The following is a 130,555-nucleotide window of genomic DNA, read 5'->3' as shown; positions in this document are numbered from 1 at the left end:
CTTCTTTCTTCCTTATTGTCCCTATTTTTAATACCTTAATCTATCTCATTATATTATATCGTAGTCAATTAGACAACGATGCCCCCCCCCCTCAGTCCCACAGCTGTGAGAACAAATTGTAAGTCCACATACATCTGTGAGATGCTGTCAGCGGGCATCAAGTTACTTAGCAACAGCCCGTAGGCCGACAAAGACTGACACGGCTGCCAGGAGAAGCCTGAACCCGGGTCGCGATACCAAATATTCTGCCATTAGCACAATGTGAGGATGTTATGTAGAAAATAAAAAAGAACTCAGGAAACGAAAGGGGTAAGAGTGGCTGGTCGGGAGCGTCTGGGAGAGCATCCAACTGGCAGGATTTCCCGATGAATCAAGGGGAAAATCAGGTCCCTGGTGATGGAGGGAGTGTAGTCAAGGGTATGTGCGCCATTACAGAGCGACACAAACACATTTGTTTTCAGTGTTTGTCTGGGGGCCGTTACTGTAGCGCTGTTACTGTAAACCTGGCTGGAGACTTATCGGGCGGTGGACTCGTCCCGACGGGACCTGGACGCTGAACCTGACTGACTGACTGACTGACTGACTGACTGCAGGAGGGCGTCCGGCCTGACCGTGGTGGATCCCAGGAGAGAGGACGCCACCCTGACTTTAAAAAAAACAGGCGTGTTAACACTTGTGCAAAAATACTGAATACGTGAACCCATTGACACCACAGACTGTAAAAAAAAAGAAAGAAAAATACATTCAGGCTGTTGTTTTAGCAGGAATCTAGTTTAGTGCATTGGAAAAATGTGCTGAAGTGTCGCCACCTGCAGGATCCATGAATGTATCACATCTATCTATCTATCTATCTATCTATCTATCTGAACGGATGTATCGGATGTATTTTAAATCTCAAATCTCTGAACCTCCACTCTCTTATAACTAGATAAATTACCGAATGTGTCTGGCCCGGTTGAGGCTGCTGTAATATCCCTGTGGAGTCTGTCTGTCATATTTTATTCATCAGGTACCACCTCAGCAAATAACTCAGTGGTAATATTCTGTGTTTTTCTTTTCTATAACTGTGTAAGTGTGAGCTGAGCGAACCATCCAGGTGTTAGGGCTGAGATTTCACAACCTCAGAAAGCCGCTTACTCACTGAAACGATGTTCAAAAGGTTGCAATCGAACTGTTTTAGTCGTTCTGTGGAGGAGAAATAAGCGAGAAAGCAGCTTTTTCTTCTTATTTGTAGCAATAATCTCTTAATAAGCATCCAGGCCCGTGTCCAGTCTCTGCTCTGGAGGCAGGAGGGTGGTCATAATGTTATGCCTGGTCAGTGCACATAGCAAATAAAGCCGATTTAATTTGATTCACTACAGCTAATTGGAAAAGGTCAGAAACGGTGTCTGGTTTGCGTAAGAGTAAAAACACAAACATGAATCAGTGCAGAAAAGCCCCAAAGCCAAAAACGGACTCTGCTACAGTCACAGTGAATAAAGCCAATATTTAAATGTGCACAGATTCAACCACATGAATCTCTCACTGTGAGTATTAATGAAGACTTGCACAGAGGCCCATGAAGTAAAATGCACATGTTTTTGCAGTGAAAAGGATCAAGTGGGAGAAGTTTTCACGAGAATAAAAGGGAAATGAGAAAACTGAATTCTTTTTGATTGAATATTTTTAAGGAAGTCAGACTTTCCTTTTCATCACCACAGGAAATAACTTGGAGTGGATCTAACCAGTTACCAGCACTACGGCTTTTTTCTTTCTTTGTTTTTTTTTTTGACTCCTTGGTCAGCTTCTCATCATCACTTTAGTTATTTACATAAATGGAGCTAGTCCCTTCAGACCTGCTTTTTTTTGCTAGGAAAGAAATGTCCAACTGAATTTATTTCCTCTTCTATTTCTAACATAGAAATAAAGGATTTTTTTTTTTTGCCAACTCATGTTTTTATTAGAAGTTTTTTATGTTCATTACAATGGACGCCAGGACTCAAACACGGCATTTTTGTTGGTTTAGAGGCACAAATATGTCATGTCCATTGTAATGGACACAGGGTCTGAAGGGGCTCGGCCATTTGTCTAGAATAAAAACAACAACTCTTATTTATTTCAAGGAAACAACTTATTAGAAAGTTACAGACGCATGAAATCAAACCAATTGGTTATGAGTTTTCATATGATCACAAAGTGAATAAAAAAAGTTGATAATTGATACAAATTTCCTTGATGACTCATCCTGCACTTGGGGGCGTGTCCTAACTTTGCATCCAATTAAATGCTTTCTCAGATTTTAATGTACGTCCTCTTTCCCTGCAGATCTCCAGTGATGTTCGATGCCGCCAATTTCCTTTACGATCCGATACCGATTAAATTTCACACCAGTATCGGCGATACCGATCCAGTAACGATACTTAATGTGCCTGTAAACCTAAAAAAAAAAAAAAGTAGTGTTTTTCAAATCATAGCTTCATAAAGAAAACAAGACATCAGAGTAATTTATTTATTTTACACTTGGTAAGTATATTGAGGTATCTGTATTGTCTCAAGTATCGATATTTTGATTTGAGAATCGATGTGGAAACTAGATGAGATGATTTTACAGCTGAGGCTGATGAGAAGGTCATTGGTTTTTGCAGGTAAGTCATCGGGGGAAATAGTTTTCAGACATGGATCCAAATACCAAAATCCCCTGAAAAACTATTAAAGACATCAAGTTCTCGCCCTGAACGGCTGCTACGACCCAGATAATTTAATACTAATAAGACAAAGACGAGGCTGTGTGTGGCCTATAATCCAATAAAAATAATAACGTTAAAACATTCACGACACCATTATCAGCAACTGGGCCGATACTGAGATAATCCCTCTCGAGCGCCACTAATCTTTTATTGAGACGTCTCCATTCAGCTCTTTGAAGATAGCGAGTCTAACATTAGCTGGTGTTCGTGTTAGAGCCAATCCCAGGTCAGCAGGGACGGTATAAATAGGCCGAACCTCATCAAATTACTCTGGTTGTCACCATTCGGAATAAAGTACGTACCTCACACAGTGAATAAAAGGTTGGGCTCATTATTCTGCAAATAGAAAAAGGTTGAGATGATCTAAGTGGTAATGATGATCTGAAAATACCAAATATAGGGACAAAGGTTTATTAAGTGAAAATGCAACTGTACAGGAAATAAATGTGTTTACATTTTTGCCCCAATTACAGCGAGGAGCTACTGAAAACAACACGATCAAACGATATAAAAATCTCACCTGAGCAAAACTAAAAATGTTTTAAATGTATGTACATAAAAATAAAAGCTTTAAACCAATATCTATTGTATATTTCATCATTAATGGGAGATTTATAACGAGGGGGGAACTTTTAGGTTGAAATTTACACCTTAAATGTCTGATTATTAAAACAAAACTGTAAAACCCTTTTCTACACACAACTCGTACAACATTACAAAAAAAAAAAAAAGGGAGAATATAAATTATAAAAGCAGGAGCGTCAAACGGCGGCGAGGACGTCGTCCACGGCGACGGTCGTCAGGTCGGAGTAGAAGTTGCCCTCGTTGTCTCCGCCTCCGAACACCAGCAGGGTCCCGGGTCGGCCGGAGACGCCGCCGCTCATGTCCACGTCTTCGTCGTCCTCCTCCTCCGAGAGGCGGCGGCGGCGGCCGGCTGTCGCCATGGCGATGACAGAGTGACCCGCCCTGGGGACAGAGAGCTGAGGGAGGGCGACCTCCGTCCAGGTGCTGGTGTCTGAAACAGTAAAACAAAATAGTTTAGATGTTGAAAACCTCACCTAAAAGTTTTCCATGCTAGTGCCATGCTAGCTGTTTCTATCCATTTCCAGCCTTTATGCTAAGCTAAGCTAAGCTAACTAGCTGCTTGGTGTACCTTCATATTTAACGTATAGCTACGATTCAATAAAACAGAACAGACTAGAATTGACTTTACTATCATTGTACAGTGCAAAAAAACACAAGTATGTACAAAATAGTGGAAGTAAGGAACTATTTACAAAGATTTACAGCTAAAATACTAAAACTAAAAAAAAAAAATACTGGAAATATACAACAAATTATAAAATAAATTATATATTTTTTTTTACTGGAGCAGTGGTAAAAACATTCTTTGGGAAAACTATTATTAGTCTAATTTATTTTATTATAATAAAGTTGTTCCATTTACTGCAAGTGTTGCCGGAGTCTTGAGTTTCCTATAATTTCTTTTCCTCCTCCGTGAACTTTGGTAGCAGGTGGAGTCGCTCCCCAGAAATTTTATATTTTTTCCTTTGAGAAAAATAAAATAAGACCTTGGAAGCTTTCATGCCGTCATATTGGCAGGAGAGTGCGCTTCTCTAATAACTATTCGGGCGACAGCTGCGGGCAGCTAAGTTATTAACCTGGGGCTGCAGTGTCATAAAGGCAGGTTAGACTGATGTTTGTAACGTTTATTACAAAGGGACGTTACTCATTCAGCACTAAAACTACTCAGTGAGACAGAAATTTTCAGGACTAAACAGTTACTTGTTACTGTGATTGTGTTACTGTACACGTACTCCTGGTGTTGTGGTGCATTTAGACGTTCATTTAAACCGTGTTAACGTCATTAAAAATTGACATAACAGAAACTATTCAGCTCAGTTATTAGCTTGTTACATTATGGTGCCGTTGTGACAGTGATGAAAAGACGAGTTTTAAGCCGATAAACTCCAAAACGTCAACTGTTTTAATGCTCAAAAAAAAAATGTGGCATTATAAGAGTCTGTGATATGTAATCTGTTCAATTTTGCCTTGTACTGGTCATTTTGTATCTGTTTCCTGCCAATATGGCGCCGTCAATAAAAAAAACTTATATTATTCCAGTTTGTGTTTTTTTTTTGTGTCTTGTTTTTGCACGTCATGCTGCTCACTGTGCCTTAAAGTTTTCTTAAATTTGAATCTGAAGTCATTCTGCCCGATGGTTGTTGTGTAATTACTCTCTCTACCAGCAGGGGGAGTAAAAAAGTTCCACGGTGCAGCTTTAATGTCCAAAAGGGAGATGAAACGCGACTTTGTAACCAAAACATTCCCACAAGTTCTCACATTTTGCTCAAATCAAGGAACAAAAATGTGTTAATCCACAGTTTTTCTAAAATAACCGTAACGAGTCCTGGACCAGGACATGAGACACGTCTCACCTATGTCAAAGACGAAGGCGTCACTGAGGGCGTTGTTCCCGTTGTAACCACCATGGATCAGGAACTTTGTGTCTGAGAGCACAACACTGCCGTGCCAGCTGGAAGACACACACACACAGTTATGTTGATTAAATACAAAAAAAAGTCATAAAATCGTAAAGACAACTTTGTTTTTATTTATTTTCACTTTTTACCTTCGGGGTGACGGGGCTTTCCCAAAGGTTTTGACAGCAGAAAACTCCATCAGACCTAAAAAAACAAAACAAAAACACACACGTGTTTATCTGCATCCACACCCTCCTACACTGTCATGAGTGTGGACAGACAGAAAGTTGTGTATGTGTGTCTTACCAAGGTCCAACATGTACATGTCATTGTAGCAGACGGGCGTGTCCCAGCCTCCAAACACATAGATCTTCCTCTCCTGCATCACACATGCAGAGTGACTGCAAACAAAAAATAAATAAATAAAGACGTGGGTTAAGAGCTTAACAACAACAAAAAAAAAAAAGGGAAGGTTTGGGTTGAGCCGTGTTACCCTGAGCGTGGGGACGGGCCGTCTCCCGTGACTATGGGCTGGTACCAGATGGAGAGGTTTGGATCGAAGATGTACAGCGAGTCACTGCAGCCGTCGGGCTCCGGGTTCGGTCGAGGGAAAACTCCTCCCAGGACGAAGAGTTCACCCCTGAACAAGCTGCAGCTGTGGTAGGCCAGGGGAGGGACCTTACCTTGGGCCTGGAGGAGACGGGATAGAGGACATTAAGAGAGACAAACTTAACTTAACATAACCTGAACGATGCTCGCGTACCTCCACCATGCTCCACCTCCAGCTCTGCGTGTCCAGGATGTGCACGTCGTTGAACCACTTCTTGTTCTTGGAGCCTCCGAACACAAAGATGCGCCTGGACTCCGGGTCGTAGATGGACGTGTGTCCGATCCTGCCCTCGGGGGTCGGACCCTCCGCCAGGGTCTCTGCAGCCACCCAGGACAGGTCCTCTGTAAAGGCGGAGAGGACAAACTCGGTTTAACACGGACCCACCGGAAAAACCAGAACCCTATCAAAATAAAAAAATCGGCGTTGTTCACCTGTGCAGAGCTTCCACATGGGATCTTTGCAGAACTGCATCCTGGCTCCCTGGCCTCCGATCAGGATGGCTGTCTGAGCGTCGATGGGACACAAAGTCTGACCCCAGCGTCCCGACGGGCTGAGCAGAGGGGCTGCAGGAAAAACTAAATGTTAAACGTCTCCGTCTCCGATGCATCATACCTACCGACGTTTGCACAAAGCTGCAAAACGCATTTAATTTTAACTTCCAGTGAAACAGGCATCGTGCCACACACTTATCTTATGAACTCAGGTGGGCGACGTGCAGCCGGTACAAATAACACAAAAGGTACAAATAAATAAATAAATAAAAACAACTACGTCTTAAATGAGACGCACCGGTGTGCGTGGGAGTCTTGGCCTGCCTACTCTTTGTCCTGGCTGCGCTCTGAGGAGGCGTCCTTCCCACAATGCCTTGCGTCTCCTCTGGTACATTAGCTATAAGGAGGAAAAAACAGAAGCGGTGCTTTTACCTCGTCAGATAAATCCCACCATTAAAACAAATGGACAGGGGACTTTCCACAATGTACATCACATCAAAGTGAAGGGAAAAAGAACGTACAGTTAAAAGAAGATGATTTTTGGCTAAATTCTTGTAGAACATCGATCAATCGAATATTGATCTGATTACTGCAGATGCAGCAGTAATCAGATCAATATTCAACTCACCATTTGATCTCAGTTTCAGTGTTAATATATTTAGGAAATGTTCCAAATGAGGTAAATAAACAAGACAGATGCTTGTTACAATTTATAAATTAACAAGTAGTGAAAGAAGCGATAACCAGGAAATGGCCGAGTAACGAGTGTCAAACAATTTCAGACTGGACAGAAATAGTTGAAGAAATTCACAGCATGGAAATGTTAACATTATCTCTGAAAAGGGGGACAAATATTGGAGAGAAATGGAGAGTATTTGCTTTGATTGGAGAACTATATGCTTTTTGTTTTGTAATAGGCACTGAATATTGAGTATACTTTTTTTTATTTGCATAAGGAAATTAGTTTGTTCTGTGTAGAGATATCTTCCCTCTTTCTCCCATTTTCTTCTGTAAAAGCTCTATGGAAACCCGTTCTGTGTGGAGAAATCTGTTTTGCTGTGTATTTACGTGTTTTCTGATTGGTTCCTCTCCTCCACACCTGCAAATATAACTTGTGGGGTTCCTCAGGGTTCCGTTCTGGGTCCACTGCTCTTCACTCCTTACACCCCCAGAACCTTCACAGCCTTTTCTGTTGCAGCCACTCGGCTCCTGAACTCTTTTGAGGCTTTTTTCTTAGCTTTCAATAGCATTTGATCTGTTTTTGTTTTTTCACCGTGGGCGTTAATAGCTTTTCATTTGTTAATAAACTGACGTTGATCTGTATTTTACATGTTTTATATGACATGTTGAATGTGAAGCACTTGGGTGCAAATGCTCTTTGCTTTAAAGATGCTAATTTTTTTCTGCTTGCACTTGAAAAACAATAAAAAACAACTCGTACCAATGATCAAATATAACAAACTACTGCCTCTCTCACCTGCTCCCTTCATCTTAGTGGTTTCCGCTCCGCTATTAAACAGCTTCTGGCTGCTTCTCGGTTGCCCTTTGACCTTTCGTTTAGGCGTGTTCTTCTCCCGGGCGCCATTCGGACACACGTTCTCTTCTTCTTCCTCTCCTCCTGCTTTCGTCGCCTCCTTCTTGTCGTCTTCCTCCGCCATTCGCCCTCTCTTCCTCTTGCCCTTGAGCTCGCGGGCTGCGAGGGGAGGCCCCATGTCCTGGGACGGCAGAGAATCAAGAAAACAAAGACTTTTTCTTTATCTTTCAGAATGAACTCTGGAAAGACTAGTTTGTGTTCTGACAACCTCAAGGTTGCAGCTTCACGTGTTTTTAAGATTTTTAAGGGTGATGTGATAGGGCCAATATTTGCTTGCAACCAAAAACAAGTGGGAAATGTAGGACACTATTTAAATGCTACAAAAAACAATTGAATACATCTCTTTCATACCTTTGGTGTGTATTCCTTCACAGCCAAGATGAGCTCTGGTTCTGATCGATCTGCTTCCGACTGAAGAAATTTAACATTCATACATTAGTTTTTTTTTGGAGTTTCTCAGCCTCTAAGGTTTCAGGTTTATATTATATTTACCAGGTTTCCTCCCTCCAGACTGACTTTCAGTGTGACGCTGTCCATCCATGTCTCCTCTTCCCACTGCTCCCATGACAAACACCTGGAGGACACATGTGCATGGTCCATTTTCAGCGTTGCACTTGAAATCTTTTAATATATTTTAATTAATAATCTATATCTCGTCAAGCAGGAACCTACTTGTTGTAAGGAGTCAGTTTTCCTATGGTGATTGGGATCCTATCTGCATCATTGAGCTCCGCGTTGACGCAGATCATCTGCCCCCACGGGCCGCTGCTGAACAGCACCACCTGGCGGACAGTCGGCGGTACTGCAACAGAAACTCTGCACGACCCTTCAGCACTTGACAATTAAAAAAAAAAAGGCAATTAAATAACAGCACGTTAGTCAAAAACGAAGTTTAGTGTGGAAATATTAATTGCAAATAGTGTAGTTTCTTGCTCTGGTTATTTCTAAAAGCCTTTAATGAGTATCTTACCCCAGCAGCTTTTGAGGAGGACCGTTTTCTCCAAAAACCGCATAAACTCCGAAATCGCCCATCTTTGCGGTTTACTCCTTCAGATGCGACGGTTTTCAAACGCGGTCGTCTTTTATCAGCACGCTATTTAAAATATCAAAACTGTCTTTCTACCCTTTTCGCTTTACAACACCTCCCGCCACCGCTCTGTGTGTATTTCGTTTCTCAATCTGAACTCCGCGCCAGTTCTGGTGTTTTGAGCGCTTGTTTTGCTGTTCGGGATATTTCCCAATACGGCACATGCGCTGTCGAACATACACCAAACGAGAGCTCCGCCCGTACAACTCCTTCCGGTAGGTATATAAAGCACACCTCGGAAAGAGAAACAGCAGCTGCCGGGCCGAGAGACGTTCAAGAACACTAAGCATAGAATTTGTTTTATCGTAACTCACAATTTTACCATTTTAATGTAATATATAGTATGATAAATTATAAAAACTATTATGATATAATAATATAAACTTCCTATTATGTCTACAGATATTATTTTTTCCCTTTTTGTCGGCTCAGACATGTCTTCTGTTGTGCACGTCAGTTGTTTTGGTAAATGTTGGTAATCTCATTTTTAGCACTGTTTTATTACAGCGATAGTTTCCTTGTTACGACAAGACAAACTGCTCGTTATAAGCCAAATAAAAAAGAGAGGTCATGACTAAATATGACGTGACATAAAAAATAAAAAGCAAATAATATCGACAGTTTTTCTAAAAAATAAAAAATAAAAGTTTTAGCAACTTTTTTAATGATGCCGCTGTTTATTAAATGTTTTGCACAATTTATTACCACGTAATTGTTTATAATTCATAATGCTATACTTGTGTATTTAATATTGGGCACGTTGAATAATAATAATAATACATGTGTCATGTAAAATAGACACATCGGTCACAAAATGTCGCGTCTTGTTTTTGAACGCACCCCTGTCGCGTCCAGCTCTCGAGGTGCATTCTGGGATTTGAAGCCGGTTGAAAACTTCTCGAAGGAACTGCAAAGATGATGGTGAGTCAGTTAGCATCCATGCCCGAATCTCAAACCTATAATCCATCTCCATCCTCTCGTTTATCTTTCGGCATCCGCACTCATGCTACTCTTAGACCACTCGACAAACAGTTGGCCGCCATTGAAAGCATTTATTTCGCGACAGCGACTGTTAAAAAGATTTTTATTGTTAGCGGAACTGCGTTAGCATCGGATGATGACCGAGAATCAATGGGCGTCTACGGTGCTATTGGCGATGCTAGCTAGCATGTACACGATAACTGCTGCACAAAGGACAAACTACGCCCTCCTCGCTTCATATTGAACATGTTATAGAGAATAAACGTTAAACATTTGTGAGTCATGCTGCTTAATGACTTCTTTAACTGTTTGGCCAGTGAGTTTGTAGCCCGGTTAGCTACAGTATCTTTAGCCTCTTTGTATGACTGGCTGCATGGGAAACATAAACTGCTCTGTCACACACAGCACATAATGTCACAAACTAGCCCGACACGCATCGGTACATTTAACAGCACTGTCATTTCCATAAAGCTGCATTTTTTTTTAGCTTAGAGGAAAATGATTTTGGTTGTAAACAGACTTTTGACAGTGTCACACAGCTACAAATCTGGGTGGTTCATTAAGCATCACTTCCTACAGCCTCTGCTTCCATGTTTGGTTATAAGCTGAGAGACTCCTTTACTAGTAAATTAAAACGTATCACTGTCATTTTTAATAGCTATTATTTGTTATACTATTTTGATAAAATACATTTTATAATTTTTGTATGATTTGGGTCACATCTGATTATTTTCCTCCCCTCTCTCCTGCAGCCCACACCGGTTATCCTGCTGAAGGAGGGAACAGACACCTCCCAGGGAATACCCCAGCTCATCAGCAACATCAATGCCTGCCAGGTCAGATCGCCGGCTCTTCTCCCTGTAGTTGTGTACTCTCTTTATGCGGCGTGTGTTCCTCTAAACCACCTCCTCCTCCTCTGATTGATTACGATTTAACGTGCAGGTGATTGCTGAGGCTGTGAGGACGACCCTGGGGCCCAGGGGAATGGACAAACTGATGGTGGACAGCAGAGGTGAGGAGAGACGGATGGAGATGGAGAAGCAGCAGCAGCTTTTATTTTCTAGGGCGTTCGTTGAAATGTGTGACTCTTTGTGCTGTAGGTAAAGCCACCATCTCCAACGATGGAGCCACCATCCTGAAGCTGCTGGATGTGGTTCACCCCGCAGCCATGACTCTGGTTGACATCGCTCGCTCCCAGGATGCTGAGGTGAGATGTGTTTTGTTATTTTATTAATTTACATGTTTATATGACAAGTCTGCTTCATGTTTTTGACTTAGTCTGTTACCACAAAGCTCTCGTCGTACTCCGGTTTGTGGTTGTTCTTCAGGTGGTGGAAAACATTTGTTGTTGCATATGGGACTAGTTTGTTCCACATCCACATAATAATGGGAATAAAGGGAACAAATCCGCCTTTTTCACCACCGATACGATATCTGAGGTTTAGTATCGGCCAATACCGATACAGAAAAACAACGCGGAATCGTGGTAACAAACGATAAGTTTGGAAAACACTGGGATCATTCTTTTGTGCAAGGCAACATCAGACTTGACTTAAACATTTCTTTCCTATTTTTTAAACAACAAATAAACAGATATAAATGTAGTGAATTACTTATTTAATAATTGTGCACCAGTAAAACAATCTTAACCATGAAAATATAACAAGTGTAACTGGTTCAGTCAGTGCAATTAGGGATTCAGAATTCAATGTAAAACGAAATAAATATTAAATAATAAATTGAGTTGAGTTGAAATTGAGAAAAAAAAACAATAGCTTCACTAGCTTGTTTGGTAGACTTTCAAAATAAATAGCAATCAGCTCTTAATATAGTTTAGTGCAAATGGGAATTAAACGTCCATTGGATATGGATCGGCTCATTGTCACCGATACCCGATCTAGAATTTTCTTATATATATCAGTACCGATACAAATATTGGATCGGTGCATCTCTATTAATAATATCCGAGCCAGTTCCATATAATTGATGAGGAGCCTTGTTTAGCAACGAGCTGCTCAGAGATGAGATCTCAGTGTCTTCTTCACCACCTTCCCCCATTCACGTTATTCTTCTACATTATTAGAGTTGAGCTACGGCTGTTAGCGCGTCGATTGTCGTCCATTCCTGCCGTTGACTTCTGAAATCCTTCTGTCTGACGCCGTCTCTCGTTCATTCGCCCTCTTCCTCAGGTCGGAGACGGAACCACCTCCGTCACCCTCCTGGCCGCCGAGTTCCTGAAGCAGCTGAAGCCGTACGTGGAGGAGGGCCTCCACCCTCAGACCATCATCAGAGCGTTCCGCACCGCCACCAACCTCGCCGTCAACAAGATCAGGGAGATCTCCGTCTCCGTGAAGAAGGACGACAAGCAGTAAGTGCCCACGTCCACCGGAGCCGTCTTCAAGCGTTTACGATTAGATCTATTAACCTATTTTTACCTCTTTCTCCTCTCAGAGAACAGAGGGAGCTGTTGGAGAAGTGTGCAGCCACAGCCCTGAACTCCAAACTCATCGCTGGACAGAAGGACTTCTTCTCCAAAATGGTGGTGGACGCCGTCATGTCTTTGGACGACCTGCTTTCTCTGAAGATGATCGGCATCAAGAAGGTCCAAGGAGGAGCTCTCGAGGTTTGTGTCTGAAGTTCAGCACTCGGTCGTATAATTAAAGAAGCATTAAAGAATTTATTTTAATCTCCATTAAATGCATTTTGGCGTTGCAGGAGTCCCAGTTGGTCTCTGGGGTTGCTTTCAAGAAGACCTTCTCCTACGCCGGATTTGAAATGCAGCCTAAACGCTACGATAGTCCCAAGATCGCTCTGCTCAACGTGGAGCTGGAGCTGAAGGCGGAGAAGGACAACGCCGAGGTCCGCGTCAAGTCTGTGGAGGTATGAAGGAACCAGAACAAACGCCATTTATTTCCTCCGTCTGTCTTCGCTCCTTGTAAACCCTTGGTTCTCTCCATCCTTCTCTGCAGGACTACCAGGCCATCGTTGATGCAGAGTGGAACATCCTGTACGACAAACTGGAGAAGATCTACAAGTCGGGAGCCAAGGTGGTTTTGTCCAAGTTGCCCATCGGCGACGTGGCCACTCAGTACTTCGCAGACAGAGACCTGTTCTGCGCCGGCAGGGTGCAGGAGGAGGACCTGAAGAGGACCATGATGGTGAGACGGAAAAGCAGCAGCTGTCACCACATGATTCACATCTAAAAGCTAAAGATTGAGTTGAATTAGGAAACGGAAAATGAACCAGAAAGGAGAAGTCTGACTGAAATGGTTTTGAGGTTGGGAACCTGCTGACTGATTTAGTGTAATGTGACCTCCAGGCCTGTGGAGGCTCCATCCAGACCTCAGTGGGAGCGATGACAGACGACGTCCTGGGACAGTGTGAGGTGTTTGAGGAGGTCCAGGTCGGAGGAGAGAGGTAAGAAAGACCATTTTACTTTAGGGTGCATGTTTCCTACAGCAGATGTGTTTTTCAGACCAGTGACCTCAAACTGATGGAGAGATTAAGTAGAGACCTCCTACCTACATATATAGTTATTTATAAATATACATTATAATCCTTCTGCATTCATTGTTAAGCTATTCAAATAATGCACAGGTGCAAATATTCATTTTTTTGGTGCAGCAGTAATTATAAACATACCTGATGTAAATGTACATACCTGGGATTTCACCTGTGGACTGAATAGACTCTTGTATATATATGAAATGTCTAATCAACCAAAGGTTTTGCGGACCCCCTAGGGGTCACGGACCCCCTGTTGAAGACCTACACAGATATTTTAAACCTTAACTTGGTGACCTTTTAGAAGGAGTTGAATACATTTACACAGGAATGTCTGGAGGTTTTTTTTTTTAGTGGTAAAGGTCAGTTTCTCCATATTGTTTATTTATTTCTTCTGCCAAGTCTTTGTTTAATTCGTCATTTCAACGAGGCGACTTTCAGCCGAGAGATATTAACATGTAGCCACGAGTTTGTCTGAGATGTGACTCCTCGTTTCTCATATGATGATGATGATGATGATGATGATCGATCACCTCGAGGCCTAGTTCCTGTCAGACGTAAACATTAGCGTTGTGTTTGTCGTTATTCTCCCTGCAGGTACAACTTCTTTAAGGGCTGCCCGAAGGCCAAGACGTGCACCATCATCCTGAGGGGGGGAGCGGAGCAGTTCACAGAGGAGACGGAGCGGTCGCTGCACGACGCCATCATGATCGTACGCAGAGCCATCAAGGTCGGTAACGTGTGTGTGTGGGACTGGATGAGGATGAAATGAAGAAACAATTACGGTTTCATTTATTTTGACGTATTTATTCATATTTAAACTGCAATAGCAGCGCCACCAGCTACCGTAATAACTGTAGTCTGTGTGCAACATTTTTTTTTTCTCATTCATAAAAAGCTAAAAGCGCAGGATGTGAGAAAAACATTTTGAGTTGTACTGGATTGTTCCTGTTTTATTTTATTATTTTCCTGTATCATTTTTTGTTGCGGTGTTTGTAGTTAATTGCCATCAACCCTTTTCCAGAATGACTCCATCGTAGCGGGCGGAGGAGCCATAGAGATGGAGCTGTCCAAGTACCTGCGGGATTATTCCAGGACGATCCCCGGAAAACAGCAGCTGCTGATCGGAGCGTACGCCAAAGCCCTGGAGATCATCCCCAGACAGCTGTGCGACAACGCCGGCTTCGACGCCACCAACATCCTGAACAAGCTGCGTGCGAAACACGCACAGGTAAAAAATTAAAAAAAAATGTTGTTGAATGACATAGAGAAACCGGGAAGTGTTGTCGACCTAATGCGCTTCCCCCGTCTCGCCTCAGGGTGGCGTGTGGTACGGCGTGGACATCAACAACGAGGACATCGCCGACAACTTCACCTCCTGCGTCTGGGAACCGTCCATCGTTCGCATCAACGCTCTGACGGCGGCGTCGGAAGCCGCCTGCCTCATCCTGTCGGTCGACGAGACCATCAAGAGCCCACGCAGCTCGGCGGACGCCCCCCCGGGCGCCGGCAGGGGCCGCGGGAGACCCCACGCTCATTAGGACGCAAAACTCAAACCAAAAAAAAAAACCTGATTTTAGAGTGGCATTAAAACCCAAATGCAGACTTCACGTTACACGACGTCACGGTTGCTCAGTGCAGCTTTTGTACGTTTGACCTGCATTTGGATTTGAATTCTACGTTAAAATGAGGTGGTGACACATTCAGGTGGCAGGTGTGGTGAAACAAACTGTTTGGGCCGTTTTTTCGTGTGTGTTTTTTTTGTTTTTCAAGCTTCGTCACAGACTTGGTAACATCTGTTAAAACATTTCAACGTACGTTCACACCCGTGGTCGCGATGAGTGAAGCAGAATGACGGCGTCCCCCTCTTAGTTTGTTAAGACACACTCCTGTCATCATCCCTCTGTGACTCCAAGGAGCCGTTCGTTAACTTCCTTCTCTTACTGATGTGTAACACGGGAAATAAAGCACTGATGAGATGTTGAACAGTTCTTGGTTGGTCACGCTGTGTGAAACTATTTATTGGACCATTCTTATCAATAAATTCACCGCTGAAATGACGCAGACCCTCTGTTTTTCTATGACACACACACTGGACATCGGAGGAAAAGAAACGGAAAATGGATTTTTGTCACATTACACATAAACATAACTGCAGTTTATTATAGAAGTAAATAAAGAGTCGACTCCTCCCGCCTTCCTAAAAGAATTCACTTCAAAGATAAGAATCAAGTTAAAATACTTTAGAGAGTTATTGGCATTTGAAGCTCATGACACTTTAAAACCCACTGAACTCCACCTGTTATTCACAAAACAACAAAACAAATTAATCAGGTAGCTGGTAAAAAAAAAAAAAAAAGTTAACGGACACAAAATGTCTTCAGAAGTTGGTTGAGACCAAAAAAAAAAAAGTGCAGAGAGTATTGAATTTTAATTCATAAGAAGCCCAAGAAACAACTAAAATAGTCTAACGTTGTAAAAAATACATGTTTTGTTTACAGCTTTAATGCTCGGAAACATTTTAAATGTCTCTAAAAGAAAAACACATAGTAATAACCGTTACACAGTTAAATCTCTCGTCCTTATTCAGACTAACGGAAATAACAACAACCTAAAGGTGTCGAACAAAATCAAACAAAACGCTGAAACGTGAGTTTTGGAAGAGATGCATTGAAATGCGTTTGCAGTCTTTTCACCACCAGGCGGCGCACTCATGTAACAGAAACGGGGGCTGCAGTCCAGTCCAGGCTGTAGCATCGGTTTAAATGAACTTTGCTTAATAATATGAGGCGATGGTTTTTATATTTAGAGTCAGTGTAGGTAGTAGCATGTGTTGAGTCTCTCCTTCAACTTGACGGGAGGTTTGTGTTGTTTCAATTTCAGTCTGTTTTCATGACAAATTCATTTCTTCTTTGGTTCAGCTGAGGAGATGCAGGAAGCATTTATTTTCTTTCTCTATATTTTATTGTTATTTTTTTTTTACGTTGCTCTTGTGGATTTTTGTGAATCAGCTGAACTGGATTTGAGTTTCTCTTAAGAATGCAGTGCTCCTCCCAAAAGAACATGTCGCCCTCTCCCAAAGTACCGCGTTTTTTTTTTTTTTTCCTCGGATGACCATCAGTCCTGGGAGTTTCCACTTCCTGCTCCGCCTCAGTTAGACAGGAAGTCTATGGAGGCCCGGACGGAGCGGCTAGACATGACGTCAACGGCCGTCACTTTGATCTCGGTGTCTCCGAACTGCATGGTCGCTCTGATCTCTCTCCTCTCTGGGCCTCCTGCTCCTCCTCCCGCTCCTCCTCCTGCTCCTCCCACGGCGCCCGGCGGCGGCGGCGGCGGCAACGGCGGCATCGGTTCAGGTAGGTCCAAAGTTATCGTCCCGCACTTCCTGACGCCGGGGTCGGAGATGTACGTGACGTCGTCCGTCGCGCTGCAGTAGATGTTGATGATGATCTTCCTCTGGCCCACGCGGGCGGGCGTGTAGCTCCGCCTCACGACCTCGCCCAGCGCCACCGACTGGTCGACGGAGACGAAGCGGTCCAGGATGTCGGTGCACCACTCGCGGCCGTCTTTGATGAGGAGCTTGTCCCGCGGGTGGCGCCCCTCCACGAACCGGTTCAGGACGCCGACGCCGTAGGTCAAGGGGCAGCGGCGGACTCTGACCTGCGGAGAAGGAGAGGTCGTCAGCTAATCGATCAAAGCTTCGACCCTTCATCTTCATTCATCCTCGGGCTCTCACCACGGTGGGATCCAGCCCGAACAGCACGGCCCCCTTCAGTATGGTCAGGCCCACGTCGTGGGGGATGATGATGCGGCACGTCCTCCCCAGCGCCCTCTGGACCGCCTTCTGCAGCATGGGCGACTCCGCAAACCCGCCGACCAGGAAGAGGAAACGCACGCCGTGCACCTCGGGCTTCACCATCAGCTCCTCTGCAGCGGGCGGATAAAGTTCACTCAAGTTCACCGTGCGAACAAAATTAGAGGTTTTGTGCGGTTTTATTGATTTCTAACCCCTTATACTTCCATTATTTAAAAGACATAAAACTAAAATTCGACTGCCTCTGAGTTTCTTCTCATGTTGTTCCTTCCTTCCAGCGAAAGGCCGGCGCAGCTACACGCCACAAAACCAGCCCCCCTGGTTTCAATCGTGCCACTGGAATGCGCCTGATTTAAAACAGGCACTCCCGATTTTTCATCCGCCTCGACAAGGCTGAAAAACCCACAAATGAAGTCACCATCGTCTTGGACGGCGAGGAAGCCATTGTCTCTGAGGTCTGCTCTGTTTGGTTTGGGCCGTCGTTCAGAGCCGTGTTTGTGTCCTTTAGCAGTAGCGCACACATGGATGTGCGAGCTCGGTGGCGCAAACCCAGAAGTTTAGGCCGAGTGAAATGAGAGACCGAGATTTAATAATAAATCTCGGTCTCGTTTCAGTTAGCGCCAATCAACGTTTTCGTATTAACAAAGGCTCAAATGACCGCGTGTCCGGTGATGAATCGTCTGAGGTTTATTGGCCAGCTGTGCAGGTCCCAAACCTTTAGCCTCTTTGACCTCGTTGTTTTGGTTTGACTGAATATAATGTTACTGCTTTGCTACACTGGTGATTTTAACCAGCAACTGGCACCAGACAAATACAGCGACGAGCTTCTAAACGTAATTTAACAGGTTTATTTCTTAACTGGCGATGGTCAAATCGGAGCTAAAAGGAGATTAGAATATGTAAACGTAAAATACAAATCAATAAGTTATTATTAACATAAAATAATATGTCGACATGGGATGTTTTACCCCCAAGTGACCACTAGGGGGCAGAACATAATACAAACTGGTGCTTTAAAGCAGGACTCGTCAACGTTTTTCAGATGTTTGTTTTATGTTTTATATCAAACTATCATATATATATTAAGCTATTTATAAATATTTTATTATATATATTATTATTTTTTAATTAAAATTACTTTGTATATTAAGTTATTCAAATAATGCACTAGTTCAAATATTATTTTTTTCTAATTTTATTTCGAATATGTGCAACAGCAGAGCGGTCGTGCAACTGTTGCAAACTAATCAACCAAAGATTTTGCGACCCCCTGTTGAAGACCTATGCTTTTAAAGAATGAAGGTGTGTAATTTAATTTTGTTAACCATTAAAGACTTAAAAAAGTGTTTTTGTTTTTACTCATTTAAAAGTTTTAATAAAGTACATAAAAACACAAAGTGGGTAAAAGAAGCATGAATGATTCGTCTTCACAGCTTGGGTGTCTTTTCTATTTTTGTCCGTCTGTGCATAAATGTAGCATGTGAGTGTGTGTGTCCAGCTCATTTTGCCCTTTTTTTTGTATTTCTCACCGATGTGTTTGACGATATTGATGATGGTCGGCTGGAAGAGCTCGTTCATGGCTTCCTGCGTGAGCCGCAGCATCCCCTGGGACGACCACTTCACTATGTTCATACTGACAAACACAACACAGAAAAGAGAAAGAGAGAAGAGAGGTTACATCTAGACTGCTGCAAAACTGAATCACTCCATTGTTTCGACTACATTCAGTCCACTCGTCAACTTTCACCCCCTCACTTGCTCCTCCTCAGGGCGGCCTCCACGCTCTGCCCTCGGTGCCTCTTGTAGTAGTCGATGAAGGAGAAGGGCAGGGAGATGTTGAGGGCGTTGGCTCTGCCCGGCGACGCCGTCCGCTTCCTCGCCTCGAACGCGATGGTGAGGTCCACCCAGGCCGCCGGCCGCTTGGCCTTGAAGCTCTGGATGAAGTCCTCGCCGAAGATCTGGCACAGCATGGCTTCGAAGGCCAGGTCCACGCCGACGGCGCCGTACGGGCCGCCTGCAAGAAAACGAGCCGGCTTTGGAAAAAACGGCAGGAATTATTTGGGCTTTGATTGGGAGAAGAAGTCGTACCTGAAGCCTTGTAGAGCTCTTTGAGAGTTCCCTGTGGCTGCTCGATCTGATGCACGGTCAGGTCGACTGTTCCTCCTCCGCAGTCTGCAACTACATACTTGTCACCTGCGGAAAGAGAGGAGAAAATCTTTGTGCATCCTGCAAACATGTATCACAAATAAAATATATCTTCTGTACAAATGCACCTCCTAAATGCAAAGGAGGAAATTGTGGATGATAATAATTTTATTTTTGTCGAATGTCTAGTTTCATGTTTCCTATGTGTGTGTGTTTGTGTGTAGTTTCCTCCTGCAACTATTCAATCAGCAGCTTCTAAAACATAAACAACCCTCCAGGCTTCTTTGATTGCGGCTCTCCCTCTGCAAGTGCGTGTTTATGATACCTTAAGAGATAAAGGCTTGGCTTTGGCGTAGCTGCACCGAGACCTCAGCTGACCACGCCCTGAACGCGAGAGCGCGAGAGGTAGAAGAAGAGTTTAGGAGTTTAATGTGAGGAAATCGAAATTAACAGAAATGTGAGAAAGAACGAGAGATGAAAATGCAAGAGGGCGGACGTTAAAGAGGATTTCTGATCCTTTGGTGTATTAACAGTGGTTGAGTCTGAGAGTCCCAAGGGCTGGGTCCTTCCTGTGTGTGTGTCTGTGTGTGTCTGTGTGTGTCTGTGTGTGTCCAGGAAAGAGTGCAGTAAAAGGTCACCAGGGGCGCGTGGCTCCTCAGATTGTTGTCATGGCTCAACAGAAAGAAACAGCTGTCTGTGCAACCAGCGAAATCACTTTTTTTATTTTTTTTATTATTCTATTTGAGTTATCATTCCTGGTAATACTTAAAAACTCTGGGTGGTTAATTTGTGGTTGCGGTCGTGTCTGGGCCAATCACAGCTCCTGATGAGCGTGGAAGCACTCAAGCGAAAGGGCCGCTGTTTATTTCAACCGGCATAGCAACCCTGCTCCGCTACAGCTAAGTCCATGAAAAGCGGTCGACCGCTCTGGAAAAAGTGGATAGACGGCTCATTTAGTCTTTCTCCTGTTTTCAGTGAAGTGACCACAAAGCAAAGTCTCCATGGAGGAAAACTGGTAAACATATCATGAAAGGGAAAAACATGCAGACTCTTAAAATGATCGTTCGATTATTTATAATTCAGATACTGAACAGGAAATTGGAAAAATGAATTTGCAACTAATTTTTATGAGTTTAAATCCAAATGCGATCATATCCTGGAAACACATAAAACACACGTTAAAGTGGCCGTGCTCCCTCCACACAGTCAGCGAGTTGGAGGTCAAAGGTCAAAATCATCAATATCGCCCACATGTGGGGTCTGTCGGTCTCTCTCAAACACACATGCACACATGTGGCCGTACCGGTCTGCAGCTCGGACCACAGCTCTCCAGTCCCACTCTCCACCAGGAAGGTCCTGCTGTGTCTGGATCGCCTCAGCTGCTCCCTCGCTGCAACACAACAACACACACAACACACACACACACAAGATATTTATTAATCTTTTCACACCTTTGATGCTTGGATATGACTTCTCTTGCACAGACTTCACACTAAAGAGAACAATAATAATGTTTAAATCCTACACCATCAGCTTGAAGCCATATGTTTTTCCAAGTTTAATGCACATATTTTTTTTAATATAATTTTCATTCAAATAAATTTAATTACTATACAAAAGATATCTGGCAATGAATAATCAATAATGCTAAATCATCAGACTATGAGTTTACCAACTTTTATCAGTGACCCCTTTACAGCTTGTAAACAACGTGACATTTTTTTGAGGGGCGGGGCTTAGCTGGAGGCAAAAGATCTCAAACACTATAGATTGTAAATGGCGTTTACCATATTTCAATGGACTGTTTTGGCACGAATGGACGGGGAAAACCCATATTTTAGAGAATATACTAATACACTCACTCTCCGAGACCGTGAGTTTAAAAAAGTTGACTCAGTCTGATGGGACTATATTCACTGACCTCTACACTCTCACTCACTGGATGGACGATTTGACCAGAGGAGGACACAGAGGAGACATAGTCTGGTCTGTCTTTATCAAGTGAAGTCTCGCCAACAAAGATATTACAAGAAGTAAGTGGAAACACTGTGGAGGGTAAAGTAGTAAACCCTCAAACAGCAACTAATGTTGCGTTAGCTAGCGGTTAGCATTAGCATGAATAAAGAATCCTCCAAATAATAATTAACGTAATTTCAGTCACGATTTAGACTAACGTTTTCCAGGCTGAAACTCTCAGTGTATTAGATATTATTCTAATGTTAATCCTGATACAAAATGTGTGCTGCAAACAGAGAGTTGTTGTTGATTGTCTCACTCCAGTCATTTCTTCTAATCTTTAATCTTGAAACAAAGTTATCTACGACTGGTAGTGGCTTGTATGCGATAAAATTTCAAAGTGGTGTTTTTTCCTTTTTCAGTTTTGGCACCAAAAAATACAGCTAGAAGGCATTTTGCACTGCATAAACAGCATTACTAGATAGAAGCAAAATATTCTTATATTCAACCAAATCATCTTGTATTAAGAAAAAAAATAATTCCCAATGGGTTAAGTGTTTTTTTGCTTGAGGCAAATTCTTAAAATAAGCACCAAGTTCTTGTCTCTGAACAAAATATAAGATGGATTTATTTTATACAAGGATTTTATTTATTTTTTTCTGTTTTGCCTCCAGCTAACAATGTGACGTCTCTACTGCATCAGTAAAACGAGACAGATGGTCACGTTTTGCATTTCTTGACGTCGGATGAGTTTGAACCACAAAGTAATGGAACAGGGAGGATCAATCACAATGAGCTCTAACGTGAAGAGCTGCAAGCACGACTCCTCTGCCAGATAACCAGCTCGTTTCATTGTGTCCCGCAGCTCGTAGACCGACGCCAAAATCAGATCACAGCTGCTCAGCGAACGATGTTCAAAGGTCACCCTTTGTCCGACTTTATTATTAAAACGACAATAGTTTGTTTCTCCGTGCCAAAACCACATTTAGCGTTAGCATCGGTAGCCACGTCAGTCTGGACCGTTCAAGGTCGCAAAATTAAAATCCTTTATTTGAATATTTTCTTTTTTGATAAAGTAATCAGACAGGAATTTGTATAAACTCTATCCAGATGTGGGCCCTTAAGAGTCATCACCACCTTGCACTGCTTAAAACTATAATAAAATATATATATATGTATATATATACAGCAACTATTGCACGTTCAGACACTTAATCTCGACTATGTGTAACCAAATGAAGATGAATGATTTGAAGTTTTGAACACGGGCTTCGTAACCTCAGAGTTCACGATGTGTAATGCAAGACAGAATATAAATCTTTCAGTCTGAGTAAACTGAGATAAACACGCAGTCATGAAGCTTTAGCTTGACGGGAGCAATTTGTTGGAAATGAAGAACGCTCTCGGGTTTCACCTTTGTGTTTTGCTCTCGCTCGAAACCGCCTTGACTGGCAGGTTGAGAGCGTGGACCGAGGCCAACGTCAGCAGAGCACACTCATACGCGAGCAGAACATACAACATGTCTGACAGATGTTTGACAGAGAAAACATCATGTAAATTAAAGAAAGGAGAGGAGGAGGGGGAAAAAAATCCCTTTTCTGGATTTTTTTGTTGCCCTGTTCGAAAGAGCATCTTTGGGAAAGTGGTTTTCGCTCGGTTTGCTCAAACCTCACCGCCACCAAAAGTCAGAAACAAATACTTTTGTGGGCGAGTGAGAACAAAGACAAAAAGAAAGAGGGATCACAGGCAGCAACGCGGGCTTGAAAGCAAAGCGCTCTCAAAGTCGTTTTGTGGATGGTGCAGAAGGTAATGTTCTGTATACGACTCGGAGAGTGTGCGAGTGTGTGTGTACGTAGTAAATGAAGCCGAACAAACAGCGGCACAGACATGTAGGCCTTGATTTCAGCTGTGTGTGTGTGTGTGTGTGTGTACGGGGGTTGATGAATGGAACGTAAGTCTGGAAACCATTTACATGAAAACAGCAGAAAAGAAAATGTATGCGCGAGTTTGTGTGTGTGTGTGCGCTAATGGCTCCCCAGTGCTATCTTTGGAGACGAAATGAGGTGGAAGGGAAGCTAAAGATAGTAAAAAAAAAAAAAACATGACTGGGATGCCAAGTGTGTGTGTGTTTGTGTGTGTGTGTTTGTGTGTGATGGTCGCTGCAAAAAAAGAAAAGGAGCGACCGGAGGAAGAAGGAACAAGAAAGAGAGAATATGTTCGATGTGAGGAAAAGAAAGAAAAATGAAAGTGAGTGAAGGAGAGAATGGAGAATGACAGGCCAGGAGGGGGTGAGATCATAGTCTCACGGCACCTTGTTCCAATTACAATATCCTGTGTTTAGTGTGTGTGAATGTTCTCTGTGTGCATGTGTGTGTGTGTGTGTGTCACTGACTGCATATGTATAAGTGGGCCTTTGCAGGGGATTTCAGAGGGCATTTTACGCTCACTGAATTATGCATCGGTCTCCTGTTTCACAGCTTTTGTTCGCTGCTGTAGTTTTTGTAGCATTTGCAGACGGACGTGTTTCACGCACTTGTGCAGCGAAGATTTCTGAACTTTTTTTTTTTCAGAAAGTAAATTTCCAGTTAAAGCTGCACAGGTAATATCTGTCTACTCAATATGTAATTAGACAACTGCTCTATTACATTATTATATTAGAATACATCAGACATTATAGAGGGTATGCAGTGATGTCGCTGCCGCCTGTGGCCACGCCCCCTGATGCCACGCCCCATGTGGCCACGCCCCCTGAGCAGCAAAAACATGGTGAAATGTAGCAGTAAATACAGAGAGACCGGGGAAAATGTGGATTATTAGATCAAATTAAGGAAAATTGGACTCGACAATGATTCATACGAACTAGTATAGGTTTGGAAAAGTGGATTAGCCTCAGTTTTAGTTAGTTTTAGGTAATTTCGGTTATGATAAATGTAGCTAAATAAAAGATGCTAACGCTAAGAACTTTACTGAGAAGTAACGTTAGTCATATAATACCGTAGCATCCGACCGGACATTAAAAGGACGTTTGTTGTTTTATTGTTACTTATTGTTGGAACTAAAATAGTTACTGTCGGCCACAACTACGCCAAAACAACAACATCCACAAACTTATCTGACAGCCGTCCAGAACATAACTAAATGTATGACTCCATCAAAAAAATACAGCATACATTAACATTACCTGACACTAAATGTGAACCACAACACCAGGTTTCTGTGAACACAACAGCTCTTCACCATTTTTAAATTAATTTTACAATTTAGACGCTATTAAAGTCACAATGATAAAAACTAATGCTGCTAATCTCCACGATCCACTGTCACTTTTTTGCCACTCAGTGGCCGTAACCATGGAGACGTTCAGCTTGCCCGTGACGTCACGTTCGTACCCAACGCGCTGCCACTAAATATGTTCCCGCTGAAAGTTCTGGGTTTTTGTGGCACCGGGTGTAGTTAATTAAAGAGCTCGTGTGCTAAATAGTGGCTCGAGATGCAAAATGTTTCTCCTGTGGTCTTGTTTGAAAACTCTGTGCTTTCTCTTCTAATTCTTGTTTCCATCCCTCTTGCCTCCCTCAGCGTGCAATACATGAAACACATGGCCCGTCCGGACTCACAACACACACACACACACAACTGCAAAGTCATGTAAAGCGAAACCACGAGCTGTATCTGGAGTCAGATCTTAACCCTCGGTGCCTTTTCTTTCCTTCTTTCTGTCCTTCTTTCTTTCCCCACAAGTGAACACAAACAACCTTTCCAGGAACACAGCGCGGTTTCATGCTTTATGCTAATGACAGAGTCTGCACACTCTCTCTTTTCTCTACCTTGCCTGAAGCTCGAATCGAAGGGCCGGGTCCCGTCGACGTCCAGGCCGTTCGTGATTGGCTGCAAGCTCAGGTCAATCACCTGGTGGAGGCGGAGCTTCCGGCAATAAATGGACGCGGCCTCGGGTTCGAGGGCGATGAGGAGCTGCTCGGGACAGTCGGGGGACACCAGACCGGCCTGGAGGACACGACAAGAGACAGATAAGAAACATCGCAGAAAAACTATATTAAAAACATTTATACACACAAAAAAATAGGTATATATGTTTCAATTGAAGCCACTAGATTATGAAATCATGAATATCGTGCAGACAGATAAAAAAAAAAACACATCATGGACTCCTAAAAACAGTGAATGTCAAGACGTGAGGTCAATGGGGTTTGTCCACATATTTTCACCTCATACGTTATGTCAGTCTATCGCGATAAAGAATCATTTTTTTAAGATGTGGGCCAAACAAAATGACATTATGTGCTGTAGTTCGCGATAAGGCTTGGATTTGAGGGCAGGGCGAGATGTAGAGGTCACCACACACACACACACACACACACACACACACACAGTTGCCGGACAGCTGTGCAACGTAAACATACGGAGGAGCATAAACAGTGAAAAGATGGGAGATGTGAGCACAACGGACGCAAGTTAGCGATCCTCTGTTTGGAAACGAGACAGAGCTAAAAGAGGAGGAGAGGTGTGCGAGCGCTAGGCTTGATTGGGAGTAAAGTTGAGCAGCAGTGTGTATTTATGTGTGTGTGTGTGTGTGTGTGTGTGTCTGTGTGCAGGGCGGGGGTCTGGTCTGGACTTCCCGTGTTTGTACACCGGTCTCCCGTATTGTTTCGGTCCTGATGACATCACCACCAGCAGGAAGCACACACGCCCCGACTGCCTCCGAGCAGGGGTGTGCGCGCCTGCATCGGAGTGCATGCGAGGGTGTGTTTGCATCGGACTGCACATGTCCAGGTGAGTGAATGGCAGATGGCAGATAAGACCTCACGCGCACGCACAGATTGATTCAAGAGGACGAGATGACATTAAGAATAAAAAGGTTGCGTATTGTCCCTCGACCCTCGATGATGTGTGCTGTAATGGGAACCCGTGCATTCCTGTCCACGTACGCACACTTCCTACATCTCATTGTAACGTGTGCATTACTCTAAGGAGGGGTGTGTGTGTTTCTGTGGGAAGAGCAAAAAGAGGCAAAAGTGTAGCGTTGATGATGATCTGTGTGTGTTGTAAGGGATCCTCCGTGGGAACATCATTGAGACCAGAGGTGTCAAACTCATTTTAGTTTGGGGGGGGGGTCATGTTCAGCCCAATTTGATCTCAAGTCGGCCGGACCAATACGATAACACAATAATGACCTACAAAACAACTACAGTTTTTTTTTAGTGCAAAGGAGAACATGTAAATTAAGGGAGAAGGTTTACATTTAATAATAATAATAAGAAGAAGAAAAATAAGAGAATTTTGTGTCCATTTCTGTCTGCTCTGTCGTCCTGGGTCTCAATATGATGTTCAGTCCACTTCTCTGACTAAAATTAGGGGTTGAAGAAGCTATTTTCATTGAAAAAATTACTTGTCTACTATGTAATTTTGTCACTTTTCAAATTCATGCCAGATTACACCCTCTGGTGGGCAGCTTTTGACCCCCGGGCCATACTTTTGACACTTGTGAATCAGACGGTCTTTATCTCATGTTTAATAGGCCACTGTTCTTTCCTTGTCCCTGTTGTTCTTATGGACACGCACACACTACAATTCACCAGTATTAGTCAGATAAATTAGTTAAAGTAAAACTATACACTGATACACATTAAACCTAAACACAGGAGAAGATCAATTAGCTCTATTTAAAATCTAAAATGAAGAATCACTTATAAAATTCAAAGAAAGAACACTTACTGTATATAGTATGTTTGTGCATGAAAAAAGGGTTTGAGGGACGTAGTGAAGTTAAATCCACAAGCTAAACTAGGTTAAAAATGCCTGTAAGAAATTAATTCTTATACTACAACGTGTGTTTTTGTGCTTGGATGTAAATATCCCAGAGCAGATAGTGAGCACCTGACTGAGACTGGACCTGCTATTGTGGTTGTAAGTAGAGAAGGTAGTGTATTTTATTGAGCTTACTGTCCCATTTAAAGACAGAGTCAAGGAGGCTAATGAGTGCATGAGAGCTATATATGCAGAGATAGCAGCAGAACAGAGAGAGAACAGAGGGTCAAAGTAAACAACATATGGGGAGCATGCTAAAGGTAAGGCTAGCTGAGTAGTTTTAGTAGTTAGTAGTAGTGCTAAGCTAATTTCTCGGTTGAAAGTCACACGGTTGCATGGTGGTTGCATTAAAGGGTGGTGACTCCAGGACGCTGGAACTCATTGTTAAACATTCTTGAGGTGTTGTGGGCCTAACTTAATGAAACGTTGGTGAACTTGCCTACTGCGGTTGGCTAGGCTAGTTAGCTGGTGTTTCCTTGTTGGTTGCTAGTTGGTAGCTGACAGCTAGCCTGCTTTTCTTTTCTTTATTTTTTAAACGTGTCTTCCCCCGAATCTTGGCACAAGGGAGAAGTATTGGTTGACATGCAGTCGCATATCCCATCACTTCAAGCCTACAGCTGTTAGCTAGGCTAGTTAGCTGGTGTCTTCTTGTTGGTTGATAGTTGGTCTTGCTGACTGCTAGCCCGCTGTTTGTTTTTTTCAGTTGGACTGGGCTTCTAAATGTGTTTTGCCTCGGATCTTGGCACAAGGGATTGTAACGTCTCATCCTGTGTAATAATGAATATTAGAATGTGTGTCCTCCTACCAGGTATGCAGCTTCTCTCATGAATTGCTTGGCAGGTTGTCTCCACACAGCAGGGACGGTTATAACCCATCTGATCTCCTCGCCCTCCAGCACTGATGAGGACTGGTCTTTCACCTCCTAAAGCAGAATCCCCAAAACAAACAAATAAAAAAAAACAATAGAACATACATGGAGTAATATATTTATCACTAGTCCTTTTTGCATGTGTGAGCTTAATGAACGAGGCCTCACCTTCAAAGCATGTTCCCTGAAGAAGCGAAGGGCGTGAGCAAACACCTCGATGGCCTGGACCCTGCGACCATTGACCGCCTCCAGCTCCGTCTCCATGGTGAGGTCCTGCAGCAAAAACAGATGCAACTACTGAAACACCACTACACAAGAATAAGTCTTCTTTTTTTTTTTTAGCTTTACTTCTCACTTTGCTTGAGTAATAAAGAACTGGACTGGTCTGATATCATACACTATGGGATGTGGTTGTAATTCTCATCAGCACGGTTGTTTGTCTTGGGTTGTTTCATTAGATCAAATGTGAGTCGTATGAATCTCAGTCTTTCTTTGACAACGGGTTTCAGTACAATAGAGCTGCTTAAGGATTTTTATTTATAGGTCAATATCTCTCTGGATCCACCTGCCACAATACCTCCGTAGCATCAATAGCTAATTTATTTTTAAAAATGACCTTAAATCTTATTATCTAGCACTGTAAATTGACTTTGTAACTTCATTGTATTTATGTGAGTTAGTTTATTATGTATTGACTTTTAATTATTCTGCATTTGCATATCATGATTTTTAAAGGTATTATTTAAAGGTATCTTGTTATGTTTTTGTGTGAACCCCAGGAAAACTAGCTGCCTTCTATGGTACCAGCTAATGGGGATCATTAATAAAATCAAATCAAATAATACAAAACATTTCTAATATTTTGCTTGTGTTGTCTTTCTTACACTTGTGCTGTGGATCTTCATTTTGAATTTATCAAAGTAAAGCCAGTGCCGCGCCTCCTCCGGGTCCAAGTCGTGGTAGAAGTCTCGCGCTGCAAATCCAAAACTGTGGAACCGCAAATCAGGAGTCAGCAGCAGACACGTCGGGCTCTTCTGGTTGGCCACTCCGGGGTCTCCACCTTCCCAGCGCCTGCATGGAGTGGAGTGAAAACAAACAAACGCTTGCTATTAAGGACAAGGAAAAAGAGAAAATAGTAGAGGTTGAGGAGAGTAGATTCAGACTCCTACTTCATCATGTGTATGGCTTCTGAGTCCTGGGTGAAGCTGAATGCGTAGCCACTGGATGTCGTCCCAAAGTCTATCGCCACCACCACTGAAAACGGACAGGCCATCCTGGGTCTGACCTCTGACCTCTGACAGAGAGACGGATGGATTTGTGTATTTTAGACATAAACAAAAGATTTGTTGCAACGTTTTGATGTCTCGAGTTGGTTGTGTTGGTGGTCAACATCTGTTTATTTGAAACACTCTCTACTATACTTGGACAATAAGGCAGGACTGGAGAGGAGGAAGCGGACATTGTCTCCGCCCGTTAGTGATGTTCGATACCACCGATACCAAAGCTGGTATCGGCGATACCGATCCAATATCGATACTTTGTATTAATACACCCTAATGTGTCTGGTAAACCTAAAAAAAGTTTCAAATCATAGCTTCATAAATAGACATCCGAGTAATTTATTACTCGGATGTCTATTTATGAAGCTATGATGATTTATGAAGCTATGATTATTTACTATATAGCCGTAAAACCAAACAGAGGAAACAATCACACAAAATGTGTGAAAATGCTGTTTCAAATACAAAAAAAAAAGAAATAAGTAAAATAACAACAACACAATTAAAATAAATGATTGTTTAACTATTAACAACTACTATAAAATAAAAAACTTGCATCTTTGTCGTCTTCTGTCCTCCTTCTGTCTCATATTCTGTGTTGTGGACAAACCTGTGTTTCACAAGGTTTGTTGTGTTGCCACAACTCAATAGTTTAGTTGCTCTCTACTTTGTTACTACATTACCTCCAATGACAGAAAGTATCGAATGTATCGATATTTTGATTTGAGAATCGATTTTAGAGCATAAAGACCTGGTATCAGAAGTATCGCTATTCCAGTATCAATCTGCACATCACAACTTTATTGTCTATTTTAAAGAAGTTGCAGTTGTTCGCTGCTGGTCATATGAAAAAAATGCATTGTTAATACACTGCCCGTCATACTTTTAATGTTAATAATAAACACAGTACAATAATAGCACTGCAATTTAGCATGTTGTTGCTAGCAGTTAGCTCGAAGGACTAGCATGGCCTTGGAAACAAAAGTAACACCTACAACCTTATTCTCAAATGTCAAAGAGTGAATTAACTAATATGTTCTCAAAGAAAGCTCCAGTATTAACTGTAGTAGCAAACTGTAATAAGTAGTTTCTGTGTGTGGCAGCAGCATAAAATGTAATTAGCAGGTCGCCGTGGAAATTAGAAGCTGTTCTTTTAGGACTTTCTCAACCACTTTTTTTTTTTTGTCTAATTTCACCCGCGATAGCGTGTATATATTTATTTGCCACAAATTGTAGCCTTTACGGGCTTCTCGTTTAACGTCGACTCTTCCCTTTAAACCGAGAGCGTAAGTATTATTGTGAACCACTAATAGCAGTTAAAAGTGGATGTGGCTTTCCAGGCCCTTGTTTAAGAGCTCAAAATGAAGACAAAAAAAAAAAAGAAAAAGCAGAAAGAGGAAAGGGTGTGTAGGGGTGTCTGTGGTTTTAGTGGCTGCGTGTAGTTACCGGCGAGGGTGAGGGCGTGAGAGGGGTGATGCTGCAGTCATTTCTAGCCGTTGCAGGCGAAGACGGGGTTGATGCGTTTTCACCTGGAAAGCAATGAAAGAGAAGAGCAGGAGTAATGTGCCGCGCTCTATTAAAACCTCATTAAGAAGGTCTGAATATTGGAAACGTGCCACACGTACTCCACTAGAAAATGAGCAGAATGGCCAAATATCAGTCTGTCATGGGGAAAACCCTCCTTTCTTAAAGAAGGAGGTAATATTGGGCTTCTTATTTTTTAACCACGAGGATTAGAGGGCGAAGGGGATAAACGCACTTCAAGCAGCGCTCGCCAGATTTGAGATTGGATAACTGTATTGACCTGGAATGACTGGAATGTCACTGGGATCTGAAGTGAGTAATAATCCCAAGAGGGAGAGGGACATGGAAAGGTCAGAAAACCAGGAGTGAGTCATTTTGACCGGGGGCTGCCGTGGAAAACTGTGGAGTGTGTATGTGTCTCACTCGGTATCTGCAGGCTGTTGGTATCAGGCTGCACCACGTCAGCCATCTCTACAGGAGCCAGGGTCTGCAGAGAAACACACAAAAAAATATATATAAAAGCTGCTGTGTTCAGATAATTAACATTTAAAATAGAGAAAAAAATGATATGAAATGGTGAAATGTTCCCAAACCAAACTAAACCACAGGAGAAAGCTGTTGTTCGAGTTGTGCAAGCCTTTGTAAGAGTTGTTGAGTCTGCTTTTTTTTTTTTTTCCTAAATTTTGGGTTCAGTGAACGCCTGAGAGAAATATTTGTATCCTTCAGTTGTGAAATGGTAATTTGTGTATTAAATAGGTTTATACGGCGGACTGACTCAATCTCTCCGACGCAATTTGGCAGCGTTTCAACCACAGGCGGCAGATCATTTGTTCGGGGTTTAGTTTATACTAGTTTCTTTTTATTGAAAACATCTCCTTGCTGGTATTTTAAATGAGATTGACGAGAACCAAAAGAAAGAAGGATACGAAAAACTCCTCTTTGAACCGAGTGAATAATTGTTTGTGGGTTTGTCTGAATGAGCACCACATTTAACACATAGTTAACGTAAACAATATCGTATAATATAGTGCAGGCTTCATTGTAATGTGTGGACATTTATTAAAAAATGAAATAAATGAAGCTTTATCTAAATGACATATTGGCCAATTGTCAAAACCTTCACTTTCTTCGGTCGTTTCCGACACAATAAACAATAGTTTTTCCTGTAATAGTTTTGAGACAATTACAATTTAATGGTGTTTTCATGGGGCCTTTTGATGTGTCCGAAAAACAAAGTGTGTAAATATCAGAATGGATGATGTCTGAAGGGCGTACGCGGGTGCTTCAGGGTCCTGGTACTTCCCTGTAAAACTCTAAATCGTCTTGTCTCCAGACAAGAACACATATCACTCGATCTTGTTGCATGACTAATTTCTGCCAGATCAAATACGTAATGTTCACGAGTAGTATTTTTTCTTGCGAAGACATGTGGGAAAATAAATATAGCGCATTACGCGGCACACAGGGAGTCATCCTGGACTCGGCACCGACAATTTATCAGCCTGAGAAGGGAAGTGAATGAGACACACCCCGACCATCTTTCATAGCAACTTTCACTCGGCTGGTTGGACGTGAGGCTCCACTATAGCGCTACTATGGCGGCTCGGGTGTCACCGGACAGTCGCATCAGGGAGCTTTGTGTTACACGCATGTGGATCGGAATTGTTTTTCCAAGCGTGTGCGACTCATTATGCTAATAGTCTGTACTCATCAGCTGTGTTGTGTTGCTGTTACATCTGCTTTATGTGTGTGTGTGTGTGTGTGTGTGTGTGTGTGTGAGTGCTGGCTGCAGCTCTGAGATCAGTCCGTGATCTGAGCCAGCGGCAAACTAAACAGACGCGCGCAATGAGACAAAGATGTGTTTGTTTAAATGTCTTTCTCGTGAGCGTAACTTTGCGCCTGTGCGTGCATGTGCATGTGTGTGCGCGCGTTGGAGCGAAGGGGGTTAGCCTGACCATCCTTTCTTTTGCGCACACGCACACAACATCTGCGCGCATTTACCGCGGACATCTGAATCGCCGCGCACGAAGCGAGAGAGAGGATGAAACTCCGCATCTCTCCTTTCTTACTTTCTTTCTTTCTTTCTTCTACTTGCGAGTAACCCCCCACCCCTGCAGTAACTTTCTTATTGTTGGCTCTCTCATCCCAACATCTCCTCCAAGCCTTTCCACGCTTTACATGCTCCTCTGAGACACTACATTAGGGAGAGATTGTGCAACACACTCCCCTTGAATGCATCATCAACAACAGCCTGTTAATAACCAAATGGATAAAAAACACACAGTTTTGTATTTTTATCCTCTTAGGAAAAAGTTTTTCTTTTCTCCTCCGCAGAGAGAGCAATAAAGCTCGATGGCTCACAAGGGCTTGACCATCTTTTCAAAGGTTTACTCACCCCCCTTTGAGTCCCGCTTGCTCCACTACGCTCTCGTCCTTTCACCAAACGTATTCCCCCAAAAAACCCTGGCAGAGCCTGGAATTCCGCCCCCGGGGAGGAAGATGGAGAGAAGAGGAAACCGTTACTGGACACACAGGAGGATGCTTTTCTCGAAATCTCCCTCGGTGTTGAAAACACACTTCCAAGCTAACGTGCAGGCAGACTTTCCCCCCCCAAAAAAAAGCTCTACGAAGAGAATCGACGGATGTAAAAAAAAAAGTTACCTCCTCTCACACAAATATATCCTGGCTTCTGCAGACGGGACCTCGGAGTTGGATTTTGTCTCTCTTCTAAGAGCCGCGGTCGACGTCTCTCGGCTCTGCACAGGAATGTCAGAGAGTCAGTAATGACACACACACACACAGCAGTTGCAGGAGTGGGAGGGCTGTGACAGCACATGTGTATGTGTGTGTGTGTGTGGGGGGGATATTACCTCGCTGGGATATTGCAGTGGAGTTTATGCTGGAGACTGAGGGTGGAGGAGTCTTTAGCAGGCGGTGTATCCCGGTTAAGTCATCTCGCCCTCTCACTTCCCTCCCACTCCTCCGTATCCATCCCTCCCCTGGTTTAATTAGCTCTTCCTGTCTTCCCTCTCTTTGCTTCTTTCCTCCCATTTCTTTGTCTTTATCACTTTACGGGGCCTTTTAACCTTCTCACACCGGAGCAGGAAGCAGCGAGGTGCGTGAGGTCGACGTAAGAGAAATGATTTTTTTTCTGTGCAGAGGGGAGAGAGAGAAGAAACTTATTCCAAATGTCAATGTTATATCCGTGCATTCTGACTAAATAAGCCTTTAACCGCGGCTCGTCTGCTCCTTTTCCAACCTAAAGGTAACAAAGGTGTAACGAAATCTTCCCTTCCAGCGTTTTCGAACTCTGGGGGTCCTCAGCTCGTGCTCTGCAGGGATCTGATTTCTCCCAACCAGAGCTGTGATTGAAAGCATACATTAACCCCGAGTGCTGGCCAACACACACACACACACACACACACACACACACAAAGAGAGGGACTAACTCGCCCCGCTCCCAGTGGGCAAGAGGAGTCAGACCCTCTTGTGTATGTGAAAAGAAAATGCCCCAGGAATATACACACACATCCACTCGTTCTCGCCGTCCTGTCAGATTTCCAAATCGAATTAGAGCGAATGTGTGTCTGGAAGCCATTACCTGGCACGTCTCCACAACGCTGCCCAGAAACCAAGAGAGAGGGCCCCATACTGATCCTGCCATCACCTCTTTGTCTTTCTCCTCCTTTCTTCCCCTTTTATTGCCTCTTTTTATTGTTCTTATGCATCTGTCTCGACTACAATTTTACGGCCCGGCCTCTCTCTCCCCGTTCAGTCCATTTGATGCCGAGTTCGGCTTCGAAATGACCGACAACAGCATTTTCGAATCTCGGTTATTGATATTTTCTTTGTGATCTGCATAGAGACGGCGGGTGGTGGGTGGTGATGGTGTGGGGAGTTGGGTGGGGGGGGGTCCAGCTCCTTCGCCCACTTCGTCAGCCTCACCCTTCTCCTTAGAGGACCAGACGCAGGAAACTCAGCACAGGAAGTGATGGAGTCAGGTGACAGGAAGGAACCCTTGTGCGGCATTCCTCTCATGAATTCCACATTATCTCTGGGAACCTGGAAGTCCTCGAGCGACGGAAACACACCCATAACATACGACATGCAAGCATACATGCACACACACACACACACACACACACACACACACACACACACGAGATGCTGTTCTCCTTTAAATAGCCAACAATGTTAACAGAGTTCTGAATGAGAACATGTTCCTCCCCGAGATAGCATCAAGCGCCTCGCTATTGATGCATAGGGGCCCGATGCATTGACGGCCCTGGGAAATTGCGCTGCTCCTTCGAGTGAATTGGGTTTATCTGATTTACTGCTGCAGTCGGTCAGTGCAGCGCGCTGACTTACTTGCAGGCTGTATCTGCAAGAAACTTCTAATCAACGCATAAAATGCGCAGATCCATGAATAAAGAATCAGTGTTTTAGTCGAAGCGAAAACATTACAAACAACGAGTGGGGCTCGTAGTGTGAACATGTGAGGCCCGCAGTGTAAAACACACGGGGGAACCATTAGAGGGGGAGTAGAAATATTGGCCTGTACCGTGTGAGTGCAGTTTTTTTTTTTTTTTTTTTTTTTGTGAGGTTTCTGGAACAAATGCGCAGCAGGAGTATATTTCCATGTTCGACCTTGTTAAAGCTGAATATACTTTAGGAGCCGTCGCTCGTTGCAGGAGTGTCACCAGCGTCCGCGTTGTTGTGAGTGTCGCCAGAAAGCGGCAATATTGAGTTTGTGCAGAAAAATAATGAAGGTTGCACCGTTTGGGTGCACGTCTGTGTGCTAATGTGCCACTTCCTGTTCATGTGAATGTTAGGGTGTGTTGTGTGTGTGTGCATATTTATGTGAACGTCTGTCTGTCGGTCTGTCTGTGCGCCTGTGTGTGTGTGTGACTTTCACCGGACAAACTCGGCGCTTGCAAAAAAAAATCGGGGTGTGGACCCCGGAGCCACAGGAAGAAGAAGACACACACTCGGTTATGTATCCATGACCTCAGAGAACATTACATGGACTTGCATTCATTTCCTGGAGACTCATTCTGACCCCAGCCCGTTGTGGGTTAATTTGTCTGCACACGGTAGACAAATCTCTCTGTTGTAGGTGTTTTGTCAGGGACAGATGGGACACCCAGGTGTGTCTTACTCCCACAGTTCAGATAAAAAAAGGCCGTGGCCTCTGGGGGTCCTGGGACTAGAGGGGATCTGGGACAGAGACTCAATCAGACATTTATTGGGTAAAAAGAAAATCTGAGTGCTTATCTTTACCTTAAATGTCCCAGTTCAGAGCTGACCACACAAACTAGGCTGAATATCCTCCTTTTATGTATCATCACCATCTTTCTGGAAGTGACGGGACAGTTCGCCGGTTTGAGGTTGGACCAAAAACAGTTAAAAGACACGTGCAGATAAATTAATATAGTAGTATGGCAGTAACCAAATACAGAATACAATTACTCTCTAACACATGGATCTTCAACACGGGGTCCGCAGCCCCTAGTGGGTCTGCAGAGGTACTGCAACTGGTCGCAAAATGGTTGGTTGATTAGACATTTTTTTTATATATATTTTTTATTTTTCCCCCACAAGTTTAAATTTCTTTAAATACACATTAACATGAATCCAACATTTTTTAGTAAAGGGATAAATGGAAGCAGAAAACACCACAGGCCCCGCCCCCTATCGCTGCTGAGCCAATCACGAGGGCCCCTCAAGGGCAGTTGGCCACCCGACTGTTGCACATGTTTAAAAAAAAACATATATGTATTTGAATTTGTATTATTTGAATAACTTAATGTTGAATGCAGAATGATAATAATAATAATGTATATTTATAAATAGCACTAGAGTGAGTCTAATATATAACAGGTATAGTAGGTATATATTTAATCTTTTATCAGTTTGGGGTTCTTGGCCTGAAAAAAAAAAACCTGCTCTAACACATGCAGATGTTTTAGAATAATTTAAAAACTTTGTTTATGTTTGATAAAAGCACAATGTGACCATAAAAATGATCAGAATCTGGATTATATATCAGGTTAAAACTCTGTGTGATATTCTGAATATCTAAGTTTTTTTTTTTTTTCAAAACAATTGATTGTTTGGATAAAAGCACATATTCAGCATTATATATTCACAGTGTTATAAAGAAATAGCATAACCTTATCTCAATATTCTCCCAATATACTGTGAAATAAATCAGATATATATTTAAAGGTACTTATGAACCATCAGAACACAGTCTGATGTCTGGTCATTATTGTGTCCTGGTCACCATCTAGTGGACAACATGGGCCATTTCCAGGTGCTCTGAGCGGGACCTTCTGATAACAAAATATGTGCAAAACAGGATGATATTACAAACTTTTTTTTCCCTCAAAAAAATACAGCGTTGGCATTAAAAAAGCATTCCTGCCTCAGGAGTCGTTCTTTCTGGCATCTCGCTCATTAAGGAGGAAACACGATTAATGCACATGTGTCAGATGAGATAAGTGGGAAGAATTAAGAGAGAGGGGGGGAATAAACACACACCTTCCTTCGGCTCTGACTATTTCTTTCCTTCCTTTAACATCTTCAGAAACAGAAGAGCCGAACACACATTGAGGGATGAGTCAGAACAGAGTGATCTGCCGATGTGGCGTGAATGTAGCGTCGGGAGCTGTTCGGTTGAAGCTCTTTTTATTTCTCTTCATAGTTTTATCCTTTCGCTGCCAGCTCACATCCCAGACGATCCTCCAACTTGGCCCAGCTCTCCATCGCCTCCACGTCTGGGACACTCTTCAAGTCATGTGATGACGCCGCTCTTTTCCAGGATGAGCGGGCGGCCTCCTCCGGACTCACCGGCGTCTCTGCGCCCGCTATCGTTGAGATCGTCTCCTCTCAGACTTCGTGGTTTTTCCTGCGACTCTCGTTTTTCCCGGTTGACCCGGTTTGACCTTTTTCCAGCCTCCCTCGGCTGAAGGCGCACAGATCGCCGCGTCCTCCTCCTCCTCCTCTTTAAGCTTTTTTATCCGGCCCACCGGGTGCACTGGCTCAGAGCCTTCGTCGGTTTCCTCCTCTCGCGCTCCCAGCTGAGTTTCCTGCTGACCATCTGTTGCTTTGGGGGCATCAACCTCTGAGACGGTTCCCAAGGTCCAGCAGGACTCTGATAGATAGAGGTCTAATTTGTCTATTTCACTTTGCCGCACGCAGTAAAACGCTGCAGCGACGTAAAGCATAAATTATGCACAAACGTGTGTGAGAGCAGACCCCTACACGCACGTTAAACATGGCCGCCCCCTGACATAAAGTCTGGGCTATTGTGTAATAAAAAGGAACGGGGGAGCAAGAAAGCGAGGGGTACACGAAGGGAATTTATGATTTATGATTCAATAACAGAGACGGAGGGTGAAATTTACAGCGGAGGGGACCGGGGGTGAGAGACAGAGGGGGATGCCAGGAGTGAGGGGGAAAGTTAAACGGGCGACAAACTTCCTTTTGTCCGTAAGTAAAAAGCGTGCGTGGAGATTAGGAGTGTCACTGTGGACTCTCGTGATAATGTGCATGAGCTCGGGCTGCGCGTTGTTTCTCGTTCTCAGCTTCAAGTCAGTCTGCCTTAAAACAATAGTCTGGCAAACACATGAACGTGGAAACGGCTTTTGTTTGATGTAATCATTCCTCCGTCTCATGTGCTTTCAATGCAAGCGATGGGACGTGTGTCTCAATGTGTTCCAAAGTGCAATTGAAGCTAATGTAAGGCAGTTTGTAAGGCAGTCGGCCAAATTAAGACAAGTTGTTGAGAAGACACTCAAACGAAACAGAGGGGATTTATAGTAAAAGACAAGTGATTACAAGGGAGAAGAAGAGCAACGGGGAGGAAGAAAGTAGCAAGAATACAGTTCATTTTGAAGCAAGCTGCACAACAAAGCAGAATTTAAACTTTTCTAAACACATTTGACTATAGTTTTAAGCCTCAGTTTGAATGCATGTGTATGCATTTAATCACATGACAAAAATTAAATAATTTATAGGCTTTTATGCGCGTTCCACGGAGCGATATCACAGATCACTTTGGCTAAATGTGCTGCGCACACTCACAGATATACATACATTTAAAGTGACACTCGGGGAACATCTGGCGTTCCTGAAACCCTGATTTAATGTCCCCGTCTCCTCCTCGGTACGTATGGACATCCGTGCATCTTGCAGCCAGCTGAGGCCGTGAGGAAATAATGCAGCGAGCTGGGAATCTGCTACACTCGCGATTTATGTGCGAAGTGGATTTTCTCCGCCTGTTAAATACATATGGATGAAGCGGTGGTGCAGCGCGACTTATGCCGGCTGTAAAGTACGTTACTCTATGCACGCATCGTGCACAAACGAACAGAAATTATTTGGATTGCAATAGTTTTTGTTAAAAGTCACAAGCTGAATGATGGAGAGTTAATTGTTATGAGTTTATTCTGTCAGACGTCTGCATTGTGACTAATTAAAGTATTATTTACAACGTCTGCAGACAATAGTGGTTGGACAAAAGTGGTGTTTAGACAAAATCAATACTATTTCATCTGTTTTCCACTTATATCCACATTTACAGATGGATTAGTTGCCCACATTGTGTGCTATAGTCGCCCTCTGTTGTGTTTTTAGAGTAATGCACCCTCTTGCTCAGTGACCCAGGTGAAAGCTGTGAACAGGAAGTGAGAGGAGGTGGGGCAGGATACAGAGACTGAATGAGATCATGAGATAAAAGGGGTTAAAAAGTTAAAAATAAATAAAAAATAATAATGAAAAAGTGCTGAAAAGATGCTTCTAGACAAAAACAATTACGCAACATGAGGTGAAAATGATTAAATAAATTGCTTAATCTATACTAGAGCTGTATGGGCTGCACCATAACACGATTCAGTTGAATGCACTGATTATACAACATGAGATCCATTTGCATGAAGTATAGTCCCAGTTGCCGTCTCGGTGGTATCCAGCCAAACAGTGTTTATGAATCAGAGCAGCAGCCGTTGCTAAAAACATCCACAACTCACCAAAGCAGCACGAGAGAAACCAGTGAAGCTGGGTTGTTGACTCAACCAAAAATAGATTAAATAGTCACGGGGGCCTTAAAAGGCTCTGGGGCGAATTTAGTAACTGCTGTGAATAATCAGCATGAATAAAACATTCACTCTTTAGGAAGATGGTACAACGGTGACACAGCTCGTCCTGAATGTTACGCAATCCAGGACTTTCTTGAGCTACAACACTTATGCCATGTTGAAATTTTTTAAAGTATGTTGCAGCGTTACGTGTGCGCGTGGAAGAATACAAGTCAGGATGCAACACACGTCTGAGTTCATTTGGACACCTGTGTAACAGTGGATGCATTTAGTCATGGGCCAGGCTACAACAACTAGGACTATAGCGAATGATCAAAAAAAAAACAGAGTGTCCAAAGGAAGTTTCTGATTCAGAGGAAGATTAAGGTCCTAAAAAACAAAGTGATCTGAATCCAGAACTCTGTTCTCCAATGAGGAAAAGTCTAAATGGTCTTGGTTCTTGGTTAGTGAGTTACCTGTTATGGCTCAAAAACCTCACCGCTAATCTTAGGAATGGGCAGCTGCTTTTAGATCCAATCTTAGGGGTCATCTTATCTCCAGTCCCACGGGAAGCACATCAGAAGCAAGATCACCTGCAAAAACAAACACAAGTATGTACAAAACAGTGCAAAGAAGACATTATTTACATAAAAAAATAAAATACTACTAATAAAAATATTGAAAATATACCAAAATGACAAAATAATATATATATTGCAGCAGTGGTAAAAGTGTATACGTGTAAACAGGTTTTTAGAATAGACATAATAGCAGCACAGTTTAACAAATTCCTATAGAGAAAAGGTTTCAACAGCTACGATCCAACAAGTGAACAATGTAGAAGTTTATCTTAGATGTTCTGACTCATTCATCCATGATTAAATCCATACAACACGGTTTGAGCCAAATGTTATTCCGTCAAAACAGTAAACTTTCCCAATCCCTGAAAAAAACACTCCTGAATCTACTTTTACTCCCCTCTGCTTTCCTCTCAAACACATTTTTGCAAACACAAACCTAGATCTGTGCTTTCTTAAGGAGGGTTAATGCACCCACGCTGTCAAACTTTAACTTGGCCATATTGATTTCAAAAAGGGCGCAAAGGCAAAAACGGGTTAAACCGTATTTTGTTTACTTACTTACGTGAATGGAGGGGCGGGGCGGGGCGTGTTGTCGCTTGGACCAATCGCGTGGCGAGGAAGCTTTGACTGACGTGGGCCTCAGCCAATCACAGAAGAGTACAGCTGGACAAGCGCGACAACGACACACCGTTTTTTTCCCCCTCGCAACCTTTACGCAGAAAAACTCTATATTAATTAGATTACTCGCCGCACACCGCGAGTAAACTGACCCGGGAGGTGCACGCCGACTTTTACGCATTGGAAATTATCAGAGGAATTTCTTTTCTGGGTGGTTTTCTTGAGATATCCGGGACCGGAAAAGAGCCGCTTTCGTTCACCCTCACCTCCACCACCACCACCTCCTCCCCAGACAGCTGGTTTGCGGATCCCCCCTTATTGCACTTGAAGTTGAGAGGTGAGTGTGTTGTTATTGCTGCAGTAATGTGGGAAGCTAAGCTATTTAGCTACGAGGAGGCAAGAAGGACAGCGAGAAAGGGCAGGAAGGAAGCGACAAGACACGTGAATTATGGCAAGAAAATGCAGTCAACTTAAACTATTTTCCGTGCATGAGCCTTTTTTATGAGTGAACACAAAAGGCGAACAAGCACCTCAACACCATCTGAATTAAAGTACCTGCTGGGAAGAATACAACTCATGAAGTTACAGGTCTCCCCTCGCCTTAGAAATAGTTGTATTGTGGTCAACAACAACAACAACACTGTCAATTTAAAAAAAAATGTGAGTCTTCTTTACGCACGCTGAACCAAACAAAAGAAGTCTTTTAACCGCCTAAAGTCTCATCATTGTGATCAATCAGGTTCCTTATATATAATTTAAAGTGTGTCTTATGGGATTAGTTGTAATTAATAGACAGAAGTGTGTTTTTTCCCCCTCTAAGCCACGCAGGCATTTGTGTTTCGGAGTAAAGAGAGTGGAGCTCGAGGGGATGTTTGTTCACGTGCTGCATTCACGGAGCGAATCTTAGCTCGGACTTTTTTTTTCTTTTTTTTTTTTCTTTAATGGATACTGTGACACGCAGTGCTAAAGAAATTAGCCAATTAAATCTATTTTAATGAGTTAACTCCTACATCCTTTCGCTTGTGACCATTTAAAGTGAGACCGCGTCCACAAGCTCAAACACATCTTCAATCTCAGAAAGTGACGCTCATTTGTCATGTTTTTGCATTGACATTTGCATTTTTTATTTTTTTTTTTATGAGCGCAGAGGTGACTTTATGGTGTATTTTATGATAAAGAACTTTCCAACCTTAAGTCAAAGTTAATTCAGACAGTCATTTCTGATTTAATCATTTGCTAATTTTGGTCATTTTTATCTTTCATTGTTTTCTAGTTTTAGTTGACGAAAAGTCAGCTAGTCAACTTGATTACATACGGTCTAACTGCGACTAAGTGAACATCAGTTTTGACTGATATATAATATGTACGTGTGTTTTCTGTGCAATAAACACAGACATTGAGAAACTGAGCACATATTCCTGACATAGCTTCTCTGCTAATACATTTGAGGTGAGAGCACTCGTAACTATTAGTAAGTTTATCCAAGTGCAAACATAATAGAACCAATAAGATTGTACACATTTTGAAACAAAATAACATTTCAGATTTTAAACAATGAGCCTTGCAGCTTGAGTGGTATTATCTAGTATTTGGAATTATACACAAGAAGGATTCATGCCAGAAACTTCATTCATGGACGTTTTTAGCTGATCCATTATGAACTGTACCGTGCAGTGTTTAGATTTGTGCCAGGAAAAAAAGTCAGAAAAGTATTTAGGACTTATTGAACTTCATATTTAGCTCACTGGGCGTGAAAGAGGCTGCATAAATACCAGGGTGATGCGCCTTCGTATGACATATTCTTCCACCGTCTGAGTTCAGATTGGCAAACGCCGCTGATCCAACTTAAAGACATGGACGCACATTTTGAGAGAAAGTCTGTATGAAGAGATCATGTATTTTCAATGGTTGATATTCAAATAGCGTCTTATATCAGATAATATTTAAGTGGATTAGTTGATTAAAAGGAACTATGTTTGCTAATTGATTTTGTTTTTAATTTAAATCAGTCAGTTGTCACTTGTGGTGATATGTTTCCTTTCTCTCTTATATATCTTTAAAGTTGTAGGTCGGAAGAACGTGTGTCAGTATCTGTAAACACTAGAACATGTTGTGAGTTCCTGTTCAAGCCACTTTCAGATGTCAAGACTGTGAGAAAAGTCACATTTTAAATCGTGTTTCAGTTCTCGTCTTACACTTTTTGTAGCATCGCGACTTAACCCTTAGCTTTGATTTGTTCCCATAAACCATTAAGTAAACCTAAACCTGCTATTTCTTTTAAAAGTACAGTCGGGTAAAGAGGGTTACAGGAAGACGTGGATCATCATTCGCTTGCTGCTAGGCAACCACAGTGTCAGTCACTTAATTAGTGTAACCAACAACGAATCACAACTTCTAAAGCAATGAATCTATTTCAGGCAGCATCAAGTGTGAAGCCTCACGATGCTTTTTGAGCCACAGTTGTTTGTTGTAGCTGCCTGCGCACATGCTCATGTCAATGTTTACAAATCGAAATGAACATGCTCTGAATGTTGTCTGATGGGATTTAGATAATTTCAGATATATAAACCAGGTCTGGCTAATGTGGTTAAAGTCATTGTTACAGTAATCAGTCATTATTATTTATTATTTTTTAGACTTTTTGCAAATTGGAGCACAGATACATCCTCAGAAACTGCCCCCTCTGCTCAGGACCAGTGAAATTATTAACATAGATCAAGAAACTTTTAGATGAACGACACTTCTCAAAGTCAAACGGGAGCTGGTGGCATTACGCTCAAGTTAAACAAACGTAGTTTATGTTTCTGCGCTAAAGCGTCACAAAGGCTCCTGCGTATTGTGATGTATTTCTGGCTGCTTCTCCATCGCCGCAATTTTCAAATTGATTGATGTGGATCAATAAAGAATCGGTGCGAAGGTTTGGAGATGCACACAACATTTATGTGACCCGTGCTTGGTGGCTATTTCAGCAAAAGTTGAAAGCAGAAACAAAAAATTAAAAGATACAGCGCCGTCTAGCGTTTATTTTATTTATTTATTTATTATTTTGATGAATATAAACGTCCTTGGGCAGCCCCTGAGCTATAGCATAAATCTACGCACAATTCCCCACATTGGCGACGGTCCGCGAACGCCCCACCAGACCACATGACCGAGCCAGCGCTCTAGCGTTAGCAAGGTGGTGGCTAACAGGACTTAGCTCAGACGAGGAGCTACGTGGTTGCATCGCAAGCGCTGAGAAATCCCCAACTGGAGAGAGACGACGACGACGACGACGAGCACACACACTCTCCGCAGTGTAGTTGCAAATAACTTTGTGTTACGTTGAGGCGTCGAGAGCAAACGTAAAAAAAAAGAAGAAAATGCCAGGTAATTGTAAAACCCTTTAATGTTAATCGTTGGCAGCGTGTGTCTGTGTGTGTGTTTTTGCGTAGAGGGTTGTGGTAATCCCCGGAGCCGAGGCTTGTTTTTTGTTGACCTGCTTGAGGGATGCTGCCATGCTGTAGCAGCGTGCTAGCTTGCGATAGCGGAATCCGACTTTTTTTTTTTTGTTTTGTTTGTTTGGCCCTCTAGTATTCAAATGTCCTCGATGCGTGTTGCGTTTTTTTTTTTTTTTTTTTTTTTTTTTTTTTTTGACGCGGCTGTTTGCATTTGAGCCGCGTTACGCAAATGCGCTTCGCGACATTGATTAAAAAATAACATTTTTTTTTGTCCGGTAGAAGAGGAGGAGGAGCCCGGACTCCCGTCTTCTTGTTCTTGTTCTTCTTCTTCTTCTTGTTCTTACCCTTTGTTGTTGCTGGGGTAGCTTTTCAAACCTTAGGCCCGGACATTTGACAGACAGCGCAGCTATCCCGAAGCTAGCCGCTTTAGCTTTACCTCCGGCTAAAACCCCCGTGCGATCCTTTTTTAGCCCGTGCTCCTCAGGTAGGCCCCGGACACCTGGCTAGTTAGCCGGTTAGCTCCCTGTTAGCCGAGGCAAAGCCACGACGACACGGCCCCTGTTACATACGCAAACTGGTTCATTACATAAGCGGCTAATGAAGCGGGGTTATTCTCCCGTTTTCTGCTGCGTTAACTAATAATTCAACAAACACACACACATATATGTGTAAATTATTTGTGTTTGTATGTATTTATGTACGTGCCTCTCCTCGTTTTTCATTTTTTTTTTCCTCGTCCAGGACGTCGTTGGGATCTTCATGTATTTCAGATTTTATTTAAGTTTTTTTTATTTTTCCTCATGTTTTTACGACAGCGAATAATTTAGACAGTTTTAAATGCGGCTTTTTTTATTATTGTTTGGTCGTTGTCTCGTTTAATTTTTATTCAGCTCTTAACAAGGATGAGTGGGTTTAAAGGGCAGTAGGACCGACGTGGTGAAATGCCAGGGCTATTTATTATTATTATTATTATTATTACATTTGAGTTTATTCAATTTAATTATTACAAACATCCTCCAATTCATTATTCAATCTAACATTTTGGAAAAGGTGCAACTAATTACCAACCAATCCTCTTCACAACGTGCACATGTTTAGATGACTTGTTTGACAATGCAATATATATATTTAATAAATTAAAACCCACATCGACGTGACAGTGTCTAATTTCAGTGCACAACTTTGTTCTGGTGGATTATGTAAGTGAATTTGAGGAGTCCTCCAGATGTCCAGGCTTGAAGACAACCTGAAAGTGGTTCAACACATTACTAAGGGGGGGAAATACAGTTCAACACAGAACGAGTTGAAGCTTGACTTTTCTTTCTTTTTATTTTATCCTTGGCATTTTCTTTTTTTGTGCTACAGCTGAACATCATTTTCCTCGCTTGTCTAAGTCCTTGACGTTAATCTTTACCTCCTCGGACGCCGGACGCGTTTAAATAACTTTATTTTATGGTGTAAAGCGGAGAAAACGAGCGTTTTGGTGTCATGCTTTAAATTATCTAACTAAAATCTGGGTCAGTGTAAGAACGTTTCTGCAATATTATCATTGCGCAATCTGTTCTAGTCTATTATTTAAATTAATTCAAGAAGTCCTCAGACCAGAACGAGTCATATTTTATTTATTTATTTTTTAATTTTTGGGGTCAATCTTTGCTGTTCTTCGCTGTAGAGGATGCGGTGATTCAAGCTCTTAGCTGAATGTTACATGTCGACCAACATGTGGTTATGCAACACGAGCACGTTAAGTGCTACATACATGTATGTACATCATGGCGCTGTTTACTTATTTATTTATTTACTTATTCTACTTCGCCCGATGAACACTTTAGTGTTGCCTGAGCGGATTCACGTTTCCTGCCGCTGTTGTAAAATCAGTGTTGAGGCTTTAATGCAAATGATTCCTTCACACTATACGAACGACTGTTTTTCCTGAATCGATTATGTTATTTGAGTTCTGACCTTTTTGTTCTTTGTTTTTTTTGTTGAGATTTTCCTGTGAGGCCTCTTGTGTAAACGTCACCGGTGTCTGTCTTGTTTTCTGTCTGCCTGACGTCTATTTTTTTTTGTTTTGTTTAAAAAGTGTCTGCACAGACTCTGGAGTTAAAGCCGAAGGTCTGTTTTGTTCCATAACACTTTATGGGCCTGTTGTAAAAAAAAAAAAAAAAAATAATTAATTTGAACACACGGGCGTCAGCTTCAAACATTTCTTTCTCCCACTCTCACCTGTCCTGCTTGTTTTATGCCTTTACAGCTCACATCTCGTCCGTATCACGGCGCGATTACACGTCTCTATCGTTGCCCAACAGACACACGGACGTACGTCTCCTTAGTCTACTGGCCTACTTAGATTACATGTTTATTTGAATTCCTCTAAAGGACTGTCTGTCCGTACTCTCTCTCTCCCTGCGTCCTGCAGACCTGCAGCCTGCTTCAGGTCTGAATCGAACTCCCTCGTGCTGATTTTTCGTTTCCGCTGGTTTTGAGACGATAAAACGGCAGGAACAGGCGTCGAGGAAGAAAACACTGCGACGTCCTGAATTTAAAAATCGGGTCATTTTATGGGTGAAGTTTGTGGGAGTTTGCCTGAAAGTCGGACACTGCGATATATGTGTGTGTGTGTGTGTGTGTGTGCGTTCGGGGCTGATCCCGGAGCTGTGTTTGCAGCTCGGTTGAGATCATGGTTTTTTTTTTTACTCGTCCCCGCTGCGAAGGCCGCGTTTGTGTCATGACAAGTGCGTTGCAGCTGGCTGGCAGTCTGGGGATTATGTCATTATCGTGGGCATGTCTCATCGTAGTGGCGATGCTGAGGATACGCAACAAATCGTATCCAACCGAGACCTTCTCGTAATTAATTGTAGGATACGTGCGAGCGGGAGATTGTGTTGGTGTGAGTTTAAATCTGTATAAAAAGTAAAAACAGAACGTCCGCCCTGTGATCCTTTATAATTTTATCTACATTTAGAGTCTTTGTGTATCATCACGTCCACTGTTCTGTGCTGTTATGTTGCTTAAAGTTAATAAATAAAAGTGAAATGATACTCAGATTGCGCAGAGTTGGTTTATAATGGGAATTCCTTTTGCTCTCGTCTATTTATTTATTCATTTATTTATTTATTTATTGTTTTATAGCAGGTGTAGAGCTGTGTAATCTTTAGTGGCAGGTCTCACATTTACCAGGGACTCTCCCACTGAAGGAAGTGTGTGGATAAAGGGAATAAAGACTTTTTTTTTCCCCCCTGTCAGGTACAGTCCTGATTGTCTTTTTTTTTTTTTTTTGTCAAGGCTGGAAGTGAAGTGCTTGAAAACACCGCGGCCGTGCGGGTGTTGTGTCGGCAGCAATGTGTTTTGTGTTTTCCCCCCCTGACCTTGACATGTGTGTGTGCGTTTCCCCTTTTGGTACTTTTAACACCTTCTGCTGCGCACACAGTGTGAAAGGTGAATTAAAACAGATGCACGTGGATATAAAAGCCAGTAGAGCAGCTTTTATCGTGCCTGTTTTTGGTTATTGATTAAATCTAAGTGATTATTCTAGATATATTTCTTCTTCTTCTCGCCCGTCGTATGTGTTTACTCCCTATTCTAAGTTTGAAGAGCCACCTATGGGTGAGGTATGGTTATTTATTTAATTTTCTACCTGCGTTCCCACAGCCTGCCCACCAGGTGTGTGCGATTACCTGACCTACTTAAGAGGATTCAGCCTGAAGAAGCTGTTTGCTGCTACGCATGAGTTGCACTAAAGTTTTAAACTATTTCATCATGAACTAGCGATAAAGGATTTATATACACGTATACATATATATGGTGTGTGTGGTGTAAAGTAGTGACTAAGACTTTTCCTTCGAGCTTCACATCATCTTGTATTCTCACCTTTTTTTTTTTTTTCTTTTTAAATAGGGTGTTGTCCTGACATGCACTGAGATAACTGTGTATATCACAAAGTCCTCTCCTTTAGGGATTTTCACAAGCAGCCGTTACGTTATAGTTTTAGTTTTATTTTTATCCAAAATTCCCTTTCCCTGATTCTGTTGGTTCAGTTTTAGTTCTGTAAAGTGCGTCTTGTGTTACAGTTCACGCTAGTTGTCGGTTTAGACTTAGACTCGTAGTAGCGGCGTGTTTTTCCATCTGTTTCTCCATCTCGGCAGTTTTTAGAAATTGATTGTTTTGGGTGAATAAAGGTTGATAAAGAGATGCTAAGTTTCAGTAACCATTGTTGAAAGTGAAGCAGGAAGTGGAGACAAAAAGAACAGGCCGAGCACCGACTGGTGTTGTTACAGACTAAGCTACAGATTGTAGGTCCTGTAGAACCATAAAAGAGCCTCATGAAACCATTAGACTCATCTCTATTGGAGCTCGTTCCTTTTAATCAGAGCAAATTAATGTAGTACAATTTATTTTAGCAGTAATTGTTCACTTATTGCTTATTCATAGTGGGAGTTGAATTATTTTCTGGTGTATGAATCCATGTATCAGGGCTTAAAGTGTTCTCAGAAATCTGGACTGTGGTGTTTGATCGACATTTAGAAATAAAAAATGAGCAGTCAATTGAGTTTGCCCACCAATGGGAGATGCAGCTGCAGCTGATGCTGCATTCAAGACACCTTGTGTGTGGGGGGAAAACTGAGCAATTACTGCTTCCAAAATAAAAATAAATAGCTGCTGGACATGTTTTAATGTTCAGCAAATGGTGACAATGCACCAAACCTATTTTGTCTCCTCCGAGTTAGCGTGAACGCTACATTGGAGTTTTCATGAAGGCGTCGTCTAATCCAGCCTTTAGTCATTGAAGTCACTGTTGTCGAGTTAATTTATGAAGCTAGAAGAATGAACTACAAAACAAATGACTTAAAAATACTAATGTTAGGATGTAAATCTTGCAATTTAAGAGTTAGAATATGATCTACAGTTGGTTTTGTATAAATTAAAACTGAATTAAATGGTCAAATTGCTAATTGAATAGTTCCTCAAGTTAATTAGCTAATTAGCTTAGCTTGTAATCATAACTCTGCTTTGATGACAAATTATCTTGTGACTTTTCTTTTGTAACTCTTGCTTTGATGACGCATCCCTTGACAACACAGTTGCCCCGATACCACTTTTGCTTTCTTTGAATGGCGACAACATTCCAGGTGTGCGCTCCTGCTCATCGAGGGACTGTAGCATCACGCTAGTAGCACGTAGCACATACTGTTGCAGTCTGAGCTGCACCCAGGTGTCTCCCAGGTGGAGTCGTCGTCGTCGTCAACAACTGAATCACGCCACTGAATCATCGACATGTCTGAGTCGTAGCTGCTGGTTACACACTGTAACCCCAGATTCTGTGAGTGTGTGTGTGGGGGCGTGGTCCGGGCGCGGCCGCATCTGAGTCTCTTGAGCGCAGTTTTCGAAGTAGTGTGATTGGGTACGAGTTCCTGTGGTTCAGTGAAAAGCCACATCACATACGCTTAGAGGAAAAAAAAAACGCGCTTCAGCGTATATGAATGGAAATTAGTTGCTGCCCTTAGCACACAGCCGCTAGCTTAGCGCTCTGTCTTAATGTTGGTTTGCTTTTTGGAAGTTTAAAGAGCCTCTGAGCTCTTTGTCTTTTTTTTTTTCTTCCAATGCTACAAAAACTTTCTCTGAAGGTGTTTTTTTTTTTTTTTTTGCTGTGCTTGGATTTGTTCCACACAGGGAGGAGGTTGAAGTTACGCTATGTTCTTTTCAGTCATGATTTAACTCCTGTTTGTTTACCTGGTATAGTTTCTGTACGTATTTGTGACGTGTGTGTGTGTGTTTTCCTGGTTAATAATAAAACACTCTGGCCCCTTTTTTACTGCGATTTACCAACGTAGAAAACATATTGGTTGCAGTCGTAAAATCCCAGCAATGCCACGAAGCCTTCAGGCTCGTTTTTCAGTGTTTGCAGAAAAAGGCATGACAGCAGGATTAGCGCCAGCTGGAGTTTTTAGTTTTCAACCTGTTCCTTATTCGGGTCATGAGTTATGGAGGATTTGTCGTTTTTATTGTCGGTGAGCGGTGAAGAAATTTCCACTCGTGGGAGCAGTTTTCCCAGCTGTCACTAAAATCGCGCCGATAATTTGATCAGTTTGGATCCTCGGCTGAAACGTCGAAGCCTTAAACGAGACGAACCGAGCTGCCAGGAAGATCAAACTGTGGGTTTGAGGACGGGAGACGAGCCAGTTGTCTAGTATCCGCTATTAAATGTGCTTTTTTTTTGGGACTTTGCTGTCACTTTAATCGATCGTGAAAAATCTTTTCAGTGTCTTTCCGAGCTTAAATCACAACCACGGTGCGTAGTTTTTTTCCAGCAGGTTTTTAAGACGTATTGTTGTTACCTCATGCAGAGCCGGCTGAGATGAGCGGTCCAGAGGTGGCCAAGACACCGGGAGGCGGAGCTCCAGGAAAGGAAGGGAAGGAGCCGGTGGCCAACGGGCACGCGGGAGAGGGCAGCGACGCCAACCCGTTCGCCGAGTACATGTGGATGGAGAACGAGGAGGAATATAACAGACAGGTACATATATGAGAGATTTACAACCGTCTTAATACTCTAATCACTTGCATCTGTTCTGCTCTTAGTCTTGAACTCATTATGTCCTTCTCACCTGCACGTAAGCTTTAATTTTTTTTTTTTTTTTTTTTTTTTTTTTTATATCAAAGTCCAAATGTTAGTTTTCTTGGCTCAGTCCCAACATCAACACTTTGACCTTGTGGCTTTTTTTTTTTTTTTTTTTTTTGTTCTCTTCGTTGCTGATATCAGACCGCGACTCTCATTCAGTTTCCTCATTCGTGTCGACGCACTGTTGCACACAGGTCTGGTTTTAAAAAAAAAACAAAAACAAAGAAAACAAACACTGGGTTGCCTAGCAAAAAAAAAAAAAAAAAAGAGCTGCACAGCTTTTGCTGCAGCACTGATCAAATGCATGAGTAATGAGGCTGTTGCATGTTTATTTTGCCTGAATATACCAGTCAGAGCATATTTCGGTCATAATTTTTAGGGATATGTGAAAACTTGCTTCTGTCTTACCTCCCTCCCTGTGGTCTCATCTCATCTCCCAGGTGGAAGAGGAGCTTCTGGAGCAGGAGTTCTTGGAGCGCTGCTTCCAGGAAATGCTGGAGGAGGAGGACCAGGATTGGTTCATCCCTTCGCGTGACCTCAACAACCAGGGTGTGGGTCAGCTGCAGCAGCAGCTCAACGGCCTGTCCGTCAGCGACCACCACAACAACCTGGAGGAGGTGGCGGTGAGTCGCGCCGTTTCACAACTCCTTTTCTTTTTCCTGCACAAAAAAAAAAATAAAAAAATGTGTGTTAATTTTCATTTTTGTGTCTCTTTTTTTGTGCAGAGGAAGAGCATTTTGAATCCTGAAGCGAAGGAGTTCGTGCCGGGGAAGAAATACTAGGAGTCCCCCTCACCCCCATGGAGCCTCCACACGCGCACACACACACACAAACACACACAAACACACATGTTCTCAGAGACTCTGGCGGCCGTGGTCGCACACACACTGATAACCAGCACACACACACACACACGCATGCACACCGACACACTTGAAGTCAGCGGCGTGCCGGCAGGTCCAGTCGGGGGGTGGGGGGATTTCTTTTTTCTTTCTTTCCTTCTTTCTTTTTCTTTTTTGTTTCTTTAATCTTTTTATTTCCTGTTTGTTTCTTGTAAACTGAGGGACATTGGGAACAGGGGTGGGGGAGGGGTTGTATTTACCAGCACCGCCCGTGTATCGCAGGGCGAACAAGCTCATCATCGCATTTCAAAAAAAAAAACGAGGCCGGGTGACGTTTTTACAGAGCGACGCAGGATCTCACTGTCGAGTCCCCTCGGATTTTTTAAGGCAGCTACACACGAGCGACGCCAGGACAAAACTTTCAAATTAAAAAAAAAAAAAAAGGTCTAAAAGATTTCTGTCCATTTTTTTTGGAAAGGGGAGGGGGGGGCGTAAAATCAAATTGCCAGTTAGTTGGAGGGTTTCTACGACGGGAGAGTTTCGAGGAGGACAAACATTTCAGGGGGACGCGAATGTGGTTTATTTCTGCCGCCGCTCTGTAAAGTCACCCGTCGGTCCGACGACCCCGTCGATGTCTTAAGCTACTACCTTTGACGTCCTTTTAAAAGATGCGGGTTATTTGTATCGCGCGGCGGCTCCGGTCCAAACCAAGTACTGACCCCCGAACCCACCCACCCACCACGCAAAGTTCGACTAAAGCGATCGGCAAACGGACGCGGGCGTAATCATGGATGCGAAATTTATTATTTTTCCAGTTTGTGTGGAAGTCCATGTTTGTCTGTCGTCCGGGTGTTTTAAAAAGAGCAGAGGTGGCTCATGTCCCAGTTGTGCTTCAGGTATGAATAAAATATGAGTTGCAGGAAGGTCAAAGCTTTTTTTTTTTTTTTTTTTTTTCTTTTCCTTAATTCTCACATGAAATGAATATTTCGACCTCGTTACAGGCGTCAGTATTTGGTCTGGTGCGACGGCCGCTGCCTCTTTCTCTGCCGGAGCGACTTGGTTTGTTTCAGCGTCAGATCAAGTGTCCATATCCAAAAAAAAAAAACAAAAACAAAAACAAAAAATCAGGTTTTTCAAATAGCCTCTCCTCCTCTTTTTTTCTTCATTTTCTTCATGTTTTTTTTTTTTTGAGGACGAGGCGTTTTGTGTCTCTACTGGGTATAGTAGCCTGTGGTGTCCATTTAGTCCCGTTTGTGGGAGGAGACGGTTGAGGGGAGGTGTTGTCTGTTGTCACGGCCCTTGAGAAATAAAGCAGTACGGAGCATGTGTCGGACAATATTGCCTCTTTTTGCTGTTCTTCTCCTCCTCGTCCTGTCCAAAGGACACAGATGGACTTTTTTTTTTGTTTTTTCTGTTGAGGAAGTTCTACTTTTAAACCGTAAAATCTCTGTTGTGGACTGAGTTTCAACAAAGCATCTCCCTCCTAGAGTTAAAGTCTGTTAAGAAGGAAAAAATCTGTATGCGAAGATGCTTTTGAGGAAATCCAGACACATTTATCAGTGCAGACAACAAATTATTTTATTTTTTTTGTCTTTTTTTTTTTTTTTTTTAGGTCATCTTGGCTTGAAAATGTCAGAGGCAGTATTGTCAAATCTTCAGGCCACTGTTCATTTGTGGTATTAACAGTCATAATAAAGTCTTGTGTATTTTACTCTTTAAGTGTTATGCACTGAACAGGTAGCACTTGTGTCCACCTTTTGCAGTTTTTCTCAGTGTATCCTCCGAACCGGTTAAAAAAAACAAACAACAAAAAAAAAAATCCCGGTTTAATCGGGGAACTTCCTCACAACAGTGTTGGACCACAGCTGTCGTAAAATGGCGCCCTGGTGAAGCCAATAGGAATGTCCGCCAGGTGGATTGTACATGAAATCATTTTTGGTGATTTGAGTTAGAAGACAGAAGCAGTTTAAAAAAAAAAAAAAAAAAGAATAATAAGAAAAGAAAAAAAGGTTCAGAAGACACAGAGTATCAATTTCAATACAAATAAAAATAATGAAAAAAGATGAATAAAGATGCTAAAGACAAAACTCCTTCTGTCTGTGGTTTTTAAAGATGCTTTTTTCATTTTTATTTGTATGCTCAGTGACGACGGTAACAGCTAAAGCAAAAATTAGCTTCATTTCTGATGCTAACCTGAACATTCATGTTAATGAGTTTCCCACAACACGTCCCTGCAGAGTTATTATTTCACAATAAGAGCATCATTAAGAAATTAGTGGTGGCAAATTTGGACAATGCAACCGCCCGGAGCCTCCTAATACAATTCAGTAAATTACACTTGTGCAACAGATGTAATTAGAGAAAAAAAAATCTTGTTACCGTCTGTAGTTTAGTTCTGTCTCTATAAACGTCATGATGATGTTTTTAACCTCCTGAGACCTGAGATTAAGTTTGGTTTGCATTTTAAATTTCTACATTTCTCTTTATTTGGCATTAGTAAGAACTTAAAAAAAAACGCAAGCATCGTCTTTGAACAGGAAGTAGTTTTTGGGGGAAAAAAATGTCCTCATGAGAGGACGCGGAGACTATTTTAGTCAATATTATAATAAACCAACATGTAACAAAATATAAAACTGTTCATTTCCATGTCTGAACATGACTGTGCAAATAATGAAATCCCAACGTCCTCGATCGAGTACTTAGCTAATTAGCAAAGTGACAGAAATTGCGTGTTACATTAAACTAGAAGAAGTTCTGTATCCTGTCCACGTTTGTGGCTGTAGAATGAATCCACAGAAATGTTTTTACACCGACTAACATCTAGTTATGAGGACAACAACAAACCTAAAACTTAATGTCCCCATATGAGGACGCAGGGTCTCAGGAGGTTAAAGGCTTTTATTTTGCAATTACACCACATGCCACTAGGGGGCACCACTGGTTGAGAATCACTGCTCTAAACGCCTTTATACATTAAACCCTTTAACAAGTGACAGGGTCAGTTTGGCTCCTCTGAAGTGTTGCTGTGTCAGTTTTGAAAACAACAGGAGACAAAGAAGAAGACTCCGCCCAGAAACCAAACTGTCCATTGTCTTATCCCGGCTGAAGAATGCGTCCCACCTTGCAGGACGACATGTTTGCTGAGACGTTTACCGAGCCTCTAAACGCAGTATCAGGCACTAAGGTTTAACGATGCAGCTGAAAAGATGAGATAATTAAGGTTTAAAAAGTCATATTCGGCTCTGGTGTGTAAAGCTTATTATTAAAGTTATAGTGCAGCTGACTGCTTTGGTAAATATGAATCCATTCACTCATTCAAGTGTCAGTGGAGAAACAAGTCAAGAGAAGCTCCACATGGGTCAACACATCCCTTCAGCCATTCATGAAATTCATTGTGCACAGGAAACTGATTCCTCACACTTTACCTTCAATAACGTCCATTTAGTCTCCACTCTGGTGGTTTTCATCTCGTCACAAGGTCTTCCTCTGCGCACGGTCGCCATGGAGACGACTCGGGAACAAGGCGTCTGAAATCATCTACGCTCGCCTTTCAGCGAATTAAAATCTGAAGAGGAAGAGCGAGTGTCACACCGGGCTGAAATGGAGAAGTTGAGCCAAGTTACACACAGTCAAGACGTGAACTCAGTCGGTCATTCGTTTCCATTTCATTTCCTCTTATCTGAGACGGGATAAGTACGAGACTCCAGACGTCTCTCTGCCCAGCAACACATCAGGGAATCCTGAGGCGTTCACAGACCAGACGGGATGTACAGTATAACTCATACAGTGAGTCCTGGGTCTGTTTCAGGGTCTAATCCCAGGGAACCTCCAAACAGAGTCACTAAGGAGGCGTCTGAACACACCTTTGTATGTGAAGGAGCGGCGGCTCTACTCTGAGCTCCCTCCTAATGTCCGACATGAACCACAATTTTCAGTAAAGCTTGTAAATAGTCCTCACTGCTCCACTTAGTGTCACCTGTTTTAGTAAGAGACTCAAAACTAAACAGCAGATGGCAGCAATTCACCCAATTACAGTTACTTTTCATACTTGATTAAACATTTTAACCCTTTCATGCACAAATCATGAAAATCTCAGTCAGGATTTTTTTCCCCCAAGTGTTTTTATTTATCTTTAGGTATAAAAAGAACAAATTATTTTTGTTTTTTTTTTACACCTATGTGCAACTTTGACGAAAAAACTCCCATTTATTATGATAAAAAATATTTTTATTTCGTTCCACTCAAGTGGACATCTTGCATGAAAGGGGTTAATTATCTACTTATGTAGATGGAGACTGTTGTGCTAATATGATGAATAAGGTGTCGTTGCTTGGTCTAATTATGTTATGATCCTACATTAGGAGGAACAGAAACATTAAGATGATAAGAGAAGTATTTCATGATTGCAGAGACTGAAGTTGAGTTGGAAGGTGACAAAACATCACATCACGTCACACACCTTTTCAGTGTCCACGTATATACTCATACGCCTCCTCATTGGAGAAGCTGCCCCGTGTGAGGTTCACTTCTAAACATGAGGATGTAGAGAGTGAAAGACGTTGTCCTTGTGTGGCCAGACAAGCACTGGATATGATAACCGCTTCAAGTGGAGTATGATTATACTCTGTAGTGATGTTAAATTACTGAAAAAAGGTATCATACTGAGGTAATTTGGTTCAGTTATTAATGTTTCAGTGAATTGATTCAGCCGTTACTTGACATTTAAATATTTAAAGAGTAAAACTTTAAAGACTCAACTATTATTTATGGGATTTTAAGTGCTTCGGTGGCTTTTATCTGTTGTAATCTTAACAATAATTATGCGATAAAGCTGAAATATTATATATCAAGGCCAGTTTAGACAAAGCTCATATCACAGTGCTCTACAAACCACCTGACAAAACCAGCAGAATCTCCATCATCCACACAAGAGGTTTTATTTTGTCAGACCATTCAGGTTTGAGCTGTGATAACTGAAAAGATGAGTGAATTTAAGGCATAGGTCTTCAACAGGGGGTTAATGACCCCTAGGGGTCCGTGGAGGTACTGCAGGGGAGTCGCAAAATCTTTGGTTGATTAGACATTTTATATATATATATATTTTTAATTTTCTCCCCCAAATTTAAATTTCTTATACACATTAACATGAATCCAACATATTTTAGTAAAGAGATAAATAGAGGCAGAAGACGTCATCTTTCAGTCAACACTGCACCATTCACACAGAGCGTCACACTAGACCTGTCAATCTAAGCCTCCTGTTCACAGTAGGCCACGCCCCTATTGCTGCTGAGCCAATCACGAGGCTGCATATTACACGCTGACTCTATCAGGTTCCCTACAATTGGCCAAGAGCTTATTTAGTCCCCAGGTGAAATCCCAGAAGCTCTGCGATATTAGCAGAAGAGAAGCTAACGGCGCATGGTATATGTAGGTATGTTTATGTTTGAAAAAATGAATATTTGAAGCTCTGTATTATTTGAATAGTTTAATATTGAATGTAAAATGACAATAATAATAATGTATATATATAAATAGCACTAGGCTGAGTTTAATCCTTGGCCTGAAAAACATTGAAGAACCCTGATTTAGGGAATCACTGCTTCACTGCTATTTTCTGTTTTTAACTTACACCAACACTTCCAGACCTCTTTCGCAACAGACATGCATATTTTACAAGCATATTCTCCTCTGGTTTACCGCTGTGTGTCCTTAGGCAGGATAATCACTGACACGAACCGTGTGCAGCGAAGGATTTTTTATTTTTTTTTGGAGTTGACGCAGCGCTTTAAACTCTTTGACTTCACGACACAAAAGACAAACCACACGTGTGTGTGTTTTTTTATCTGCTGTGTATTGAGGTAAACGCTGAGGTTCACACGGACGAACGAGGATTCCTGCGACAATGACGAGGGAGACAACGCTGAGAGTCACTCTGCTCAACCTTAGGCTTGGCCCACTAGGTGGAGACACACAGGGACAACATGAAAACACCAGTGGACAGGCAGGGCCGCTGATAATCCCACACACACACAGTGACCTCTCCGCCCTCCCCTTTACCTCGGCGCCGTAGCTGGCCTGGTACTCGGTCAGCGGCATCCTGCCGGACTCTGTGTGGGAGCCGTGGGGCTGAGCTCGGCCCGCGGGCTCGGCGCCGCTCGCGGAGACCTGAGCAGGGACGTTTTGCGTCTCAAAGCAACACACACCAGACTGCTGAGGTCCCCACGCGCAGCTGGGAAACGTGAGGGGAAGAGCGTCACAAAATAACACACAGAGTGAAGGAAGGAAATGTTTGTTTGTTTGTTTGTTTCTTACCAACTGCACTGCCAGGGGCTAGGATGGAGGAAGCTGCTGCCATTTAATCCGATAGCTGGGCTCAAGCCCCACAAGAAGGCACCGGTCTCCCAGTTTTCATCTAATTAGAAATATATTTCAGGAATGTTTTTTGGGGGGAAATTTTGGCGAAACTTGCTTATTATTGTGATGTTGACAGCCGACTATCTTAGTGAAGCACAAAGGGCTGTTATTTATACCAAGAAACAAGATCCATCAGTGAATTGAGATAGCTGTCTCCTCTTTTGCAGGCCAGATGTCAGATTAATGGAGGGTATGCACTACACGTCTCCATGGTTACGGCCACTGAGTGGCAAAAAGTGACAGATGAGCGTGGAGATTAGCAGCATTAGTTTGAATCATGGGCTTTAATAGCGTCTAAATTGTAAAATTGATCTAAAAACCACAAGGAAGAGCTGTTTTGCGATTGATCTGAAAAGTAGTCGGAGATATATTTTTATAAATATCTCCGACCGCTAAACGAATACAGTCACAGGAACCCGGCATTGTGGTTCACATTTAGCTTCAGGAAATATTAATTTATGCCGTATTTTTTAATGGAGTCATACCGTAGGTTACGTCCTGGAGGGCTGTCGGATAAGTTTGTCTTGTTGTATTGTTGTTTTGGCGCAGTTACGGCTACGACAGTAGCTATTTCAGTCCCAACAATAAATAACAACAACACGATAAACAGAATATTTGTGATCAATCCTCGTCGTCCTTTTAACGTCCGGTCGAACGCTACAGTATTGTGTGGCTAGCATTACTTCTCAGTAAAGATCTTAGCGTTAGCATCTTTTATTTAGCTACATTTACCATCAACTAACATAACTTAAACTGAGGCTAATCCATTTTTCCAAAATCCATACTACTTTGCCACTGGATCATTGTCAAATTCAATAATCCCTAATTTGATCTGATAATCCCCTTTTGTTTTTTTTTTTACTGCTACATTTCACCATATTTTTGCCACTCAGGGGGCGTGGCCACATGCTGTAGTGACGTCAGTGCATACTCTCTTTACTAATCTTCGCGTGGGTTGTAAACTGTTAATTTTAGATCTGATCTGGCATGATTAGGTTATTTATACTGTATCTACATCATTATTGTTTATCCTAAATTGTGATTAGTCTTGTCCAACCTCCGTGACTCGAGCCTCAGTGTCCTGCCAACAACGTTTAGTCTGTATATGTGTGCATGTGTGTTTTTATTTTTGTGAACATCAATAAAGTTTGATTTGAACTTGATTTGATTTGAACCCTTAACCCTTAACAAGAGACAGTCACTTCCCTTATTTCATTTCAGCCGCTCAGAATAGTTTAAGCATCGTGGTATTAGATGTGTGGGACAGAGAGTTGTTCTACCTTTGTTAGTGGCGACGGGCCTCGAGGCCACGGGAAGGTTGACTGGGCCACGCAGTCCGGTTTCTCTGCACAGATTTCTAATGAAATCCTCGCAGCAGGGCGTCGCCACCATAACCACACCTGAACGTGCACAAACAAAATGGCATTATGAAGCTAACATCGAGCGTGTTCCTCTACTTTCAGCACCTGTGGTGGATACGGTCAGTTCAGCTCGAGCGCCACAAACACCTGAAGGATCAAATCAGTCACTGCTGTAATAAAAACAGGTGTCTCACCTTCCTGGTAGAGGACATTAGTCTTCCACTGTGGCTCATTTTTTGCCTTCCACGCGTTCGCTGTCAATAAAAGATAACGGATTGAGTTTTTCTACACCTTCCAGCTTAGTTGTGTTCACTTGAGAGACGCTACAGACACAGTGTCGCTGACCTTTATCCTCCTTGTTGAGTGAAATCCCAGTCTCCCTGGCAACCCTCGGTTCCTGAGTCCTGGCCTCCGTCGCGGTGGAGCCAAAACCCCCAGAGAGGGAACAAGAGAGAGGCTGGGGGGACGCAGAGCAGAGCGTTAATAGAAAACATAAAAACCGACACGGCTTGTTGTGAACGTGCAGCAGGTGTGAGGGTTTTGTTTCACCTGTGCGCCCAGAGCTGAGCCGTAGGTGCCGTTGGTCGTGTTGTAGAAGTGGTGAAAGAACACGGGCCAAGTTTCATGGTTATTCTAAGAGAACGTGGCGAAGAATAAAGAGAATCAATCACTCAAATGATCTGTCGGTGTGTTCATCCATCCATCCATCCATCCATCCATCCAACCTGCGGCAGGCTGATTAACGCCGGAGCAGGCTTGGCTGGAGTCTTGCGGTTCAGCTGTGGGCCGCGCTCACTGACGGGTTTAAAGTCATGAGCGTAGGTGGTGACAAACCTCTCTGAAGGACTCAGGTCATGGGAACGAGCCTGGAAGGAAGGAAAGGAGCACTAATTTTCACAGGAGTCACTCACGTTGTCACTTGGACAGAGACAATGTAAGAAACACTACGCTGCAAAATAACAACACGTTACTCAAGACAAGAATCACCTAATGTCTATATTATATACCTGCATTTTACTGGTGTTATGTGAACCGCACTACATTTCAGAGGGAATAATTATACGTTTTACTCAGCTATTTCACATTTACACACTGATGAATCACTATTAATAATCAAAATGTATAACAGTACTTTTGTTATATTTTTTTAACAACAGTTTACTGTTATGTTCTGGCAGTAGTAGTGTAGAAAGTAGAGTTGATAATTTAACTTATATATTTGTTATACCATTGCTTAAGTTGTTGTTAGAGAACTAGTGTTCCCACAACAATAGAGGTGCCTGAATTCTTAAAGCATTAATTAATTAGATTTGTAAAATAATTTAATGTCTGACAATCACCCGCAATTAATTGGTTTAATTAGCATTTAATTAGCAAATAACATAATTAACTTAACTAGCTTCTTTTAGTTCGCGTATATAAAAACACACACACACATATATAATGCACAACTCCCAATTTACTGCGGCAAAATTAAGCGTTTTTAAAGATAATTTGTTTGACTAAAAAAAAGCAGATGCTAGCATTAGCTGTTAGCTAGCGCTGCTAAATGCTAAGACAGAACAGTTAAACGAAGCGAGCACCAAAAACCTTAACCTTAACCCAGAAACACTGAAGGTAAATTTACATTTACATTCGTAATATGACCAAAAACCCAGCTCCATGTGTCCAGACGTGTGAAACGGGCGGTTAGCTGCCGAGCTAGCTCCTTGCTAAAGCTAAAATGCGCTAATTAAAGCTACGGAAATGTTTATGTTTGTTCGTAGCGTGTTTCTGCTGCCCCCGTGTGGCCAAACATCATTCAATGCACGTTTAAAAATAAGCACATTAACGTCTGTGGATAAATCGTATACATTCAAAAAAATAAATACCACTGAAAACTGTTTTAGACAATATCGTTATTTGCTTTGTTTCATCTCCAACATTGGGACATATCTGCTAGTTGTAAATATGAATTTAGATCCGTCCTCTCAGGTCTCAATTAAACCAATGACATTTTTAACCGTCTCATTTCAATTCAAAACACATCAGGAAAACAAACACAGTTAAAGTCAAAGATGTTTTAAACCGAGCAGAGGAAAATCTAAGCTTTCTGCTGATTAGATTCTTATTTTTTTACCTTTTGCTGTTTTGAGGAAAACATGGCTGATGGTGTTTTGATTCCTCCTCGGCTCAGTTCACCATCACAACAAGTGGCAGTGGAATGCTACTGGAACTGTTTTTAATTAAATATATTTATATTTATTGTTTATTCCACTGATACCAGTTGTCTTTACTGTGGCAGCAGCACACACACACACACACACACACACACAGCAACTAATGCAGTTAATTTGCTACGTCCTGGATGTTCACATAGATTCAAATCTGGTCAAATAATGAAAAAATATTTATATTTTTAATTTATAACCTGCTATAGTAGCCTCATCTTTTGGAGCCTCATCTAATTTATGAAATCCAATAAGTACTTTGGCTTATATAAAGAAATTTGTTGTGTTTATTGCAAACACAGCTGGAAAACGTTAACAATCATTCATTCATTTTCTGTGACTGCTTCTCCTCCTGCCAACTCAGAATCACCAATTAACCTAACGAGCATGTATTTGGACGGTGAGAGGATTCAAACCCTGATATTAACATTACTACAAAATAAAACCTGTAACAAGAAATGATTTCCCCAGAAAATCTTGTAACATTAAGCAGCTACTGCTTATCATTTAAGCTCTGTATGGCTGCTCACTTTTTCTTCTTTGTATTTGCCTAATTTATCATCTGCCCACTTCCTCTAGTATAAATTATAATATGGTTCCTGTTGAAGTGCACTTACATTTAACACATAAATCCATCTGTATATGTTCATAGTGCCCCAATCAATCATTGGGTATATCTTGCTCACTCACCTGCACACTGGCTTTAATCTGTAAATATTGCCCACATGCTATAAAAACAACCGTACCAACCGCTCACATGCCACACTATTTATGCTACATGCACTGTTGTGCCTCTGGTTAGATGCTGCATCTCGTACCTGTACATGTGTAATGACAATAGAGTTGAATCTAATCTAAAATTTACAAAACTTCCACTTTCACTCATTTTCACATTTAGATATATTAAGTTAGATTAGATTAGATTAGAGTCTTTATTGTCATTGCACGGTAGCATATAACAATATACATTGCACAACGAAATTTAGGTACGGCTCTCCCGTCAGTGCAAAAGATAAATATTCAATAAATAACTAAACTAGACAAGGCATGTACAACAAACTAAAAAGGACACTATATGCAAATTAGAATGTAAACAGGGCTGTATAATATTGCACTTGGGGAAAAGGAAAAAACTTATTGCACAGTCGTTATTTTCATGTAAGTGAAACACTGTGGCTCAAATGACATGATTGTGTCAGCTGTTTTTGTTCAGCAGGGCTATGGCCCTGTTGTAGAAACTGTCCCTCAGTTAAAAACTTACATAACAGCCGGCGCACTTTCATTGAAAAAAAAATTATCTGCGAGCCCACACACATTTTCTGTTGCGTCCCCACCACCTTTATTATAAATCAGGAATGTAAACAAGAGTACAAATGTGCAAAAGATTCAGACAGTACAAAGAGTATAATCACAGCTGTTTTAAAGAGATCATACAGAGAGATCCAATCATATTCTGTCAGTGTTGCAGGATCATTATGATTATTATTGTTATGGTCAGTTATAATTGACAGTTATAAACTGGTCCCTGGTTGTTTGTTCTACTTTCTAATCACTGGCTGTTGCTGAAGGTGTGTCTGTAGAAGACGTTGGCGTTGGCTGCGTAGTCCATAGCTATGCTGGTGCCCAAACTCTGAGCCCCCAGGCTGGCGCCCCCGAGGGCTGACGACTGCTGCAAAAGCAGAAGGCTGTAGCCGCGGAAACGGCCCTTGAACTTGTCAGATGACGCCGCTTTATCCAGGACCTCAGTAAACCCTGTAGGAAGAGAGAGAGGCAGAGAAACAGAGACCCCTTCGTAAACGTAGCTGTACTTATCTTTATTGTCTCCCAGAGTGACGGGTGAAGACAGTTAAGAGAGTTTTACGATGTTGGGGGTACAGGACCACTGACCTGGCTTCAGCAGCTCCCAGCTCTTCCACACCGAGCCCACGCACAGAATGGGAAGGCCGAGGTCGCCGCTCAATAAAGGCTGTCGAGAAAAAATAGCGGAAGAGATAAAGAACAGCGCGGCAGGAAACGAGTGAAAGAAGAAGAGTGAGTGCGCTCGCGTCACCTCCTGTGCTGCAGGAAGCACTGCTTCCACATGTTTTGCCAGGACTCTCCCAGCCTGAGTGAACACGTATTTACAGAGAGCGTCTCCTGCCTCTGCACCTTTAACACGAGAACACACATATATATACTCGCTTCATGCACTCAACTCTTCCTTTTCTCGTTTCAAACGGAGCAGGAAGCGACGCGATGCTTACCTTCGGCCAGCTTCTTGCAGAAACCCGCAAAGTGAGATTTTTGGAAGTTTCTGTAGAGGTGCGGCAGCATTCCCATCAGATCTGACACCTGAGGTACATAGATATTTTAGTTTTTCAACACACTCCATTAGAGGAGGCAACGCGTTTTCGCTAAACCCGATGACAGATGTGTTGAAGCCCTGCTGACCTGCACTTTATTAGGAACAGTATTAATTTAATGTCCTCCACTCACTGCGGCATTTATGTTTGCGTTTAATCATCTGGAATCATCTCAATCTAACTGCAATAATAATGACATCCTGTCGCCGTCTGACCTGGAAGTACTCCTCCATGGCGTTTCTGACGTGCGTGACGTCGTGAGGCGGAGCGACCAGGTTGTCTTTGGCGTCGAACACGGTCTTCACGGCCAAGTGAGACGTCCAGAACGCTGAGAGACGGAAGGAAAGTGTAAAGAGCCTGGACGCGGAGCTATAAATTGTTCACACGCAGCGCGTCGCCACGGTTACCTGATCCCTCGTCACCCATCATGTGACCCCAGCCTCCGCAGCCGATCTGCGAGGCGTCGGGATTGACTAACTTGCAGTTCGAGCCGGTCCCTGATATCAGGACTACGCCTCCTAAAGAAAACAGAGACGTGTTGACGTCACTCATATACAGCTACAAGTCAGAGGGCAAAGTATCAAGTTGGCCTCAGACATTACACAGATGATGAGTGAATGTACGTACAAGAAAAACACATATTAATATCGGATGAGTTCTATAAATCTATATGGTATCTTTGTTGAAAATTAGAATGTCATTTACAAGATTAAGAGCAAATCCGTTGAGCCACTCCGTCTTAAAGTTATGCATTGAGTATTTACAAAGATACGACAGGAGATGACAGGTTACCGCGGTCGCTAGCCGTTGCTATGGCACCAATGGCATCGGTGGTGATGAAGTAGTGTTTGCTGAGACTGGGGAAGCGCTCCTTCATTTGAGATATCAGTTTGTCGATAGCATCCTTCTGCTCGCCTCCGCTCAGAGACATGCCCTACACACACACACACACACAAAAATATATACACATTAAGAATTTGGGTCCGTTTTTATTGGCAGGAATCTGCAAACACACAAAATCGTACCGACCAGTGAGCATAGCGGTGCGTTTGGATCCAGTCCTGCCTCCACCTTGGCTCTTTGAATCATATCGTTGATGGTTTCAATACATTTGTCCACCCCAACCAACTGTAACAGACACAAACATTTTTATTTTATTTTTATCTTAAGTAACGTACAAATCTCTGTCTCTGTCACTATTTCTGCTCACCCAGTGGTTGGTGGACGGTCCCACCGTCTCTGCCAGGACCTTCCCATCTCCTGACACCAGCACTGCTTTGGAGTGGGTCCCTCCCCTGAATCAAGGCCATACGAGAGACAGGAGTGTGTTCACAAAGTTACCAACAATTCACGGAACAAGACCTTATTGAGAAAAACATTAATTTGTTGTAATGTAACACAGGCAAGGCAGCAAATGCACAATATACACTTTAATTAGACGTGCAAAAAAAAAAAAAAAAGACCCAATATATAAACTTCCCAAATGCACATTTAATTTAAATGATTCCTATAAAACTTTGCATTCATAGAAACTCTCCTAAACAGGAGTGGGAGGAAGTGATCACGAGATACACACGAGAACTCTTCTATCTATAGTTAAACTTTTCTGAATGACAACTTAAAAAAACAATCATAAAAATGCAAACCGCAGCAGCCTGAACCGTGACAACGAACAAAAAAAATCAACTTGTTTTGTTGTACATTTAAACTCATTCTCACCCTTCTACGCCGCCGAACACTGATGCCATGTCACACACTTCCTGTTTTGATCCAGTCAACTTCTCGCTCAGATATCGCGAGAGGAGCAGCATCACCAGACATACACGATGACCGGCGATGATGACACGTCACCAACAGGTGGCAGCCGTGAGTTTCCTGTGTGAACTAAACCCACGACGTCCCTGCAGAAGTTGAACATTACAAAACAAAACGCAAAGGCACTCGTAGAAAAATGTTACTAAATTAAACTTTCAATGCCTCAATGTTCTTAAAGGTTCGCTGTGGCAAACTTAGATGAACCTGTTACCGTTTTTGCTTTTGTGTTTTACAAAGAAAACACCGGGCACGGAAGCGGGCGCCGGTTTATGGTTTATATGAAGCAAATATCTGACAAAAAAAAAAAAAAAATGAATGACAGGAAAGGAATGGCGCCGCGGAGGAACGCGAGCCAATTAAAACCTATTTTGCGCCTTGACTCACGGTTCAAAAATCCACGCTCGGTGTCAAGAAAAACACGGACAGAGATTTGGCACCGCTCGTAGGTTGTGAGCTGCAGACAGGGACAGCAACGAGTCCGAGCCAGCAGGAGGCATCTGCAACACATTAATTTGAGGGGTCGGCTTCTCTTGCCAACACAACGCCGCTCAGCTTTAATATTTCTGCAGATTTTTTTAAAAAAAAAGCTTTTGCAAACCGTTCATAAGTTTAAAGGCGAATATTCTGGGAGGTGCTCTGGCCACGGACGCGGCCTTTGGACCATAATACAGGTTGTGTTGTGGTTATGGTTGTGTTAGAAAGTGCGTACCATCAGAGAAGTTACACAAGAGTGAGGAGGTGGGAGGAGAGGAGCGGCTCTGTGCGAGCGCACCACGCGCTGCTACGGGGAGAGACATGAGTCAAGCTTCACGAGGATAAGGCGACACCGGATGTTGCTTCACGTTACAAATAAAAGTCATCATTAGTCGCTTTTTTATTTTTAGTACAACCCCCACACACACACATACTCCTATATCCACGTCCATCATGATCATTTGCATGTTCCACCTGTACAAGATGACAACTTGCACAAAATTGTGCATCGCATCTCTATATTTACAGTCATGTTCTCTGTTTCAGTCCTATTTTTAATGCATTCCTCTTAAATTTAGATTGTATCTATATTTATATTTCCGTACAGTCTTTTACAGGGGGTTTTTATTGCGGGCTGTATGTTTTGAGACCCGTGAGAAAGTTATTTCAACTTTGGAGGCCTAATACTCACCAGAATTTATTTTGTTGTTGTTGTTGTTGTTGTTGTTGTGTAAGTGAGTTCAAATCTAGCAATAGACGTTTGGTCATTTTACTTTAGCCTATTCTTACAAGCAGTGTGTTTAAAAAGAAATAAAATAAAAATGTTGTATATCCTCATATATAGACATTAAGTTCTACGTCTCTGACAGCTTATTCTGACTCATTTAGAGCTGTTGTCCTCACAAGGAGACACTTTTGTCTGCCATGTACTGGTAGTGAAGGGTCAATAAAGCTGCTTATTAACTTTTGTAGCTTGATATGACATGAAAATTTAACAAATTTACACGTTTGAGGTAAACAGTTTTATGTTTTGATACACATTCGGGGCTTAAATCGTAATATACGGGGAAATAATCACCTGCTTATTTTTTTTTAATATTAATTCAATTCAATTTAATAACTAATTCAAATACCTAAAGATCTTAACCTTATTTGAGGTGCCTTCCAACCAAATGCTTGGGTTTTAGGAGGATGTACGTCCTATTCATGCTTTTACTTTGAAGGCCCTGACAGGATGCGTCACGTTCCGCGTGCAGCTTCGCACTAGTCCAGCCCTTAGAGGAGGAGTGAGAGGGGGGACAGATAGGCGACCCGCTGCCAACACTGGGACATTGTCTAACTTTCTCTGGACCGCTGCGTATCTCTCTGGACTAGTTTTTTTTTTTTTTTTTTTTTAATTTATTATTTTTCTTTTCACCATGACGCTCCTACCTGAGCGCGAGCGGCCACGATAAATAACGCCAGGGCAGCGGAAGTTGAGTGAACGGGGAAGTCGCTGTGGGGGATAAGGGGTAAAAGAAAATAACCCCGGTAAAAGTGGTACCTCTTCTGTCAAGTTACACCTCTCATCTTCCCGGCGGAGGAAGGTGGGCCTCGGCGTTTTTTGGGGGGGCATGGACACCCACGTTAAGGAGGGACAACTTTATGTGCAGCACCAGAAGTTTGGGAAGGTAAGACACTTTCTTTTTTTTTGTACGTGTAAGTGTGGTATTAATAGAAACGAAAACCAAAAAGAAAAGTGGAGCATTAGTACATGTTTTAGCCTGGCACGTAAGTTATAAATCATAAACCAGCGTGGAAATACAAACATAGCAGCTACACCAGTAATTGAGGAGAAAATAAACCACAAAGATCTTCTGGGTCACTTATCTAAAGTAATTATCCCACACTCATAAACTACTGTAGACACACACACCTCAGTGTAAACACCAAGTGTGATAAAGCCACTTTAGTACAAGCTTGTTAATGTTTTTTTGTTTTTTAGTGAAAGACAGACTCTGAAACATCAACACAAAGCGTGCACAAACACTCAAACAAAATGTGCAGCCGTTCCCACACGTGAACCAGGTTTGAGAGCGTTTATTTCACGCCAGATAAACGGGGCCCCGCACTGTGGGGCTATTATGGACCGGTCGGTCTCTGTGCCCCGGGACGAGGAGCTTCAAAGATAAAGCGACATACCTGCGCAGAGGGGGAGGAAGCTATCGAGAGTGCTTCTGAGTAGGCTTTTGTTTTGATGTGGTGGTTTGAAGTTTAACCTGCAACGCAACAGCCTTCCTCAAATTACACACGCACAGAAATAATAAAAACCCTTGTGCACCGTTTTGCATGCGTGCGTGAAGCTAAAGTAGATCAAGCGAGTTCTTCGGGTGAATTAGGACGGGGGTGGCGTTGGCGTTTGGTCGCGTGTGTGTGCGCGGGCGGCACTGGCGCACAAGTGGCACAAGTGACATAAAAAAGCTGCACACGTAGAGCTGTGAAGTATAGGAAGATGGTGAGTCAGATCTGCTTTTAGGACGATGGCAGACGTCGCTCCCACTTTACCATGCACGGGTCACAACATTGCAGCCGCTTTAATCAACTTTTGAACTGGGTGCAGAGAAATGTGAGCACCCGTATGTGTGTGTTTGTCTGTGTCAGCCCCTGGCATCTATTTAACCTCGCCTTCTTGGTCTCAGAGCAGCACTGGATAAGAACCGAGTTACTCCTTGTGAGAGGGTCTTTGTCTCTGCGTTTCTCCCCGGTCATATGACATGGACCAACAAAAATATTCTGGCCCCGTTTCCTGCCCTGGAATCACCGCTGCACAATGCATATTCATACGCACCGAAAAACACGGCCTCAATGCCTTTTTTTATGAGCCGACAGAAAGCGGACAAAGGGGAAAGGATCTAAACTTTGTGTAAGCTGGCACGCCATCGAGATCAGATCTTCGAAACACGCCTCGGTGTTGGAAAAGAGCAGAACAGAACAGGAAGCTGCGCGTCGACTGGTCTGAAAGTGTTGAAACTGGCGTGAGGTTTGTCGGGTGAATTATGCAATCGTTAGAGCTGTCAGTGGACACACAAACACACATCGGGTCCGTTCCCACGTGTATGGTTGGGTTGGAAAATCTGACTCAAGATTTGAGCGTGCAGCGGCAGCGACCGAAGTGAGTTTCTCTTTCACACTGTCAGGATGTCAAACCATTAACCAACATGTACATTTTCATGTGAGGAAATTTCTGGTGTTTTCAGGTAGTGCACAGCCCCCACCCCGAGTACTGGAAACCACAACGACAATAATTAATAATTCATTTTCAACAGTTTATTAATTGAGAGATTTTAGGTTTGTTGAGCATTTTGGAGAGTTTGCGCCCAGACCGAAACAACAATGCGTGCACGTGCTGCATTTTCTGCACCTGAATGAAATGAAATAACACCAATAATACAACTTGTGATAGTATGATAGTAGTATCTGCACCTCGCACTTCAAACTCCTTCGTCTGCTGGTTCCTCTGAGCTGAACAGTCAATCAGAGAGATCGTTCTCCTTCCGCCGCAGGGACCGGACTAGTTGCAACTGTGTGGGCACACTGTTAAAAAAAACTAGCGCTCCAGATGCGGCAGAAACTGAGATTCTTTGACTATTTGCAGGGGCGTAGTGTTATTTGTTTAAGGAGCGGAGTACACTTTAGTTTCTAAGGTTACACAACCGCTGTTCCTGCGCTGGAAAGTTTAGATATATTAGTCAACCGAACTCGCCGATTATTACCAGAAAAGAACAAGGTGCTGCTCAGCTGCGATTCAGCCTAGAGAGTTTTTCTTTTGTAAAGTCATAACACAAATCGGAGGAAGCCGTTTTTTAGCTCTTCTACATTGCACGATGTTACCACTTGAATGACGAGCGTCATAAAACAATAACCTCACTCATTCTTTTAGGGTCATACTATCTCAACATCCTCTTATCGGTCTATTTATGTGTATGAATGCAAAATAGTAACTGAGTCATTTTATGTAAATAAATGAGTTGCAGCTCAACTTTAGACCCCAGCTCCTATGGTTAGTGGTGATAAATAAGGTATGCACGTATGAATACATTGTTATTTTTAAGTAATTAGGTAAGTAGTTAGTGATTTCTTAGAAGTAGCAGTCGTAGTGGTGGTTACGGCAAGGACCTCATACGATACGTATCACGATACTCGAGTCATGATACGATACATTGTTTCGATATTGCGGTATATTGCGATATTCTGCATAAATCATGAGAAATTTGCTTTAAAATATGCGTTGCATATATTTGCACATCAGATGACAGTGATGGTTCGTTGGACAAATTGAGTCAAAAGACAAGATTAATCCAAGTGATCCATTTCCAATTTATTGCATGTAGAGAAAAAATGGTGGTGGAGCTGCGAAGTTCGTTTACGATCGAGATATTGCCGCATCAATATTTCACCCCTAGCATAGACAAGAAGAGACACGTAAGGAAACCAACAATTACGGGGTTAAATGTTCTTGTGAGTTGTGACTCTGACAAATGCATCTAAAACCACTATGACGGTTCCATTCAGTTTTCACCGACTCCTCTGCATTTGAAACACCGATGATTTCATAATGTATAAAACACAAAACAACGTATTCATAAATATTCTAGTTCCTCCCTACGCCTACAGCACGACGTCTCCGTAAACGCTCCGTGCTCTTCCGAGTCACCGTACCAGCGCGCCGCCACTTCCCTTAAAAGGTTTAAATCTCGAGCCCAAACCAAACCTAACCCTCATGAGGTCATCCGGGTTGTTTCGTCAAACTCTGACAAAAGCTCTTTCACATCCGCAGAAGCGTTGCACATTTTAGACGTGACTCCTTGTGACTGGTTTAACCGCGATTCGTCTGCAAAATCGTCCCCTTCCAACGAGCCGGGAGACAGAGCGGACAAGCTGAAAGCTTTTGAAAACTCGTAGCTCGGGAGCCTTCCTAAAACATTCCTGTGTGTTTCCCTTGAAGGGCCGAGGCGCGTCGCATTACTGAAGAATTCACAACATCCAGCGCATGATTTGCGCACACCTCTGCCCCGGCCATTCAGAATCACACATCCAGAAACATGACGGACGCATGAAGCATGACGCCTATTTGTGGTGATTTGGACGTTTCTGAATGGGCGGCTGAAACGTACACTTTCAAACGTCGTCATTACCGTTGCAGAGGTGTCATTTAGATTCAGCTTGTGGCTGAAAACTTTGCAGCAGAGAGATGATTTGTGCTCATTATTTAGCTTTGCTTCTCTGTCGCACACACCCACACAAACTCAATTTAATGATGCCTGGACGTGAAGATTGTAGTTTTCTGCAGCCCGGAGCTACGAAAAAGCTTTCGGTTTGATGTCAGCAGCTGCAGAAACTACCAGTGGAGGCTGCAGATGTGGGCATGGCGCTGCGGTCGCTTCCTTATCAGGAGCTTCAGCCGGGAGCCTGCCGCCACATGAACGCAGAGGGTGCGCCAGAATAAAGCAGAATTACACACCCTGAAGGCTCCTGGATTTGTACAAACACTGACTCATATCTGAATCTGCGCGATGGCTTTGTCATTCGCTGGAATCACACACCAGATTGTTTGTGGCATGAACAAATAAGCTGATACGGGGAGTTGAGTAATTCCCTGTGTGTCCTCTGCATTAGATGCGTAGTGTTCTTCAAAGTTCTTACGGTTTTCTGCAGATGCATTGAACGTTCTGCAACATCAGCTTTCACTCATGAGCCGTTACATTTATGTGGGATGTGATTATTCATGCAATTAACATCTTTTTTATTCTATATTTTATATGTTTCTTGTGCAGTTGTGCATTGGTTTCAATAGGGACGGCTAGATTTGACTGCTTCTGGTTCCCACTCCGCTTATCGCTTCCTGTTTTCATCAACTCCTGGTTCCCATTCTTTGGGCAATACTCGGTTATTTTGTTCAGTTTAGGTTAAAACGCAACGGTGTCAAATGAAAATCTCTCGTTACGGTTAAAGCTGCGCACAACGTGAGGGACGTGACGCTGTGCAGCATGCATGTCTAATTTGATCAGTCACACCTGCAGCCACCTTCCTCTGACATGTCACAGAGAAGTTTCCATGTGAAACTGCTGATCGTGAAGCAAAAGGAACATAAAGTGGTTTTCTGCCTTCACATTTAGCCTGTTCATTCACCCATTTACACACACACACACTCAACCGCTGATGCTGATGATCGAGGTGCATCAAAGGCCTCGTCTGGTCTGCAAAGAACCAACTTAAACAAAGCCACCGACTGAACCGTTGTTTTTTAACATACAAACTAGACTACCACTGTTTTTTATGTACATAAAGCTACATCACAGCTTCATTTTACATACGTAGTTATTATTAATCTTATTCTTATTCTCGTGAACTGACTTTCCATCTTTTTGCACCGTTTATGGCCCCGTTTCGTGTTTATTTTATTGTACTGTGGTTTGGTGTTTCTGTGAGTGGAAAGACCTCTTGAGTTTCCCCCAGGGGGCAAATAAAGTATTTATTTATCTACTTCTTTTTCTCCGTAGGCGACATAATTAGGTTGTTTTTCAGATTAACCCTTAACCGAAATAACCAGCTCTTCTCGTAATATTTTTTAACCCGTAACTCCGGCTCCAAATTTTCCGCCTTCGTCAATTCGTCATGTTTGTTTTGGTTGTTTTTTTGCCCCTGTGTGTTGTGCTGTTATTGGCATCTAATTTGACCTACTTACCCTTATCAGTCCCTTGATTCAAATTTTCATCCGCTCCACAAATAGCCATTTTGTTGTTTTTTTTTATTTCGGTGCGGACGGTAGCAATGCAAACCAGTTGTATTAATATTCTTAACAGTTACTGGAATGACTTCAGCCGCCACAACAACCTCTGATGGGTGAATTCACACTGAATCAACACTGCCGCTCCTTCTCCACTACCACCGCCACCACTGTCACTACAGTCATGTCTTGGTTTTTCAGGGAAACGATTGGTTTTTAGAGGCAACTTCGCGGTGACACACTTTAACATATTTTTAGACGAATACAAGAAACGCAAAGTCATTTACTCGAGTTTAGAAACGTGTAAAAATATCTACAGGAAATAACACCATGGTTAACGAAGGGAAAATGTGATGTAATAAGGTGAAGAAATAAGCGCAGTGAGGTAAACAGTGTGACAGAGAGACTTTTTATAACTCATCCCCGCGTCTTAATTCATTACGTCAACTGCATCTGAGCCTACTCTCCCTTTTGACTCCTGCGCTCCTGAAGGTCGGTGAAGTTTCTGGAAAATCAGTCAAAAGGCCAGGGCGCCCCTTTCGTTCTTGCTCTCGATCGGAAATGCATTAATCTCTAATTGTGCTGATTCATTCGTGTATGAAAACATTTACAGTTTGACTCAAACAGGCCTGAAAGATCACGTTCTTGCACTGGCATTAATTCTGCATGATGTTTGTAATGTCCAGTAACCAAGGAAGCAACGACATGTCAAAGTAACGGGGGCTTGTCACCTTCTTTTTTTACACTTCAAAGCTGACGAGTACGACAGCAAAGGTCACGTATTCTTTCCGAAGTGAAGGTGGGAAAAGAAAACTTGCGTGCACTTTGTAAACAACTGAATACAGTGACCAGCCGGTGACGTATAAGGTCTGAAGATGTGTCAGAATAGAGCGATTTCCCTTCTGAAATGGCCTTGACCCACGCACACAGACGTGGATCCTAATTACTCCCACTTTAGCACATTGTAATGGCTGTTGTGCGTTTTGCCTTTCATTCACGTATTAACACAATTATTACGCCTTTCTCTGCAGATGGCTGCTGTTTAAGCTAATTTCATGCAAAGTGAACATAACTGAAAGGAAAATGGGTTCAACCTTCTATTTTTTTTTTTTTTTTGTTTTGTTTGTTGAGTTTCTCTCACCTTCACTTTTGCCTGAAGGTGAGAAAAGCAAACACACACATGCAGCTGTGTGTCCGGACATCGCTGAGGAAGTATCTCTCTCTGTTAGCCTTTTTTGCATAATTTCCCCTCAGTGTAATAGTGGTTGATAACGGTCTGTTGCCTTATATGGAACAGCTTTACACACACACACGCGTAGGCATGCACGCATGTAAGGTATGTGTTGCAAGTTTCAGCCCATGTTTGTTCTGACCGAGCGTGAACGGCTCTTTAGAGTCTTTTATATATGTGTGTTTGTTTGTGTGTGTGAACTCTATATGTGCACAGCCACAAATAGTCCAGAGCGCCCAGGGAATAACAACAATGCAAACAGATGGATGGTCACACATGTATAAACAGACACGGCACATGGATGCAGAAGAAGGAAGCGCAGAGAACTCTGGGTAATGGCAATCCCACACACTTCCTGTCCTTTCTGGCAGTTAATTTTAAAGGTTGGAGTATAATCATGCAGATGTGCATGAGCTGACTTATGAAACCTTGTGAGCGTTGGGTGAGTCACAGGCCGATGAAGCCGTCTTCCACGCGCACACATTTATCATAACACTGAATATTATGTAGCCCACTATCACCAAACACATTCAACCTGTGGAGCATATAAACCATAGTAACTGTAGTTGTGCGCTGTTATAGATTAAATGAAATGCTATTTTTCGCTCACGTTAACCGTTTTACTGCAAACAGTCAACTTTTTTGGTTAAACCTGGTAAATATTTTTTGCACCTTAACATATTTACCTTTATATAGTTTCTCTTGTCTTAGCTTATAGAGAGGCCACGCCCCCTGAGGGGCAAAAACATTGGTGAAATGTAGCAGTAAATACAGAGAGACTGGGAAAAATGTGGATTATCAGGTTAAATTTAAGGGACAATTGGACTCGACAATGATCCATTCAGGTAGTTTAAGGTCATTTCAGTTCTGATAAATGTAGCTAAATAAAAGATGCTAACGCTAAGAGCTAACGTTAGCCATGCAATACTGTAGCGTCCAAACCGGACATTAAAAGGACGACAAGGACCGATCACAGATATTCAGTTTATTGTTATTTATTGTTAGAACTGAAATAGTGTCCGTAACCATGGAGACTTCGCCTGCATCAACACCACGTCCACACCCTCTATACTATATTTTTTATTTTATACACTGTTGTTCCCTGGACACATGAAGTCCTGTCTTATCTTATATCTCAAGCATATCGAGTGGTTACCGTTCGAAGCAGCTGCTGGTTATCTCGGCCGATATGCAAATACAAACTGAAAAGACGGTTTTTAAATGTTCAGTATGTTAAGATTAAAAACTAACACCTACTATTAATAAAGGTTTCATGTGAGCCGACTGTATCACCAGTTCATTTTCTGGTTGCATCCAAGTCTGCGCGTAGCGTAAAAACACACACTTGTATAATTAAGCGGGACGCTTGTTTTATTTTTTATCACTCTGTCTTCGACTTGTTTAACTCCCTCAACAACAAAGTTTCTTTTTTTCCCAGCTGTGCTCTCGGGAAAAGCTACAGAGAGCAAACAGGGAAGCGTTTCCTTTGCGCCATAAATCAAGTCTTCTTTTTTTTTTCTCCTCAAGAGATTTCACAGCTGACGGCAGCGAGAATCGCGTAGTTAAAGCGAGGCAGATGTCGAAGCGACGTGGAAAGTCTCACGCTGTTATTGTTGGCAGCTGTAGGCAACATTTACTTCATAATGACAAGCAAAAAAAAAAAAAAAAAAAAATGTCTGTGTTTCCACTTCCTTCAATCAAGACGAGTAAAAATATCTGAAGCGGTAAATGGCAAATATCCTGTCTACGTCTAATTTTAAAATGCCATTTCCACAAAAAACATTTATGCAACGATTGAAACCGTATTACTCAACGCAGAGCTCCTTTTGAACCTCGTTTGCAACATGTCATGTAAACTTTCAGATCATTATTTAGAGTTAAACATCGTCTGACCGCTGGAGAAGAACATGTGACAGGAGACGGAGAGTTGGCGTTTGTCGTTCGTCTCCGTTAGCTGGTTTTTCCCTCCTGGCCGAGGGATTTTAAAGCCTCTGACCTTCTCCGCCGCGAGCACCGGCTCAGCTTCTGCCCCGCCGGGTGAACGTGGGGGAAAACACGTGTTAAGAGCGTGCAAAAAGATGACAGGGCTTTTCCCAAATAACCTGAGTCGTCACACAGATTTACCATAAATGAGCTTTCATTAGTTAACTGTGGTGAACGCACATGAATGATGAGTTCGTCATTGCCGCTATTGTTAGCACCGAACATCTGGAGCCTTTCACACCTGCTGCGCTCGTCATTGTTCAGCTTCGCCTGTCATGTCGTTTGTTCTCGTACAGGTCATTGTTAGCTGTTCCTCACAGCTGTTCCTCAGGGAGAAATGACAAAGGTACATTAGGTACAATTTGTCTGGGTTGTGTTTTTAACACATGCTGTGAGTGTCTGTCCCCGTCAAATAAAGGCGTCTGTTCGACTCAAACAGGTTGAGGACACTGAAAATATAAAAGCTGGGCCACTGCCTGCTTTGATTTTTTATTTTTTTTGTTTTTTCTGGGGTGGGGGGTGATGGATGGTTCTTTCCTGTACGAGCAGCGATGACTAAAGCTTCAGCCTCGGTCATCGCTGCTGCCGATTGAATATAAAGGAAGCGGCGCTGAGCGCAACAGGTCTGAGTCAAACTGCACTCGACTTATCACCACACGGACCCCACATTAAGCCTCAGTCAGTACAAAAGAAAAGCAAAAAAAAAAAAAAGACCCAAAAAGCACGCTTTGACTCACATCTTCTGATCTTAATTATTTGTGGCCGACTCTGTATATTTGCTTTTCCCCCGTGCTGCCGACTGAACCAGCCACATGCAAATGGTATTTCCTTTTTTCGATAACTGTTGGCAGGTAACACGTGCGTTTTAGCTGAAACTCAGACTCCTGAACAGGCAAATATGCGTGAGTCTCTCGCGCGACTGAAATATGTCGTGAAAGGTCCAGAAGAAAAGTTGAGGAGAAAGTAAGAGCGGGAAGCCAAGATGCTGCTAGCGAACAGTCACCTACTTACAGACCAAAGTTATTCACTGGTCATGTTTCATTCCACTGGTTTGGCCTCTGGAGATGGAAATGTTTGGCCCCGTCCCACAGTGGGTAGAAAAACCAAAAAACCAAAACCAAAACAATGAGCTGAAAGATGCTAAAATGTGGCCGAGGTTAGGGTCGCATTTTATATTAATATTAACAAAGAAGATGTTTTAGATGTTTCCACAGTAACGCGTCCTCTTTTTTTTTCATCAGAAATGGAAGAAGAACTGGTTCGTCCTGTACCCGGCCAGCCAGAACGGCATCGCCCGCCTCGAGTTCTTCGACTCGCCCTCGGGCGGAGGGGGCGGGGCCGGCGGCGGCTCGGGGGTCGGCACCAACGAGAAAACCAGGAAGCTGGACAAGAAGATCATCCGGCTGTCCGAGTGCATTTCCATCCTGCCCGCTCTGACGGAGAGCTGCCCCAAAGACAACATGGCGGCGTTCTGCGTGGAAACGAACGACAAAACGCACGTGTTCGCTGCAGAGAAGAGCACCGCCAAGGAATGGATGGATACCATGTGTGACATCGCATTTCAGGTATCCTCCCCAACGCTCTCTGTGTGACTAAGACGTGGGTGCATGCACTCAAAAGCTTCCTCTCTGCACTTTTTTCTTTCTTTTTGTTCAAACGTTTGTTTTTGGTTCCGTCTAAAAATATCTCTGATGCAGAAGAATTCATTTACTGTGTCAGATGTAAAGACTTCCAAAAAAAGTTCCCACATGCCCCTGGAGTGTCTTTGCAGGTCACAAGCTGGCCGAGCTCATGCGCACACACACACACACACACACACACACACACAGACACACACGGACGTACATAACACGAATTCGCGGAGAGGAAGCGAGAGGGAGTTTCCAGGAGGAAGACTTCATCCGCTTTGTTCTCTGTTGCACACTCAGCCTCTTTAACTGCGTATTCTTCGTTCGCGTCTGTCACTTTTTTGCCTACACACTGAAAAAAAAACAAAAAAAAAAACTCACTTCTAGGAGTTCGTGCACACTTCAGAGAACAGCTAGCTTAAAAAAAAAAAAAAAAAAGAAGCCACAGCGTAACTTCTCCCTCTCAGCTGGTTAACTTGTGTGATCTGTGCGAATCGACAACAGGGGGGAGCAGGAAGCGGCAACAGCGGCGCTGCAGACGCTAACGGGCGACCCGCTGACCTGCAGATGGCTGAAAACCTCATCTACTACTCCAGAGATGAAGGTGAGGCCCCTTCATTAATAAAAAACGAAGATATTTCAGTCGCCTCAAGTGTGATCAAGCGTGACGCTCCGTCCTTTTTGCAGTAAACGAGTTCTGGGTGATCATCCAACGCACTGAGGCTTCAGAGCGTTGTGGGCTCGCGGGCAACTACTGGCTGAAAGCGGAGAGCGACACCTTGATCTTGAAGGAGCCGAAGACCAAGAGGAAGGTTCTCGTGTGGCCGTACAAGCTGCTGAGGAGATACGGGAGGGACCGGGTGAGTTTTCTAAAGAAAAAAGACGTGTGTGTGCTTGCAGGGGAATGGAAATCTCTTCGTGGGCTCAAAACAGGTCGAACTCTGACCCGATAGATACGTCAAGAGGACGTTACGCTGCGTTAAAATTAAAGCCCGGCTGCATGACTGATTATACCTCGGTTAGTGCACAACAGTGTCAGCATGCGGACTTGTGGTCAGAGCCTCAATGCCACTGAGTATATTTAGCTTTCTTCTGCGGCTTTTACTCTGTGTCACTTCGACGCCTGAACGAGATCAAGACTTCAAACCGACAGACGACCTTTTAAAGGGCCGTCTGGTTCGTCGACCTGTTTGTGTATTTGTGGCGAGACGGATTCTAATTTTGCAGGATTATAAACTTGCACAAACACAAAAGTGTCTGGAAATCTTTTCTTAATCGCTTGTAGAAGATGTTTGATCCTATTTGCATTTCTTTAGCCTGATAGCACAGTTAGACAATAGACTGACTGAGGCTATAGGTGTGAAGAAAAATGTGGCTAAAATAGATTTTAAGAGTAAGTGTTGACAGTGAAGTAGGACTGTAGAGCTCTTATTAGGAAACTGAAAGGTTCAGTGAAAAAAGGGTAACAGTTTCTCTTTTGGTGTGAAGAGAAATGACAAATGAATGCACGACTAGCTACCGTTACTTCTGTCCCAGTTTGGCTTTTTTTGACATTTAAATTATTTTTATTTATTTTTTCTCTCTCCAGGTGATGTTTTCGTTCGAGGCCGGCCGTCGCTGCGACTCGGGCCCCGGCACCTTCACCTTCGAGACGAAGCAAGGCAACGAGATCTTCATCCTGGTGGACCAGGCCATCCAGTCGCAGAAGGCCCTGGCCGAGGAGCGCCACCTCAGCTGCCCCATGAACTTCGACCCCGACTGCCCCGCGTCGCTGCAGCACATACGCAACGCCGGGGGGAGCGGCGACAGCAGCAGCTGCAGCAGCCGGGAGGCCGACGGCGACTCGGGGGGCAGCAAGCCCGGCTCGGCCGACGGCGTGCTCGGGAAGCGGGAGGGAGGGGACGGGTCGGGGGGGCGGCCCGGACACAAGGGGAGGAGTCTACCGGAGCCTCCGCTGATGCTGGGGGTCGGAGGGGGGACGCCCCCGCGGTCGCCCAGAATACTGTCGGGGAAAGGCGGGTCGGCCGACGAGGGTTGCGGTCTTTACTCCGAGCCGGCGGATTCGGTGCGGCTGCCTCACAACGTGGCCGACGGCCTCTACTCGGACCCGGTGGACAGCATCAAGGCTCAGAACCAACCCGCCAACCAAACCACCCCGCCGGTGCCCACTCCACGCCTCCGACCCATAGGGGACGACACCGCGGGGGACGGCGGCGGTGTTGTCGGCGGCAACAGGAAGCCGTCGGAGCTGTACTCGCACGTGTACGACCGGATCAGCCTGGACCTGAACCAGAAAGCGAGCGCGCTGAGCCTCAACGGGGCGGCGGGGGCGGGACGCGGGGGAGCGTGGGGGGCCAACAGCAACAGCAACCGGAGGCCCCCGGGGGGGAAAGCGGAGGGGGCTCCGACGCCGCAGCAGTCGGAGCACATATACGACGAACCGGAGGGCCGCGCCGGCTCGTCGGCCGCCGGCTCGGGGGGGAGTTTCCACGACGACGAGCTGCACAAACAGAAGAGGCAGGAGGAGGTGGCGGCCCCGTCTGGACTGGAGGGCACTTACAGCAGCCCCTCCCACGTTAAGCCGTCAGACCCACAAAGACAGTCCCCTCCGCAGCCGGGCCTGGGCCGGGGCATCCCGCTGCCTCCCGCCCCGAGGTGGCCCAAGCCCATCACCGCTCCCAAGCCGGTCCGGAGCATCTTCACCCGCAAGGACCCGGTGCCCGTCCCTCCGGGGAAGCCCGCGGGTCCCGGCGGCAACGTAAATAACAACAACAACCTCTGGGGCGGCGGCGGAGGAGGAGGAGGGGGAGGAGGAGGAGGGGGGAAGGAGATTTACAGCAAAGTGTCAAAGCAGAAGCCTCCGTCCGCTAACCTGTGGTACGGCCAGCACCACCAGGCGCCGCTGAGAACACCTGATATCATTTATGACAACCTGGGCGATATTTGACGCCGTCCTCCCGCTTCAGACTCGGGCCTGAAAAGACGAAAAAAAAAAAATAAATAAATAAGAACAGAAAAAGAACTCTTTGGTCGGCGGCGTCTGAACAGGACGTTTCTCATTCCGCGTTTCTTCCACTGGGATAATCGTTTGTGACAGTGGGTTTCGCTGGGAGTGGATTAGCTCACAACTATGAGGAAACCACATTACTGTGCGTCTTACACATTGGAGTGTAACCATCGCCGGGCCACCCTGTGTGTGTGTGTGTGTGTGTGTGCGTGTGTGCGTTTGAGAGGGAGAGAGTGAGTGTTTGCATGGTCAAACCCATAATTGGCACACCAAGCCACAGTGTGGTCGAAGCCAGCCACTTCACACACACACACACAAACCCATAGACAGAGAAACGTACCGATTTTTTTGCCAAAAGGATTCGGGCTTCACTTTAACGAGCAGAGAGAGCGGCTTGGCCGTCCCGTTCTGGACGAGCTCACGAAGTGACTGGGGAACATGTTTTAGTTTTTATTTTTATTTTTTTTTGCACTGCTGCTTTATTATTTCCCTGAAATATGAGACAATGTGATGACCAGGAGTCGCTGTGTGACAGGTTTGGAGCATCTTTGAGACCAACAACTGTTTTTTATTTCTGTTTGTGTTTTCTGGACATTTTTTCAGTCCGGGACACTAATATATTAGATGGAGCCACTATATTAATAAATAATAGAAGAAAAAAAAAAGATGGTTGTTTCGAAGGAGGCATGAAAAGGAGTCACATGTTCCTCTTTTGCAGCCTTTCAATCACAAGGGCGACGTCCTTGTTTTTTTTAATCTTGTGTTTTCCTTTGTACAGACAAACTAAATATGAAACTAATCAATCCCTTGCAATGTGTCAGTATGTGTGTGTGTGTGTGTATCAGAAACAGCTGTGCTGTCTGTAAATATGACTAATAATAAAAGTTCCTCTAAAACCTTTAAACATTTCTCAGATCTTTAAACGAGTGAACTCGTCTTAATTGCCCCAGAACCACTTCCCCCCACTCCGCCGCGTTTTTTTCCTGCCAGCAGCCAATCAGACGCTCGTCCTCGGCCGTTTTAAAAAAGGCCGTTCTGTTCTGGGCCCGAGCGGGACAGTAAAACAGTCTGACCTCATCCTCCTCCACTTCTCTCTCTCCCTCTGCCACGCTCTGTTTTTGTTGTTTCAGTCCGGTTTCCAACCACTTAATCGCGCCCCTGTTTTAAAGCCCTGGCCCTTTTTTTTCGAGAGACGAAACAAAGACGGCCTTTCTTGCTTTCTTCCCTTTCTTCCTTCCCTTTCTCCATCTCGGCATTATTCTTGTTGTCCGGTTGCCGCGGCGACGGTTAATGGCGGGCCGGGTTTTCTTCGACTCGGGACACGCTGTGAATTTCAACTGCCGGGAGATACCGTAAGAGGAGGACAAGGATGGAGAAAAAAAAGAAAAATTTGGTTAAAATAAGATTGTGAAGAATGTAGGAGAGTAAAGGGGGTGAAAAGGGGGAAGAAGGGGGGGTGTTGGTTTTCATCCTGAGTGGGTGATGAAAGAGTGAAAAGAAAATGACTTGAAGAGGAAAAGAAAAGAAAGAGTCTGACACGATGAATGCTGGCTGAAGGAACCTGGCTCGCAAACAGATACAGACTGTTCCCTTCGCTGCTCTTTATCCCCGTCATCCCTCTCCTCATCCCTCCCTTTTCCTTCCCCTTCCTTCACCTGCTGCTGCTGCTGCTGCTGGGGGGGGGGTGAGGAAGTAACCGGATTACATTTTAAAGGGGGGGGTAAATTTCCCAACTCTCATGACCACGATGTCTGATCCTCCTCCTCCTCCTCCTCCTTCTTTCAGACAGAAGCGAAGGAGGGAGAGAAAGAAAAACAAAGGCAGAAAGTGAAAAGGCCGAGCTTCTGTCTTTCTCATTAAACTCCGGCTGAACTCGAAAGCGCAAACGCAGACGCGCGCAAGCACGAGCCACTGTTTTCATGACGCAAGCATTTATTTTTAATGTGGCTCGACACTTCCTCGTTGGAATGACCAAAACAAGCTGTTTACACATTTACTGCAGCCTCCAAGTGTGTTAGCGCAGACTTTGTTCTTCCAGTGGCTGCTCTACTTAAACTGACCTAGCTTAAAAAAATACAAATTCCAACTAAAAACTCCCTGGACCTCAATTATAATTATTATTATTATTATTGTTCACCGCCACATTTACCCTTTAAGACCTAAACCTAAAAAAAAAGTATTTGAATTACCGTAATTCACCGATGGTCACAATTCACCTGAGCAAATTTGAAGATGCGCTTTTTTGGGAATTAAAAAAAGCTGCCATTACGGTAATTATGACGCACCGCCGCTTTTGGCTGCAGGTTGGGGGCCGACCGACGTGAGACCCGGGGGGGTAGAGAGAGTTGTTGTCTGGAGGAATTTCTGGGGGAGTCGACAAAAAGCGCGACTCCCCAGTGTTCGGCCAAAACTTTTTGAATTTTGTCAACCGTGCAAACCGCCGTGCGTTACGGTAATCCTACGGGAAGCGGTGAGGTGGGCGACGAAGTGATACCAGATCTTAATCAGATGTGGCGTATCTGTCCCCCCCGGGAGGAAAACTCGGTTAACTCGGTTAGTTATCTCAGGTTAAAGATCAGAAACAAGTGGAGGGGGGGCGTTAACCATGATCTGTCTCCCGCCTACACTTCTGAAGCTCGTTATGTGTCACTTAATACTTTCTGTCTTTAACTCTAAAAGTGTTAAAATAACATCCTGCAGCTTTACAGGGTGTCACATCCGGGACCATTATTTTGGTGGGTTGCACCAACTTCCTATACTGAACCTGCAGCAGGTTCACATCCAACAGATGTTTATGCTCATATTTCCCTCATGTTATTTCTAAAGCAGCAGCCTTGATGCTCGTCTCTTGTTTTCTGTCGCCTCGTCTCCTCCTTCCTCCTTCGTGCTTTTTCTGCTTTGACCTTTTAACACGTCTGCAGAAATGAGCGTGGCTGTGTGATGTCGCTACACGTTAACGAGCATGTGTGAAAACGCGCCAACGGGCCTGTGTGTCAGGGTGGGGCCCATGTGTTTTAGGTTCCTCCCGCCGTGCCACCGTGCTGCAACGCGTAAAAAAAAAAACGCGTTTTAAAGCCGGCGGCCTCATACTGAAAGCTCAGCGGAGACCTCACTTCACAGTTTCAGATCAACTTCTGGGATTTTTCTCAGCGTTTGGACTGAGCTTGTAACGTTTGCAGCTGTTCGTGGAAACTTTCTGACCAGGTGTCCGTTAAAAGGCCGCTGGTTAGTTTGACACGTTTCGGTCACAGATACAGTGGGCGTGCGTTTGCTAACAACTCGGTTTTGTCTGCAGGCGTCTGCGTTTCTGCGTCCACGCGACCTTTTCGGCCACTATCGCGTGATTCACAGCCTTCCTGTCCCCTCTCCGTCTCTATCCTCGACATTGTTTGGACGGTCTTCTTCCTGTCCAGGTCCGGCGCTCGGGCTCTTTTTTTTCACTTTAAGGTCACGTCAGGCTCACAGAAAGAGAATCGGGATCAGGCCCCGACGACAAGAGGCACTGAAACTAGGTTTTTTTTTACACAAACAGGTGCCTTTTCTAGGGAACGATTCTAATCTTTACGTTCTGGGAAACGGCTCGTTTCTTCGCATTGTTCGGCGTTCGGGTGAATTTTAAGGGACGAAGACAATGGACAAGAGGAAAATGATGAGAGGCGCGCGCAGAACGTTTGGGGACGGGTTAAGTTTGTGCGTGGGAGGTTCGTGGTACAGTGACAAGCCTGAATCTGAAAACCTAAAACTGGCAACAGAACGCGCGTGAAATACAGACTTACACCCTCAGCAAATAATAGGCAGCGGTTGCAGTGTAGCAGCTCGTAATGTTTCCAGACGCATTTAGACTTAATTCTCCTCTGCAGAGTAAAAGCTGAAACCTTTATCTAAAGAGCAGCTTCCCAAGCTCGGTGCTGCTGTGCAGAACAGTGGGTTTGCGTCTTCAAAGAAAATCTGCTTTGTAAGAGCCGCTATCTGCAAAGAGACAATATGTGCAGCTGACATGTGTAATGTTTCCACTATATATATCTGTATCTATATATAATATATATGTGTATATATATACTGTGTATATATATAAACACAATGAGCGGCATTTCCTCATTCTGTCGAGCAGCACAAACTGCGTGACCTTTTCCCTCGTGCACGCCCGACGAAGGATTTCGCGCACTCCGACTTCAGACACACCTGAAACTGTCCGGCTTCCTCTCAGGTTCCAGCGCGTCGACCACCGGCCTCTTTATTTTTAGACGTGCGTGGGCAAAACCAGCGAAGTCACGCGTCTGAGGGAGGATTTCATTGAGCGTCTGGCGCCGGCTTCTCCTCGCGCCACCTGAAGGAAGTGACAGCTCTGTCATTCACACGCCGAGACCTCCGCTCACCTTTCGTACAGATACTCTCTGATTTTTTTGTGTGGTCGCACCCTACTCCGCTAAAGCGGCGTTTCTTTCTTTTTCTGGAGTTTTTTTTTGACGTGTGTAGGTGTCGAGACCTTCAGATTTGTCTCTGAATTATAGTTCAGGTCATGCAACCTCCTAACTTCACCTCTCCACTTCCTCCTCGCAAAGATGCACTTCCTATTTCTGTTCTCACTCAGCGCTGCTGGTAAAAGAGATGAGCGTTGTGCGTGCGCGTGCGAATTGTGTATTCCTGCCGTTCCGCGTGCGCGACGCTGGCAGTCAAGCGGCCGGTGGGGGACAATCGCAGGAAAGAGACGATGTATTAGTCGGGCGTGGTGGTGTGTGTGTGGGGGTGGGAAGACACACACAGAGACTAACACTTTTTTTTTTTTTTTCTTCTTTCTGATCTGCAGATTGCTGCAAAAAAGGAAATGGAACATTGAGAATAAAGCAGGAAGTCGCTGCTCTAATATTATCGTCGCTCAGATATAGAAGAGACAGAAAAAAAAATAAAAAATACTACTGCGCTTTTAGACACGCGGGGCCACGAAAGTTTTTTATGGAAACGAATGGAAAGAAAATAACAAGAATAAACATTTCTGGCGTGAAAAAAAAAAAAAAAGAATAAATTCAAAGAACGGCTCGTTAAAGTGAAACTACGTGAGAGGATCCTGCTCGTGTTTAAATCTGCAAAATGAGACCTGATGCAACGTGCACGGTTTTTAAATGCCTGCTGGTTAATAAAGTTGTTGTTCATATGCATGAAGTTTCATTTATTTCATTTTTTTTTTCCATTAACCTTTTCTATCTGCCTGTGACTCGGTGGCGTGATGCTTCTGCGGGCAGACCGGTGGGCGGTGAAAGGTTAAAGGTGGGTTACATGTCCTTATTCCTACCTATGCAGCAGAGTGGAAGAAAGGTCATCATCACAATCTCACCACCAAATGTTATTTTTATTTCTTTTGCTGCACTCGAACACACAGTTGACAGAACGCCCGTAGAAGTAAACAGGCGGAACACGCACACGAGGCGAACCGCTTCATCACCATCGCTGTCACGCGGCTGATAAGAACTTTCAGCTCCGACTTTTAAAAAACAGTCGACAAAACTCGGGAGTCGACGCTTTGAGACACGGATGCTCTCGCGGTGAAGTCACAAAGAACAACAACAATGAACAAAGAGCCTCCTCAGAAAAGAAAAAGAAAAGAAAGAAACAGCTGCTTTGGGTCCAAACCCAACAGATCTCCCGAACCATCGAGGCGCTTTCTCTCCGACAAACAGCGTCCCGTTTATCTCCCGCGAGTCGCGGCGTTTAACGTGCGACGGCGCTCGGGGTCGAGGGGAGGAGCTTCAGCTTCACCCCCTCTGACCCGCTGTTGTCCCATCTGAACAAATTTCGTGAAATTGAAGGAGCCGGCGAGAGCGCGGCGGGGAAGTGGGTAAAATGTCAGCGGGGTGAGTTTGGAGTTCTCTCCGGGGACAAAAGCGCCGTTGTGGCTGTAATTTATGAATGCGGAAGCCCTGTGACATCACAGGGCATAATGGGGCCTTTCGCCATTGGCTGCACGTTGGATGTTATAAAGTTCAAGAAGGGGGTGGAATGGCGGGAGGCTCATTAGGCCTGTGGATGAGTAAGTGTGTGTGCGTGAGACAAAGAATATTGACGCAGAATAAATTAATAATAGTGACCAATTTGTTATTGACCAATACGAGTCATCGGATAAATGACATATCGCTCTGAATTAAACGAACCATCAGGCTGTGGATTTAATCGGTTTACCCCTCCTCCTCCTCCTCCCCGTCCACCCCCTCCATGCTGCATTTCGACCCCCGGAGAGAGACCTCTCCGTGGGGTCGACGTCGAGCAGAGAGGCCCCTCTGTCTGCTGCTTCATTCTCCGTCTCATTAAAACAGTGGAGCTGTGTTCAAACCCTCGGCTTCGGGGCGAAACGAAGAAGGCGTGCGTCCGTCCGTCCGTCCCGTCCCTCCCTGATTTATCGCGCCTGAATTGCGCCCGTCGCCGTTTGATCTCCCACACGACCACCGCCGCCGCCGCCGCCGCCGCCGCCGCCCACCTTTTTTGTTCCTTCCCCACTTTCCATTTCTTCCTTCCATTTCGAGGCTTCCATTGTCCCGCCGCTTCCCTTCCTTTTCATCTTTTCCTCCACCTCTCGCTCATTGTTTTCTGAGGCCCGTGCGATATTCGGGAGTTTCGCTGCCTCAGCGATCTGCGGGGTGGCGGCGAGCTGAAACTTTCCTTTCTCTCGCCTGTTAAATTTAGAGGCAGTTAACAAGCGCTCGTGCTGCGGAAGATGAATAGAAGTGTCGAAAGAAGTGTGTGTTCGCAGCGTGTCGCTGCGTGCATTGAAGTGCTAATTAGTTCAATGCTGAGTCTTTAAAGGGCTTTATAAGGTTATGCTTTACCATGGAGACCAGTTGGCCCAGTGTGTGTATGTATATATATATATATGTGTGTGTGCTGACTAAGCTTTTCTCTGAGGAATCCGCTTTAAAATCAGGATTTTTTTACTCTTACTGCATCGTCCCAAAGCTATCTTCACCGCCTTCCTCCTGCAGAGAGGGAGCAGAGGGTCGGCCGCAACTGTTGCTGCTGCTGCTGCTGCTGCTGGTGAGGAAGTTCAGAGCTGGACGGGAGGAGGCCCGGGCAGGAGGAGGTCCCGAGGAGGAGGAGGAGGTGGAGGGCAGAGGAGCCACGGTGGCCCTGACCTTGCTGCTCGTTCCCGGTTGGCGACCCTGGTGCTGCAGCTGAAAGGAGACAACACACCTTTAATCTCACTCTCTTATATTAGAATTCAACCAATAAACTTCATCTGAATGACAGAGGGTGTGTGTGTTGGTGTCACTCCAGCTTGTGGCCACGCCCCCCTGAGTGGCAAAAACATGGTGAAATGTAGCAGTAAATACAGAGAGATGTGAAAAATTTGGATTATCAGATCAAATTAAAGACAGTTGGATTCGACAATGATCCACACAAACCAGTGTGGATTTAGAAAAGTGGATTAGCCTCAGTTTAAGTTTTAGGTCATTTCTGTTATGATAAATGTAGCTAAATGAAAGATGCTAACGCTAAGAGCTTTACTGAGAAGTAACGTTAATCATATAATACTGTAGCGTCTGACCAGATGTTAAAAGGATGATAAGGATTGATCACAAATATTCAGTTTATTGTTTTATTGTTATTTATTGTTGGGACTGAAATAGCTACTATCGGCTGTAACTACACCAAAACAAAAACTTATCTGACAGCCCTCCAGGACGTAACTGTAGAAGTAACTACAGGTATCAAAAAATACGGCATAAATTAACATCACCTGACACTAAATGTGAAACACAACACCAGGTTTCTGTGTCTGGATTCTAGATGTTTCTTCCTAATGCAGGATCCACTGACTTCTCTTTTCTTTGTCATATATCTGTAACAATATATCTCTGACTGCTTTTCAAATCCGTTGGTTCAGTCAATCGCACAACATCTCTTCACCTTTTTTAAGCTAATTTTACAATTTAGACGCCATTAAAGCCAATGATTCAAACTAACGCTGCTAATCTCCACGATCCACTGTCATTTTTTTTTGCCGTGACGTTACGTCCGTACGCTACGTTTAGCTGCGCCTGTGCAAGAAGCAAGCGAGAAAAGAAATGAGACAACGAGGACTCTGAGGGAGATAAAATGAAACAGATATTTTAGTAAAGAAAAGGGAAGGAGAAGAAGAAACAAACATCATGTCAAGATGAGATAAGGCAGGATAAGATACGCCTTTATTCTTCCCACAACGGGGAAGTTCTCATTGTCACTTAAGAGAAGCGCGTGCTAAAGGACAGAACAAAACCGAAACGGATCGTAGCGGCCGAAACATTTTCTCTGTTTTGCCGCTGAAGCGAACTATTTGCATGTCAGCAGCCTTATCTGCCCTGATGAGTCACGCTGCCAACAGCTACACTCTCGCCGGTCACAGTCGGCCTCCGCTCACGTAAAGAGACACTAACAGTGGCTTCTTCTTCTTAAGTGAGTCTGTCCTATAAACTGTGAGACACATGGATTCTCGTTAGCCTCGTCTCCTTCTGTCAGACACAGACGTAGAGTTTGGCTGATGTGACGAATGCCGGTTCCTCCGCATGTTGTTGTAGAAGAAGAAGAATCTAGGTGTAAAAACAAGTTCATGTTGATTGTGTTGTCTTTGGAAATAGTTTACCCTCAGCGCCGGTCTGTCAGCTTCTCTAAATATCACACAAGCAACAGACTGATATCACAATAGTTTCAGTTCAAACACTACACGGCTTAAAAAGTTGTTGCATTAACGACCGAGACCACGTGAGATGTTAGCGATCGTTCTTATTTTAGTGCATTTACAAGTTTCAAGTTCTTTTTTGAAGTATTTTATTTCACTGTTATTGTCACCTCATGTGAAATGTGCTTTTTTCACTACACTACTATACTATACACTGTAGATGTCTAATTATTTTGTTTAAATCACAGGTCACTGACCGATAATTCACAAAAAAATACACAAACTAAACTTTTTTCTATAACAATCTGTTTGCAGTTATTTCTCAGCCTATGAACAAGTTGTTAAATTAGTTTTACAGTAAATTTAATTTGTAAAAATTCAATAACAAACACTAATTATTTAAAATCGTTACTAGGTAGTTAATTGCATTTGATTAGTTTAAAGTCCTACTTTTGCTCTTGATGAACGAGTGTTTTGAAAAACAGAAGATCACGAACCTGACGTGACTTTACATCCTCTCTGATGGATTAGAGACGTTACACAAAGGCCCGTTCAGAAGGTTCCTGCCTGCTTATTATTAAGTGTTTAAGCGTCTGTCTGTAATTTTCTTAAAACAAACCCTACATTGTCTGTGTGAAGTGAGTGCTGCCATCCAGTGGCTGAATGAGGAAGCGCGGCGTGCAGCGACTGAACCACATTACGCTTTCCATGTCTCAACGTGTGTCCTGCCGACGACTCGCTTCATCGGCTTCATTCATGTTACGGTGAAGTGACCTTTACGCCGTCGTAAAAAGCTGTTGTGTTTACCTGCCGCTTGCTGCCTGTGGCTTTAGGGCCGTCTGGAGTTTGTTCTCTGTGGGCAGTCGCTGGAGGCTGGAGCCTGGAAACACAAACAAGCAGCGTCACGGTCATCAACAATATCCTGTCCTTTTAATTAGTTAATCACTTATGTGTTTGTTGCGTCCTGAGACTCCGTCATCGTTCATTACTGACCTGTACGGGTAGCGAGGCTGAGGGAGCAGACCTTTGCTCCTCAGGTGTTGGTAGAGGTTACTGGTCACGGACAGAGGGTTAAACACGAACTCCTCGTCCAGCTGAGAGAGACAACGCTGACGGAGACAGAGCACAAACAAACTAAACACACAATGTGTACACACTTCAAATGTGTAAGATTTAGTGGCATCTAGAGGTGAAGTGACTCACGTCTCCTTTTTTGTAGAAGCTGCTGAAAATGTGAATAATGGGTAAAGCCAATGGTTCATTCACACAAACATGGTGGTCCCACATCTAGTGCTGATAAAAGTAAAGGGGGCCAGACCAGTAACACAACTTAATGTGTGTGTGTGTTAACCTATAAATAACGACAACTCCAAATGTTTCCCCTTTGTTTTATTGTGAAGAAGAACATTATGAAAGTGTTAATATTTAATGAACTGCAGTATTAAAAAACATAGAACAATTGCTGAGAAAAAATTTGTGTGTAGTTCTATGTCTTTGTGTTGTGTTATGTTTACAACTCTCATTAAATATATATATATAGCTGTTACTTTTACTAGAAAAATTGCAGTTAATGTCTTCGATGTCATGTTTCCACTTTGCAAATTCATCCCGTGGATCAGAATAGGAGAAATAAAACACAATTCTTCTTCTTAGGTTATACACTAGCATGTAGCAATCAGAAGAAAGTCCTGATAAATCATAATAATAATCAGCACATTTATTGATGTTTCATTCTAACATTCACGTTTATACAAGATGCGACTTTTCCAGAAACTGTTTTCATTTTGATGAATTCGTTACTTGTTGTGGTGTTACTTTACACTTGTAAGTATCACTTTATGTGTATTTTAATTATAACTAAATATCTACTGTCTATTTCTTTATGTTTGTAAATGTGTGCTGAGATAATAACTTTAATAAAGAAGACCCCATGTATGAAAGCATCCATCCACACATAACGTACGTGTTTGTGCGTATCCTACACGGCGGCTGTGTGGTTTGCTCTGACCTGTACAGTCTGAACGGCGTGAGGAGCAGGGTCCTGGGTGAGGACGGGCAGAGAGCAGGGCAGCAGCAGCTCCCTGGAGACAACAGGCTTCAGGAGCAGGGACAGAGACGGGGACGGCTGGAGGACGTAGTGAGAATGCACACCTGCGTCGCACAAAGTGACAGACGTACACATGCACGGGCCCCGTGAGCGCACACAGAGGGATTCATAGTGCGACAACATGACTCTGTCTCACGGACACTCGGACCTGAGCCTCCAGCTGTAGGTTTCTGCTCCGCCTGCAGCAGCAGGAACACGTCTCGACTCTGAAAGAGGGAAAGACAAACATCAAAACTGGAAAAGTGTCGCGTTTGAGTTTATATCTATATCTGATATCAGGGATTACATTATGACCATCTGTCAGGTCAACACCTTGTGCTGTTCTTCATGTTTTTTGACTTGTTCCTAAACCATTTTTGTGTGTTTGTGTGTCTGTGTCAGTGTCATTGCTATGGGGTGGGGGGTCTTTTCTGGTCTAGGTGGGTGCTACATGTCTAATGTAACATCCACATGAATGAATGTCGGGTCCAAAAGTGTCCATTAAATTGTCACAAAATAAGCAATGTTATTTGCTTCTACTCGTCAGTGGTTTTAATGTTTTGGCTGATCAGTGTAGACACAAAAGTATGACTCAAAGAGACAGTCAGGGGAGCCAACAATGAAGCAGAATAATATATATATATATATATATTTTTCCACACAGGTCTGATCTGATATTGAATTTTAGTATCAACGAACCTCCTGAGACCCTACGTCCTCATATGGGGACGTTAAGTTTTAGGTTTTATAGCAGCTTCTTCTGCTTCATTTAAACTTTTATCCTCTTAACTAGGTACTAGTTGGCGTAAAAACATGACAGCGAGCGTTTCAGCGAATTCATTCTGCGGCCGATCAAAGTGCAAAAATGTGAAAAACCTCATAAGTTGAAACTTGTTTATTTATGATTATTAACTTTTCTAGTTTAATATGACGCGCAAACTCTATCAATAGTAACGAGTTATAGCTACTACAAACACTCATTTGAGGACACTGGGAATTCATTGTTTGCAATTCTGTCTTTTCTATTCAGTCAGCTTTATGTTTCGATACATATTGGTGACTTTATTATAATATACAATGAAATAGTCCCTGTGTCCACATATGGGGACATAATTTTTTTTACCCAAAAAACTACTTCGGGGTCAAAGATGATGCTTAGTTTTTATACTTCGTAGGTCCTACAGATCCCAAATACCTCGGAGAAATTAAAAACGCGTAGCGAGCTAAAGGAGGTCAAAACAAAAACTGATTTGTTTATTATTTTCTACTACGACTTATTAAAGGCCCGACGAGCCTCCATGTCACAAGGCTAAAAATAACCCGGTTTGCATTATGCAAATACAGACACAGGCATGAGAGGATGGAAATAGTCCAACATCGCTGTGAAACTAGCGCAGATCTGAATAGCTGCAGCTGTGACATCAACAGATAAACCGGGAAACGATAAAAAAAACACACGAAGTTTGAAGCAGGATGAAAACATTCTCACACACCCTGAGTGTGTGGCACAGGGCGTGGAACAAGCCGTGGTTGGTCTCCATTTCATCCCAGTCCAGCTGCCAGCAGGTGGTGGGTCGGATCAGCAGCGGCAGGCCGTACAACACGCTCTCGCACAATCCGTCTGCGCGCAGGAGCCTGCAACACATACGCAACCTCGGTTAGCATGTCCGCTAACTGAAGGACAAACACGAGTTTGTTTGTCCTCCGCGAACGCATTCCTAACTGATGCATCGATTGAAGCCTCGTTCCCGTCGGATGAATAACGGCTGTATGCAAAAAAAAAAAAAAACATCACAAGCAGAGAGAGAGGGTGACATCATCCCCGCCGAAGTTAATTTGTTAACGGTGGGAACTGGCTTCATTTAAATCTCTCTGCGGTGGACCGTGAGTCACAAGTATGCAAAGCACGCACACACACGCGCACACACAAAGCACAATAACTTCAGGACTTTCTGGCATGCAAAACAAACACACACACACACGTGGACACACATAACTTCCTACTGCAACTGTAACTCCTGAAGATGTAGAAAAAAAGAGAAAGAAATGCAAATGAGGGGAGAGATTAAATAATGCAAATCAGCTCTTACCTGAATGTCTGCTTTCTATCATCAGTGAAGGTCTGTTTTGTTTACATGATGCTTTTCTCTGTGTGTGTGTGTGTGTGTGTGTGTTTTAGAAGAAGTGACATCAGCTTTTGAACAACAGGCAGTTGTGACGTGTGGCTGAATTCAAATATATGCAACTTTGTTATGTGGTTTTAAAATGTAAAAATATTTGTTTATATCCGTCACCTTTTCACACACTGAAGTGAACGTGCACATCACACACTCACCGGCCACTTTATTAGGTACACCTTGCTAGTAAAAGGTTAAGAACTGCCTTAATTCTTGGTGTCATACTATCAACAAGGTGTTGGAAACATTCCTCAGAGGTTTTGGTCCATATTGACATGACAGCATCAAACAGTTGCTGCAGATCCCAAAGGTGACTGTGACTGTGGAGGCCATTGCTCATACAGTGAACTAATTGTCATGTTCCAGAAACCAGTTTGAGATGATATGAGCTTTGTGACATGGTGCATTATCCTGCTGGAAGTAGCCGTCAGAAGATGGTCCACTGTGGTCATAAAGGGATGGACATGGTCAGCATACAATACTCAGGTAGGCTGTGGCATTTAAACCATGCTCAGTTTGTACTACGGGGCCAAGAAAATATCCCCCACACCGTTACACCACCACCACCAGCCTGAACCTTTGATACAAGGCAGGATGGATCCATGCTTTCATGTTGTTTATGTCAAATTCTGACCCTGACATCTGAATGTTGCAGCTGAAATCAAGACTCATCAGACCAGGCAACGTTTTTCTAATCTTCTATTGTCCAGTGTTGGTGAGTCTGTATGAACTGTAGCCTCAGTTTCCTGTTCTTAGCTGACAGGAGTGACACCAGGTCTGGTCTTCTGCTGCTGCAGCCCATCTTCTTCAAGGTTGGACGTGTTGTGTGTTCAGAGATGGTATTCTGCATTCCTTGGTTGTAACCAGTGGTTATTTGAGTTGCTGTTGTCTTTCTATCATCTCCAACCAGTCTGCCCATTCTCCTCTGACCTCTCACATAAACAAGGCATTTTCATCCACACAACTGCCGCTCACTGGATATTTTCCCTTTTTTGGACCATTCTCTGTAAACCCTAGAGATGGTTGTGTGTGAAAATCCCAGTAGATCAGCAGTTTCTGAAACACTCAACAACCAAACCACGTTCAAAGTCACTTAAATCCCCTTTCTTCCTCATTCTGATGCTCAGTTTATACTTCAGCAAGTTGTCTTGATCACCTCTACATGTCTAAATGCACTGAATTGCAGCCATGTGATTGTCTGATTAGCTATTTGCATTAACAAGCAATTGAGCAGGTGTACCTAATAATGTGGCAAGTGATTTAACCCAGCACTTCTTGTTCCTGGCATTAGGTTCTGTTCACAGGGTAGTGTGATGTCGTACCCTGGAAGCTGCTCCTCCCTTTTCCTTGTGTTTCTCTTGTGTTCCCCTTTCAGGTGTGAAGCCTCTGCAATCCTGTGATTCATCAGCTCACAGATGCCAGTATCTCAACCGCGGCATCTCCTCCGATCTTCACTGAATGATCTGAGATAAGTCTCAGACTAACTCTCTATCGATGGGCTCAGTTTACGTGCAAAGTCGAGGTGTGGCTGACACGTTCACCCATTTAGACGGATGAAAACGTGCTAATTTCTTCCTTGGGATTTTTAGTTTATTCTCCAATATATTTACAAATAGCACAGATACAACCTGAAGCAGCCTTAATAATCTTGGGTATTTCAGATTTGTCGAGATCTTCAAGAGTGAGTAACTAATGTGAACTAATCTGAATCACATGATGTTTCCAGATAAAACTAATCCCATGTGAATTAATAGTTAATTAACAATCTAATTTACCAGGAAGTTGTTCACATGAATCTCTTTACAAATAACTTCCCTGTTCTCCTAGCCTCTTATTAAAACCCCCCCGTTAACTACTCCACTTGAGTTTCTGCTGTACGAGGCTAAAAACGTTTCTAGGCATGAAGCATATTTCTCTGCACGACATCTTGAGAAACTTCCAGCGCCAGAGCAGAACAGCAGAACAAAGCGCGCTCACATTTCATCTCAGAAATGTTCCACTACTATCAGAAAGGAGCCATTCATAGACAGACCAGGCTTTACTGGAGTCACATCACGGTGGCACGTACATGTGATGAGTCTCATGGACGGAACAGTGAACAGTGCGATGGTCCTGTCGTTCATTTTAATTATCTCTGCTTTTTGTTAAAGTAAGCAGGCCCCCACCACTGTAACCCACTCTTACTTGATTGCTTTCAGCCTCTGTGGCGTTGGCCTGTGATTGGCCGAGCTCTTAGCCAGAGGCAGGAAGTCCCGAACGTTCTCAGTCTTCACTCCCAGGTTGGGCGTCAGGGGGACGAGGGCGGGGCTTATCAGACGCTCCTGCATGTCGCACTTCACGCACACTGTTCACAAGAGAAGTGTGTATTAACCATGTAGTTATAGTTTGGGTGCCGCGCTCTCCATTTCTATGGGAGTAGATGTCTCACCGGGAACAGGATCATCCGAGGGGCCCGGCAGCAGGAGGTGGAGGTGCTCTCTGTCTCCGCCTTGTTCTTGAAGCCACGCTTTCAGCACCGTCTCGATGGCGAACACGGTGTTCTCCACCTGCTGCAGGTCGACCTCGGTGCCCAGCATCAGAGAGTCTACAGACACAGACAAGTGTGTCATGTGCAGCTTTTTAAAAAGCTAGTTCACTCTGCTACTTATAGTAAAACTTTACATTAATCTCTAAATCATAGGGTCAACAGGGGGTCCATGGAGGTACTGCAGGGGGGGTTGCAAAACCTTTGCATGAGTAAATATTTTCCACATTTTTTAAATTTTCCCCCAAAAAAATGTCTTTTCTTAAAATTCATCAATATGAATCCAACACATTTTATTAAAGGGATAAATGGAGAAGGAAGACGTTGACAGGAGCCGCCTCAACAGCGGCCTGTCAATCAAAGCCTCCTGCACACAGTAGGCCCCGCCCCCATCGCTGCTGAGCCAATCAGGAGGCTGCATATTACACTCTGACTATGGTTCCCTGCAACTGACAGTGCATGATATATATTGGTATGTTTATGTTTATGGCAGTTGTACGGCCACACAACTGTTGCACATGCAAATTTAATAATTAATATTTAAATAGCTTGATATTGAATGCAAAATGATGATAATAATGTACATTTATATAAAGCACTAGTTTATTATAGAACACATATAGTAAATAAGATGTCTCTACTTAATCTCTATCTTTATTATTACTGAAGGAAAGTGCAGAATAAATGAAGTTTTATTTTCCACCACTAGGTGGCAGCAACATTCAATAAATTCCACAGAGTAAAACACTGGTGACTTGCACAGACGCTGAAGCCTTTTGAACTTTTGTCATCATCTGGATCATGAAAGCCTCCTCAGTTCTGTCCGGATGAGACGACCCAGCACTGATTTCATGCAGAGAAGAACCAGGACTTCTGCTCGGATGCAACATGACACGAAATAAAACAAAAGAGGCCAACGCCCTGATACATAAAAAGATTGCTTCTCTGGTTATTTTTGAGCATCTTCCAAAGAAAAGAGCATAATCTAACAGCCCTTTCTTCATTCACTGACTTCCATTTACTCTTACATAATAGGAACATGGACCCCGCGGACCTGCCCCACCCTAATCTCCTGTTCTCTGTCTGTTCCCATTCCCCTCTGTCCATTTATTATTGCAGACGAGACACTCATGAAGCCCTCCCCTCCCTCCTTTTTCCCTTTCCCTCTGCCTGCTGTTTAATACTTAATGACCCATCAGGAGATAACTAATGGGACTGAAGGGAGGAATCGGGAGGCGCGGTGACGACGCAGACGGTGGAGAGGTTAACGGCAGAGAGGATGAACCCAGGACTGATAAAAAAGTTTCCCTTCCAGGGAAAATGAGAAACTTTTAAATAAATTCCTCGACTAAAACGTGTCACTGGCTCTTTCATGTGTCAGTGGCAGCTTCAGTAGCTATTTTTGGTTCTGGGCCAAAGTTTGCAGAAGGTCTTTATCTAGGAATAAGAGCTCCATCTGAGGGGAAGGAATTCAATTATTTGCTCCTGTTTTTTCTTTTAACTGATGGATGTTTGTGGTCTGATCTCCGCTTGGTGAAATTTAAAAGGGATGAACGCTGTAACAGTGACACTTCTCCTTCACCAGTCGTCCTTTAACGTGTCAAAAAGTCAAGATTTTTTTTTTAGTTTTGACACACGCCACATTCCTCCGGCTGCTGCAGCACGAATTAAATAACTTCCATAAATCCTCAGCTGTTCGTGAAGACGCTGAAGTGACTGCAGTCTGCAGTCGAGGAAGAATGGGAGGAAAACCGAGGATTAGTTCACCCAAATATAACCGGAAAGAGAGAAAGCTTGGCTTTGTGGAGAGGGAGATGAGAGAGATGAGAGAAATAGACGGGGATGGAGGAGTGAGGGTGTGGAGCAAATCGATCGGCGTTTCCTCCGATAATGTCCGTCTGGGGATCGGGAATGATGAGAGGGAAGGAATTATGGAAGCACAGTAGGCAGGGAAGAGAAAAGAACAGGAAGCATGTATAATGTAAAGAAAGAATTAGTGGAAGATAAGGTGAAACAGGAGAGATGGATGGGCGTGTTGGGTGATGGACGACGGACCACACTGTCAGGGATTCTTGTAATTAGAGGCTCACTCACGTTTGTGTGTTTGTGTGTGTGTGTGTGTGTGTGTGTGTGTGTGAGTGTGTGTGTGTGAGCTGGAGGGAGATAACGAGGGTGTGATGAGAAAACGTAAATACCTCAGGAAGCGAGCGCGTGTGTTTCCAGATAAAATTCATCCCAGACTGGGGGGAACAGGTGAGAGCGTTTGACCTCCGATGTGTGCGAGACGTCGAGGAGTAACGACGCTGTCTGGATTATCTACACGCGCAAAGAATGTGTTTACGCCGACGAATCCTCCCGCTTCTCAATCTCTGCTACGAGTTTGTTTAGTGCGTGTTTACTGCCGGTATGCAGGGTGAAAAAAAGAATCTATTATGTTATCTTTTCCCCTTGTCCCAACACTATCTCTGTTTCCATTCTCTGCGCTCCTTCAGCATGAAGGGTGAAGAAACTATTAAACTATGGGCTTTGCTCCTGCACCTCGTTAGCATGTCCTCTGTGTGTCATGCTGAGGTTAGTGTGTACGGTGGCTGCAGAAACTGAAACCAGAAGAATCAGAAGTGACACTAAAGAGAAATATTCTATCTCCCCTCTCACACTAAACTAAAACTGTAGATGCTGCACTAAATGTATAAAATGCCAAAGAAATATATGAAAATACATACACAAGACATGAGAGGCCAGAAACTGTGCAGGTTCAAAGACAAGTAGGTTATTTGTAACTATAACTACTATATTAGTGGTTAATATTCACAATATGGCATCACTAATACATCATTTTACTTTTAACTGACTTTTAATTGGCTAGTAACTAGTTTAATAACTAGTTACTTTGGGCGCACCAAGCTGACAACCACTCGTTCACTGGTGTTGAGGCTTGTGTTCACTCTGATCGACCGTTCAGTGAAGAGAAGAAGAGACAAAAGAAAACTTGACACACAAATAAATATGAAATATGAACGTCTGAATGCGAAGATTCAAACATGCAAAAATATTTTCACAACCCGATGCATGATTCAGGAGAGGCCACGTCTTTCTAAAAGTCTTTCTCCCGTTAATATGAGCTGCTGCAGATGTGCGGGTCGATACTGAAATATCGATACTTGTGATACCAGGTCTTTAGGCTCTAAAATCGATTCTCGAATCAAAATATCGATACTTTCGAGTTAATGTAGCGACACAGTGGAAAGTAGCTAAACTATTGAGTTCTGGCAACACAACAAACCACAACACAGAACATGAGGCGTTTATGATGAGGTGGACAGAAGAGGAGAGAATTAAGACGCAGGTTTTGATTTTATGGTAGGTCTTCTTAGGTAAACAATAATTATTATTAAATAGTTTTAATGTTATTATTATGTTACTTTTTTGTAGTGTTTGAAACAGGATTTTCACATATTTTGTACATTTGCGTCGTCTGTTTGTTTTTTCTTTTACGGCATCAGCTCCATATATGTTATAATAAATTCATTAATTACTCTGCCCAGTATCGCTGATACCAGCCTGAATTTTAAACAGTATCGGATCGGAAAGGAAATCGGTGGTATCGAACATCATTAATAAATACAGACTACTGCCATCTACAGGTATGAAGAGTTATTGTTAAGAGCTTACAGCTGCCACTGGTTCAAACTCAAAGTGTTCGGCCTTTTACTTCAGTCTTGTTGCTGTTACTTTACTCTCAGTCTGTGAACCAAATACGAGGCTGACAAAGCTAAGCATGATCTGGTGAACGTAGTAGAACAATTAAATGTTGAAGATCCAGATTATCTTCCGCTGAGCTTCATAAAGTCCAATGTCAGTGAATATTGGGTAGAAACTACAAATGACGTCTGTCCACAGTCGGCTAACACCCACTCACGAGACTCCAGGTAAGAAAATGACCAGCACCACTGCTTCATTTAATGGCTAAATCTTTGGTGCTGTTGCTTGTTGGAGAAAAGCAAACAAATCTGCAACAGATACACACACATATAACCATAAAAAACGCAGTCTGATCAAGATGGAAACGTACTGATTCTTGTTTCGCTGTAATTTCCCAGGAGGTGGTTTTCACTGAAACAAATGGCTGCTGAGAGTTTTCATGTTCTTCCTCCTCGCAGCCCCCGTTAAAAGTGGGACTGTCACATTTAACTTCCTTCAATCAGACGTTGAAAAAGAAGGCACCTGCAGCTCTCGAGGCCCCGCGGATGTTGTCTATGTTTGTTTCTGTCGCTGACCTGAAAGGCTTTTATTTTTGCTCTGTAAGGGAGGGTATAACTACATTACTTGCTTTCAGTGAGCGATGCTCTTCCTCCCGGCCTCCTGCTCTCATCCAGCTCTTCCTCTAAGCCTCCGCTCTCCGAGGCCCCAGTCTGGTAATGCTTCCTTTTACTTTATGCATTAGGAGGAGCACATCATCCTCGCCGGCCATCGACCAATGCAGCATTAGCTAATGACACTAATGCTCTACTAGAAGAGGAAGCCGAGCTCTCCTCCTCCGCCCTGTTTTCATCCCATTTAGATATGGATCAGCTTCTCCAGATACAGATAATGGACGCTGGTAACGGTGGGAATCCTCGTGGAAGATTTTGCCGATCACTTTGTAATTCAAGAAGCGCCGCGGTAATGGAGACTTCAATTTGAAGTTCGCATTAAAAGATTAAAACGTCGATAATTTGGACTTGTTTCTCCTACATTAAAGTGTTAAATCAGATCAAGTGTCGGTCTGTTAAATGTCTATTTATCCATATAAAAGAACATATTTCGTTTAATTTTTATAATAATCTTGTTTTGGTGCTATTTTGTTATGGATCTCAATTCTCTTGGTTATGTTGGTGCAATAAAAACAACCTGACTTATTGTCAAAAGGTGGCTCCATTATCCTACAAGTACATCTTATATAACTGGATATAAACAGCCAGATTTTGAGTTATATGACAACCTCTGCTGCTCCCTCACACAAACCAAAGCCACGTCTGTTAATTGATGATCCTAGATTGTTGTGTTAGTGCGGTGTGACGCAGGGCTGAGGTGGACTGGTCCACCCTGCACAGTGTCAGCTGGGAAAGCTCCTTCCTGACACTGCGCAGAATAATCTGTTACCGCTAACGGAACGGAGGGATGTTATCAATCTTCCAAATATGCTTAGTCGTCTCTTTTCTCTCCTGTAAAATTCATTGGGTTCAGCCTTTGACCAGTGTCGCCTACAAGACCTGGGGGTTGGGGGTTGAGTTGTAGGATGCAGGATGGTTTGCATGAAACCTCATGTGGGAGTAGCAAGACTAGTGTGTTTCTACGAGGACGAGGAACATGCAACAAACAAAGTACTACTATGCTCTAACTATACTTTTGTTAGCAAACTGCACCTATGTGAGGTTGGGGAATGGCATCTAACCTGCTTTAAGCTGGCTGAGTAGGCATTTCCCAGAAAGGAAATCAACTTGACAATTCCCAGAGCAAGATATGTTGCGTAATACTTTTCTCACTTAAGACTAGGGATGGGCATCGTTTCCAACAGGTGCAATTCATTGATATCATTAGCTTTCATGCTTATCGATTCCCCTTAGTGATACATTTTGTGTCCAATCTTTACATCCCAGTCCAGATGGTGGCGGTAATGCATGTAAAAGTTGTTTGCCAACCGCCACGAAACAAAAGAAGAAGAAGGAGAATCTCTCACGGAAACGTAAAAAAAAAATGCAGTTCATCAAGTGGCCACTTGAGGCTCCAAAAAGGAGCAAATCTCCTAAAAAGCCCAACTTTACAGCATTATTAAACATGTTTACAGCCTGGTTCAAAAATGGTTTTGGTCTCAACAGTTTATTTCCCTATTCATGACAACAAGGGTGATTTCTTTTTTTTGTAACTCATTTGTTTAGTTTTTATTTAAGTTTTAAAAATTCTGCATAATTAAGGGCGTTCTCTCTTTGAGTGACAGATGGCAGCCTGAGCTAACTAGTAGCAGAGAGCTGGATGGGCGGGTCCATATTTGGAGTATCCGCGTGTGGGTGGAGTGAAGCTCCATCCAACATGGCGTCCTGTGGGCTCCGCCCGCCTTGGGCTTCATTTTCGAGGTTCAGAATCCGACGGGTGACGTCACGATGGGTTTGTCCACAGTATAAACAGTCGATGGTCGAAGCAGGTCATTAGCATCACGTGACGCTGAGTCGACATGATGGCGGAGAGACTGAAACAATCTAAAGTGTGGCTTCACTTGTCCAGAAGGGACTGTGACAGCATAACGTGCAACTTATTCAGCATTGTAATTTCGTTTTTCCAACTCTCTTTATTAAGTTTTTTTCATTTTAAACATAAACATAAAACTAAACAAATAGAAATACAACACTACACACAATTACACGGACACCTTTACATTTCAGTTATATTAACTAATGCATCTTAAAATACATGGGGATGGGGATGAAACAACAATAAAAGTAAATACAACAACAACAACAACAATAATAGAAACGCAGAATCGGATCGATAATGTCATCGGTATCAATAATGTCTTATCGATGCCAATCCCTACTTATCAGAAAAGTATTATCTCATTAAAAAGTAGCTACCAGTAGTAACAGGTAACTATGTTTATATAACGAATAAAAAAATGCACCGGTGTGTCAAATGAATGCGGAGACGAAGCGACGCTGCTGTCACCGTGCCTCCCCCTGACACCAGCTTCACACGAGTGTACGTAAACACCAAGGAAGTGATGAACGTCTGTCTCGGGAATTTCCCTCTGACATCCAGATTTAACTCCCAGAGACAGCGCAGAGCCTGTGCCGGCCTGTCAGCGTGTCTGTGTGAACATTAATGATGAATGGCTCATTGAAGTCGTTTTTTTGAGACCGTGACAAATAGGACATTGATCATCTCGCTGCAGACATGAGCGCTCGACAAACCAGCGGCTGTGTGACCTCATTGTCTCACAGTCACTTCTCACTGAAGCCGTGCGGTCGCAGGGACAATTAAAACAGGCGGACACTCGAGGAGGACGAGGGGACGACGGGAAAGAACCGCCCCCTTATCTGTCATCTTAGAGGAGGAAGAACCAGAGGAGAGAAGAAAGAGGGGAACGTACGACAAGAGATACAAGAGGAGAGGGTTGACTAATGAGACACGTCTTTCATGGCGGGTTTGATGTTACATCCTTCTTAGGGTTTTATTTATGTGGAAAATGGCACAACAGTGACATTATATTTCAATTTGTGTTTCTAAAATGCCTTGGAGATTATTACAAATATCTCTGAAATGCTTTACTTTAGACTTTTGATCATTTTGTTGTTGTATGGTTGTAGCCATCACTTGTTCCCACAAGATTTCTGAACACTTTGACATTGTTTTTTAATTATACATAAAATAGGATCATCATGCTGTACAGTTCATGTACAGGAGTATTAAACATGACGGCGTTGAGACGTGATATTCTAGGGACTAATGATTAAATGAAGTATCTGCAAATAAACCTAATTTACAAACTTAACATAACTTAATAAAGTTAAGCTAGTTCACGTTACGTCTTTTCCTCTGGGTTCTGAACAACTCTCTGTAAATAATTTTAAATCTCCATGGTCTAAAAAATCTAGAGCACAAACAGGTTTTATAAAGTGGTTGTGATGTCAATGTTTGTTACGTAACAACACAAATAGCTTTATTGTCCATGTTGTTTTCTCCCTGAGGTTAAAATAAGTCTTTGGGGTGAGGAGAGATGCTTTCAGGGGCCGATGGGAAACACTGTAGCTACTAACACTATAATGTTAATGAAGCTAGCGTAATTAACATTTACTTCATATTAGAGCTGTAAAAGTGTCCTATATATTACGTGTCACAATTAGTTGATTTTTTCTCCTCACCAAACTGTGAGAGACTGTGACAGTGACTTCATCTGTTGCCACTGATATTGTCATTACTACAAGATTTTAAATTTTACTAGAATCTCTGAAACCAGTTGTAAAATGGAGCCCGATCCTTTCTGGACTGTATTCAAATGTCAAAAAAAAGCAACACTTCAGACTTCTTTCTTCAGTTTTAAGTTATTTAGAACTGTTTTGGTTTTAAAAATGTCTATTTATTTGCAAGAACTTTTTTTTCCATGTAAAAAACTGTTTGACAAAACCTTTATCTTCACCCTCCACTGAGGAAGCTTTTCAGGTTTACTTAAACTGGCGTTGTCAGTTTGATGCTGCTTTTAGCTACGTGAACATTAATGATGAAGAGCTCACTGGATAAAACATATTTATTTATAACCCTTATTTATACCGATATTATGCAATAACTCATGTTCACTTTCACTTCATATACTTGTACATATTTTTTATATTTTTAACAGTGATGCAAGTATTCTTGTTCTGACTGTCTACTTATTCTTATTGCCTACATTGCTCTTTGTTCTGAACACTTGTACACTTATATATATAGCACTTATATATATATATAGCAATAGCAGCAATGACAAGCAATTTCTCCCTGGGATTGATAAAGCAATTCTGATTCTGATTCTGATTGTGAAGTAACTCTGTAGGACATTGATCATCTGGTTGGAGACACGAGTGTCTGTGTGATAATTGCCTCGCAGTCACTTCTGTTACAGCCGTGAGGTCAAAGGTACAATTAAAGGCGACAGACACTTGAAAAGGACGAGATGATCCTTTCGCTGACAAATGATTGCTGGCGAGGTAGAGAGAGCAGCTCGGCGGGAGCTCGTTAAATATCTCATTAACGTCCACCGCTTCATTGTGCAGCGAACAATTATTAAAAATAACAAGAAGAGCTTCGAGTTTGATGAGATTTGTCAGTTTCCCAGGGACCGGAAACACAATCGAACACCTTCTAGTCTTCAATCGAAGTGAAGCGATGGCAAATCAAGGGTCTAGAAATAGAAAATGGTCGGACGGAAGAGGAGGACACGCTCAGAAACTATGGAGCTGGTCGGTTTCTTTGAACCACTTGAAAAGGACAAGAGGACAGACTTTCATAGCAGCACATAAAAGGTCTGGAAAAAAAAAGAAGAAGATGACGTGAAATATCTTGGAAAAGGTCCCAACGATGGCGATGACAGTCGCAGTTATGAAAAGTTGCAGGAATCATTAAAGCGCCGCGCACTTCTGTCGTCAGACCAAGTACGACCACGGACGCGTGCGACTTTATGACTTTACGTGAGTGGTGAGGAAAGATCATGAGTGGCAGAGAAAACCTGTAAAAGAGAGACTGCAGAGGTGACAGTCAACGGGCTGAAGCAGAAGGAAAAATCAGAGAAACGAGAGCGAGGCGCACATGCTCAGATACAGACGAAGAAGAAAGGAAGACACAGGAAGCAGCAATTTTGCTCTTTTGCCAACGCGTGGTTAGAGAAGTCGTCTGTAAATGAGACCTAGAACGACCAAATAGGGGAAAAGAATTCTGAGAAACAGCAGCAACAGAGTAAAAAGAGATAAAGAGGGTGTGCGTACAGACGCCTTCACGGCCTAAGTCACGGAAAAGTTGAAGACATGTAAATCGTAAGACGCCTAGAACAATGCCTTGAATGGACATGTGAAAGATTTGCAATAGAATCATTTGATATGAACAGAGAGTCTTTATCAAGTGAAACGTCTCCTACAAAGACGTAAACACCGTAGAGAGTAAAGCAGTGAAGCAACTTCAGCTTGGAAACCCCTGAAACACACAACTAATGTTGCGTTACCTAGCATTTAGCATTAGTATTAACTGGTAGCGGCTGTTAATGTCCAAGAAAATACAAAGTTAATGTCTTTGGTTTTTTGGGTTTGGCACCAAAAATACAGTGACAGCGTTCGGCCTCCAGCTAATGTTGTGACGTCACAGTGACGTAGGCCGTTAAGTGGTCAATAGAGAAGCGACATTAGGAAGAAAGAAGATTAGAAAGTGCTATTTGGAAAAGGCAGAGATTAGTTTTTAGATGCAGGAGATTGGGCTAATGATGGTGCTCGCGAAGGTATTTACTAACCTTGGGCAAATAAAACGGACGCTGAAATTGAGACGATGAGGTTCGGAGATAAGCTAATCCTGGAAGGTGGCATTTTTCTTCGCACCGGAATTAAAGCTAAGCTGGTTTAAACGCATCACGTCACACAGCGAATATCTTTCACATTCATAGGTCATGGTCAGCGACAAAAGAAGAAAAAAAACGCGGAGCGCCACAAGAAAGGACCAAAGAATCCTTGACTTTCTCTTCAATTTTCCACCTCAATACTTCTGACTTTCAGAAGCAGAAATCTCCATCCTCTGATCCCGGGAGCGCCGAGAGCCGAGGGGCGATGTGATTGACGGAGCGGGGCGGTATCACACAGAGGCAGGTAGGAAGGAGAGGAGCGAGTGCAACAACGCTCTCTGGCTGCGTAATAGCTGGTGAACCACCGAGGAACCACTTCTTAGTTTCACTTTTATCTCCACTCGCCCTCTCGCCAAACCCGCCGACCGACCATCTGTTGTTCTGCGCACTCCACCAACAAACAGCAATTACAGAATCAGTTTGTTTTGGCAGAAGAAAATATATAACTGCCAACCACAACTGCAGAAAAACATCTCGAATCCCCACCCTTTTGTTTCAAGTTCTCCGTCACGACTGTATCTAGCGGCGCCGCTTTCTCACGGCCTTTTGATGAAAAACATCAGTTAAGTACGTAGAGGCGGGCGAAAACAAAGAGAAAACATCACGCTTCAGTTTGTGCGCGATGCGAAGCAACCGGCCCGTCTCCGTGTGCGACTAATAGCTTCCACATCCCGGTGTGAGCGGTGATGCCAGCCTCCATCTGCACGACCACCTGCTGCTCGGCTAATTCAGAGGTGCGAACAGCCTGACCTTGTCACCGTGTGTGTGGCGCAGTCACAAACCTGTCACGGGACAAATCATTCTTTCAGCCCCCGTTTTGCAGCATAAATTATCTGAGAGTGTGCTGTATGATTTTTTTTTTTTTTTTGCAGTAGCTCCAGTTCTTTGTGTGCGATTGTATCAGCAGGGGTGGGTGGGGTTTCCTCCGGAGCACCTCTGTGCGCTTTTTACCGCAGCGCACTAAACCGGAGAGCTGACTGTGATGGAAAAGCGAACGCGAGAGACGGAGAGGAATAGGAAAGAGAGGGAGAAAAATGACCCCGGGTTGAAAGACAGAACCGCAGGTGTGCGGTCGTAATGGTGGCAGAGAAGGAAAAGTCTGGTGGAAAGAGTTGTTGTTTTTTTAACAGAAGCAATTACACAAAAATGTAGGAATGGTGTTTGTCATTCTCTGGTGAACTGCACGTTTCACAAAATCCGTGCCAAAATAAATATATATATATTTTTTTAACCTTAGGAATTGTGAAATTAATTAGAACCAGACAGTGTTTTCACGACATCAACAAAAAACTAAAAAACACAAGTACCACACAGAAAACTAGTGTGTAACATTTGGAAACAGAGCGGTAAAGTAATGGTGCCATGTTTTTCAAACAGCGATGAACCGTGAACTTGAGATAAACTTAGGAATAAATTTTGGCGCAGAAGTGGGACGATGGATTTTGTCTCATTTGAATTCTGTTTTTGTAAAATAATTACAAATCTAAACTGAAATACATCAGTTACCAGGAGATTCAAACACCCTTAACCCTAAGTCCTTTGTGGAACCGCTTTGGTAGAGGTAAAAAGTAAGAAAGTGCATAGGTCTTGCATGGTTCTACCTGCCGTCAATGACGGATCCAGATCTTATTGAGACTGGAACCCTTTTGAATCCAGGTCCCAGGGTGAAATAGATGTGCCCCTTGACCCTCTAGCCCCAGACGTCTCATAACAGCAACAACATTAATGGTGGACTACAGGTTTGTGACGGTGCTGCATCAGATATTGACCCTTGTTGGGTGGCTGGGTCCAGTATTTGCTGTTGCTTCGCCACTACCAAGAGCTTAAAAGGATTATGAACTCTGATCCGAAATGTATGTTTGTATACGGCGTTCAAGGTTGATGCTCCATGCTTGGTTGAGGTCTCTAGCAGAAACGCCACTAATGGGCCTGGGATACGTAGTACAGTCTTTCCACAACTATATGCAGTTTCGCAAATGGATCGACATCTACAGAGAAATACTTGACACGATGCCAAGGAAAACCGGGTCGTTTTTGGATTGTTTTCGTACGTGTGGACGTGGCCTCAGTCTTTTCAGCAGTTTAGTCCGTTCTGCCCGGCAGGTCTTCTTAATTTCCATGGACAACCAGGAAGCACAGATAGACGGTTGGGTGTAAGGTCTGTGAGGCCATGCGTCAGACAGACCATAAGCATCTATGGCTCTAGATGGAGCCCTGCTGACTATTGCTAGTGGTGACATCCTGGAGGAGTTATTTCCTTTCATCCAGGCACAGAACGTATGTGGCCATAGTCTTTGCTGGGTTGACACACCTGTTGACGGTACAGATTTTTCCTGAAGTAATCGAGGGTATGCACGTGACGACAACTAGCAAAGTCTCCATGGTTACGGCCACTGAGTGGCAAAAAGTGACAGCTGATCATGAAGATTAGCAGCATTAGTTTGAATCATAGGTGTTTAGATTTTTTGATGAAGTCATACCTTAAGTTACTTCTTAAGTTACGTTCTGGCTGTCAGATAAGTTTGTGGATGTTCCAACAATGAATACCAATAAAACTTTTTAATATTTGTGATCACTACTTGTTTTCCTTTCATCGTCTGGTCAGACGCTACAGTATTTTATGGCTAACGTTACTTCTCAGTAAAGATCTTAGCGTTAGCATCTTTTATTTAGCTACATTTATCATAACTAAAATGACCTAAAACTTACTAAAACTGAGGCTAATCCACTTTTCTAAACACACACTGGTTCGTATGGATCATTGTCGAGCGAAATTTTCCTTAATTTTATCTGATAATCCACATTTTTCCTGGTCTCTCTGTATTCACTGCTACATTTCACTGTGTTTTTTCCACTCAGGGGGGCGCGGCCGTCAATGCATACCCTCTATTCTCGTGGCTGCATACATATTAAAAGGCTGCTTGCACTCCATGACAATGCATTTATCCTTGCACTGGTTTCCTGCACCAGACACCCAGGATTGGTGAGGACTTCTAAAGTTATGAACGAGTTGATCCTTGTTGCTTGGTTTCGTCCGTCTCAAGGTAACAAAACACAGCCTCCCTCACCTCAGAAACTTTCCCAGAGCTCCTTATTTGGGCCCGGGATGCAGGGACGGATGCACTCCAGATGACCACGGTTAATACAGTTCCAAGCTTTCATTCTTGGAATTCATTCTATCAAGACGTTTTTTTTTTATTTTTTTTACTGCACTGTAAGTCTTAACTTCTCGTGGAGAGGAGGCCTCGCAAGAAAGGCGGTTGCCTCTGGGGACAGATAAAGTTTCACATCATTATAGCAACGCAGTACAAGAAATATGAGTCATCGCGAGGCCTCAGGAAGAAGATTCGCCCTACCCTTTCATAATTCTTGGCTGCGGGCCGCCGGATTATAATCCTACTCTCAAGGGAGATAAATGTTCGCATTCATTATACTTCCGACTCAAAATGTATTTGCGGGATGTGCGCTAATCCAAGTGCAACTGTGTGGGGTATGGGAATGGCTTAGGTGTTCTGAAGGAGGCAAATAAGGAGACGGAGAACGCTTTTAAACAAAAAAGAGCATCACTTATTCGGGGTGGCAGCCACAGAGATAAGGAAAAGGAAAAAAAAAAAACTCCAGGCAGTGTAACGGTTCAAATTACACAATGCAGAACACCCACAATCTTGGCAACTGGGGGCTGTACTTAATTGTGACTTGATGAAGATTGTTAAAACTGAGGACATCCTCCATTCACTATTCATATAGCTTAGTCATGCTTATTGAATAATATGTTGTGATTTTACATGCTCATCATGATTTTATGCGTTTTTTTTCCTACTATTTTTGAGGCAAACTGAGGCAAATTATCTACGTTACACAGCTACAGACTTTTATCCAAGTGACATTTTAGCTTCAATCCAATGAGATGTCCCACGTTTTGAGGCTTCACAGCCGGTTAAGCTGAACAGCACAATAAATCTGGAATAATACATCATAAATCTTTGGTTATACAAGAGAGATAAAGCGGGAAGATAAAAGGCGAAGGAGGAAATTGGATACTTCACAGAAAGTCTGCAAAGTATGAGGGAGGCGAGACAGACAAAATGGAGCGGAGAATTACGCTTCTACCCCTAAAGAGGGGGAGAGATGTAGAGAGGAAAAGGGAGGAAGTGGAGGAGGAAAATGTAATTAAGTTGCTGGAGAGAGAAGAGAAGGAAAGAGGTAAAAGTCCTGTCATCTCTCGTTTACGCTTTGATGAAACGAGGCAGATTGCGTGAAGCGGGGCGCGATAAAAATAATGATAAATGAAAATTATATCGGGAAAGCCCACACACATATACATATCAAAGAGGGAAAGTCATGAGTCACCACTTGGAGACAAATTCATACCCCACATGGGAGACATAAGAGCGTACGACGTCTCAACACACAAAATAAGAAAGAACCTCTAAAGACAGGGACATTCACACACACACAGTAATCTATGTTATTTCAGTCTTAACCACAGCCACCGTCATCTGTCTCTTGTAAAAAAGCTACTTATCTCTACGATAAGGCGGCAAAAGAAAGCAAAAAATCTGGAGGCGACAACACCGAGCCGTATCGCCGCAGTTTGAGAAGAGTGAAAAAAGAAGAAAAGGACGGGAGATGGCAAGTAAACGGAGGGGGATTAGGGAGATATAATGGGCTGTAATCCTTTTATGCTGAGAGACGGGGGAGCCCTGAATTGGTGATTGAGTGTCAGTTTGAAAGAGCTACTCATCCGAGATACGAGTCTCGGCTGCCGGGCTGCTTCCGCCGTAAGCTTTAGGCAAACTTTTAATCTGAAAATATATTTGTCAACGATTTTAATTCAGAAATGATGTTTTACAGTTTGAGCCTGTTACAGTTGCACAGCCACGTATACATCTACTGGCTTTTATTGGACCTGTTCACATATGAATTTACAATTGTTAGGAACTGTGGCATTTTGTGACAATAGCAAGTGTTGTACATGGGGATGTAGCTCAGTGGTAGAGCGCATGCTTCGCATGTATGAGGTCCGGGGTTCAATCCCCCGCATCTCCATCTTTTTCCAAACATCCGTTGTATTTGAAGCCTGAGCTCGGTATCGGTTTGTGACTGAGATGCAGACAAAGATATGTGCGCTTCTCGTGCCAAAACCAGCGTATTCCTGAAGCTCCTGGAAAGGGCCGCGCTCCTCACGGATCCGGGTTTTTTGTTGTTGTGCGCGCACGAGAAAATGATGTTTACCTCCAAGCTACGGCAATAAAGAAGGTTATTGATGTGAGACGGGCGGGTGGGTGGATGGAGGAAGGGGAGATCAATAACGGGATAATACACAAACTCCATTATCACTAAAAACACTCTGTGTTTGAAAAGAATAAAGACTGGGATTTAGGGGCTGAATGCATGTGGATGGAATGGCTGTTTTGACGAAGGATTTGCAAACCTGGTGTTTACATCAAATGAAATTCCTCAACAAAGCGGAGAAAAACTGTGCGAACGAGTATTTGTCAAAGTGTTGTTGTGATGAGGTTTCTTTTTTGCCGGGCATTTGAAACGGATTTACAGACTGAGAATCATACGTCACGTGGATTTTTATGAGACTATATTTTATTATAATGCAAATTCTGATTGTGAGGTAACCATGGAGCCCAACACAAGTCCGGTGTGAACTTCTATCAGGACATACACTCGGTTGCCACTCTATTAGATACTAGGTATTAGGTGCTTGTTAACACAAATAGCTAACCAGCCAATCACATGGCTGCAATTCAATGCATTTAGTCATGTAGAGGTGATCAAGACAACTTGATGAAGTTCAAACTGAGCATCAGGATGGAGAAGAAAGGGGATTTAAGTGACTTTTCAGTCCCCAGCATCTCCATGTTTAGGTACTTGAGGGCAAGAATCTCCAAGGAAGCCTTGGTTTACATCAAACAGTGTCTTGAAAAGGTTTAGCTTAACACTTTAAACATGATTACGTGTTTTCTGAAGGGGAAAGGTCTCACATCACGTTACATTACAGGAGCTTAAAAGCATTTGATATCAGGTGTATACGTTTTATGAAGACCCTTTAAAGAAATAAAGAAAAGGTTCTTAGTACAAATAGTTTGTAAGGTTTGGATGTGAGCTGTTTTTTTTTTTATTATTCCCAAATGTATCAGTGGAAAAGTCTATTTTTGCGAGAAGTCATTCATGTGCAAACACCCACTGATATTTACACCATTCAGACAGAGATTTGCTGCTAGGCTGCGTTATTATACTGACGGTGTCTTTTTGTTTCGGAGGAGAGACTTCTCAAACACTGCAAAGAAAATGTTGTGTATTACACGGCTACATTACATAACAGAGTGTCAGCAAATGTTTTATGAGGCACTCAGAATTGAATTTCAGTTGTATTTACATGAATAAAACGTATGTATACGTGTGTGCAAACCCAACCAGGCTTAAATAGACTTACACAGACTATGTATTATAAGTCAAATACCAGACGCCCTGTCTAGTTTTGAGGTCAGGCTTAAGACTTTCCTGTTTGACAAAGCTTATAGTATGTGAGCGCTTGTCCTCTAATTTCTTGTCTCTGGCACCGGGCTCCTGTCCTCTATTGTTATTGAAACTATATAAACAAAAACTGAATTAATCTCTACTGAATTTAAATTAAACGTAAGAAGGTGTTTTTTTAGTACTAATATTTGCATGGGACAGAGTTTAATACCCTAAATAACAGACTCTGATTCTTTCTTCTCCCTTGTCCCTAACATCCATGTCCACAGCATTTAATGTCGTAAGTTGTTTTATTGATTTTAGCACTTTTTGTCTTGTCTAATCCTCTGTTGCGATGAATATGTGCACAGTCAAGTGGAAACAAATCTCCCTTCTGGGACAAATAAAGTCTAAAGTCTACTATGCTAATAGACTATAGCGTTGTTTTAATATTTGTACGTGAATATGTCTATGCTCGTGTGCTTTGTATGTTTTTTAATGTCGTTTATACGCCATCAAATACGGCACATTTACATGAGAGACGAAAGTGACGGGTAATTACTGTGCTTTGTCGGTTCCAAAATAAAATATACCTTAACACAACACGAAAAATCCCCAAAAGATGGACACAATAATTTAAACCGAGGATGTTGAGATTGCAAATAAAACGAGGGGCCGAATCGTCTTCTGGCTCAGTCTCTGTTCTGTCACATTGTTTGTATTTAAAAAGAGACGCAGCTCAGGTGACAAAGGCCCAGGTGTTCAGATGAGACGGTGGTAATCTATCACCGTGGCTCCTCCAGACGATATTTATGTGTCTGTCACGGTGGGTGCCCTCCACTGCTGAGGATGACTTTGCAAAATAAAAAAAAAATAACACGTCTTTCTCGTAAAGGACTCTCATAACTCACGCCTGTGTCCTCATCGAATCAAGACTCGTGTGGAGAAGCTGCAGAGAAGAGTAATTCATCCTTAGAAAATTAAAAAAAATAAATAAATAAAAAACATTGAATGGAAACTGTGGCTGTGTCTGTGCGCAACAGATTAAACAGGCACATGCACTCGCTCTTTATAGTGGATTCACAACAGCAGCAGATGGAGGGACTTGGAGAGCTGGAGAAGAGTTCATATTCCTCCAGTCAGGAGGGAGAAAGGTATTAAACGCCTGAAGCTGGCAGCGGCGTCCGTTTGGCATACGGAACTTACGGAGGATCCAATTCATCTGTCGCATTTTCGCCGGCTTCCTCAAGGTCTGTGATTTTCTCTGCCGCCGACAACGTACATTCATTCGCTTTCATTAAAGATCTAGTGTGTATTTATTATACATGTCTGTGTGATGGGTTATTATTTCATCACACGAAGGGAACAATTACTTTTGCTGAATGACTGGCGTTGACCCAGGATTTTATCGGCTCGTCTGTCGTTGATGTACCTGCTTTGTTTTTGGGCCAAGTTTTGGTCTACTCCCATAAGACCAGTCATCTTGTTGGTCCCCCCAAGAATTACCTCTGATTTTTGTGAATTCTTCCAGTCACAATCAAAATTGTTGTTACACAACTGTTAATGGAAGCGCACAGGTGAATCAGTCCTAGCTTTTTGAAAGAGCGGAGCCTCAGGCCATCGACAAACTGAAAGAAAATACCTCACGACAAATAACAGGATGATCAGGAAGCGGCGTGGGACGCACCAACGCTGTCCATTGTCTACCTCGCAGTGTTCCAGTGCACTTCAATGTGTGGTGATGACGTTGTCGACGCAATTACGAATGTGAAAGCAAACCAAAGGCAGGTCGACCAGGCTCTGAAAAACCCGGTATTTTTGAAATGAAAGCGTTAAAAGAAAGAGTTTCGTAGGACATTAAGGTAAAAGACAAACATATTTTACGTGGCCGTTAATTTAATTCTGTGTGCTGTGATTCGTTAATGGTTGGAGTCACTACAGTGACAGCCTCGTGTCTTCGGGTCCAGTGTGGGAGTGGAAACGCCTTGAGTCAAACACTGTCGTACAGCCCACCCACTGTTTTCAGAATAAAATATGCATGTTCCCTAGATACCGATCTACAATAGCTTGGAGGTAAAGACAATACTTTCTGTCTGTGAGATATTGGGTTCAGTCCAAAGCATCTTCAGTTATAGCTACAACAGCATAAAGAGTTCTCGTCAATATTTCAACAAATAAAATAAAAGTTTAAGCTCAGATAAATCGAAGAACTGAATGGATTAATTATCCAGCAGAAGTTAGACCAAATACAGCCTCTTGGAGACTTTCTAACACTTGGGCCAGTGTTTCTCTCACCGATAAGAGGGAAACAAGCACTCACACCCAGAACACAGCAGGACATGGCAATCATGAGTCTATTTGGGTAAATGCCAGCACTCAGTCAGCCTCCGGCGACGTCTCGCCAACTCCTTGGCCTCGATCAGTCAAAGGGCCGGAGGGCGTCTGCCCTCCTACTGATATCATTATCAACACCTGTCTGTCCTCTTTTCTATCTGTTTCATCACTGATGTATCTCTGTACCCTTCATCTTTCTGTCTACTCACAAACTCGTTCCTTCTTCAGTCTCTTCATTTTTTTGCCTCTTTTCATTCGCCTCCACTTTATTCTCCTCCTGACTCAGGTCCAGACATCTTTTTTTTAGTAAACTACACCTTCAGGTAGGGATTTGTCTTCATCCAGTTACTTTGTCTGGTTTTTAAAGTTGTGTTTATCCATACAGGACCCTGACAAAGAGAAAATGCCTTGAATTTTAAAACGAGAATCAAATAACCACTTTTTTGTTGCTTGTCAATATCCTGCTTTTCCGAAAGGAAAACCCAATGACCAAAACATACACGGACCCCTCTCCTACAAAGACATTACAAGAACGTTGCGTTAAACCAAAGTGGTCTACGATATATATCCTTTTTCTGTTTTGTGATCCAAAAATACAGAAAGGCGACATTTTCCCGGTTGACAGTGTTTTGCCTGAAGTGACGTCACAATGACGTCGGCCATGAAGGCGTCTATTCACAGTCCTACCTTCAAATTAACTATGTGCATCAACGGAACATGTTCAAAGACAAAATACACCACGTATCATCCCCACATCCACCTCGGTTGGACAGCTTTAGTATTAGCTACGTTTCAAACTGCAAACATCAGAAGGTTGAACAGCGTTAAATTTATATCATCTTAAAATGAGCTCGTTAGCGGCGTCAGTGTGAAAATGCGGGAATGCCAACATTAACATTTACCGTGGCTCAGAGCAGCAGTTCTGCCAAAGTATATTGACTCGGAGCCAAAGGAATAGATGTGGTCTTGTGTTAATTTCCTTCCCTCGTATCAAATTCTGACCTCAGTGTCAACACAAAGGAAAAAAAAACCTTTCTGTGCTGTTGAATAGCGACAAAAAAAAAAGAAAAAAGAGACAGCAATTACAGGGCGGACGACACAGTGATGAAGTTTTTGATGCAACATTTTGTGTTTAAATAGAAAAAAAGCCAATGTAACTACTGTGTTTGCGAAAATTGCATCTGAATGAGACACTGTCTACGTATTCACTGATAGTTAACAGGGAAAACAGTGTAATTTAGTTTTTCACCCACCCCCCCCGACTGTCCCTGAGGAGCCGTCTGATACAATGTAGAACAGCTTGTTGACTCGGTTTTCAGTCAACAACTTTGCCGTGAAAAGAAAAACCCAAAACCACTTGGTGCCATAATCGTCCCCGTCTCCGTCTCTCAGCGCTCCTCCCGCTCTGCTCTGCTCCGTGACCCACTTCTGTATCTTTTTTCCCTGGTGCTCGGCTGCACAATCACAGAACAGACCTGGGATTCAAGGACACACTTGTGGAGTTTTAACAAAAACAGGATGCTTATCAGGGCGTCGGCCTTCGGACACTCACTCATGCGCTGCCACTTTTAATGCTTACGAGGACCAATATTGACTAATAATGCAGTTTTGGGCCTTGAACCTTAACCAACCCACACGAACAGTGTCCACACTTGTCTTCCAAGGTGTAAGTCATTGTCCTCTTGAAGATATGAAACCCACAGATAATCAGCTGACCTCACAAACTTGGGTGAAATACACTGTGAAATACACCATCCGCACTCTGGAGTTGTGAGTCCTGACATAAAGAATTAGCTTCAGCTTTAAAATGAAAACTGCACGTTCCACTAACTCGCTGCAACACACACACACACACACACACACACACACACACACACACACACACACACACACACACGGCCAAAATAAACAGTCTGCTGTCAAGTGGCGCAAGACTCTTCCCAGAATCAACATTCCTTCTTACATTTTTGTGTAATTAATTACGAAATTCATATGCATTTATTGATCTGAACACATTATGGGCTTTTGCTCGTGGTGGCTAAACTGATTTTTCACAATCTGGGACGTTTTGAAGCCGACCTAGGCCTGGGTAGAATTTATTCTGGCCGCCCAGTTAAAGTTCTTATCTTTGATTTAAGGCCGCTTCAGTTTTTAGCCAGATGAACTCAGTGGGGTCAGTGTAGCTCTTGGATGCGGCTCTTTTCCTTTCTGTTCTAGCTGGTTCCTAGAGAACGTCATCCGAGATGTCGGAGGGTTTGCTTTGAGTAATGTCGCAGGCTGAAACGTCACGAGAGGCACATTCAGGGCACAGGTTTTACATGCAAACCCAGCCCAGGTCAAACTAATCGCTCTTCTGATTAATGGCAGATGGGTCGTGGGTGGGATAAATAATAGTTTGCTGTTTACTTTAACCAAAATCTTTATTTTTTTTTTCCTGTCAATCCTGACAATCATGTTATTTTTTTATTTCATGAACATGCAGGAGCCCAGTGGGTCATTGCAGCAAACTAGCAGCAGTTCATCAAGTGTCTGGAAATGTGTGCGTGAGTGTTACTGTGGATCCGTCTGAGTGACTGAGGGCGAGAGTGGGAGTTTGACAAGTTGACATCTTGGTGGATCTCGTCTTAATTTACAATGTTATTTATATTTGTGCTCTGTAGCTTCAGTGGGTGTCCCCGTTTCACAGAACACTGCCACAAAACCCAAAATGCTCTTACAACTGGTTTTAAAATGATACGTGCGAATAAAAGCAAAAAAATGTGAAAAATGTGAATGCGACACAAGCAGCAGTGTCGCAACGAAAGACCACGAAATGTTAATGTGATCCAGCTAATTTCAGTAATGACTGGGGGGTAAACGCTTTGGCGAAGTGGCCTGGATGAGCACGAGATGTTTGACGTATTAATAAGGAGACGAACTAGCAGCAAATCCACCAGTAGCGAGGGTGGAACAAGTGATTGCAGCGCAGCTTTAGCAACAGAGACAGCTGGTCTCCACTCGTAATTTACAGAGGCCAGTTAGAAAAAGCTCAGCGAGAACAATAATAAGTCGATCCATAACGTCGTTATTCATTTTTCATTACATTTCTAAGTTCAGAGGAAGAACATCTGCGGTGACGGAAAAAAACGTGAGATGAATTTTCAGAAAACACGAACACACCCAACGCTTCTGCGACACTAACACAGCTCAGAACATCAACAAGCCGCCCAAACACCAGCGCAACCGGACGCACAGTGTACGGAGATTTTATGGTGACAACAAGCATCGCTTCTCCACTGTGGAAATAAACCCTTCCTGATAAAGACGTGGGAACGTCAGCACCGCCGGTGTCGGCGTGATTGCGCGGCCGGGTCGCGTAGCATCAGCGGGCGTGAGTGACGGTCGTGCCTCCGGCGTGACAGCGCTGCAGCGAACGCTTCTTAGAAAAAAACAGCCCTGGGGAGGGACACGCCGATCTGTTCCCAGCTGCGTCGCAGCAGCTAAATGGGCGTGGGCCTCGTCAAACTCACCATTTGAAATGCGGTGACTATAAAACCACGTTTCCACGGCTCCGTTCCAAACATTCCTCCGCTGAATGCCGCACTTTTTTATTAGGTATCGGAGAGAGACGCAAGTAAGTTTGCCTCACATTGATTGATGAACACAATGCACATACGTTCTGCTGCAGGGACTCTTATAGAATTATTCCTGGAGATATTTTCTAAGTACTTTATTTCTGCTCCAAGTTAATCAACGCAAAGTTTTATTGGGGGAAAACTGGGGCAAAGCTACACGGATGATTATTTTTTTCACATGTTACGTAAAAACAGAAGAAAGGAAACGCAAAGTAAACAAATTTGCTAGTTAGTGTTGCATAACTGATATAACTGTGTCAGGTGAGTCAAAACTCATAACGGCGTCAGCATCGCGTTTCCACCCTCACACACAGACTTAAAAACCCCGCACTCACAGCCCGTCCACTGCAACAATAACTACTTATCACCCTGGGATAAACAGCTCACATGCCAAATAAATCGTTTTCCAAGAAAAGCTGCACTGTTTACGGTCAAACCGGATCTTGTTATTCTCTCCTCCTCGCACGTTTGTTTCTTTCTCACTTCCACCTCCCCTTCGTTTCTCCAAAACACTCTCTACCCGTTCACACCACATCACTTGAACTTTGTAATTACAAAAAAAAACAAAAAACATGACATATGATCGTGGCAGCGCGAGAGGACTGGCAAACGTTTGGACTGCGGCCAAGTTCTACATAAATTGTGAGCACTGTAAATATTCGCTGCTGGAAATGGGTCAACTCTACATGGAGGACGGTTGAGAAAGCACCAGAGGAACAGTGCGCGCGGAACGTACGGGGGAGTGAAGTCTGCACAGGAAATAGATAGCAGGCCGCGCTCGTGTAGTTTCTTTAATGCTTCTTGGTTGATGCTTTAAGTGGAGCAACATGTGCCGGCGCTGGTGTTTGAGCAATAGCGCGAGTTTGTGCAGTGACAAACCTACTTTCTGACTCTGTCGGTGTCTGAACACGTTCATTATCTTAGCCTGCACAGTTTCCCTACCTTCAGTCTCAACGTGCGCGGCCTCCGGTGAAAGACCGTCTCGGTCCCAGTCAGCGGCACTGTGGACCTCCACCACCAGGAGACGCTTCAGGGACATCAGGTCGGCGTCTTTGAGCCCCGTCTCCAACTGGTGGACGACGCCGCGGCCGGGCTGGCTGGTCACCACCGTTATCTGTGGAGAAAGTGAGTCAGAGAACGGAGTAAAACAATTCAAAAAATGAGAAATATTGAATCATGTTAGACAAAGAGAGAATAAAAGAAAGCGCAGCCTGTGGTTCAGTGGACTTTTTTTTTAACAACAAAGGGACGAAGGAGATGGATGTTACACGGGGGATTTGCAAGAGATGTCGTAAGAAAATAAAAACGCACAGAAGCTCTGACGTGCTATGAAAGAGGGGACTCACCTCACACTACTGTATCTAGATAGTTGCACTTGTAAAACAGTAAAACTAAAACATATTATTGCATATATTGTTATTGTAATACTGCAAATGGTTTAAATCATTTAAATCGTTTTCAGGCCAAGGACCACAAACTGATGTGAGATGTGTTATATATTAGTGCTATTTAAAAATATACATCATTATTATCATTTTGCATTCAATATTAAGCTATTCACATAATACACTGGTTCAAATATACACATATATATATATATGTATGTTTTTTATTTCAAACATGTACAACAGTACGGTTGCAAACCTAAACATAGCCTGACATAAAAAGGGGCGGGGCCTGCTGGATTTCACACGGGGACTGAATGTGATTGGCTCAGCAGCGATAGGGGCGGGGCCTGCTGGGTACAACAGGCTTCGATTGACAGGTCTAGCGTGGTGCACTGTTGAGGTTTTCTGCCTCCATTTACTAAAATATGTTTCGTCCATGTTAATGCATAATTAAAGACATTTAAATTTGTGGTGGATAATGTAAAAAAAACACATAAAAAATGTCCAATCAACCAAAGATTTTGCAACCCCCACGGTTGAAGACCCGTGGTTTAAACCCTAATCTGTTCAAATATCGTATCGTGATTTAAGTACTTTCAGTATTTAACACAGCGCTACACTAGACCTGTCAATCTAAGCCTCTTGTACACTTTAGGCCCCGCCCCTAATGAGAATTTAGCCATTGTAGGATGAACAAAGTCATATCTTATCTTAAGCTATACATCATGTTAATGTTAAAACTACAGTGGCTGAAGAGCCCTGTTGAGGCCACTCCAAACAAACACATGTGATGTCATATTAATAATCAGCCACATCAAGCTTGGCTACTACTGTTGAGTTGTTCCAGCTGGTTTAACGCAAGATCACACAGCGTCCTCAAAGGAACACACAACCTCACCACACCAAAGCGTTCTTTGTGTGTTTCTCTTGTTCTCGAGAGGCGTGACACGCAGTGAATTATAGTTACTAAATTGAATGCATGATGTCAGAGCCACAGTCCAAGTACAGTCAATTCCCACCACAACATAAAATGGTTGCGGGTCATCTGTTACAATCACCCAACTTTTAACTTCCCACACTGTTAGGCCATGTTTTCGCCGAGACCATTAGCTCCGCTCTCGCCTCATGATCTGCAACCTTATATTTTCTATTTCTAACTATTATTAAATGCCTGAAACCGAGGTTAATGCGCTTCTGAATGTTTGCACGAATCCATTATTTCTGTGTCGTGCATTTGCACAAAAGCCACTATCTTAAAATAAGCACTAAAAATCTGATAATGGAACGATATGAAATTAGTTTTCTGTGGAATTTACATGCCTAATGTTGGGGGAAAAAAAAAAAGATAAACTGATGATAGGCTCCTCCGGATTCAAATTAACATTAGCAGAAAACGATGATTATAATAGGATTATGGATGCATCCGGTGTCTGCTTCTGGCTGTTGAGACATAAGTGGCACATAATCATGAATGAGACCGTAAGCATGAACGGTATAGAATCTATATAAATGACAACATGTATCGCATTAGCGGCCCAGCACCACAGCCACAGACACACATGAATAGGGCCGTGTCTCTGCTTAGTGTCTCCCTGTCTCCTAACAGCGCTATTCATATCCTCCGCCGTCTGGAACAGTGGGTCTTAGTATAATCATCTGTCCAGGGCTTCCGAAAAAACGCCGGCCGGATTTAAAAACCCTCATCAACAGTCGACGGCGCGGTGTCCAGGGGACATGTTTAAAGTTTAACAGAGAGCGGCAGCGACGGCCTCCTTTTTTCCCCCCACTCTCTCCTAATGTGCTGCGTGTTTATAGTTGTGTGGCTGGAAACTTTTGCAAAATATTAGCCTCAAACTGTCTCTGAATTATGTAACAAACACAAACTTATGGTAATATGAAATGGGCTGCATCCAAGTAGTTAGTAGCCCCGATCTTCCGTTGACACCAACGGCTTCATCTGCTTAAATTATAATGAAATGATGTAGCGTTCATTAGCGGGTGGAAGCAAATTAGACGCTAATTGGAAATGACATGTAAAAAAACAGCTAAATAAGGGAACCTCTTTACGTATGAGAAGTGACGGCCGGTTGGATATTCCAGCGAGGGAAGCGCTACAAGCTACTAAAGCTTTTCGGTTTTTTCAGCTCTTTCTAGTCTGACGGTTGAGTAGCAGACGAGCAGAGTCCATCTGGTGCATTAGAAATGAGCACGGGGCTGGTTTTAAGTGGACTCTTTCATACGTGATGTGAAGAGTTCTCAGCCACTGAAATGGACGGTTAACAGAGCCCGCTCAAAAACATGCTAATGAGGTTCCTAATTCAATATGCTTTTTTTTTGGAGCCGCTAAATACGCGGAATTGGACCCGAGGAGAGCTCGTTCAACAGGTGTAAGTGGAGCCTCTTCTCTACATTAGCATGAAGTACAAAGCCTGAATGTCAAAGGAGGTCTGTTCAGTCTGAGCTAGTGCGCAGCTTTGGGGATGCTCTTTTTATAATGTATATCCTCCTGAGACCCGGCGTCCTCATATGGGGACATCATGCTTTATGTTTGTTGCAGCTTATTCTGCTTCATTTAGACCTGTTGTTCTCATGAGGAGACACTTTCGTCTGCCATGTACTGGTGGTGAAGGGTCAATACATGTGTTTACATATGGTTTCTAGTTTGATATGACGTGAAAATTTAACAAATTCACAAGTGCTCGTTTGAGGACGTTGGGATTTTGTCGTTTCCAGTTCTGATTTTTGCATTAAATTACACAGTTTTATATTTTCAAAAACTACTTCCTGTTCAAAGATGATGCTTAGTTTTTATACTTCTTAGGCCCTACTAATCCCAAATACCTAAAGATCTTAATCGTATCTTAAAGAAGTTAAGGTGCATAACAAACAAATGCTCGGCTCTCAGGAGGATATGTGGAGAATTTAGAAAGAAACAACTAAATATTTGATTGAAGACTTCATATTCTGTCCAAAAGATGCCAAATTGACAAAGAAATGTTTTACCAACCCTTACTCAGTCGCAAATGTATCTTCTGCTGAATCTGGGCTGGGAACCTTTTACAACTTTTAACAAAACATATCCAGTCATTAGGCATCGCCAATGGCAGCAAAGCCAACAACATATAAAAATCATTTTCATAGTATTGTTGATGTGGGAGCGTGGGGATGTAGCTCAGTGGTAGAGCGCATGCTTCGCATGTATGAGGTCCTGGGTTCAATCCCCAGCATCTCCACCTCTTATGCCATATATACGCAAAAAGACCCTCATATCTTCCACAGACAGATAATTTACCATTTAGGACGTGATGGATATGTTCTTAGTCGAGTTTTATAGGCATGCTAAGGAAGTTCAGGATCCAAAGTGAAGAGGTTAACCTTAGGTCCCTGAGCTCTGTCAGTCTGTCAGTTCCCATAACCCTTGTCCAGTTGGGAGTGAGTGAGACGTGGGTGATGGCACCTTCAGTATTTCACATTTTAACACACAATTCCTTGCCTGCAACATTAAAATGAATTTTAATAAACACACAGCTTTTTTCAGAGTCTGGCTGAAGGAATTAAGAGGGAGGCTGCATCCAAAAACATTAGGATATATACATATCATCACCTGGGTCACAGACGTAAGAGGGCGGCCCTGTCAAAATCTTGCTACATGGAAAACTGATGTAATATTTATGAGGATTATTCATGTCAAAGGTTTAGCAGTGATCATAAGAACTCTTTAATTGTAACTAATGCTGCTGTGTTGACGTTAGGTCATCTTTATATTGTGGTCACTTTGCTCACTTGTACCAAAACAAAGAGCTTAAACAATTCATAACTCATTCAAACAATTATCTGAGTGCAGAAGATACAATCCAAAAAAGCATTGAATAAGGTCAGCTGGACTTGTAGAATTTCTTGAAGATGTTTCGCCACTCATCCGAGTAGCTTCTTCGGTTCTGACAGTTCAGAAGATACAGTGAACTTCATGTGTATACATGCTGCAAGAAATGGAGATGCTGGGGATTGAACCCAGGACCTCATACATGCGAAGCATGCGCTCTACCACTGAGCTACATCCCCATATTTTTGCTGTTGCAACACCATGAAAACATTTTTTTATTTTAAATCTTTATTGTATATTGACGTCTGAAATGTTTCCTTAAAAGTCTGCCAGCTCAGATTCAGCCGAAAATACAATTCTGAGCGAGTGAGAGTTGGTAAAACAATTATTTTGGGTTCTAAAAGCAAAAAAGCTTCCCACAGGCATACTACAAAAATAAATTATGTTTTAATTGGTCGTCCAAAAGGTCGTCTGAAGAAAGGCAACTGTGATCCTGCACCTGGACTTTTCAAGAAATCTTACAAGTTCAGTTGCAGGATCACAATTCGTTTCACCACTCATCCGAGTAGTTCTTCAGTTCAGAGAGACTAGTGGGAAGATGAGGTTTAAAAAGGAAAAGTCTGTGGGTAAAACTCATCAGAAACTAGCTTGACTCGTTTCTGTCATAACCAGAAACAGGTGTGACGAATTTCCATCAACGGCCGGGTGCTAACCCGTGGTTAAGGAGGGGGACCGTGTGGCTATGCTACTCATCCTGTGAATGGTGCTCAAACGAAGCCATTGTCAGGTTTGGGCGTTTTTTTTTTTTGGTTTGTTGGCTTAACTGCCACTGAAAATGCCTGATGACTACAAAATGTTTTGGTAGAAAACCTCCTGCTGGGGAGGTCTCAGTCATCCAGGTTATGTTGTATCACAAACTGAGCAGAGATAATGGGTTGCTGTGATTTGATGAACAGGAAATGCTGAGGAATATTTATTCTTATTTGTGTTAACAGCTTGGAAGGAGCACTGCCTGATTTTTTTATGCATATAAACAGAAGTGAAGGTCTGTCTGTGCTCACCTCCACAGATATGTTGCCGCTGCCTGCGCTGGTGTGTCTGATGTACTGTTTAAACTGCTGCAGACTGTCCAGCACTGCCTGTCGCAGCAGATCGCCTCCTCTGGTCGCTCCCCTGATGAAACCCTCACACGGGATAGACCTCAGCTCCTCGACGCAGGAATGCAGCCTGGCCAAGTTACCGCGAACCTGCTAAAAATACAAAGCGACAGGTGGAGAAAAACGCATGAAGCTGAGACACGGTAAAGGGGACAGGTGGAGGAAAAGAGGCGATATATAATCTACAAGAGGAGGCAATAATAGAGAGAGGCCGTGTGTTTTCTAGTAGAACGATTTCACCTTCTTCTTCTTCTTCTGTCTTACCACAAATGGAAGTAGACATTCCTGCTGCCTGCTGATTGCGTACAGGCTGAGCAGCGGTATCCTGCTGGGCCCGTCCAGGCTGCAGGCCAGGGATAAGAAGTTATCCAGAGCGTCGCAAAGCATCGCGCAGGTCTCCGACCACCAGGGCGGCGCCGCCTCCACGATCAGGACTCTGGCGGGCTGCTGCGGGAAAGAAGAGGACCAGAACACCAAACTCCCCGAGGCGGAGGAAGCCGCGGGCCGCTTTCTGCTATCCATGGACACCTAAGAATAACAAACACGGATCACCGCAAGGCATGAATCACATGGATAGACAAGAGCCTAACAAACTTCATTATGTGAAGCCCCGATGAAGAGAACGTCTGTAATTGATGTGGAAACGCTTCCTGCAGCCGACTGCTTCGAAACCACCATCAACTCGTTTTAATGTAACCAACTAGGACACGATGTTCTACTGGTGTTGGGTTTTCACATCGCGCAAAGCTCTTCCAATACATAAAGGCCATACTTCATAGGAGAAAAAAGTTCCAGCCCATTTTTGTTGAGGTCACGTAGTACTTTTCTATTCTGTTCTACTCTATTTTCCAAGAGCAAGGTGCAGCCTTCAATCACTGTGTTTTGTTTAAGATTCAAACACGTTTCAGTGCCATATAAGACACAAAAACGTAGCAAGTCTTCACATCCGAGGAGCCAGAATGAAATCTGCGACGATTTCCACTGAAAGAAACTCCGACAGATCGACTGAGAGACAGTTAGGAGGAGTTCATCTGATAGGAAAAAGGTCCATGTGCAAGAACGTGGTCACAGCAGACGGAGAGAGGGGAAACCCCCACATCCATCACTGCATCTGAAACCCTGTCATTATGGGAGATTATGTAAAAACCTTAGCGAAGGGAAATCCCTTACTTAGCAACGTCGGTGTCTCCTCATCCTGACACGCGGCCTTTTTAGCCTTTTTTTTTTTAATCACTTAGTCTCCGTATATGAGTGAGCAAGAACAGACCAGACCTCTGTGTGTGACAAATAGTGGAAATGGCGAGAGGTCACACAGGTTGAGGTGGCATTTTGTTATTTCTCAGAAGTTGATTTGGGAATCTTGTACATACTCATACAGGTTCAAATTTTGTCGATTAACGAAAGATTTATCAGCAAAAACGTAAATGAAGCATATCCCTGAAAATAATTTGTCACTGTGATTCTTTGAGTGTGAGATACAAATACGTATTTTCAATAAAATCAGAAATCTTTCAACATCTGGCATTTATAGAATGAAATCGACAGCAGACTGATTCATAATGATAGCAGGCGTTTGTCCTAGACTGAGTAAAGGATGGCAGATATCTCCAAATAGCATAAAAAAAAAAAAAAAACAGACCAGGGTTTAGGATTTACTGCAGGGGCTTTCAAAGGATAATTTCGCCTGCTAATATCCTTTCTACTTTGAGTGATGAATAAATTGTCTGCTGTCTGTCATGCTGGTCCAAATCTTGCCACAGGGTCCCTGCTGGTGAACCGACAATCAAAGCACTAGATGCATCATCTGAACTAAAAACAGAAGCAGAAATAACAACAAGAAAAACACTTGAAAGCTGGGGCTGCACTTAGGACTGCAAAAGCTACAGACAGAAGTAATCACCCTCAATCAAAGCTCTGAGCTCTGAGCGCTCTTTAATCAAACCCCGGCTCTGAGACCCCGCTCGGCTTTGAGACCGGCTATTTCACAAAGCGAGAGCCCGTATATGAAGCGTACGCTGCGTAAATATGTGAGCAGCTTGATCTCCTGCCCTCTTCATCTCATCGGAGCCCAATTCTGTCCTTCCCAGTCCTCACGTCTTTCAGCTCCACACCTTGATCTTGCATCATTTCTCACCCAGACTATTCTCTGTGCAAAGACAAATACATGTCGCCGGGTCCAGACCAGCTAATAAGCAACGGTTGGTGGGTTGGTGTCCGTCCAGGTGGATTTCTTCATTTGATTTTTACACTAAATTTCAACGAATATCTTTGTGTAGTCTACAGTATGTGGCAATAGCTGACATATTTATTAGCACGAAAAATAAGGACACATTTTTAATAAGTTTACGCACTCAAGAAGTGATAAAATAGCCTGTATATAAAAGAGATAATGTGTGAATGGCTGAGGAGAAGGCCGACTACTCTGAATGAATCAGCGACCTATCAGTCAAATAGAAAATAGTATTTCTAGTTGTCATGTAAAATAGCAGCGCTGTAATCACGCCTTACAATAAATAAATAAATAAAATTGGTTTAAAGGAATTTGTCCTTTATTAGATTAATATACTTATACATCATCTTCAAACACACTAAAAAATAAAAGTCTCACTCCAAGCTAAATTCAAAACTTGAGCCCAGATTATAATAATAAAAGCGTAAAAAAAAGGACCAACTATAACTTATTACTTAAGTTTTCAAAAGCCATAATCCTCAAATGAAGTATTTCATTACAATTATATCTGTTTTCAGTTTTGCTTTGGCTAACAGTTAGCTAACGTTAACCTAAGAGTCATTGTAGCTAGTTAGCATTACCGTCGCTAAAGTTATATTCCTTCCACTCAGACCTTCTTCTGCTGGATAAATATTCAGTACACATATTAAACACTCACTCTGAAGAATATTTAGACATGAGTATAAAAGCAAACTGCACCAACAAACCAGAGCAACTCATCAAACAAATGACCAACCTTGACCCGTTTCCTCGCTAGCGGGCTAATGCTAATGCTAGCTAGCTCAGTGAAATGGACCAAACATTAAAGTCATGTCAAAGTTTATTTCTGAAGCGCTTTTAAAAACAACCTCAGTTGACCAAAATGTTGTACAGATATGTACAATAATAGTGCATACATTTAATAATAAATAAATAAAATGTATTAAAAGTGAGCACAATTAAAAATAAAAACAGTAAATAAGTAGATAGAGAATAAAATATTTGCTTAGTATTGGTAAAGCACATAAATAAAATAAAATAAATTGTATGTTCCTGCTGTTTGACCCGTCCATTTGTTCACATTATAAGCAGCGTTTAGATAAGTATTGATACTGCCGATACCAGGTCTAATTTATTTTATTGGACTTATTATTTTACTTATTTCTTTTTTAGTGTTTGAAACACTTGTGTATTTTGTTTGGTTTTTCTGTTGTTGTATTCACTTGGCTATATAGTAAATGATGATGTATATTATGTATGTGTGTGCTGCTACCTCAAAATACTAATAGTTTAAAATGAAATAAAATACCCTGATGTCCATGATCTGAAATATAGCACTTTTTTAGGGTGTATTTACACAAAATAACTTAACATTAAAACAACAATAAAATAATAATTTACTCTGTATCTCTAACCACTAAGTAGTGTACCTGTACCTGCTATTATTTATTTCTATGACTGTAGTGACTAGGGACTAGATAGATGCTTTAATTAGTTTTAAGTAGTTTTTATAGTTTTTATACTTTTTTTCCACTCCTGTATTTCTACCCACTACTTCACAGTTCCCTTTAAAAGTTCATGGCCCGTACGGGGATCGAACCCACGACCTTGGCGTTATTAGCACCACGCTCTAACCAACTGAGCTAACCGGCCACGCTTGGAGGCCAAATATACGCCTTCTTCCGGAATTGTTCAGGAATAGTAGCTTCGATATTCATACATATGTAAAAAGAAAGAAAAAAATATTTTAATAAGTAAACGACAAACGTTGTCAGCTAAGTAATAAAATAAAAGCCAACTTTAACATAACAGTTTCCTAGCCAGTAAATTAATAGTAGCTAGTGCTAACAGGAAGCTAACCTACAAAGGTGATTCATGAGAAGTTCTTTGAAGGAAACATGTCTGTCTATGGTAAGATGAACCATTCTATATATCTAAAATGTTTTATAGATCATTTGAATGTTAATATTAGTCTAATCAATTAACTCAACTTAAACAAGCAATTATTTGCTTGTTCCAACATCTCAAGTGAGACGTTTCACTGCATTATCCATATCTCACAGGTAAATAAACTTACTGCTGGTGGGTTCTGGTGGTAAAATAAACTGGTACTGGGTAAAATTAACCATATCTTAAAAAACGTTTCAATGTCATCCAGCCAAATAAAGATGTCGAAGAAAATAAGTTCCCATATTCGCTTGTTTTGCTTTGAAGATCACTGAAAACCTTTGCATCCTGTCCTGTTCGGTGTTCCGTGTGTTCATTCCCATTCATTTTTAGATGAATAGAAGAGAAAGATCAATGAGAGGCCAAGTGCGGGGACAAAAATGAAAGCCCGATATGGAAATGTGTTCCCGGTGTTCGGCCCCCGTTTTGATTTAAGGGCTTTGCAGGCATCAGGGCCTGTGCCAAGCCATGACGGTAATCAAGATGTGGAGGGAGTTTGGGGGAAATGAAATATGAACATTTTTGCAGAACGTGCGTGTGTGTGTGTGCGAAGTAGCTGTGGAGGTCGGTGAATGCCGGGTTGTGAAATGAGAGATGACTGATTCTGAGTCTCACACGCGCACACACTTGCACACGTAAAATCACACTGCGATTCATGTTAGTTCGCCAGGGTATGTGTAACTGTCATGAGGAAATGTGGAACATGCACATCTGTTTATGAGAGATAAGATGAGGTGTGTGTTTTTTTTTTTCTTGTGACAGGGGAAAAACTT

At 43.0% G+C, this 130,555-nt stretch overlaps 9 protein-coding genes and 4 non-coding genes across 14 annotated transcripts; 5 read left to right on the top strand and 8 right to left on the bottom strand.

Moving 5' to 3' along the window:
* Positions 1-3,121: 3,121 nt before the first annotated feature.
* LOC125015518 (kelch repeat-containing protein) lies at positions 3,122-9,149 on the bottom strand. The gene is made up of 13 exons (XM_047597465.1): positions 8,875-9,149; positions 8,577-8,738; positions 8,397-8,478; positions 8,256-8,315; positions 7,788-8,025; positions 6,609-6,707; positions 6,251-6,382; positions 5,973-6,160; positions 5,703-5,899; positions 5,516-5,610; positions 5,359-5,413; positions 5,165-5,262; positions 3,122-3,741 (listed from the first exon to the last, which is right to left on the bottom strand). Exons 1-13 carry the CDS (start codon positions 8,934-8,936, stop codon positions 3,488-3,490), a joined length of 1,722 nt encoding a protein of 573 aa, XP_047453421.1. The 5' UTR covers positions 8,937-9,149; the 3' UTR covers positions 3,122-3,487.
* A 691-nt stretch (positions 9,150-9,840) lies between these two features.
* On the top strand, positions 9,841-15,536 carry cct7 (chaperonin containing TCP1, subunit 7 (eta)). Its single transcript, XM_047608282.1, has 12 exons — positions 9,841-9,912; positions 10,725-10,808; positions 10,915-10,984; positions 11,073-11,179; positions 12,162-12,340; positions 12,424-12,595; positions 12,688-12,852; positions 12,942-13,130; positions 13,292-13,389; positions 14,074-14,206; positions 14,501-14,707; positions 14,796-15,536. The coding sequence occupies exons 1-12, from the start codon at positions 9,907-9,909 to the stop codon at positions 15,015-15,017; spliced, it is 1,632 nt and encodes a 543-aa protein (XP_047464238.1). The 5' UTR covers positions 9,841-9,906; the 3' UTR covers positions 15,018-15,536.
* Positions 15,124-33,446, bottom strand: hspa12b (heat shock protein 12B). Its single transcript, XM_047608268.1, has 14 exons — positions 33,282-33,446; positions 31,310-31,373; positions 30,809-30,891; positions 29,252-29,376; positions 28,967-29,153; positions 28,251-28,355; positions 28,020-28,136; positions 25,216-25,393; positions 20,739-20,825; positions 19,379-19,483; positions 19,046-19,304; positions 18,820-18,923; positions 17,213-17,403; positions 15,124-17,136 (listed from the first exon to the last, which is right to left on the bottom strand). Exons 2-14 carry the CDS (start codon positions 31,353-31,355, stop codon positions 16,627-16,629), a joined length of 2,097 nt encoding a protein of 698 aa, XP_047464224.1. The 5' UTR covers positions 31,356-31,373; positions 33,282-33,446; the 3' UTR covers positions 15,124-16,626.
* Positions 33,447-41,210: 7,764 nt separating this feature from the next.
* On the top strand, positions 41,211-54,150 carry paip2b (poly(A) binding protein interacting protein 2B). 2 transcript variants are annotated; one of them, XM_047608293.1, is made up of 4 exons: positions 41,211-41,502; positions 50,950-51,116; positions 51,662-51,844; positions 51,947-54,150. In XM_047608293.1, the coding sequence occupies exons 2-4, from the start codon at positions 50,961-50,963 to the stop codon at positions 52,001-52,003; spliced, it is 396 nt and encodes a 131-aa protein (XP_047464249.1). In that variant the 5' UTR covers positions 41,211-41,502; positions 50,950-50,960; the 3' UTR covers positions 52,004-54,150. The 2 variants fall into 2 exon arrangements, with proteins under 2 accessions (XP_047464249.1, XP_047464245.1); XM_047608289.1 differs by lacking the exon at positions 41,211-41,502 and adding an exon at positions 44,341-44,534.
* A 3,656-nt stretch (positions 54,151-57,806) lies between these two features.
* On the bottom strand, positions 57,807-62,115 carry LOC125020899. Its single transcript, XM_047606537.1, has 9 exons — positions 61,961-62,115; positions 60,567-60,707; positions 60,391-60,474; positions 60,187-60,298; positions 60,036-60,095; positions 59,761-59,880; positions 58,379-58,478; positions 58,124-58,295; positions 57,807-58,022 (listed from the first exon to the last, which is right to left on the bottom strand). Exons 1-9 carry the CDS (start codon positions 61,982-61,984, stop codon positions 57,939-57,941), a joined length of 897 nt encoding a protein of 298 aa, XP_047462493.1. The 5' UTR covers positions 61,985-62,115; the 3' UTR covers positions 57,807-57,938.
* Positions 62,116-63,159: 1,044 nt separating this feature from the next.
* On the bottom strand, positions 63,160-66,309 carry nagk (N-acetylglucosamine kinase). Its single transcript, XM_047596878.1, has 10 exons — positions 66,113-66,309; positions 65,604-65,688; positions 65,423-65,521; positions 65,186-65,327; positions 64,801-64,911; positions 64,609-64,721; positions 64,295-64,382; positions 64,102-64,199; positions 63,939-64,017; positions 63,160-63,803 (listed from the first exon to the last, which is right to left on the bottom strand). The coding sequence occupies exons 1-10, from the start codon at positions 66,202-66,204 to the stop codon at positions 63,601-63,603; spliced, it is 1,110 nt and encodes a 369-aa protein (XP_047452834.1). The 5' UTR covers positions 66,205-66,309; the 3' UTR covers positions 63,160-63,600.
* A 1,660-nt stretch (positions 66,310-67,969) lies between these two features.
* dok1b (docking protein 1b) lies at positions 67,970-82,201 on the top strand. The gene is made up of 5 exons (XM_047611712.1): positions 67,970-68,352; positions 77,904-78,227; positions 78,795-78,894; positions 78,978-79,150; positions 79,879-82,201. The coding sequence occupies exons 1-5, from the start codon at positions 68,296-68,298 to the stop codon at positions 81,235-81,237; spliced, it is 2,013 nt and encodes a 670-aa protein (XP_047467668.1). The 5' UTR covers positions 67,970-68,295; the 3' UTR covers positions 81,238-82,201.
* Positions 82,202-83,896: 1,695 nt separating this feature from the next.
* Positions 83,897-96,783, bottom strand: LOC125003936 (meiosis 1 arrest protein-like). Its single transcript, XM_047578206.1, has 8 exons — positions 96,633-96,783; positions 96,389-96,548; positions 93,521-93,662; positions 92,197-92,254; positions 91,950-92,092; positions 90,935-91,050; positions 90,749-90,821; positions 83,897-88,457 (listed from the first exon to the last, which is right to left on the bottom strand). Exons 1-8 carry the CDS (start codon positions 96,778-96,780, stop codon positions 88,224-88,226), a joined length of 1,074 nt encoding a protein of 357 aa, XP_047434162.1. The 5' UTR covers positions 96,781-96,783; the 3' UTR covers positions 83,897-88,223.
* Positions 96,784-111,816: 15,033 nt separating this feature from the next.
* Positions 111,817-111,888, top strand: trnaa-cgc. Its single transcript has one exon. It is a non-coding gene; the product is annotated as a tRNA-Ala (tRNA).
* A 5,980-nt stretch (positions 111,889-117,868) lies between these two features.
* Positions 117,869-127,691, bottom strand: LOC125009116 (meiosis 1 arrest protein-like). Its single transcript, XM_047586811.1, has 4 exons — positions 125,891-127,691; positions 125,531-125,719; positions 120,201-120,372; positions 117,869-117,921 (listed from the first exon to the last, which is right to left on the bottom strand). Exons 1-4 carry the CDS (start codon positions 126,146-126,148, stop codon positions 117,869-117,871), a joined length of 672 nt encoding a protein of 223 aa, XP_047442767.1. The 5' UTR covers positions 126,149-127,691.
* Positions 123,808-123,879, top strand: trnaa-cgc. The gene has a single exon. It is a non-coding gene; the product is annotated as a tRNA-Ala (tRNA).
* Positions 124,637-124,708, bottom strand: trnaa-cgc. The gene has a single exon. It is a non-coding gene; the product is annotated as a tRNA-Ala (tRNA).
* A 1,723-nt stretch (positions 127,692-129,414) lies between the features above and the next one.
* trnai-aau lies at positions 129,415-129,488 on the bottom strand. The gene has a single exon. It is a non-coding gene; the product is annotated as a tRNA-Ile (tRNA).
* Between the last annotated feature and the right edge of the window lie 1,067 nt (positions 129,489-130,555).

The sequence above is a fragment of the Mugil cephalus genome, chromosome 1 (assembly GCF_022458985.1).
Source record: "Mugil cephalus isolate CIBA_MC_2020 chromosome 1, CIBA_Mcephalus_1.1, whole genome shotgun sequence".
NCBI classification, from domain to species: domain Eukaryota; kingdom Metazoa; phylum Chordata; class Actinopteri; order Mugiliformes; family Mugilidae; genus Mugil; species Mugil cephalus.
The sequence above is the reverse complement of the archived record's forward strand: the minus strand, read 5'-3'. Positions and strand labels throughout refer to the sequence as shown.

Coding starts and splice junctions, on each gene's coding strand:
- LOC125015518 (XM_047597465.1), bottom strand. CDS start 8,936: ATGGGCGATTTCGGAGTTTATGCGGTTTTTGGAGAAAACGGTCCTCCT. Junction 6,383..6,608: donor CAAGACTCCCACGCACACCG/GTGCGTCTCATT, acceptor TTTTTCCTGCAG/CCCCTCTGCTCAGCCCGTCG. Junction 5,263..5,358: donor AAAGCCCCGTCACCCCGAAG/GTAAAAAGTGAA, acceptor TGTGTCTTCCAG/CTGGCACGGCAGTGTTGTGC.
- cct7 (XM_047608282.1), top strand. Junction 10,809..10,914: donor GCAACATCAATGCCTGCCAG/GTCAGATCGCCG, acceptor TTTAACGTGCAG/GTGATTGCTGAGGCTGTGAG. Junction 12,853..12,941: donor TCCGCGTCAAGTCTGTGGAG/GTATGAAGGAAC, acceptor CCTTCTCTGCAG/GACTACCAGGCCATCGTTGA.
- hspa12b (XM_047608268.1), bottom strand. CDS start 31,355: ATGGCTGACGTGGTGCAGCCTGATACCAACAGCCTGCAGATACCGA. Junction 30,892..31,309: donor CAACAGCCTGCAGATACCGA/GTGAGACACATA, acceptor ATTGCTTTCCAG/GTGAAAACGCATCAACCCCG. Junction 29,154..29,251: donor GAAGCCATACACATGATGAA/GTAGGAGTCTGA, acceptor CACTCCATGCAG/GCGCTGGGAAGGTGGAGACC.
- paip2b (XM_047608289.1), top strand. Junction 51,117..51,661: donor AGGAGGAATATAACAGACAG/GTACATATATGA, acceptor CTCATCTCCCAG/GTGGAAGAGGAGCTTCTGGA. Junction 51,845..51,946: donor ACAACCTGGAGGAGGTGGCG/GTGAGTCGCGCC, acceptor TTTTTTGTGCAG/AGGAAGAGCATTTTGAATCC.
- LOC125020899 (XM_047606537.1), bottom strand. CDS start 61,984: ATGTTTTCCTCAAAACAGCAAAAG. Junction 60,708..61,960: donor TTTCCTCAAAACAGCAAAAG/GTAAAAAAATAA, acceptor CCTTCCTTCCAG/GCTCGTTCCCATGACCTGAG. Junction 60,096..60,186: donor ACTCAACAAGGAGGATAAAG/GTCAGCGACACT, acceptor TTTTATTGACAG/CGAACGCGTGGAAGGCAAAA.
- nagk (XM_047596878.1), bottom strand. CDS start 66,204: ATGCTGCTCCTCTCGCGATATCTGAGCGAGAAGTTGACTGGATCAAAA. Junction 65,328..65,422: donor ACGCACCGCTATGCTCACTG/GTCGGTACGATT, acceptor GTGTGTGTGTAG/GGCATGTCTCTGAGCGGAGG. Junction 64,018..64,101: donor TGCTTCCTGCAGCACAGGAG/GTGACGCGAGCG, acceptor TTTTCTCGACAG/CCTTTATTGAGCGGCGACCT.
- dok1b (XM_047611712.1), top strand. CDS start 68,296: ATGGACACCCACGTTAAGGAGGGACAACTTTATGTGCAGCACCAGAAG. Junction 68,353..77,903: donor AGCACCAGAAGTTTGGGAAG/GTAAGACACTTT, acceptor TTTTTTCATCAG/AAATGGAAGAAGAACTGGTT. Junction 78,895..78,977: donor CTACTACTCCAGAGATGAAG/GTGAGGCCCCTT, acceptor TCCTTTTTGCAG/TAAACGAGTTCTGGGTGATC.
- LOC125003936 (XM_047578206.1), bottom strand. CDS start 96,780: ATGCTGGGCACCGAGGTCGACCTGCAGCAGGTGGAGAACACCGTGTTC. Junction 96,549..96,632: donor CTCGGATGATCCTGTTCCCG/GTGAGACATCTA, acceptor TCTTGTGAACAG/TGTGCGTGAAGTGCGACATG. Junction 90,822..90,934: donor CAGCCTCGCTACCCGTACAG/GTCAGTAATGAA, acceptor TTGTGTTTCCAG/GCTCCAGCCTCCAGCGACTG.
- LOC125009116 (XM_047586811.1), bottom strand. CDS start 126,148: ATGGATAGCAGAAAGCGGCCCGCGGCTTCCTCCGCCTCGGGGAGTTTG. Junction 120,373..125,530: donor GCGGCAACATATCTGTGGAG/GTGAGCACAGAC, acceptor CTTTCTCCACAG/ATAACGGTGGTGACCAGCCA. Junction 117,922..120,200: donor CGCGCACGTTGAGACTGAAG/GTAGGGAAACTG, acceptor GTGACGTTTCAG/CCTGCGACATTACTCAAAGC.